Genomic DNA, 107,974 nt, shown 5'->3' with positions numbered 1-107,974 from the left:
CATTGGGCACGCGGTGGGCAGCGGCGGGCGGGGCCTGGGGGGTCCTCGCGCCTGGTTGGGCCAGGCTTGTTGCTGGGTAACGGGGCGGCGAGTTTCCCCTGGCAACGGCGGCGGGTACCGCTCACTGGCTGGCCGGGAAGCAGGGGGGGCGCGGGCGCAGGCAGGCCCCGCAGACCCCAGCAACAGCGCGCGGCCCCCGCCCCGCCAGGGAGCGGTAACCTTCACACGCGCCGGCCGCTCGGACCCCGCGGACACCGGCGCCCCCGCCCAGCCCCCACCAGGCTCCCGTCCAGCCTCCGGGCCTGGGAGGCCGGCTGCACTGAGGGGACCCAGGAGGCCCCCTCCCCACCGCGGAAAGCCAGGACTCAGAGCCTGCAGTGAAAAGTTAAGTCCTTCCCAACTCCCTCTCCCGTGCTGAGAAATCTACTTCCCCGGAACGGCATTCAAGATATTAGGGAAGGTTATGGGTCTGCAGTAAACTAGCTGGGACCTTTATTTTCTTTAAGCGGGACTTCACATGGAGCCAGCTGCTGCCGGGCACTCTTCTACGTGCGTTACAAATAGGAACTCATTTAATCTTCACGTTTCATTTGGGGGTCCTACGGTGATCCCCTTTGTACACGTGTGGAAACTGAGGCTCAGAGAGAGGAAGCTACTTCCTCGCGTTCATCATTTGAACCCAGACAGTCTGGCTCCGAAGTCTGGAAGCTCTGTCTCTTCACTGTGTTGAATGTCCCTTTGAGAGGCATTAATTCAAAATGAGGGGCTTCCCTGGTGGCGCAGTGGTTGAGAGTCCGCCTGCCGATGCAGGGGACGCGGGTTCGTGCCCCGGTCCGGGAAGATCCCACATGCTGCGGAGCGGCTGGGCCCGTGAGCCATGGCCGCTGAGCCAGCGCGTCCGGAGCCTGTGCTCCGCAACGGGAGAGGCCACAGCAGTGAGAGGCCCATGTACAGCAAAAAAAAAAAAAGAAACTGTGCCGGCCCGGAGAAACACCTTAGTGGCTGGCCTGCGGACCCGGTTTGAAACCCCTGCCCCAACCTGAGGGTCTTAGCTTGAAGACCTTGTTTGGATTCTCAGAGAATCAATAGCCCCCCACACTGGTAGTAGTAATGATGGGTAACATGTATTAAGGACCCACGGAGGCCCCAGTGCTTTATTTTTACTGACCTTCTTACTCTGCAAAATCCTATGAGGTAGGGACTCACAGGTGAGGAAATTGAGGCACAGAGACGTGACCACTTGCCCAATGTCACACAGCCAGAAGGTGGCCAAGCTGGGGATTCTAGGTCAGGCCCTGAAGTCCCCAGAGCTCCGGCTCTTGGGTGAGTTTTTGTGTAGGCTTTGTGTGTGGGGGGGGGGTGTTGAGCCACAGTTATGGAGACCCTGACGGATTTCTTTTAGCCAATGGTTCTCAACCTGTGTTGATTTTGCCTTCCCCAGGGCACATCTGGCAGTGTTTGGAGACATTTTGGATTGTCACAGAGGGAGGGGGTGCTACTGGCATCTAGTGGATAGAGGTCAGGGTGTCTGCTGCACATCCTACAAAGCACAAGACGACAAGGAATCATCCGGCCTCAAATGTCAGTAGAGAAGAGATTAAGAAACTGCTCTAGGGACTCCCCTGGCGGTCCAGTGGTTAGAACTTCGTGCTTCCACTGCAGGGGGCCCGGGTTCAATCCCTGGTCAGGGAACTAAGATCCTGCATGCCAGCAGCCCGAAACAACAACAACAAAACAACAACAAAACCAGAAACAACCAAAAAAACAACCTCCACTCTCTGCCAAGCCTGACTGCCAACCTCAGCCAAGCCATCCCTCCATCCCTGACCCCTCTCATTTTCTCTCCATCTGGTCTCTCCCTCTCTCTTTCTGACTCCCTCCACTCCCCTCATCTGACTCCTCCTCTGTCTGTTTGTACCTCTATTCACTTCTGTTTCTAATCCTCTGTCAGAGGTATTGCTGCCCCCTCAGATCTTCAGAGCCTCTCGGCCCCTCTCCAGGGGAGCAGGGACCAGAGGCAGGGTTAGAGGCCCAGAATGCTCCTCCAGGAACTTAGAGGAGGGAGTCCCTTGGTCCCTCAGGAGACCTGCTGGTATAGGGGTGGAGGGGAATTTAGTCTGGAAGACAGAGGCTGGGGCTTCTCCTTCCTTGGGCCCCTAAGGTAGGGGGTCTCAAAAAGGCAGCCCTTCAGCCAGTCACAATATAGTTTTTAATTTTGACTTTGTATGTCTCTAGTAGAAACACACTTCCTCTCCTTAGCCACAGTCCCCACCATGCCCTGTTGTCTTACACTGGACTCACTTCTCTCATTTATTTCATATCGGCTCTTGAGTTTGAGATCCCTGGTCTGGGGGTGAGAGGATGCCAGAATTTGGAACAGGATCTGGACTACATAGTGGGGAGGATCTTGACTGGTGCCAATGCTTATGGCTTGGTAGATTCTTGGCCCTCTCCTCTCCCACTCCTACCCACCAAGCCAGATTCCTTCACACTCATTTTCTTCCCAGAAGAACATTCCAGCACATCTGGCCTCCTGGTGTCCAGTCCTAGGCTAGGCAGCTTTAGGGCACTGATCAGTGAGTAAGGGGAGTAAGGGGTACAGGCTGGTCTGCAAGCCTCTCTCCCAACGTGATCACTGCCAGGCACAGAGCAAACACTGACAATAATTAGTTATACTAGTGATAGTAGCCAACATTTATTAGGCACTTATACATGTAAGACACTGTATTCAGTGACTTCCATGAATGATCTCATTTAATAAATGTCTAAAGCAGCATCCCTCAAGCGCCGTTAACTTCAACCTACAGTCAGCAATACATCCATTTTCTTTGTGGCTTGGTATGTATCCACTACACATAAAATTTTCAGGAAACAATATTTCCTCTGACTTCATAATTTTTAAAAATTATATTCTTTTTTTTTTTTTTTTTAAAGTCTGGTCAAGAGCCGCTAAAGTTGCAGGTAAAAGGGGCTGACTATAAAGAGGCACAAGGGAAGTTTTGGGGGGTGATAGAAATGGTCCAAATCTCAATTGTGGTGGTGTACAGTAGCGTACATTTGTCCCAACTCACCAAACTAGACACCTAAAAAGAGTGAATTTTATGGCATGTAACTATATCTCAATAAACTTCAATAAAGCAGAATAAGATCCACACAAGTGATTTCACAGTCCATGGTTTTCTCGTGTGAGTCATGACCCACAGTTTGAAAAACACCGGACGGGGAATTCCCCAGTGGTCCAGTGGTTAGGGCTCTGCGCTTTCACTGCCGAGGACTCAGGTTCAATCCCTTAGTTAGGGAACTAAGATCCCGCAAGCTGGGCAGCGCAGCCCAAAAAATTAAAATAAATATTTTAAAAGACTAAAAAACAAAAAAACACTGGAGGAAAGGAAGGAAGGGGAAATGAATGAATGAGGGAAGGAAAGGAAGGAGAGAGGGATGCTGAATTAGTCCTCAATATTTAAAGTAGGGAGATTACCCGTGAGATCTGCGTTTTCTGCTCTTGAGAAGTCGAAGGGTCTGGCCCTGGAGGGAACCAAATTTGAGAACCTGGCTACGCCCACCTTTGCTGGGGTCTGGCACCCCTTCTCGGCTAGCCCAGACCTGGGCACTCAGAGACCACTTGCCCTGTGATGACACAGTTTGGTTTGCGGTGTGACATAGAGGAAATGGAAGGTGCAGGGGAGACAGAACCCCAGAGTCTTTAGGGGAGGGCAGGACACCACCTAGTGACCACATCAGAGTGGGGGAAGGAGTGACAATGGGAAACTGAGAAAGGAAAGGGAACTGAAAGGCAGAAAACCCGGGTGAGAGTCACGGCAGGGACTGCCCGGGCATGTCCCGTGCCAGGTGCCCGGGGCTTTCCTATAGCTCTGGTTCCCCCACCAGACTCGTGGCGAGTGTGGTCAGATGTGCACGCTTCTGGAGTGTCCCATCAGTGGGCCAGTTAGCAGGAACCTGTCACAGGTGTGACTTTGTGACTGTCTGTTGATGGGGGGAGTCAGTCTTTTTATGTCTGACTTGATCTGTGTCTGTGAGGGTCAATTTCTGACAATTTTAATGTGTCAGCTGTGAGCTGGGGTGGGTGTGTTTGTGTGTGTCTCTGTAGGAGTTTCATCGAGATCAAGCTGTGTGTCCAGGTGTCCCTGTGACAGGTGTCGTGTGTGTATGTGTGTGTGTTCAGCTGAGCCTATCAGAAAGTTTCTATTTCCTGAGCAGCTCTCAGCCTGTGTCTATGTGGGCCCGCGACTGTGTGTGTGTTGTGGGTACCTGCTCAGTGGGCATGCTTGTGAACCTGATAGGTTTGTGGGTCTAGGTGTGCTCAGCAGTGTGGGTGTTTGTGCAACTGTGTGTGTCCCTGACATTGTAGTATGTGCATCCCAGTGACCCTGTTAGCAAATCAGGCTATGTATTTGTGTCTGGATGTGTGAGTGCTCCGTCAGTGTGTGCGTTTGTGCGTCCACGCCTCTGTCCAGGGTGTGCATTTGTGTGTCTGCAAGTCGGCTTGTCCCCAGGCCCTGTCAGCACGTGACTCTGTGTACCCTGGAGCGCCAGACGGTCAGTCTGCGTACACGTCTCTGGGTGTGTGTGTCTGTGGGTCCCAGTCAGTGTGTCAGTGTGTGTGTCCGGCTGTCCCGCTGTCTGGGCGTCCGATCAGCGCGCCTCCGCGTCCCGGGCCAGGCCCTGCCCCGCCCCCGGCTGCAGGGAAACCCCCCGCGCCGAGGTTGGGGGCGCGGCGCGCGCCAGCAAGTCCCGACTTGTCCGCGGCTGGCGGGCGGGGCAGTGGCGTCACGCGGGGGCGGGGCGTGGGACCGGCCAGGCGGGGGCGGGGCGGGGCGGGGCTGCCGCCGAGCGGGCCCGGGATCTGCCGGGCGGCCTGAGACGCGGCGCGAGCCACATGCGAGCGGGTGTCTGGTGGCGGCGGCGGCAGCAGCGAAACTAGCAGCAGCGGCGGCCAGGACGCGGACGCGCCTGCGGCCCGAGGAGCAGCCGAGGCAGCAACAGCAACGGCAACAGCGGCAGCCACTGCAGTTAGAGCAGCAGCAGCAGCAGCAGCAGCAGCCACAGCAGCAGCCGCAGCGAGCGGCGCTCGGCGGGCGCGCCCTCCTGAAGGAAGCCGCCCGCCCCCCATCACCGTCCCCTCCGGCGTGTTCATGCCCCCGGGGTGAGTGTGCGCGCCCCAAGTCCCAGACAGCGGCGATTGGCCAGGCCGGTGGGCTCCCTGGAGGAGGTGGCGGGAGTGCACTCGGAGAGCAGTGGGGGGGCGCTGAGTCCCTACACCGTGCCTCCCTCTCTCCCTGCCCTCCCCACCCCCCATGAGGCTGGTGTCGCTGGGCGGGAGGCACTGAGGGTCCGAGAGCGCAGGTGCCTCAGCGGTCTGACGGGTTTGTTTACAAACAATGGGGTGCGGGCTCGGCAGCGCCCCCTGGCGGCCAGTGCGACCCCGGGGAAGTGAGTCGACCCCGACTGCCCCGGCCCCTGCAGTCCGGGAGGGGCGGGGGGTGGGGGGGGACGGCGTGGAGGGGCGGCCACACCCCGGGCGCGCGCGCCCGCCGGGGGCGGCGACAGGGGGCGGCTCGCGGGCCGTGAAGTCTGCGGCTCCTGCGGGCGGGGGCTGCGCCCCAGCAACAGCCTGTTATTGGCCCCGCGCTCGCCTGGCGGGCGGGGCGGGCGCACGTGGCGGCGGCGGGGTGGGGGGGGCGCTGTGACAGCGCAGGGGGGCGTCTGGGCCCGCCGTGGGAGCGCGCGTGTGCGGGGTTGTGGATCTGCAGGTGTCTCGCCTGGGTGTGTGCGTGTGTCTGGCTCCGAGTTTGTGCTGGGGTCTGCAGGGAGTGCTTGTGTCAGTCCCGGGGAATGGTGGGGCTGTGGCCCGTCGTGGTGTGCGCGCCGTCCCCATGCGTGTTTGTGTGGGGTTCTGTCTGTGTACGCCGCGCCTGAAGGCGGGTGCTCCGTTTATTTATGTGTGGTGTACCTGTGTTGTGTCCTCTGTGAGAGTTGTCTGTGTGTGCTGTTTGGGAGTGATTCTATGGGTCTGTATTGCCTGCCTGTGTTATAGTGTGTGGTTGTAGTGTGTTGGTGTGTTGCTTGAGTGAGCTGTTTGTTTACATGTGTGTGTCTTGCCCGATGTGCTGTGTTTGTGTGTGCTTGTGTGTCTTGCCTGTGTGTACTGTCTGTGACTCTCTGTGTATATCTCCAGGGCATGTGGCTCAGCTAAGCGTTTGTAATGGTGTGCCTGCCCAGTGCCGATGTCTGTTTTCTCTCCAGGTGTCTGTGTGAGTTCTGCGTGGTGTGTGTGTCTGTGTGTGTGTGTGCTGCGGGTTGTCTGGTCTGTGTTTGCCTTGTGTGACTGGCATCGGCGTCTGGGAATTCAGGAGCTGGGCTCTGTGGGGTCTGAGCAGAGCAGTCAGTGGATGTTGCTGGCAGCCTCTTGTATGAGGCTGTGTCTGAGCCCGTGTGTGTGTGTGTGTGTGTGTGTGTGTGTGTCTGTGTGTGTGTGTGTTGGGTCTGAGGGGCTTGTCTCTGATCGGCTGGCTGGCTCATGTGTGTCATGTGGGCTGCGTGTGTGTAGTGTTTATGTCAGTCACGTGAGACCAGTGTTTTCTGTGGGTGCTTTAGGTGTGCACGCTGCCAGGGCAGTGTAGGATTAGAGTTAGCTGTAGTGTGTGTGTGCGTGCGCACGTGCACGCGTGCATTTGCGCGTGTGTCCGGGGCTGACAGTTGGTGATGGTGTTTGGAGGTTGGGGTAGGAGGGAGAGTTGATGTCTACTGTTCTGCTGTTGCGTCTCTGTGTTGTTGCCGGCATGTGGTGATGCATCTGGGTCTGATGACGTGTCTGTGTGTGCCAGCTTTACATGTGTCCTGGGGTCTGAGAGTTGGTGACAAGTGGGTGTGTTTCGGTTGTGTCGGTCCATGTGTGTGTCCATGGAGGTCTGTTTTGTGTTGATATGTGTGTGAGTCCTGAGGTGTGTGGGTCTTATCTATTGCGTGTGTGTTGTCGGGAGGGGCACATGTGTTTGAGAAGTGTGGCAGTGCCTATTTGGTGTGTGTTTCTGTCTGTGCTTGCTGCATAGTGTGTACATGTGTGTCTATGGGCCTGTTAACAGTGGCTCAGCGGGTGAGATCCTGACAGTTTGTGTGTGTGTGTCTATGGGGTGGAGGGGATGGGTTGTGCCAGCCACTATGCATTGTGTGGATAGTTCTTCCTGTGGTCTGTGTGTATGTGTGTGTCCACGTTTTGGTCAGTGTTTGTATGTGTGTGTCCTGAGACATCTCAGTGTTTCCGTGCAAATGGGAGACGAGGTGGGAGGTCTGGCTGGCCAGTCCTGCGTGAGCCTTTGTGTGTGTGTTGTGTACCCTCCACACACACCCCTTTGGGTCCTGTGTGAGTCCCCGTGTGTGTTGCGAGGCATCACAGTGCCTGGCTGCCCTCCCTGTGTGCCCATCACTGTGTTCCGGAAGTTAATCCCACCAGCCCAGGCCCTGTGTGAGTCCCACGTTGGGTGAGTTTGTGTTGTGGGGCTGTCAGCCCTCATACACACACACACACCTGACAGGCCCACAAGTCTGGGTCCTGCGTGAGCCCTTGTCCTTGCTGTGACAGCCATCCTGTGCCTCTTGTCCCTCATGTGTGCCCATCACCATGTGCACGGGAGGCTATTCCGGCCAGCCCAGGCCTCGGGTCAGCCCCTGCGGAAGGGTGTGTCTTGAGGGGCCATCACACGCACCTACGGTCCCCTCCGTCTGGGCCCTGCGTGTGTTGTGGGCACCAGCCCTGGGCTGCCTGGCCTGCCTTGCGTACAGGAGTGGGGTGCCCTGTGTACCCCGGGTGAGATGGGTGCGTCGTGGGGCCCTGGCGCCCCCTGCACTTCCCGGCTGACCGAACCTCTCTGCCCTGTCCTGCAGGCCCCAGGGAGCGCCATGGCCCGAGCACGCCAGGAGGGCAGCTCCCCCGAGCCCGTAGAGGGCCTGGCCCGCGACGGCCCGCGTCCCTTCCCCCTCAGCCGCCTGGTGCCCTCGGCCGTATCCTGCGGCCTCTGCGAACCCGGCCTGCCTGCCGCCCCCGCCGCCCCCGCCCTGCTGCCCGCCGCCTACCTCTGCGCCCCCACCGCCCCGCCCGCCGTCACCGCCGCCCTGGGGGCCCCCCGCTGGCCTGGGGGTCCTCGCAGCCGGCCCCGAGGCCCGCGCCCCGACGGTGAGTGCCCGCCCCGCACCAGGGATGCTGGGAGCTGGGAAAAAGAGACACGGAGGAACCGGAGAAGTGGGAGCGAGTGGGGGGAGGTGGCGAGCCGGCCGGGCCACGGGGAGGGTGTGGCCAGTGTGGTCTTTGTGTTGCAAGAAGCAGGAAGACTGAGTGGGAGGCAGGGGGTGGGGGGAGGCCGAATGGGAAGTCCCTCCTGGAATCTGACTGCAGTCCCCGAGTTGCAGCCCACGGCCTTTTCCGGGCCTCGGGCAACAGCTGTTTCCAAGCCCCCTTCTCCCGGTCTGGGTCCCCTGAAGCCCCCTGAGGACTGTAGTTGGAGAGAGTGGGCAGAGATGACTGTCACTTGTGGACATTGGGGAGGGGTCGAGGGTGGCCTTTTGCCTTTTATCTGCATCTCTTTGGCCAGGGCCCGCCCTCTCTGCAGTCCGGCCGGAGGAAGGAGAGGGGGAGGGGCAATTGTATGGGGAAAGTGTGGGAGACGGGTCTTGGGGAGGGAAGGGTTAAAGGTCCCCTGCCTGATGGGCTGTTAACTCCGTGGTGCCCGGCTAGCCCCATCCCAGCCGGCACACTCGGTGGCAATGGGAAGATTGTCCCGGTTTCCCTCCCCACCCCGTCCCCGGACCCCAGAGAGATCAGGAGAGAGAAAACTTCCCCGGCTCTGTTCCCTGGCAGCAGAGGCAAGAGGAGACCCGACTTCTAGACCAGAGTCACAGGTGTGGAAACTGAGGCCCTCATTTTAGGTCTCAGGGATCCCTCGTGCCAGGACCTGGCGTGACAGAAGGGAGGAAGAGACGTCGGGGGAGCTCAGAATGTGCGTGTGGGGAGGAGGCAGGAAGGCATCTCCCGCATCCCAGCCCCCAGGCCCCTGCTCAGAGGCAGCCACAGTCTGGCCTTCTGGTTTCCAGGCCTCGGCCACATCCGGGGGTGTGGCTTCACTGTGGTTGGACACTAGAGGGCAGGAGACCTGAGGCTTGTGACTCTGGGTGTAGTCAGTCACCGTAGCCCTGTGTGACCTTGGGCCACTTCTTAGGGTGAGCCTCAGTTTCCCCATCTGCTGAGTGGAGCAGTCAAAATTTGGCACCGTTTTGGAAGGGAAGTGTTTAGGTAGGATAAGAGGAAGCACTTACAGACTAACACGGGTAGTGAGGTGGTAGCTGGCTAGACAGGTGTCCCCAGGAAGGCCTCCCCAGGACTTCTTTTTTGCCTGGGGAGTAGGAGCTGAGAAATCTGGCTCTTAAAGGGGAAAACAGAATCTCTAAAATGAGGCGGGAAGCAGGAAAGAAATCAGGCGGCTGGAAAAGGGAGAAGTAGGCCCTGGATGACTGGTCCCTCCGGGACACCTCAGGGCCTAGAGGGGTGGTGGGTGTGACCACGGCCCCCGGCTTTTCCCAGGTCCTCAGCCCTCACTCTCGCCCGCGGAGCAGCACCTGGAATCGCCAGTGCCCAGCGCCCCGGGGGCCCTGGCGGGCGGCCCCACCCAAGCGGCCCCGGGAGTCCGGGGGGAGGAGGAGCAGTGGGCCCGAGAGATCGGGGCCCAGCTGCGGCGGATGGCGGACGATCTCAACGCGCTGTACGAGCGGCGGGTGAGTGCTGGGGGAGGGGTAGACGGCAGGTGGGACTTCCCGCCGGGTAGGGGGCTGCGGCGGCCCAGCCAGATGTGCGGCAGCTGCCGCCCTGCGCGGCGGGGTCGCGCTGGGGACAGGCAGGTGGGAGGGGCGGCGTGTCCGCGGAGCCGCCGTAGGGCTAAGGCCCGCGCCGCCGCTGTCACGGCCCGGGGGAGGGCCGGGGTATCCGCGAGCCCTGCAGCGCGCCCGGGGTCCGCGGCCGCGGGGACTGAGGGCGGCGCTCAGCTGAGCTGCTCATATATCCCGGTCTATTTATAGCCGGTGAGTCAGCAGCGGCGGCGCGGCCGCGCCCGCCCCTCCCACCCGCCCGCGCGGCTGCGGCGCGCCACCCCGCTTCCCGGGCGGGTCGGGGGCGGGCCCTGGAAGCCCCGCCCCGCTGGAAAGCCCCGCCCCGCTTGAGGCTCCGCCCCCAAGGCCCACAGCCAGACCTCTCATTAAAACAAAATATTTGAAGCCTGCAGCAGTGAACAGAGAATAACAAACACCAGGGCGCCCACTACCCAGATCTGTCCAACCTGAACATTACACCCACACTGCTTGCTTATTCAAAGAAAAAACAAAAACCGGATGTTGTGAAGCTCCTTGTTTCCCTCCCTGACCCTCTTCCCCTTACCCCTTCCAAAGGAAACCTCTCAAACCTCTCAAATTGGCCTGTCCATTCCTCTGCAGGTGTTGATTCTTCTACTACATATTTACCAGGCCACAAACAATGCTTAGGATTGTGGGGCGTTTCAGACTAATATACACGATATAGTATGTGTTCCTCTCCAAACTCCCTGCTTCTCAGTGTTATGCTTGAGATTCATCCATATGGGCAAAGGAGCTTTAATTCATTCATTTTCATGGCCATGTAGCATTTTATTGGATCGACATGTAGTATCCTTGTTCATTTTTTCATTGGTGGGTATTTAGGACTTTCCAGAAATGTCTCAAATTTTTATTTATTTATTTATTTATTTATTTTGGTTGGTTGGTTGGTTTGGGCTTTTTTTTTTTTGGCTCTTCCAAAAAATACACATCTCCAGGTGCACGCATGTGTCTCCAGAGCAGACACCTGGCTGGTCTGCCGGCCCTCAGCCTTAGTAAATAATAGCCTGCACACCAAGGTGACTGTGCCAGGTGGCACTCCACAGCAGTGTAACAGCGGCAGGCTTTTAAATTTCTGCCAATCTGATGTGCCCCCTTGGCCACCTTCTCCTGGCTGCAAAGTTTAGTGGGGAACGATAAGGAGGCAGGCTGGTACCAGGCAGCCCACCCCCAGGCACCCATTAGGATCATTAGGATGGTTTATCTGACCTTCTTGTTCACATCTGTAAAATGGGTTTCTCCTTCCCACCTTGTGGGGATGAGATTAGGTGGGCCCTGCTAATTAGCACCGGATTTAGCCCTGCATTCAGTACGGGGAGTGGAGAGTACTATAGGTATTCATAAGTTTTTTAGTATTGTTAATTTTTATTGGTGGGAAGCCTTTTCTTGTATCTAGCTTCCTTCGTTTCTAACACTGTGGAACTGAGATGGTCCTAGAGGCCGCCCCCAGCCTTCATCCTGCCACTGAGGAAAGGGCAGGGGGTTAGCTTTACCTCGACATACTTCCGTGCAGCTTCAACGCAGATGGTGAACCATTCCCAGTTCTTCCACAGATTGTTCTAGAATTGCTGAGACTATGGGCTCCCTGCTCCCTTCTGTGTGGCTCACTAGCCTTTAATGGGAGGGCAGATGGGCTGCAATCCAGCCCCACCCCTCAGCCTCGTGTGACTTTGGTTGGGTAACTTTCTCATCTGGAGACCAGGGACTAGGAGACCACAGCTAATATGTGCAGGCCCTGTGCTGAGGACATTGTCTGCATCCCTTCCGTCCTAGTCTCATGTTCCAGAGGACCTTGGCCCAAGGTGGGCAGAAAAATGTATCTGGACCTGATGAACAATAATAATAGTACCGACCTCAGAGGGTTGGTCGAGGGCGTAGCTCACTCTTAGAACCGTGCCTCGTTCCTCGCTGCCCTCCGACCCGACCACCTACACGCCCCCATCTCAGGCCTGCTCTAACTTGGTCTTCGCTCTCTTTCCCTAGAGACAAGAGGAGCAGCAGCGACACCGCCCCTCCCCCTGGAGGGTCCTGTACAATCTCATCATGGGACTCCTGCCCTTACCCAGGGGCCGCGGAGCCCCCGAGATGGAGCCCAATTAGGTGCCTGCACCCGCCCGGTGGACGTCGGGGACGTGGGGGGCAGGACCCTCCCACCTCCTGACGCCCTGGCCAGTGCGGGGGACTTTTTCTGCACCATGTAGCATACTGGACTACCAGCCCTGCCTGTCCCAGGGGCGGGCCAGGGCAGCCACTCCGGACCCAGCCCCAGCCTAGCCTGGGGGGCACTGACGGAGATGTGGACTCCTGGGTCCCTGGCCGAAGAGCCAGGGGAGAGAGGGCTGACGGACTCAGCGTCTGAAGGCGGCGGTGACCGAGGCGGTGGGGACTGAGCCGCCCGCCTCTGCCGCCCATCACCATCTCAGGAAAGGCTGCTGGTGCTGGCTGCCCGTTCCAGCTGCAGGGGTGACACTGGTGGGGGGGGTCTCTCTCTCTCTCTCTCCCAGTGCTCCTTCACTTTGGGCCTGGCCTCAGGCCCCTGGTGCTTCCCCCCCTCCTCCCGGGGAGGGGGCCCGTGAAGAGCAAATGAGCCAAACGTGACCACTAGCCTCCTGGAGCCAGAGAGTGGGGTGCGTCCGACGGCCGCCCCAGCCCAGCGCCCAGCCATCTTCCCTGAGCCAGCCGGCGGGTGGTGGGCATGCCTGCCTCACCTTCATCTGGGGGTGGCCAGGAGGGGCCCAGACTGTGAATCCTGTGCTCTGCCCGAGACCACCCCCCCGCCCTCCCATCAATCCCATTGCATAGGTTTAGAAGAGAGCACGTGTGACCACTGGCATTCATTTGGGGGGTGGGATATTTTGGCGGAAACCGCCCCAGCCTTAGTCCCCAGGGCGAAGCGCTGGGGGGAAACGGGGAGTCAGGGAGGGGGGGAATCTCAGAAGAGGGAGGAGTCTGGGAGCGGGGAGGGATGGCCCAGCCTGTAAAATACTGTATATGCGCTGCTGTAGATACCGGAATGAATTTTCTGTACATGTTTGGTTAATTTTTTTTGTACATGATTTTTGTATGTTTCCTTTTCAATAAAATCAGATTGGAACAGTGGATACTCTTCCTGCTCTCCTTCCCTGCAGAGGGGTCTGCGCAGAATCTGTGAGCCCTGTCTCGGAGGAGGTGGGGGGCAGTGCGCACATCACCCTGAGGTGTCTGTCCTTGTGTTTAAAGCACAGCTCTGGGGGACTTCCCTGGTGGCGCAGGGGTTAAGAATCCGCCTGCCAATGCAAGGGATACGGGTTCGAGCCCTGGTCCAGGAAGATCCCACATGCCGCGGAGCTACTAAGCCCGTGCACCACAACTACTGAGCCCGAATGTCACAGTTACTGAAGCCCGCGCGCCTAGAGCCTGTGCTCCGCAACAAGAGAAGCCACCGCAATGAGAAGCCCGTGCACCGCAACAAAGAGAGTAGCCCCCGCTTGCCGCAACTAGAGAAAGCCCACGCGCAGCAACGAAGCCCCAATGCAGCCAAAAATAAATAAATAAAATTAAAAAAAAAAAAAAGGACAGCCCCGGTGCCACTGTGTGCACCCAGCCTTCATGCACCCCTCCTCAGCTCCCACTAAAAGCTAAGCCCCTGAGGACAGGGCCTTTTTGGGTGTTTTCTCCTCACTTTATCCCCACTGGATAAAGTATGTCGGGGGGCTCGATATTTACAGAATAAATGAATGACCTATAACTTACTCAGAAGTCCCACTGGGAGGAGTCCTGGGGAACTGTCAGACCTGGTCCCTGCCCTCAGGGACACAGAGGTGACATCTGGGATCAAGGTGAAACTTCACCCATGTAGCCACCCTAGCATACTCTTTTTTTTTTTTTTTTTTTTTTTGCGGTATGCGGGCCTCTCACTGTTGTAGCCTCTCCCGTTGCGGAGCACAGGCTCCAGACGCGCAGGCTCAGCGGCCATGGCTCACAGGCCCAGCCGCTCCGCGGCATGTGGGATCCTCCCAGACCGGGGCACGAACCCGCGTCCCCTGCATCGGCAGGTGGACTCTCAACCACTGCGCCACCAGGGAAGCCCCCTAGCATACTCTTAACCTTAAGGCCTAGCATTAAAAACCTGTGTTGACTTAATACAAGAAGGGGAGGGAATTCCCTGGTGGTCCAGGGGTTAGGACTTAGTGCTTTCACTGTCAGGGGCCCAGGTTCAATCGCTGGTGGGGGAACTAAAATCCTACAAGCCACGCGGCGTGGCCAAAACATTAAAAAACCGAACAAGAAGGGGAGCTTCTACCATGATCTTCGAGAAAACAGGGCAACCAGCCAAGTGCTTCCCCTGTGTTGTCTTCCACACAGGACCGCCCCAGACACAGGTCCAGACCCAGCTCTGTTCCTTCTCCTGGCTGTCCTCACTGGCAAAGGGGCAGTTCAGAGGCAATGGCCCTCCTAAAAGGCCAGGCCGAGGGAAACGGGAACCATCATTTTGGAGAGGAATTTGGCAAAATCTGAGGATGTACACACCTATGGCAGCAAGTGCCTTCCTGGGCGTCTCCCTTAGAAGTGAACGTGTGCAGGTGTCCAAGAGTTGGCAACGCGCAAAGCCACCACCTAAGTACCAACAGCAGTTGGAAGGGTAAATCAAGTCTGCTGTTGTAAAACAGAATAATAGACAGCAGTGAACTGGAATGAACTAGAACTTTATCCCTATGAATAAACAACAAGTCATAGCGAGCAAGAACAGCAAGTAGGGCTTCCCTGGTGGCGCAGTGGTTGAGAGTCCACCTGCCGATGCAGGGGACACGGGTTCACGCCCCGGTCCAGGAAGATCCCACGTGCCGCTGAGCGGCTGGGCCCGTGAGCCGTGGCCGCTGAGCCTGCGCGTCCAGAGCCTGTGCTCCACAACGGGAGAGGCCACAACAGTGAGAGGCCCGCGTACCGCAAAAAAAAAAAAAAAAAAAGAACAGCAAGTAGCAAAATGATGGTGGGTACTGGGTGTATACCCTGTGATGTTATTCCAGATTTTCGTCATGCTTACATACTTGTGCATGGGGCCCAAGGCCCTGAGGTGAGGAGGTGAGAGATGGTGTGCCCACCCAACCATCTGGCAGGGAAGCTCTACTTGGTCCTCACTGCTCCCCTGGCAAAGAATGGGTCCTCCTCCTGCGACCAGCAGCTTCCCCTGTCCAGAAACAGTTTGCTGAACTATTTTTTTTTTTCTTTTGGCCGTGCCACAGTTTGTGGGATCCTGATTCCCGGACCAGGGATTAAACCCAGGCCCCCTGCAGTGGAAGCCCCAAGTCCTAACTACTGAACCGCCAGGGAATTCCTGTCGCTGAACCATTGATCTGGTTGGATTAGGTCACGATTTTATTGTTTTCTCTTTGTCAGATTTTTGTTTCTGCTTCCTCTCTCCTGCCTTCTCTTGGATTATTTGAATACTTTTTAAGAATTCTTTAAAATGTATCCTTTGGTGTTTCAGCCTGTTTTTAGGACTGCTCTAGGGATTACAAACTCATCCTTAGCCTATCCACTATGTGTCTGTTGTACCACATCACTTACAACACAGAAGCTCTGCCACTGCACGTCCCTGCTGACCCTCTGCTCCTGCATGAAATTATGGATTTCATGCTGTAGTTGTCATGCGGATCACACCTGCACACCTTAACTTCCACAAGACATGTATTAACTTTTGCTTTATTTATTTATGTATTTATTTTTGGCTGCTCTGTGCATGTGGGATCTTCCCGGACCAGGGCTCGAACCCGCGTCCCCTGCATCGGCAGGCGGACTCTCAACCACTGCGCCACCAGGGAAGCCCCAAACCTACCATTTTTAAGGACTGAAAGTGGGGAATGCCACCCTATCATCCAGGTTGGAGGGAAAGCAGCAGAGACCCAGGGATAATCAAGGCCAAATTTTGTTAGCAAAGTCCAAAGCGCTCCCAGAAAAACAAAGGAGGGATCAGTTGTTCAGAGGGAAAGGAAACACCTGAAGTCATGTGTGGCCTTCGCTCTTGGAACCCAGGTGCCAAGTGGTTCGGCAATGTAGCAGTCAAGGCTCAGAGGACCTGGCAATGAAGCCCTCAGCTAGTACACTGCCACCTGCAAACCATGCAGCCTCCAGCAAGGTAATCCCAAACTTGAACTGACAAGGCTTTCAAGACACAGTGAGAAAAAGCAAAATGCAGAAAAATCGTTATTTTGTGAATCTGCGTAATAGCAGCTAACACTGAGCGATTTCTACTCAAAGAATATATTCAGGGCTTCCCTGGTGGCGCAGTGGTTGAGAGTCCGCCTGCCGATGCAGGGGACACGGGTTCGTGCCCCGGTCCGGGAGGATCCTACATGCCGCGGAGCGGCTGGGCCCGTGAGCCATGGCCGCTGAGCCTGCGCGTCCGGAGCCTGCGCTCCGCAACGGGAGAGGCCACAGCAGTGAGAGGCCCGCGTACCGCAAAAAAAAAAAAAAAAGAATATATTCAGTCATTTAATCCCAACATATCAGAGGAATGTTCTACTATTACCATCTTACAGATGGGGTGACTGAGGTACAAAAACGTCACTTGCCCAAGGTCATGTGGCTAGGTGGTAGAGTCCAGGTTTGAACCTGACAGTCTGGAAGGATTCACTCTCAGTGGCCGCCAGGGTGCCCTCTGGGAGGTAAATATGAAAAGGGATACAGCTAGCATCTACAAAAAGCATCTCACATTTCTCTCCAAAATCAAGTTTAGCTGTTAAGTCAGCTGCTCCTGCTATGTGGCCAACACTGAGCTGACAGGCATGGGAAGAGGAATCTTTTGACTCTTAGACTTGTACAAATATTGCTTTAATGTTTATTACTAGAAGCTTAAAAACCAAAGCCACTCCCTTCTGGACTCAGCTGAAGGCTGTGCACCTGGGCCTGACTGATGGTTTTCAGGGGTGACTCCTAGGTCTCAGGACCTTGGGAAGGAAAAGCCAGAGTTTTCTTGTCTTCACCAAGATCACAAGAAGCTGAGCCACTAAATGAATGTTTACTAGGTGTCCTGTACACCTTCCCCATCTGCCCACATTCCACCCCGACTTGTTGGGTGAGGCTCTTTCTTCGCCTGCAATATGGGCACGACAGTATCTACCCTCATGGAGTTTCTGTGAGGATTCAAACCATTTAGCTAAAGTACAAGTATTTTGAAAGGTATCAGGCAAGCAGTGTGATCATGTTAGCTATTATTATTAAACTCTTTTGCTTGCCAAATACAACCTAAACTTCCGTTTCCCCACCTGTAAAGGGGCAAATAGGTGATACCTCAAAAGATATACATTTATACTTACCAAAAAAAAAGCAAGAAACTGACAAAAAGGGTCTGCACTGCAAAGGGAAATCATGGAACGTGGGGCTGCGATGGGACCAAGAGCTTTTTTTTTTTTCGTTTTGAGTAGCACCTGTTCACTAGAACGTTCTGTCTGAAACTTCAACCATTGAGCACCTAACGAAGTTTGGCTACTTACACATACCAGAGATAAGAGAAGTGGGGTACATAGAAGGCTGCCAGCCCCAAAGAGAACCCATTTCCTTTCATTTGCTAACTCAGCACCCCCAAAATATTTGCTACCGTCTCAGCTCAGATCCCCTTTCTCAGGTGGGCTACATTATCTGCTGAGGTGCTAGAAACCACAGGATAATCACTGTGGACTTCCTGGAGACTTAGGGAAATCCATTCTTATGATAACACCAACATGTAATATGGGAAAATATGAAATTTGGAGCAGAGAGAATAAACACATTTCCTGCCCAGGGCTGGCAGCTTCCAGCACCACCCCCCAGATTCCCAAGGGGTCCTTTCGGGATCAATCTCTGCCATTACAGGTACAGGGGTGGAAAAGTTTGAAAAGCTTCAGAGAAGATTCAACAATTTTGTTTTTAACCCATGCAGACCCACCTGCTCCCCCTTGTGACCAAGGCCCCACATTGCAAAGTAAAGGGTGTAATTAGCTCACATTTTCTAAGACCCTGCAAGATTCATGCAAGGATTCCCTGACTCAACACTAATAGGGCCCAGAAAGGGGCAGCTCCAAAAATGCAGCCCTAGCGTCACCGAGGGTGGGAGGAGAGGTGACCAGGAGGGTTGGGGGAATTGAGTTCTTCCTCTCAAGAGGAGATCAGTTTTTTTTTCACTGACTGCAACAGGGCTGAAATAGGAAAGGAGCTGATTTATTCATTCAAACCAGCCAGACGATTTACATCGTGGGAAAGCCAAGTGAGGGTAAGGAGACTTGGAACGTGCTGCTGAGTCAAGACAAACCTGGCGCTCCAACGACTGCTCTGACCCGTCCAGCTGTGGGACTTGGGGCATTTTACTTAAGTGTCACTTAACCGTTATGAGACCATCGCTCACTTTTTTAAAAATTAAATTTATATTATTTATTTTTGGCTGCGTTGGGTCGTCGTTGCTGCGCGCGGGTTTTCTCCGGTCGCAGTGAGCGGGGGCTACTCTTTGCCGCGGTGCGCGAGCTTCTCATTGTGGTGGCTTCTCTTCTTGCAGAGCACGGGCTATAGAGTGCGGGGGCTTCACTAGTTGCAGCACGTGGGCTCAGTAGTTGTGGCACACAGGCTTAGTTGCTCTAAAGCACATGGAATCTTAGCGGACCAGGGCTCGAACCCCCGTCCCCTGCACTGACAGGCAGATTCTTAACTATCACTCACTTTTACTCCTTTTCCACTATTATTACAATTGCTATCCCTGAGAACAGCCACTACTTAACTGAATTATTCAACAGACAATAAGAATCAGAAGCTTCTGCATGCTAGAATATGAGCACCCTAACTCTTGCTGCATTGCCCAGAAAAACGGTGGCAGGAACGGTGACGGAGGGGAGGATCTTTGTGTCATGTTAAAGCATCCAGGGACATTTCTTCAGGTTTAGGCAATTGGTAGGATCGCTCCCTGTCAGAGGAAGAAGTTTCTAATGTGGAAGAAAAACAAACAAGTCCTAAAGCAAATAACTTTATTTCAATCATTCCTTTTTAAAGAACCAAGGAAATATAGAAAATATAAAAAAAAAACATGAACAGCTGCAATTCAGGGGGGTAAATGAAGGGCCGATACAGCCCTTACCACGCGACAGCCTCCAGCGCGAGGGTCGGCACGGCATCGGGGCGGGGCTCCGTGGGAAGGGCGGGCTCCTCTGTCCCAGCTCGCGGCCAAGGAGTCAGAATCCCCAGGGGGTGGGACCAGGGAATCTGCCTTTTTAAAACGAGCTTTCCCGCTAATATTCCATTTGCAAGGTCTCACCCTCATACCCAAGAGGACTTGGTGATATTTCCTCTCATCCAAAATCCAGGCTGGAACTCAACTAATCCTAAACTAAAACTCAAGAATAGCACACCAGATGCCACCTGTTGTTTTTCAGAGTCTCAAACTTTGGAGGAAATACATTCCGCCTGCCATGTTTTTTCCTCTCTAAGGGCACCTGTCTGCATTTGGAACTGTGGTTCCACTAGTGTTTCATCAGTCCTAGGCCTTATTCCCCACCTGAGGTCACGCTCCTCTCTGTGTGACATCAGGCAGAGACTAAGGCCAAGAAGGTGGCAAGAGGCTCCTAAGCAACAAGGCGTGCTGGTTCCTGGCCGGGGGGACTGGTGATGCCGTGACGAGGAGTCAGAGGGGGCTGTCAGGTGCTGGCCGCGCAGGCCTGGGACGGGAACGGCAACAGCCAGGACCTACGCCCCTTGCTTAGCAGCCACTGGTGCTTAGAAGCAGCACATCTGTACGACCTCACTGCTCACAGGAAATGGTTTGTACTGGTTCAATGACTTCACTTTTCCCTCGCCTGGAGAGGGCCTTCACGGGGGAAGGGGACAAGGATGACACGTGGGCATGCCGCGGGGCAGCGTCGCCGGGGCTGCCGAGTCCCGGGTTCACTTGGGGCCAAGGCGCTCCACGACCCCGTTCCCCTTCATGCCATCGAAGAAGAAGAAGTTGTTGTGAGGAGGGTCCCTTTGAGACAGGGCCTGGGGAGCAAAACAAGAAGAGGGTTCAGCTCAAGTGCTTTAAAAGGGATAAAATGGAGAAAAGAGAATAAACCCCCAAACTGAAATCTTCTAAAAGCAACGTGGGCAGTGGTTCGCAAGAGACGTTGATTTTGCTCCCCAGGGGCCATCTGGCTATGTTGGGAAACGTTTCTGATTGTAATTGTCACGTCCCTTTGCTCTGTCCCTTACCAGCTGTGTGTCCTTGAGATCATTTAGCCTCTCTGACCTTTACTTTCCCCATGTAAAATGAAAATAACAAATGTTTTATCCTAGGGATTAATAAAGATGCTGTACCTCAAATATCTAAAACAATGCCTAACATGGAGAAGCACCGCTTGGCTAACGGCAGTGATAATTATTTATGACTATTCAACTGAGAAAGGCACTGATTCATTCCAACACGTCTGAGGCTGCAGCCTCCGTCACCTGGGGGGACACTCACTGATGCAGAAGTGGCGCGTCCAGGAGAAGGCAGTGCTGTCTGCCCTCCACAGGACAGGCCAGGGCTGGGGTCCAGAGGGCCTGGGACATGCCAGTCAGCCATGAAAATGATGATTATCTCGTGGGGTTAACAGAAGTTCACAGCACCGTTAGAGATGGAGTTAAGAGTCCCTGAAATTACGTGCTGAGTCATGTGCTACCTGTGTGTACTGGGGAAAGGTCCACAGGCCACAGTGGACATTTTCAACGCAAGAAGGGTTACTGTTTAAAGAGGAAGACATCACCTACGCAGACTGCTAGGCAGGGTGTCAAGGTTTCCGGGGGCGCCATGCTGTCATCCCTGGGGCAGGATCCCTTTCCAAGGTCGGGAGCGCGCTCTAAACATCCCGAACCTCTCCTCCTCGGACTGAGTGCCAACCCCAATCCACTTTCTCATCTGTAAAGTGGAGACAGTTACACCTATTCCAAGTGGTTATTCCGGAAATAACCATTCTTCTGAGGAAAATGTATTGAGCATCTACTCTGTGTCAGGTATCATGCTAGATATTAAGGATTCTGAAGTCCCTCCCTGCCTGGGGCTTGGATCAGAGGTTTGCTTCTCTGGGCTGGCATATGAAATGGCAAATAAATGGCCCCTGCCTGCCAGGGCCCCTGGTGAGTATGAAATGCGATCAAGCTTGTAACGTGTCGGGCATGTAGTAAATTCTCAATAAATGGGAGCTGCTACGACTAACGGGGGCCAGAGGTCCTTCCCCAGTATCTGAGGCCCCAAGCACTCAGCCAGGTGGAAGGGCCCAAGAGCCCACAGGTGGATCTTAGACCCGAGAACCCAAGTTCCAGGAGATGATACAAGGCGTTTTCACGTGGAGCTTGATAAGGCTGCTGCTGTCACTCTCACCTCTAGTAGTCTAGGTGGGGAGACCGACCGCGGACAGTGGGGAGAGAAAAGAAGGACAATTAAACCCAAGGAAGCGGGACATGACAGAGGACATGGATAGAACACGTGGTGTCTGGAATGAGGCACGGAAGGAGGGAAACAAAGATGATTCCAAGGGAACAGACATACATTTGCCCCCCCATCTTCCGATGTTTACGTGTTATGGGTGGTCAGATGGTCCCACCAGGGAAAAGGGGGAGGTCCACGGCCCTCAGATTGCAGGCCTTTACCGCCAGCTGGCTGAAGCTGAAACGGTGTTAAGTAAGGGGGAGTGGCGGGGACAAGACAGCAGGGCATGGGGTGAACATGGGGCAAAAGGTAAAGTGCTTCCCAAGCAAGAAGGGGGTAGGAGGAGATTCCAAACACGCCCAGCAACCAAGAATGCAGAGTACTCTGGCTATCTGGGATAAACAGAAACAAGATGCTGGGCAACAGCTGTCCCCTGCAGGCAGGAAGGAGGGGGCTGCACTAGAGGTTAGGACTGGGATGCAGAGAAGCCCCTGCACACAATGGGGTCAAGGCCACCTGCCTGACCCACAGTCTCCATCCCACATGAAAAACTCAGGGAGCAGCTTCTCAATGGGAGGTATGGAGGTGAGGCTAAGGGCGCAAGGATGGTGGCCCCGGGTCCACACAGAGCCCCGCCGGACGGGAGGGCCTTTAGGGAGGGCACCTGAGGCCTGATGGCAGAGCACAGGCTCAGAAACCAGATGGCAGGGGCTCGAGTCCTGGCTCCGCCGCTTCTCTGCACCTCAGTGCCTTCTTCATACGGGAGGGATCACCAGCTCCTACTTCTTGGGTTGTTGTAAGGATCAAATGAGTCTATCCACGTAGGGAACACGGTCTCTGTGCGGTAGGTACGTAATGAGCTTTCAATAAATGTTATCTACTATTGTTGTCGTCACTGTAGGCTACAAAAAATATATTATGTTCCCATTCCCCCCCTTATTTTTCCATCACTGTACTCTTTCCTGCCAAGACTCTCTACAGGCAGCCTCAGAATCCTTCTCAACACAGTCCTCTGGGCAGCCAACTTCTCAGACTGGGGACACAGCTGAACTTTTTTTTATCAGTCTGGGTTAAGCAGAAGGCGTGAGCAAGGAAGCAGGCGCAGCAGCCCATGCCTCCCCTCTCCTCCACTGTACCTCCTCAGTGCTCACCCCTACTGCCTATGCCATAGAAAGTCAGGTTAGATTTAGGGAAAGAATTGATCCACAGAGAAGGATCAGGAAAGAAGAGAGAAAAAAAAAGGCCTTGAGAGGACGGTGGGACCATCAAATGGAGTCAAAGGGTGTTTCCAGAGCAGGACAAAGTAGTGAGAGCTGGTCTCCAAATCGTCCTCCTAAGCTCAAGCCTGACACGTAAATGGACGTGGAGAATTATGTGACCAGGCACGACTCTGCTCCGTGAAAGAAAAGGACACCCTGTCACTGCAAGTCCACTGAAGCAGTTAAGAACCTGCAAAAGGCAAATTCAGTATCTTTGGGCAAATATCAAAGTCCCCAAAGAAAGTAAAATACATTTGGGGGTATGCTATGGTTCTGGCAACTCAAACGTTCCACAAGAGACTCAAAAGGCTGTGCTAGTTACTTGGTTACCTCATGACCCTACATGAAATGCTTCCCTTCTGAGAGGGACAACGACACCTGCCTAATGTGGGCACAGGTCACCCTGGATAGAGCCTTGTGGGGCTCCTGGCACAGTGCACGGGCTCCACTGGTACTGATCTCCTCTTGCTCTATACACGCGTATGGTGTGTGCAGTAACAAGAGGGTGCTTTGACGCCATGGCCATGTGTGGAGAGAAACTGTGAAGCAGAGGTGGAGAAGCACGGGTCGTGGAATCCCTTCTCTGGGCCTCGGTGTCCACCCCCTTAAATGGGGGTCAGGACAGTGCCCATGTCATAGAGCTGTAGAGGCAGAATACCTGACAAATATCATAAGCACCAGATAACTGGTTGGTATAGTTAGGGGATGGTGGGCAGCACCTCACGGGCTCTTTGTCCAGCTCTGAGTAGGCAGGCACTCAAAGATCATTTGCTGCAGGCCCACCTGGATGGGCTGGAGAGAAGAGGATGGGGTGGAAAACGGAAGGAAGGAAGGAAGGGAATGGGGAGGGCAGGAGACAGGGTGAGTGGAGTCAGAGAAACCAGGCAGCTAAGACAGTCCTGGGTTCTCTCTGTTGGCACATCCAAGGTCATGGTGCGGAGGGTCAACAATTTTCTAGGCCACAGGGACTTTTTACCTTCACGATTTCCTGGGCCAGGATCCCTCCAACCACTGCACACACTGGGGCCATCTCAGAGAAGCAGTACCTGAAAGAGAAGACAAATGAAACAGGGCACTGAGGAACAGGAAAGCTGGTAAGGACACCTGGAAAAGGTCAGCAGTAGGTTCACCTGAATGAAAACATCTCCTACCAGGATGAGTCCATTCAGACAGCGATGCTAATGCTGGCAGCTAGGCGTGAAAATTAAATCTGATCCAGGTTAGTAGGTGGCTGGGAATGACCTCTGAACCTTGGCAGGCAAGAATTGTTTCACAACTTTTTTTTTTTTTTTTTTTTTTTTAAAGTTAAAGGAAAGGCTATATCTGTGCATCCTAAAAATAAAGTCCTACAGATATCAGATGTTTCAGTGCCCTGGTCACATTCTCACCATTCTCTCCTGGCCCACAACGGGCAGCGGGTTCTATATGCTATTCCCAGACAGATGTCAGGAGCAGGCCTGTGTTAACGTGCAGGAGGCATAGGAGACTCGGGGCCTGAGATTAAAGCATGGGAGCAGAAAAAAGCCTTCACTACCCACGTGGATACCCACCCTTCTGGGCCAGGATGGGCATCCAGAGGACAAACGTTAGCTAATATTGTCACCTGCCCCAATCACCCATCCTGGACAGCCAGACGCTTTCTCCCCCCACCTCCCCAGAGGAACCATGCCTCGCCAGTTCCCATCCCTGAACACAAAGGGGTTTTTTAAATGAGCAAATTGAGGTGCAGGCAAGTTAAAAGTAAAGCTTCCCTACGGAACCCTACCATGAGGAGACCACCTCCCGTCTTCCTGGTTTGGTATACACCCTTCTAGACATTTTTAAAAGGGCGCATATCTGAATATATGTAATTTAAAACCCAAGTCATAGCAGCTATTATTCATTGTGCCCTGTAACCTACTGATGGATATTTAAGCTGTTCAGCATTGTGACCGTACCTCTTGGCAGTGGTGTCCAAACAATTCCTTATGGCAAATTCCCAAATATAGAATTGTTGAGTCCTGATACATTTTGCCAAAATGCTCTCCAGAAAGGCTATACCCATTCAGCTCGCATCAAATGTGCTTGGGGATGCCCATCTCCTCACCCCCTGGCCGGGCCCAGCATTCCCATCTGTCTATCCACAGAGGCAGCTCTTCCTCCCGCGTACCAAGGTCCACTGCAGAACTATAAAGTACACAGAGAACTATGCCAAAGCGAAACTAGTCACCATAATTCTACTACTCAAAGACAGTCAAATGTGGGAATATTTTTCCTTAAAAAAAAAATTCACTGGGCTTCCCTGGTGGCGCAGTGGTTGAGAGTCCGCCTGCCGATGCAGGGGACACGGGTTCGTGCCCCGGTCTGGGAAGATCCCGCATGCTGCGGAGTGTCTGGGCCCGTGAGCCATGGCCGCTGAGGCTGCGCGTCTGGAGCCTGTGCTCCGCAATGGGAGAGGCCACAGCAGTGAGAGGCCCACGTACCGCAAAAAATAAATAAATAAAAATTCACCTACATTCTATGTGATCATACTATACAAATTTAACATTCTGCTTTTTTAAAATCATCTCAACAAACTACTAGCAAACCAAACCAGCAACATATAGACACATGATCACTTCAACAGACACAGAAAAAGCATGAGACAAAATCCAGCACCTCTTCAAGATAAAAACACTCAACAAACTGGGAAGAGAAGAAAATTTCTTTAAACTGATAAAGGCCATCTACGAAAAATCCACAGCTAACATCTTACTTAATGGCAAAAGACTAGAAGATCAGGAACAAAACAAGGATGTCTGCTATCACCACTTCTATTCAACATTGTACTGGAGGTTCTAGCCAGGTCATTTAAGGAAGGAAGGAAAAAGAAATAAGGGGCATCCAGACTGGAAAGAAGAAGTAATATATATATTCATAGATGACATGATCTGGTATATAGAAAATTCTAAGGAAACCACAGAAAAATTATTTGAAATATTAAATTCAGCAAGACTGCAGAAGACAAGATTAACATACAAAAATCAATCTATTTCTATACATGAGCAATGAACATCCTTAAAATGAAATTAAGAATTTGATTTACAATAGCATCCAACAGAATAAAATATTTCAGAAAAAATTTAACAATAAATGTGTAAAACATACTCTGAAGACTATAAAACATTGTTGAAAGAAATAAAAGACTTAAATAAATGGAAAGGTATCCCCAAGTTCATGGATCAGAAGACTTAATATTGTTAAGATGGCAATACTCTCCAAATGTTACTGGGACAACTGGGTCTCTAAAGGCAAAAGAATTAATGTGGACCCCTACTTCACATCATGTACAAAAGTTAATTCAAAAATGGATCACAGACCTAAATGCAAAAGCTAAAACTGTAAAACTCTTCAGACGAGAACATACATGTAAAAACGGGGGAAAAAAACATAAATTATATTTCATGAAAGTTAAACATTTCGGGCTTCCCTGGTGGTGCAGTGGTTGAGAGTCCACCTGTCGATGCAGGGGACATGGGTTCATGCCCCGGTTAGGGAAGATCCCATGTGCCACGGAGCAGCTGGGCCCGTGAGCCGTGGCCGCTGAGCCTGCGCGTCCGGAGCCTGTGCTCCGCAGCGGGAGAGGCCACAACAGTGAGAGGCCCGTGTACAGCAAAAAAATAAAAGAAAAAAGTCAAACATTTCTACTTCAAAGGATACTATCAGGAAAGTGAAAAGACAACCCACAGAATGGGAGAAAATTTTTACAAATCATGTATCTGACAAAAGGACTTGTACCCAGGGACCCCTTACAATTTAACAATAAAAAGATAACCCAATTTAAGAATGGGCAAATGATCTAAATAGACATTTCTCTAAAAACATACACAAATGGCCAGTAGGCACATGAAAAGATGCTCTACATCATTAGTCATTAGGGAAATGCAAATCAAAACCACAGTGAGATGCAACTCATTACCCACTAACACTGAAACAGACAGACAATAACACTTGTCGGCAAGGATGTGGAGAAACTGGAACGTGGATAAAGTGCTGGTGGGATGGTAAAGTGGTGTGCCCACTGTGAAAGAGAGTTCAAATTGTTAAACAGTTACCATATGAGCCACCAATTCCACCCTTGGTATACATATCCAAGAGAAATGAAAACTTATGTTCACACAAAAACACATGAATGTTTAGAGCGGCTTTAGTCATAATTGCCAAAAACTGGGAACAACCCAAATGTCCTTCATCTGGTGCATAAACTGTGGTACATCCATACAGTGGACTACTACTCGCAATAAGAAGAAATGAGCTAACGATTCATACAACATGGATGAATCTCAAAGGTATTAGGCTAAGGGAAAGAAGTCAGACTCGAAAAGACTACACATGCTGTATGATTCCATTTATATTACATTATTGAAAAAGGCAGAACTACAGGGATAGAGAACAGGTCAGTGGTTGCAGGTAGGGAAGGGACTGATTACTCCAAGGCAGCATGAGGGAATCGGCAGGGGGGGGCCGGGGACAAAACTTTTCTGTATCTTGTTTGTGGTGGTAGTTACACAACTGTGTCTTCGTAAAATTTTATGGAACTTTAAAACAAAACACACAAACAACTCACAGAACTGCATAACAAAAAAGAATAAATTTGACTGTATGTAAATTAAAAAAAACAAAAAACACCATGAGGAAACACGGAATTTCACTGTATAAGTCTAAATAATAAAAACTAAACAAGACAAAAACAAGCATCATCTCAAGACATAATCAGACAAGTTCAGAATATGGGATATTCTACAATGTAACTGGCCTGGACTCCTAAAAAAAAAAAAAAAAAAAAAAAAGGTGGTAAACTCTTCTAGATCAGGAGTTGGAAAACTTTCTTTGTAAAGAACCAGACATTAACATTCTGCTTTAAAGCCAAATAATTTTTTGGCTTTATAGGCCATATGGTCTCTGTTTAAACTCTTTGTAAAAACTCTACAGGGACTTCCCTGGTGGTCCAGTGGTAAAGAATCTGCCTTCCAATGAGGGGACACGGGTTCGATCCCTGGTTGGGGAACTAAGATCCCACATGCTGCGGGGCAACTATGCTCGTGTGCTACAACAAAAGAACCCACAACGAAGATCCGGCATGTTGCAACTAAGACCTGACCCAGCGAAAAGTAAATAAATAAGATTAAAAAAAAAAAAACAAACAAAAAAAAAAAAACTCTACAAAAGCTGTCACAAATAATACACAAATGAGTAGGTGTGGAATAAAACTTTATTTACAAAAGCAGGTGGCAAGCCACAGTTTGCCAACTCCCAGATTAAAAGCAGCACAGAACCAAACGCGACAGATGAACTCTGATGCACTCTTAAGCATCATGTCATCATTCTGCCCCCCTCCCCAATAAAAAAGCAAAATATTAACAACTGAATCTAACTGAGTGGTACATGGATGTTTACTACCGTTCACTATTCTTTCCGTTTTTCTGTATGCTTGACATTTTTCATATCATTTTTAATCCGTGTATTTGCATTTGCTCTGTAATATTAACTCTCTGATGCCTTTCCAATTTCTCTTTCTTATAAATATGATAATGAATATCTTCTGTACATAAGTATTTGCTCACATTATTTCTTTCGGGTATATTCTCATTACCAAGGAGCAGAATTACTGGGCTAAAGAGGGAGCACTTAAATGACTCTCGATACTTATTTCCAAACTGCCTCCTTCAAAGATTGTACCTTTTCCCACCACGCTTACTAACAATGAATATGTTAGAATATGAATATTCTCTGATAGAAAATATATAAGAAAATATAATAACATATTCAGTGATTTTCTCTGGTTAATGGAATTATGAGTAATTTTCATTTTCCTCTTTCTAAATTGTTTTTTAAAATTTTAATAAAATTTTTAAAGGTTACTTTCTATTCATTTATTACAAAATATTAGCTACACATGGTGCAGCCAAAAATAAATAAATAAATATTGGCTATATTCCCTGTGTTGTACAATACATCCTTGAGCCTATCTTATACCCAATAGTCTGTGCCTCCACTCCTCCTCATTTTCATCTTTGAATTTATTCCACACTATCTGATTTTTCCATAATATATATATTATCTCTGAAACTTAAAAACCAGTAAGTTCACAAAAGGACAAATATTGTATAATTCCACTTATACAAGATACGTAGAACAATCGAATTCATAGAGACAGAAAGAAGAATAGAGGTTACCAGGGGCTGGGGCAGCACAGTGGGAAGTTAGAGTCTGACAGGGACAGAGTTCCAGTTTGGGATGATGAAAAATACCGGAGATGGTAACAGTGACGGGGCACAACCACGTGAATGTACTTAATGCCACTGACCCGTCCATTTACGAACGGTTAAAACGGCATAATTTATGTTGTGTGTATTTCACCACAATAAAAAATTTTTTTTTAAACAGTAAAAGTTATATTACACATACAAATTATGAATGTTCATCACAAGTGTTTATAATAGTGAAAAACTATAAATAACTCACATACCCACCAATAAGGTAATGGCTAAATAAATAACCATATGGCAGACAATGAAACATTATGCAGCACAAGTGAAGTTATGGATCTGTATTTGTGACACAAACAAGTCCATGATATGCTGGAAAAAGAAGGCTATCACATGAAAAGTACAATCTCATTTTGATATTTAAAAAGAGAAAAAAACCTGAATAAATACACGTACTGATGTCTGTGAGGCTAAACCCCCAAATTAAACCCCAAGTTAGCAGTGGCTACTTCTCACTGGGAGGACTATGGATGATCCTTTTCTTCCCTTTTATATTTCCTGGCAATGGGCATCTGTTACTTTCATAATCAGAAAAGCAATAAAGCTCTCTGAAAAGAGAATAAATAACAGAACATGAAGGGACAGGACAAGCAGATCACAGACAGATGAGGGAAATGGAGACTTGGGCACAGCATTCCCCTACTCAAGTAAGCGCACCCTGCTCGGAGCTGGCAATGGGTAATTTGTGAGGGTAGCTCAGCTGCCAGACGGCGGCTCATTTCCTTGCCGCATCCCTACCCCATCTCCACCAGCCTCATCTCCACCAGCCACAGACGGACTTCGAGAGGCCGTCAACCACCTCTTACTTAAAAGGCAATAGAGAGGGAGCGCCTGAGCACACGAGGCGTAGTCACGGGAAAGTGGTTTCTGCAAGCGGGTAGGGGGGGACACTTTGGAGAGGAAACTAGCCGGCAGCTAGTCCAGCTGTTAGCAGTTAGGCTGTGGCTTTCTCCTTCTGGGAAGCAGGGCCTCTGCCACCGGCTGGCGATGCAGAGGCAGGCCGTTCATCACTCTAAACATCCAAATCAGTCACTCGGCGGCACACTCAGGCCCGGCACGCGGCACTGGGTGTGCTCGGCGGCCCTGCGGCCTGGCTACGTCTACTGAATCTGGAGCCCTGCAGAGCCTGCCCGCCTCCTGCCATGAAGCGCAGAGCAGGCACCACTTGCTCCTCCACCAAGAGAAGTGTGCCCACTGTTAGCCCAAAACAGGGACCCCATCCCAGCCTGCAGTGTCATCAGCCCCGACCTCCCAGTGCTAATTTACAAAAGCACCTGTAGACAGCTGCCTCTTTCTGGCTGAGGGCCCGGCAGGGGATTAAAAGCCCACTGCTGGTCTTAAATCGGCTGAGGTTTGCTAGTGTCTAAGCGGGGCTCCCAGCCACGAGTGAAGAAGGAAAGGACTAGGGAACGAAGGGACTCCGATTCACTTTATTGCTGAAAAGGAACCAAGGTACTGTGCTGTTACCAGCGATTAGCAGTGTGGTGAGATCTTGGTTGGCTACTTACTAAAACCTTGGACAAGTGACTATCTTTCTGAGCCTTAGTTTCTTCATTTAACTCATGGGAAAATAATAATACACACTTTGAGGATTATTGTAACAATTAAACGTGGCTGTGTTGGTAAAGCACAGAAAGTCTTCAATACGTGGTGCTGTTGTTATTAGCTGTATAACCTCATACTAGTCACTGAACTTCTCTGAGCCCTAAATTAACTTTCCCTCTCCTATAAAATGGGCTGTTGTCAAGAGAGAGCATGTACAGAAAGCAACCACCACAATGCCTGGTATTATAACAGCTGCTCAGTAAATTCTAGCCATCAGTATTACTGCTACAAGCTGGAGCACAGCAAAGCAGTTTAGGGAGTCCCCCAAATACACCGAAAGAGAGTGAGAGTAAAGAGATGACCCCAGAACTGCTTGGAAGGGGTTCCTGACCCAGTATCCCTTTGGACCGATCCAACCAAATCCTAAACCTGATTGTGTATAAGAGCAAAAGACTGGTCGCCTAAGGTGAAAGCATCCCAGCACCTAAGGGCGAGGATGCTGGGAACAGGGATGCCTTTGCTGCTGAGGGAATAAACTGATAGGTCATCAATGGAGGGCAACGGGGCAATATCTACCAAATGATAAACCCATTCTTCTGACCCTGCCACTCCATTTATCGTGCAGTTATACCTGCACACGTACAAGGTCACCTCGATTTTTCATATGCTGCTGTTATACCAACAGAAGGACAGAGGGCCACAGGAGGTGGCAGAATGTGGCAAAGAAGGCTCTCCTCAGGGCTTTCGGTCTTAATAAAGCATCTCCCCAAATTAAGGCAAATACTGAAAACAGACATTTATCAATCCAGGCTAAACTGTGATAAGTGCTGAGACCAACCTGACAAAGTCTTCGGGAAGCAGGTCAGGATTAACACCCAGGGAGTCAAGCACATCGTTTCGAATCTGGAGCAACAACTCAGAATCTTCCCCAAAGGTATCAGAACTAGGATCTCTTCCTTTATCTGTGCGGAACTTCAGGAGCACTGGGAAAGGAAGAAGACAGGTTAAAAAGCAAGTCTTTTCACAACCTACAGACTGGGAGAAAATATTTGCAAATAATGTGACCAAAAATGGCTTAATTTCTAAAATATACAAACAGCTCATACAACTCAACAACGAAAAAACAAACCACCCAATCGAAAAATGAGCCAAAGACCTAAACAGACATTTCTCCAGAGAAGACATACAGATGGCCAACAGGCTCATGAACATCGCTAATTATTAGAGAAGTGCAAATCAAAACTACAATAAGGTACCACCTCACACGGGTCAGAATGGCCATCATAAAAAAAAAATCTACAAATAACAAATGCTGAAGAGGGTGTGGAGAAAAGGGAATCCTCCTATACTGTTGGTGGGAATGTAAACTGGTGCAGCCATTATGGAGAACAGTGTGAAGGTTCCTCAAAAAACTAAAAACAGAGTTGCCATATGATCCAGCAATCCCACTCCTAGGCATATATCCAGACAAAACTATAATTCAAAAAGACACATGCGGGCTTCCCTGGTGGCGCAGTGGTTGAGAGTCCGCCTGCCGATGCAGGGGACACGGGTTCGTGCCCCGGTCTGGGAGGATCCTGCATGCCGCGGAGCGGCTGGGCCCGTGAGCCATGGCCACTGAGCCTGTGCTCCGGAGCCTGTGCTCCACAAGGGGAGAGGCCACAACAGTGAGAGGCCCGCCTACCGCAAAAAAAAAATAAATAAATAAAAATAAAAAGACACATGCATCCCTATGTTCACAGCAGCACTATTCACAATAGCCAAGACATGGGAACAACCTAAAGGTCCATCGACAGATGAATGGATAAAAAAGAGGTGGTATATATATATATACAATGGAATACTACTCAGCCATAAAAAGAATGAAATAGGTGGTGCAGTGGTTAAGAATCCGCCTGCTGATGTGGGGGACACAGGTTCGAGCCCTGGTCCAGGAAGATCCCACATGCTGCGGAGCAACTAAACCTGTGCGCCACAACTACTGAGCCCACGCGCCACAACTACAGAAGCCCACGCACCTAGAGCCCGTGCTCCACAACAAGAGAAGCCACCACAATGAGAAGCCCGCGTACTGCAACCAAGAGTAGCCCCCGCTCACCGCAACTAGAGAAAGCCTGCGCACAGTAACGAAGACCCAACGCAGCCATAAATAAATAAATAAGTAAATAAATAAATTTATTTATTAAAAAAATGAAATAAAGCCATTTGCAGCAACATGGATGGACGCAGAGATTATCATACTGAGTGAAGTCAGAAAGAGAAAGACAAATACCATATGATATCACTTATATGTGGAATCTAAAATATGACACAAATGAACTTATCTATGAAATAGAAACAGACTCACAGACATAGAGAACAGACTTGTGGTTGCCAAGGTGTTTGGGGGAGGGAAGGATTCGGAGTTTGGGATTAATAGATGCCAACTATTATATATAGGATGGATAAACAACAAGGTCCTACTGTAGAGCACAGGGAACTATATTCAATACCCTGTGATAAACCATATGGAAAAGAATATGAAAAAGAACGTCTATATATGTATAACTGAATCACTTTGCTGTACAGCAGAAATTAAGACTATTTTTTTTTGCATCACATCTCTCTTTATTGGTGAATTCTCTTTTAAAGACTAGAACCATCTGCAAACACAATATCAAGACAGCAACTAAACACAGACTAGTGGAAAGTATTAGAATTGAGGCTGACATAAATTAGCAATGATTATGGTACTATCATTTTATTTATTTATTAAAGAAAATTTTTAGCATCTTTATTGGAGTATAATTGCTTTACATTGTTGTGTTAGTTTCTGCTGTGTAACAAAGTGAATCAGCTATATGTATACATGTATCCCCATATCCCCTCCCTCTCACCCTCCCTATCCCACCCCTCTAGGTGGTCACAGAGCACCGAGCTGATCTCCCTGTGGGATGCAGCCGCTTCCCACTAGCTATCTATTTTACATTTGGTAGTGTATGTATGTCCATGCCACTCTCTCTCTTCGTCCCAGCTTAGCCTTCCCCCTTCCCGTGTCCTCCAGTCCATTCTCTACGTCTGTGTCTTTATTCCTGCCCTGCTCCTAGGTTCATCAGAACCATTTCTGTTTTTTTTTAGTTTCCATATATATGTAACACAACATTTTAAATCAACTATACTTCATTCAATAAAATAAATTTTTTAAAAAGCAAGCCTTTTCATAATAAATAATAAATAAAAATAATAAATAATAATAAATAATTAAAATATTTCATAATAAATAAAAATAATAAATAAATAAATCCTTATAGATGTTGATAATTAAACACATTTTTTTCATTCTACAGGAAGTAGTACATTAATTAAAATGTGGGGGCTTCCCTGGTGGCTCAGTGGTTAAGAATCCGCCTGCCAACACTGGGGACACGGGTTCGAGCCCTGGTCCGGGAAGATCCCACGTCGTGGAGCAACTAAGCCCATGCGCCACAACTACTGAGCCTGCGCTCTAGAGCCTGCGAGACACAACTACTGAGCCCATGTGACACAACTACTGAAGGCCGCGTGCCTAGAGCCCGTGCTCCTCAACAAGAGAAGCCACTGCAATGAGGAGCCCGCACACCACAACGAAGAGTAGCCCCCACATGCCGCAACTAGAGAAAGCCCACATGCAACAACAAAGACACGATGCAGCCAAAAATAAATAAATAAATAAATAAATATATAAAAATTAAAATGTGGGCCAAGTGAAAGGTAATACTTTTCATTTATTCAACAAATATAGTCAGAAAGGTAATCAAATATTGCAAAAATGACTAAAATTACTGTGATGAGTGCCATGACAGTACAACAGAGGATGTGACATCCTCTATAGGGTGCCGTCAAGTAAAGGTTCCCTGAGGAAGCAACATGAGGGAAGCATGTGTGGGCCTGGGAAGAAGGGTACGGGCAACTTCCAGCAGAGGGAAAAGGCCCTATTATGACCCAGAAGAGAGGTCAGGTGGAGGAGGCATGCATTCTAGGCATCAGTTCAAAGGATGAACTGCTTCAGCCAGAAAGGCCAGCCAAGTGCTCAGACTCATCAGACAGGCAGATCATTACAAACAAAACCTCCCTTACTTAGTACAACCATTATGTCAACCTCCAGAAATGGACGTTTTGTTCTGGATGTGAACCAGAGGAAAGGTTCAGATGATGGCAGCAAATGAGCAGTACTGTATAACAAGACCCTAACAAGGCTTGAAATTGTAGCGCAAACGAAAACACACAGGCAGGAGCAGAAGACCGATCAAAATACAAGCACCTTCTACTGCCACAGCACCTTGTCTGGATGTCCACTGCAGGCTGGCTGGGTGGCATTCTTGTTCCCCACATGCTCCCCAAGGCAGGCGGACAGTCAGCCGGGAGCCTCGTCTCTAGGGCAGTCCTCCTCCCACACCACACAGGCTGTTTCGGAGCAGAGGTAGAGATGGGTAGATCCCCGGGTGCCCTGGGATAGCCCCTCACACTCACAGTTCACAAACTGCTTCCCTTTAAGTTTCATCAGCATTTGCTGACTGAAAAAGTGAACTTACCCAGCAAGTTACACTCTCTCTCAGTACAAGGGGCTCTTCCCTAAAAGATAAGGTGGACTGAAAACTCAGGCAATTGTTGTGAGGCTCTTTAAAAACGCAAGTATTTGGAACTAGCCCCAGACTAAGGAATCACTGTCCTTCTCTTTGTTTTCTTAAGACTCACAAACAGTTTTGGTGACGAGCAGTGCGGTGAGAACCGCCCTCCAAGAAGCAGTAGGAATTCATTCCTTCACCAGCACGAGAGAGCATTCAGTGTGCGCAGCTGACCTACGTGCCAAAGGTCTGATGGTGAGCAAGGGAGTCTGGGTCTCCGCAGTCTGAAAGCGATGGCAGGGGAGGATGGGGAATTTAGGGGTCAAGACAGATGGCTCCACTGAAGCCTGAGAGAAGTTCATAAATGGGCTACACAGTGTTCTGAGAAGATCCCAAAACGTGGAGGCCCAGGTAAAAGAAGACGCAACCTGCTTCTGGGCTATGCTTTTCTCAGTGCCGGTGTCCGAGGAAGATCGCCTGTCATGTGCCCAGCATAGGGCTCTGCACATCAGAGGTTTTCTATTCTTTATCTTAAAAAGGTTCCAGAACACCTCTTCTGAATACTGTTTGCTGTCTGGGAATGTTACTCCCCTCTCATTTTCAAGAACACAGCTTCTACAACCCTCAATTCTACCTGACCACTTGGCAGACAACTCAAAAGTCGATGACAATTTGGATGCTGGCTAACACAGACCTGCCATCACCTAAGCTCAACTTCTAACTTTGCAGATGTGTCACTGGGATTCCAATTTGGAGTAAACAAATGCAATCAAGCAAGCATTTGGGGACAGGGTAGAGAAAAGACTGCAGAAGTGGCAGGTCATCACTGTTTACACCAAGCCTCTTTTCCAACAATGTCCTGTGAAGACAAAGGAACGTGGAAATCTGCTAGTCCAGTCAAAAGGATACTCCGAGCGGACTGTTTCAAATGTCAGCTCTAATTCTGTCAATCACTCTTGAGAAGATGGACCCAGAATGTGCACCAGTGTTGCCTGAGCAGATGACGGAGGCAGTGCCAAGGGCAGGCCGCTTGTAATGCACAGTCCGAGGCCCAGTGGCAAGCACGTGGGAACGGAACAAGGTTGCCGGACAGCAGCAGGAGTCCCGCCCTAGCTGCCTCCCATGCAGTCCTCTTATTTCTGTGTCACTGGGACAGAAGCACCAACTGTCACAAGGGACAGAGGAGAGAGGATCATTTTTTCAGCCCTCACCACAAAACTGTTCATCTTTTGGTTATGAAGCACGGCTCTTGAAGCATACTCAAACAATTATAACAACTGCAAAACAAACCGTGCCTACTCTATGCCAGGCACCATTCTAAACCTTTTACATCCACAATAACCCAGGGAGGTAGGTAGGTCCGAATGCTCTTCCTACTTTACAGGTGAAGAAACTGAAGTTCAGAGTTTGAGCGGCTTGTTCAATGGGACCGCCAATGAGTAGTGGCGTAGAAATGGCAATGCTGGCATTTGGAATCTGTGCTTCTTGATCCAGGAGAAAGCCAGGACCATCAGGAATGCAGCCCAAGGATTCCAAGTGGTCTGGCTCTTTGCCCCCCACCTCAGGAAGACTCCTGTTTGACAACATTTCTGTGAGATGCATTTTCCTGACAGGGCCCTGCCCTCTCTCAACCGGTCCTTTATTAATTAATTAATTAATTTATTTATTTATTTATTTATTTATTGCTGAGTTGGGTCCTTGTTGCTGCGCACAGGCTTTCTCTAGTTGTGGCGAGCAGGCTTCTCATTGCTGTGGCTTCTCTTGTTGCGGAGCACGGTCTCTAAGCACGTGGGCTCAGTAGTTGTGGCTCACGGGCTCTAGAGCGCAGGCTCAGTAGTTGTGGCACACAGACTTCAGTAGCTGTGGCTTGCAGGCTCTAGAGCGCAGGCTCAGTAGTTGTGGCGCACGGGCTTAGTTGCTCCGTGGCATGTGGGATCTTCACGGACCAGGGCTCGAACCTGTGTCCCCTGCATTGGCAGGCAGATTCTTAACCACTGAACCAGCAGGGAAGTCCCTGGTCCATTAATTTTAAGTTACTAGTTCAGTGGGTGAGAAGTGGACGTGGAAGCCATACGAAACCTTGCCCATCAATCTTCAGAGGGTAAGACCAGTTTCAACTCAGAAAGAAATAAGATGGCGCTCAGAGGAGGAGCAGAGGCAGCCAGCAGCTGGCCCCGCTGTTTCTCTGGGCCCCTTGCCTGTTCCTGGTGCAGGCCGCCTGGACGTGGGCCGGCAGCCTGGCACCGTCCAGATACCTTGCTGACCACATCTGAAGTCCGCTCAGGGCCTCTGGGAAGGGGGCCAGTCAGTCCAGCCACTTATTTGCAGCAAAGCAAACAGAGGCTGTATTTTGCACTCTTTTTCTAATGTCAGCACTCCAGTTAGCAGGGGTGGAGGGGGTGTGGGAAGAAGCCCAGTGTTCTAGACGGGCAGCAGCCTCAGAACTGACCCTAGCCCCGGACGACTTCTCACTTATTAAATTCTCCTCTTTGTTCTTGCTGTCCGCCCTCCCAAATAGCCAGACACACACATAGCACTGTTGACTCTGCATTTCTGAAGAGCACCTCCCCACCAGTTTCCAGATTATGAAACTATTCCATGAAGATCAAATACGGTCAGGGATGCCAAAAGATGACTCAATGAAACATATTAAAACACTGCACAAAATAAGAGTTCCAAACTTGATTAACTTCATCTGCACCTTTTAATTAACTCAGGTTGCAGAAGTCCGGGGGGGATGACATTCACCGTTACAGAGGATAGGCTGGGGTCTCTGCTATAGTTCAGGACTTGCCCATGTAACAGAGAAGACAAACTTTGAAAAGGGGAAACCAAGCACCTTTTCATGGATTAGAAGAAAAACTGCGTACGTGTGAATAAACTACTACTTTTGCAAAAAGAAATTAACTCAAATTCAAATTTAATCTGAATCAGAATACCAGATTAGTGTTATATTTGGGAATTTGGGAAGCAACGTTATTAATCACTCTATTTCTTTCTAAACATTTCTTATTGCATTTAAATGGCATGATTATATTTAGCATAATCACTAAGGCCATCCAAAGACTCCAGTATTTTTATAGGAAAAAAATGAAATCAATGTTGCAAACTAGCTCCAACCCAACTGCTGTTTCCCAAAACAGTTCAACTGAGACAAAGTCAAATCTATATAAAATTGCCTGGCTGACGCCTAAAGCTGCTCTGTGCCAGACACCATCCCCATCTCTCTGGTGCTCCCCACCCATTCTCCCCAAAGTGGCTCACTTAATGGCGACTCATTATCTCTGGGAATGGCCTGGAAATCAGATCCACTCCTGGGTGACATAAACTTCCAAGAAAATGAAAAATAGAGTTATCCTCTTAGCCGGTAGCTTATGTGCTCAGGCAAGACGCTAGGTCTCACACTGAATACGTAGCGAGCACCGACTCTGTGCCGGGCCCTGAGCTGGGCAGGGGAGAGCAAATTGCACGGTCTGCCTCTCAGAGCATTTCGTGAGGGTGACAAACAAAAACTACATATGAAATAACAAAAGGTGGGAACTAGAAAAGGCGCGCTGAGGGAGCGTGATCGGGCAGAAGGCAGTGGTTCCGCCAAGCAGCCCGCCAAGCCCCCTCCCCAGTGGGCGGAACCACCTCACCTTCACAGGTCCCCCGGCCCCAGATGCTGAGCCTCCCCACCTCTCACCCTCAGCCTGCTCACACGCTGCTTGTCAGCTTGCCTGCTTGCCTGCTGCGCCTTCTCTCCGCAAAGCCCTTCCTAGGCCTGGGGAGCCTGGGAATCCACAGGCAGCAGCGTGCAGCAGCGAGGAGCACAGCTCTGGACCCCCTCTTCTGCTTACTGTGACCCTGGACAAGTGACAACGACCCTGAGCCTCCTCTGTGAAATGGGAATCGTAAGAGCACTGACCTTATTAAGGGGCTTAAGGATTAAGGGAACTGATAGACGTAAAGCACCTCGGACGGTGCCAGGTAAGCATCAGGTAAATGGCGCTACTCCAGAACTGCCACTGCTTGTCCACATCTCCATAAATCCAGCTTGCACGGATGGCCCTTAGAGGAGCTGACACACTTGTTCATGCTGTGATTCCTCGTGTGACCACCACTGACTCAGCAGTGAGCTCCGGGGACTACAGCGCCTCGGCTCTGAACTATACTCTTTATTCCCCGCACCCTGTTCTTTCCCTCAGGGTCTTAATCTCAATTTGTGATTTTACAGTCATCTGTGTAAATTCACTTGTACAAGGACGGACTTGTCTCCTCCACCAGATTTTGGTGCTCTGTGGGGCAGAGACCGTATCTGTTTTGTTCACTATTATCTACTTAATGCCTAGCACAGGGCTTGCCCCATAGTAGGCACTGAGAAAGTATCTGTTCCACGGGAAGCTTCAATGTTTGGAGAAGGAAGGAAAATCATCACACGGGTGGGGAGAAGGCTCACAACAAAGCGACACAAGGCCCTCGCAGAGCCTAACCAGGCCTGCTCTATTACTCATCAAATTGAATGGAGTCCTCAAGATACCGAGGATGGATCTGTTTTTCTTATCAACTATTTACAAACATGCTTAACATGGAATGTCCAGCAAGAAACAAAAAAAAGATAGACAGTGTACCACATCTGCCTTCAAGAGGGAAACAAGATAGAAGCCTGGCTTTCAAAGCTGTATCTGAGGGCTAAAGGTACAGAACTGCCAGCCCACGGGGGTGAACCTCAGAGGAGGGACACAGCTGGACTGAGGAAGGCGGGGCATTTCCAGGAAGCCACCAGGAGTTCTGCTGGCTCTCAGCCTCTCACCTCTTGCGGCGTCTGGCCATCTGCTCAGCTCAGCTCCACACCACTCCCCCCTTCATCTACTTCACTCTTAGTTTTTCCCTGTAACCCAGAAGCTTAAAATTATGCATGTGCATATACTCATTCATTCACTTTTTCATCCACAAACATTTCTGAGCACCTGCACTCCACCCCCACCGCCTGTGCTGAGCTGTGCTGGGGACCCAGAAGGCAGAGCTCACAATCCACGGAGGGCACTCGCATAAGCCCCCATCTGTCACCACGGCCACACAATCCTTTGACCTCTTTCTCCAGAGAACTTCACCTCCAGACTGGCCTCCCCTGAAGACTTTTTCTGAAACACCCCTTCTAAGCACCAAGTCCTGGCCACACTTTGACCTCTCCTATGAAGGCCAGTCTCTGATCTCGTCACACATCAGCTCAAAACAGAGAAAGAAAGTTGCCTCCTGTTATTTACAGCTCACTCTCTTCTGAAAAGAACCTCGGGCAGCTGGGTGAAAGTTGTTGATGGGAGAAAGGAAAGTCCTACTTCTCAGAAATGAGCTGCCAGTTTTTGCCTACCAAATGAAAGACCACGATTACTCAACCTGAGCGAGACGCAGAGGGACTGGCTCTGTCACCCAGAGCTGGCGGCAGTGAGGATGCTCACAAACCATGTGAAGATGTGGTATCGAGGATCTTTACAAAAGGTCATGCTCCTCGGCCAGTGATTTAATTATGTGTAAGCGGTCGCTGCCATGTTATTTATGCATATTTCAAAAAATCTGGAAATAATTTCATATCCAATAACACGATGATTACATGAAACATGATAAACTGACAGAATGGAATATTATTCAGCTATTAAAATTATGTTTAAGCAGTTTTTAGTCACATTGAAAAATTTTAATAGCACTTAGGTTTAAAAAAAGCGGGGGCATAAATAGCCTATATTCAGAATGAGCTCTCCTATGTAAAATAAAATAGAATGAATTAGGGCTTCCCTGATGGCACAGTGGTTAAGAATCCGCCTGCCAATGCAGGGGACACGGGTTCGAGCCCTGGTCTGGGAAGATCCCACACGCCGCGGAGCAACTAAGCCCGCGCACAACTACTGAGCCTGCGCTCTAGAGCCCACGAGCCACAACTACTGAAGCGCACACACCTAGAGCCCGTGCTCCGCAGCAAGAGAAGCCACAGCAGTGAGAAGCCCGCGCACCGCAACGAAGAGTAGCCCCCGCTCACCGCAACTAGAGGAAGCCCGCCCACAGCAACACAGACCCAATGCAGCCAAAAATCAATTAAAAAAAAAAAAAAAAAACGAAGTAGGTACAATTGTTACCATCCTCATTTTAGAGGTGGGAAACTGAGGCTCAGGATCACGATGGACTCCAAAGTCAGCACACTTCTAACCTCTATGCTGTACTGCCTCCCTGGAAGCAGAGAGAAGATAGAAGACAGGCTAGTTTAAAAAAAGAAAAGAAAAAAGAAAATCACTTTAAGTGACCTTAGTTTCCCACCTCAGAGTCCACCAGTTTGGAATAATGCAAACCACGCATTCAGACTCTAGTCTGACCAAATATTCTAGTTCTCCTCTTAAAAAAAAAAAAAAAAAAAAGTCTAATGATTCCCAAGCTTGACTCTCACCTTTAAAGTGGAACATTCCAGACTTCCCTGGCAAAGCAGTGGTTAAGAATTCGCCTGCCAATGCAGGGGACACAGTTCTATCCCTGGTCCAGGAAGATCCCACATGCCACAAAGCATCTAAGCCCGCATGCCACAACTACTGAGCCCACGCGTCTAGAGCCCGTGCTCCACAACAAGAGAAGCCACGGCAATGAGAAGCACCGGCACGTCAACAAAGTGTAGCCCCCGCTCGCCGCAACTAGAGAAAAGCCCACGCGCAGCAACGAAGACCCAATGCAGCCAAAAATAAATAAATAAATGTATTTGTTTATTTAAATAAGGTGGAACATTCTGAAAAGTCTGCAATTTACAAAGAGAACGGGACAAAAACATTCTAAAATGCAGAGGCAGATGATGTAGAGGCCAAGTATGGAGATCGCTGGTCCCCTACTGCAAGGGCCCCTATCTACTAGCTTTGCCAGCCGCACCCTCCGCTTACAGAGCTATTCTGACAAAGCCCTTTCCATTCACACTCACCCTGCCTGGTCACAAGCAGCAGAGAGACAGGGTCTTTTCTCCAGGCCAGCACTTGAGTGGCACATGACCTTGACTCTGGGCATCTGCTGCTCTCTGCCAACCGCTCTTACCCAGGGAAGATGGCACAGGACATTCCCGTGACTGTTGTCTGACAGTCAGAGAAAAGATGTGAGGCTTTAAACAAGAATTGCAGCTGGGCTTGGGGCCCGAGAACAGCTCAAACATAGGCTACTGTGGGGGTGGGGGAGATGTGGGCCTGCAAAGAAGAAAACAAGGCAGGTTGCTGACAGTGTTGCCCATTATTACAATCTGGTCTCGGTGGGTCTCAGTTTCCCATCTGCAAAAGTGGAATAAGAAAATGTCACAGGGCTCTTGTGAGGTTCAGACTTTAACAATGGACATAATGCTATTAGTATTAGTAAGGCTAATAATTAAAGTCTGACTGAGCGCTTTGAGAGACGGGGTATTGGGCAATGCTTAAACACTTACTAGGTTTGGTGACAAATGACTTAGCTTCTCCAAGACTCAATTTCCTCCTGTGAAAATGACGTGATCATAGTAGGTCTGCTCTCACGAGGGTGCTGTGAAGATGTAATGTGATCACGATGGATACAAAGCACTTAATCAACAATTACTAATGCACAAGATGTGCCTGGCCATCATTTAATCCCTGTGACCCTATGTGGCGGACTTGGGGTTATGCCTCTTTTTTAGGTTGAGGAGTGGAGCGTGAGCCTCAACACAGCTGGTTCTCTGACCAGACTCTACACCTGCTGACGGCGGAAAAGCCCAGAACTGCACTTATGGGTCACTTCTGCCCTTTCCCTCACCTCTCTTCTCTGCACGGCAGTGCCTTCTTCCTTTCTGAATGACTGTGGTCTGCGTTTTGTACCTCTGATAAGGCAGTGGCACCAGAAAAAAAACAAACAAAAAAAGAAACACAACAAAACCCACTGCTTTTTTCTTCCTCCCGCCCCACAAATTATTTTTAAACATTTGTGGTTATGACAGTAGCAAATCAACAAGCACTCAGCTGCTGCCCCATTATCGGAACCCATTTCCCTGTGGCTGTCTCTTCCTCAGCAGTTCTTGTCATTGCTGGACACCAAAACACCCGCTGGGGAACGCCAGGCCCAAGTGGCAATGGCTGGTTTGCAAAGGTTACAAGTTCTAAAATAAGAAGTTCCTTCTGAAGAGAACTGATCACCCAATCAAGCTGAGGTCTAGAGAGAAAGTCAATTAAAAAATCATAAAATTTCCCTGCAGTGAGGGCAGGGAAAATTGAGGAAGGAGGAATCAAACTAAGTTTTCTAACAGTAAAAAAGTTATAAAGTGTCCAAATCTTGAGAGAGAATCCTTTTAGTGATGAGGAAGAATGAGGTACAAAATACTAGAAAGTTCTGGAAGAATACACAAGAAATGGCAGTTTCCTCTGAGGTATCTGAATATTTTACTAAGAAGACATCTTACTTTTACAATAAAAAGAAGGAGAAAATAGGGCCATTTCTAAGGCTCTCCTATACATGATCATTGGGAGGAGATTATCAACATCTCCCTCATTTCTATAAAAGAAAACAAGGCCACAAGGCAAAGAGGCTTGCTCAAGGCCTGGCAGTATATGATAGAGTGGGACCGAAATGCCTTTCTTTCAAATCCAAAGCTGGAGACATCAAGGTTCTAGTGGCAGGAGAAAGTAGACATGAACTCCAAACTTGTTTGGCTAGATTTATGAACCAAGAACAATCAGCCATCTTAGAAAAGATTCGAATTCCTCCCTTGGAGGGCCCTAGGTCTGACTTTGCCAGCGCCTAGGAGAGATAGGAGCTCCCAGTCATAAACAAGCCCTTGTTCCCCGCACATGGGGAGTTAAAGGAAAGTGGAAGGGCTCCCCCGATCCTTTGGATTTAGGCACAGTCCTACAGCCAGGTCTGGGGCTTTGAGGTACTGTGTGTCTTGTGGCACAGTCAGGAAAAGGCCAAAGGGCAACTATGCAAATTAGCACCACCTAGATGGCTTTACAGGGGCCTAAAATAAATGAATGAAGCCACAGGTTAAGAAAGGGCAAGATTCTCCAAGCTTGGGACAGGTGGCCGCAGCAATCAATCAATCCACATTTAGAAAGGCCCTGCTCTGCGTCAGGCCCAGTCAAGAGATGGTGAGCTGTGGTCCCTGCCCTCAAGTGACTCTGTTGTCCAGGGGATGCTATGGGATCACAGGGGAAGGAAACCCAACTCACATCAGGGGAGCTACATTCCTGGAGGTCACATCAGAGTGACCAGTGAGGATAAGTGGGAAGGGACGAAGCAGGATATTCCAAGCAGAAGGAATAAAAACATGTGTAGAAACGAGGGACTGACAGATGTCTGGGGACAGCAATGTCCCCAGCATAGGCTTCATGGAGGGCAGAAGGGAGTGGAAAGGAGAAAAGGAGGTCAGTGGGCCCCAGGTCTGGGATGCCAATCCAGGAGGTCTAAATGGTATCCTGAAGGCAAAAGAGAATCATGGAAGGGTTTTAGTTTTTAGACAGATCGGACTGGTGACTGAAAATGGATTAGAAGGAAGAGATCTGGGGACCTCCCTAGTGGCGCAGTGGTTAAGACTCTACGCTCCCAACGCAGGGGGCCCGGGTTCGATTCCCAATCAGAGAACTAAATCCCACATGCATGCCACAACTAAGGAGCGGGCGAGTCTCAACTAAGGAGCCCACCTGCCACAACTAAGACCTGGTGCAACCAAATAAATAAATATTAAAAAAAAAAAAAAGAAGGAAGAGATCTGAAGGAGGAGGCTGGTAAAGAGCTAAGCCACCAATGAAGGCTGAGGGTGAGAGGCAGCCCCACAGGAGGACTCATGGTCATGTCCAGGCTGAATTCCAGTCCCACCGAGCCCCATACAGAGTGCTTTCTGGATGAAAGGAGAGGCCAGTCAAGTTCTTGATGAACGCTGTGCAGAAGAGAAAATGGCAAATGCGTTAGAAGAGCTCCACTGGTTTCCAACACAGGCAGTATATTAAGAGCTCTGACAGCTCCTCTTTAATCCGCCCAACAACCAACCATGAGGCTCAGCACCCCTTCACCCTCTGTACCCCTAGTACCCGCCTCCAAGCCACCATTTGTATTTGTTCCTAGTAAGGTCCTGCTTGGCTCTACATGAAAGCTGAAGACGGGTTAAGTGTTTCTATGCAAATACACCCCCTACAGTCTGCCCAACACTACTGCCTGGAAGAAGAAATTCCTTTTGCAGAGCAAGGGCCCTAAGTGGAGACCACCCCAGGCTGGCTCAGCAGTGAGGTGCTATTTACTATACTATCTCCTACCTGAAGCATGAAGGCTTTCTGTTCTCAGTCACAGAGGTGTGCTGTTTCTCCCACAGCAGAGGTCTCTAGGCCCCCTTGAAAATCTGGGGGAACTCTATGGCTCCTTTCCAGAGGAACTGTACATGTGAAGAGATGATGAGGATGTGCTGTTATATGTGCCCTTCCTATGGACCCAGCACTGATAGAGCCCTTTGCAGGTACTACTCATCAGCCGCCAATATCGGGATTTTTCCAGGTGCTGAGAACAGGGGTTTTTGGAGGTTGTTTTTGTTTTTCGTTATTTTAATTTTTATTGTGAAATAATTTTAGATTTAACAGAAAACCTGTACACAGAATTCCTGCATAATTTTACCTAGTTCCCCAAATGCTAACATTCTACCACATTTGTCATTATTTCTTCATATCTATAAATACACATTTTAAAAAATGATTTGAAATTTGCCCCTGAATACTTCACTATGTATTTCCCCCAAACAAGAATATTCTCACAGGGGCTTCCCTGGTAGCACAGTGGTTAAGAATCCGCCTGCCAATGCGGGGGACACGGGTTCGAGCCTTGGTCCAGGAAGATCCCACATGCCGTGGAGCAACTAAGCCTGTGCACCACAACTACTGAGCCTGTGCTCTAGAGCCCACGTGCCACAACTACTGAGCCTGAGCGCCTAGAGCCCATGCTCCGCAACAAGAGGAGCCACGACAATGAGAAGCCCCCGCTCTCTGCAATTAGAGAAAAGCCCGTGCGTAGCAATGAAGACCCAACGCAGCCAAAAATAAATAAATAAATTTATTAAAAAAAAAATTCTCACAGAACCACAAAACAACGATCAAAACTGTGAAATTAACATTGATGGAGTATTACCATCTAATCTACAGACCTTTTTCAAATTTTACCAACTGTCCCACTGATGTCTTTGAGAGCAAAAGAAAAAAAAAATCTCCTGCTCGCAGATCCAGTCTGGGAGGTCTATGTTCCATTGAGCTATCATGTCTCTTCATTCTCCTTTAATCTGAAATGGAGTTCCTGGGTCCTTTACGACACTTTTGAGAAGTACAGGCCATCTATTTTCTAGAGTCTTATTCAATCCAAGCATGTCTGATGTTTCCTCACAATTAGGCTGAGATTACCCACTTTGGGCACGGAACCAGAACGGTGGCGTGTCTTGCTCAGTGCATCCTATCAGGATGCATTGAGACCTACTGTCCTATTCTTGGAATGTTAACTGTGATCTCTTGGTTGAGGAACAATCTGCCAGGGTTCTCTAGTCTTTCTCTGCAATTAATTAAAACATATCTTGAGAAGCCATCTACCCTGCTTCACAGAGAACTTTCCCATTAGTTTTAGCATCCATCAATAATTCTTAAAACAATTTTTACTACTATGATGATGGCCAAATACAGATTTTTAAAAATCTTCATCATTCCTGCTTTATTTATTGTTATTCTTCTGTAAAAAAAAAAAAAAAGAAGAACTTTGCTTTTTCCCCTCATTTACTTATTCAATTATCAGTATAGACTCATGGGTTCTTGTTTTAGTCTATGGGTTACAATCTATTGCTATCATTTATCTGATCCTCAAACTGTCCCAGATTTGACCAATAGGAGCCCTTTCAAGTTGACTCCTGTGACCTTCTGACATGACCCATCATTCTTTGAGCACTTCCTTACTTTCAGGCACAGCAGGATGTTCCAAGCTCACCTGTAAATTTCCTACCCCAGCCCCAGAATCAGCCATGTCTCCAAGGACTCCTGGATCCTTGGATATTAGCCATCAAGATCTGGGCATGAAATCTGTTCATTGCTACTGGAGAGCTTTTGCTCCTCAGCCCTCTCAACAGCCAGAGCTAGGAAATACGTACGTATGAATGTAAATACACAGACATACACACATCTATTTCTGTACCTACATATAAAAAACCATGAGTTCATCCAGATGACTGCAATACCAATCCAACCCCACAGGGCTCCTTCTAGCCTTTCCCACCTTCCGTATTTACAGAAACTAACTCCCTTTTCTGGCAATAAAAAAGTCCAAGTCTCATCATCCACAATATATTTGCCTATTTGCTCAATCCTAGAATAAATAGTAAATAGTTTCAGACTTGCTAACCCATACCACTGTAAAAAACAAACCAACTTACTAGGCTTCATATTTGTTTACGGTTCTTTTTTTTTTTTTTTTTTTTGCGGTACACGGGCCTCTCACTGTTGTGGCCGCTCCCGTTGCGGAGCACAGGCTCCAGACACACAGGCTCAGCGGCCATGGCTCATGGGCCCAGCTGCTCTGTGGCATGTGGGATCTTCCCGGACTGGGGCACGAACCCGTGTCCCCTGCATTGGCAGGCGGGCTCCCAACCACTGCGCCGCCAGGGAAGCCGCAACGGTTCTTTTTTTAAACTGAGGTATACAGTCAAAATTCTGTATTCAAGAGCTACATGGGGACTTCCCTGGTGGCGCAGTGGTTAAGAATCTGCCTGCCAGTGCAGGGGACATGAGTTTGAGCCCTGGTCAAGGAAAATCACACATGCCACAGAGCAACTAAGCCCTTGTGCCAACTACTGAGCCTACGCTCTAGAGCCCGCGAGCCACAACTACTGAGCCCTCATGCCACAACTACTGAAGCCTGCGCGCCTAGAGCCTGTGCTCAGCAACAAGAGAAGCCACCACAATGAGAAGCACGCCCACCGCAACAAAGAGTAGCCTCCGCTCGCCGCAACTAGAGAAAGCCCGCATACAGCAATGAAGACCCAACACAGCCAAAAATAAATTTATTAATTTAAAAAAACATTCAGTATTTTTTTTAAAAAAGAGCTACATGGGTTATCTCCTTCTTACCCCTGCTTCAGTCATGCCCTCATCTGAAATACAGTACTTAACACACTTTTTAAAAACCCACACATGAGTAAATCAGGGCTTTGACACAGGACATGGGTTCCTTTTCTCCTTATGGCAGTGGTTTCCCTCTAATTGGCTGATCCTTCAGAAACCTGGAAGGTTTACAAAAATGCATATTCCAGCCACTCCTAATTATTGTGATTCAGTAAATCTGAGTTAGAACCAGGGAATCTGTATTTTTCAAATGTTCCACGAGTGAGGCTGATATCCTCTTAGTTGGGAAACCACTGGCTGTAAGAATAAAAACCTAAAAAAAGCAAGGCCCTGATCTCATCTCTGATCGGCACCCACCAAGCTCCAGCCTCGCTGTGCCATGGTCTCTGCACCGCTGGCCGCCTGCAAGCACTGCTTCTCTGCCGGCAACACTCTCACCTCCCTTTACCACCTGGCCAATACCTATTCTTTAAAATCCAGCTCAGATGTCTCCTCCTCTCTGAAGACTTCCCAACTCCCCAAAGAGAGCCAGACCCTCAGTTCCCTGAGCTCCCATAACAGTTTGCTTTTGATGGTAAAATAATTCACACATATTGAAAAACAGACCAGCACAACACGACAGCTTTGTCAATAGCTCTCTGTTACAGCTCTCTTCACAAGGAGTAGAATTATTTGTGATTGAGTTTTGCATTGGCAAGATGACTTCTTCCCGTGATGATTCCCAGGCATGGGATCTGACACATATCAGGTGCTCCAAAAATGGTCTAAGATTATTTTCAGCTTTAATTCTGTGGCTCAAAAACGGCCTAAGTACTTTTCCACGACTCGTCAGAACAGACTGAGAAAGTTAAGATTGCCAAGGATTCTCTGCTAAGTAGTTCACATCTTGAGATGAAGCCCATTGCTTCCTTGCTCTGGACTAAACCTGTGTGTTATTATTCATGCTGGTAAGTGAATGCTGTTTCCATACTAGACCCGATATTTTTAGCACTCCTGTTATGATAAACTCACAGTAACCTCAAAAAGAACAAATCAAAGTCAACTTTTTGCCACAGGAAACCAGCTCACACTTCATGTTTTGCAACATGCCATGGGAGAATAATAAAAAGATGAGACCTTTGGCTCACAGATGGTGAGGCCGACTCTCAAGATGGTGGAAAAATGCAGCAGGAAGCGTTCAGTCTGGCCACCATCTTATTAAATAAACTGGAAAAACACTCAACACCCAAACAAGGCAAACACATGCACATGGACGACACACACACATGGACGGCAGGGCAGCTGCTTCACAATTCAGTTGAATGGGGCAGAAAGAGCCACCTATGTGTGAGGGGCAGGCCAGGACCAGGGTGCCACTGGGATCAAAAGCCTGACAAGTGCTCAGGGAAGCAGGCAGGAAAGAGAAGCCTGCAGGGACACCAGTGGGCAAGCTGCTCTCTCTCTAGGGTGAAGAAATGACCAGACAAGCAAACCAGTCACTCATGCAAAAGCTATTTATTGAGCACCCATTTATTTATCGAGCACCTACTAAGTGTTCCATTAGGCAATGGTGAAACAAAGGTATTCTCGTGTGTATCAGAGCCAAGCACCCTGACGTCATGAGGAATTCCTAAGGCGTCATCAGGTGTATCAGTCACATTCCCAGAAAGGCTTTTGGGAACAAATTCCAAGGACTGAGAAAAACTGAAAACAACCTACATTTGATGAGGCTGGTCACAAATGATAGTACACTCAAAGAAATACATTCTGCAGCCAACAAGACAAATGAGGTCACTCTACATATCCAAGATCTTTTCCGAAGCAACCATGAAAACTAGAGTACTGCCTAAAAAAGTTGATCATTCAAGTTGGATATTCCCCAAGGCCATCCCACAGCCCGAAGTTATTGGGTTGGCCAAAAGGTTCGTTCGGTTTTTTTCTGTAAGATGGCTCTAGTAGCACTTAGTCGTCTTTAACTTCATTAGAAACAATTTTGTTAGATTGTATGTGACAGCTGTCATATCAGCGTGCATTTTAAAAAGGACTTATCAAAATTGGTGAATTTTTGTGTAGCCATTTTAATACTGAAGATGGAAGAAAAAAGCAACATTTTTGGCATATTATGCATTATTATTTCAAGAAAGGTAAAAACGGAACTGAAATGCAAAAAAAGATTTGTGCAGTGTATGAAGAAGGTGCTGTGGCTGATAGAACATGTCAAAAGTGTTTTGCGAAGTTCTGTGCTAGAGATTTTCTCACTGGACGCTGCTCCAGAGTCAGGTAGACTAGGTGAAGTGGAGAGAGATCAAATTGAGACATTAATTGAGAACAATCAATGTTGTACCACACAGGAGACAGCTAACATACTCAAAATATCCAAATCAAGCGTTGAAAATCATTTGTACCAGCTTAGTTATGTTAATCGCTTTTATGTTTGAGTTTCACATTAAGTTAAGCGAAAATAACCTTCTTGACCGTATTTCCGCACGCGATTCTCTACTTAAATGTAATGAAAATGTTCCGTTTTTATAACAAATTGTGATGGGTGATAAAAAGTGGGTACTCTACGGGCTTCCCTGGAGGCACAGTGGTTAAGAATCTGCCTGCCAATTCAGGGGACACAGGTTCGAGCCCTGGTCCGGGAAGACCCCACATGCCTCGGAGCAGCTAAGTAAGCTCTTGCGCCACAACTACTGAGCCTGCGCTCTAGAGTCCGTTAGCCACAGCTGCTGAGCCTGTGTGCCACAACTACTGAAGCCCACATGCCTAGAGCCCACGCTCTGAAACAGCAGAAGCCACTGCAATGAGAAGCACGTGCACTGCAACGAAGAGTAGCCCCTGCTTGCTACAACTGGAGAAAGCCCGCACGCAGCAATGAGGACCCAAAGCAGCCAAAAATAAATAAAATAAAATAAACTAATTAATTAATTTTTAAAAAGTGGATACTGTACAATAATGTGGAATGGAAGAGATCGTGGGCCAGGCGAAATGAACCACCACCAACCACACCAAAGGTCTTCATCCAAAGAAGGTGATGTTGTGTATACGGTGGGATCGGAAGGGAGTCCTCTATTATGAGCTCCTTCCGGAAAACCAAACGATTAATTCCAACAAGTACTGCTTCCATTGCTAGAGAAATGCAAATCAAAACTACAATGAGGGCTTCCCTGGTGGCGCAGTGGCTGAGAGTCCGCCTGCCGATGCAGGGGACGCGGGTTCGTGCTCCATTCCGGGAAGATCCCACATGCCGCGGAGCGGCTAGGCCTGTGAGCCATGGCTGCTGAGCCTGCACGTCTGGAGCCTGTGCTCTGCAACGGGAGAGGCCACAACAGTGAGAGGCCCGTGTACCGCAAAAAAAAAACAAACAATGAGGTATCGCCTCACACCAGTTAGAATGGGCATTATCAGAAAATCTACAAACAACAAATGCTGGAGAGGGTGTGGAGAAAAGGGAACCCTTTTGCACTGTTGGTGGGAATGTAAATTGATACTGTCACTATGGAGAACAGTATGGAGGTTCCTTAAAAAACAAAAAATAGAATTACCATATGATCCAGCAATCCCACCACTGGGCATATACCCAGAGAAAACCATAATTCAAAAAGACACATGCACCCCAATGTTCATCGCAACACTATTTACAATAGCCAGGTCATGGAAGGAACCTAAATGTCCATCGACAGACGAATGGATAAAGAAGATGTGGTACATGTATACAATGGACTATTACTCAGCCATAAAAAGGAATGAAACTGGGTCATTTGTTGAGACGTGGATGGATCTAGAGACTGTCATACAGAGTGAAGTAAGTCAGAAAGAGAAAAACAAATATCGTATATAAACACATGTATGTGGAACCTAGAAAAATGGTACAGATGAACCGGTTTGCAGGGCAGAAGTTGAGACGCAGAGGTAGAGAACAAACGTATGGACACCAAGGAGGGAAAGCCGTGGGGGGGGGGATGGTGGTGTGATGAATTGGGCGATTGGGGTTGACATGTATACACTGATGTGTATAAAATTAAGGACTAATAAGAACCTGCTGTATAAAAAAATAAACTAAATTAAAATTAAAAATTAAAAAAAAAAAAGAATAAGGTGATATACTCAGAAAGTCAGCTTAATACTTACAAGCTGGATTCTGGCAGAAGTCTAAGCTGCCGGCAGGACCCAGGGAAAGAGATCACGAGAGCCATTTCCCTCTACTTCCAGAAGCTTAGTCCAGTCCCTAGCCAAAGCAGTTAATCAAATATACACCAAGAGCAAAACTCCCAGACAGCAAAGCAGGCCCTCATGCTCGTTGCATCTGGAACACTCCTTATACTTCCAGTTGCAGCACCTCTGGAAAGACACACAGAGCTCAGAACGACCCAAGAGGGCAAAAAAAATATCATCAGGAATATGCATATGACGCCACGCAAGCAAAGTTAGGACATGTCATCTGCTACAAAGAGAAAAGCCCAGGAAAGGCTATGTTGGATATCCAAAAAACTCAGGAAGAACACTGGGGATGGTGTAAAAAGAACTAGATCCTGGAAGAATCAGGAGACTTGGGTTTTAGACCTAGGCCATGGGGAGTCACTTCCCTTCTAGGTCTCATTCTTATAAGGAGAGAGTTAGCTTTATTTGTATTTGTATGCCAAATCAGAGAGGGAACTGCAGGCAGTGCTGTTTAAAGAATCCCAAGGCTATAAGAAAAGTGGCCGGCCAATGATAAGGCCTTATTAGCCACATCTGCCACAGGTGAGGGATGGAGGGGAGAGTGGGAAGCGCACAGCTGCCAGCCTTGGTCTAGACAGTATGATATGTGGGGCTGCCTCCTTTTAAACTTCTCTATTACAGGGACATTTCCCTGGTGGTGCAGTGGTTAAGAATTCACCTGTCGGGCTTCCCTGGTGGCTCAATGGTTGAGAGTCCGCCTGCCGATGCAGGGGACACGGGTTCGTGCCCCGGTCTGGGAAGATCCCACATGCCGCAGAGCGGCTAGGCCCGTGAGCCATGGCCTCTGAGCCTGCACGTCCAGAGCCTATGCTCTGCAACAGGTGAGGCCACAACAGTGAGAGGCCTGCGTACCGCAAAAAAAAAAAAAAAAAAAGAAAAAAGAAAGAATTCACCTGTCAACGCAAGGGACACGGGTTCGATCCCTGGTCTGGGAAGATCCCACATGCCGCAGAGCAACTAAGCCCGTGCGCCACAACTACTGAACCTGCGCACCTAGAGCCTGTGCTCTGCAACAAGAGAAGCCACCGCAATAAGAAGCCCGCACACCACAACCAAGAGTAGCCCCCACTCGCCACAACTAGAGGAAGCCTGCGCATAGCAATGAAGACCCAACGCAGCCAAAAATAAATAAAATAAATTAATTAATTAATATATATTTTAAAAGTCTGCAAAAAAATAAAAATAAAATAAAATTCTCTATTACAAAACTATACACATAAAAATGGTTAAGATGGTAAACTTTATGGTATGTGGTTTTTACCATAATAAAGAAATAGTCATAACTAATATGAGTATTAATTATGAACACAGTTTTTTTAAATTAATTTTTACTGGAGTATAGTTGCTTTATGAACATAGTTTCAATCACCAAATCCGAAGCCCTGGAACTTGAAACTAAAAAGGTAATTAGTACCATTTAGAAAGAGAAGTAAACCATTGTAAAGCAATTATATGCCAATAAAAACGTTAAAAAAAACCTAAAAAATTAAAAATAAAAAAATTTAAAAAAAAGAAAAAAGAAAAGAGAAGTAAACATATGGAGTATATTATCCAACAAAGTGTCACAGGCAAAAACCTAAAATCCAATAGGATTGCCGCTATGATAATACTTACTCAAGTATGGAATTAAGGGTAAATTGAGGGGCTTACCTGGTGGCGCAGTGGTTAGGAATCCGCCTGCCAATGCAGGGAACACGGGTTTAAGCCCTCCTCTGAGAAGATCCCACATTCCGCGGAGCAACCAAGCCCACGCGCCACAACTACCGAGCCTGAGCTCTAGAACCCGCGAGCCACAACTACTGAGCCCGCGTGCCACATCTACTGAAGCCCGCGTGCCTAGAGCCCATGCTCCGCAACAAGAGAAGCCACTGCAATGAGAAGCCCGCGCACTGTAATGAAGAGCAGCCCCCGTTCACCGCAACTAGAGAAAGCCCGCGTGCAGCAATGAAGACCCAACGCAGCCAAAAAAAATTTTTTTAATAAATAAATTTTTTTAGAAAAGGGTAAATTGAGTCAGTCCTAAAATTCTACTGCACAGTTGCGAAGTACCTCCCACCTCCAAGCACATAACTAGGTTAGGTCTCTAGACTTGCTTATGTGCTAAGCCCCTTGCGTGGTGTCATGCAAGCCTCACAAAAGCCCTCTGAGGCAAGCGCTATTAACACCCCCATGGTCAGAGGGGAATCTGAGGGAGCCTCAGGGAATTTAAGTCTGTGGCTCAACATCACTCACCTAAGAAAATGACAGCGCCAGGACTGAAAGGCAGGTCTGTTTTGATTCCAGAGCACTAGTTCTGAACTGTGTACCACTGCCTGCCATCTGGGTCACAATATTAAAGCTCCTGCTTCTGCCTCACGACCTGTCTGCTCCCCAGCCCCTTGTAACTTCTGATAGTGATGGTCAGCGGAATCTATCTGGATTCAATAAACATTATCCCCCACACTGTCTCCAGGCCATTAGTTTTGCCTCCCCATCTCAATGATGGGCTCCTGAGGGCAGGGGTGACCACATGCCTGTGTCTTCATCAATTTGTACCTTTTAAAACGCCTATAAGTGGGGGTACAGCAGCTGCTTCATGTGAATGTGGTGAGGATCCAACGAGCTAATACCCACAGAGCACTGAGAATGGAGCCCGGATGCTTTCATTACCTGGTACCTCTCACAGTATTTAATTAATTAGACTTCAAAGACCTGGGCTGCTCTTTTGCCATCTGCATTCTGTGTCCTCAGGCAAAACATGAGCCTCTCTGGGACTCTGTCTCTTCATCCCAAGAAACCAAACTGCAGATAATTCCCACCTTGTCCACCTCATAAGGGAGCTGTGATGATGAGATGGACAAGAAAATACTCTGGAAACTGAAAAGGGTTAGATCAGGGTTTCTCAACGTCAGCACTATCGACACTGGCAGCCAGATATCTCTTTGTCATGGGGGGGCTGTCTTGTGCCATGTGTCATAAGATATTAAACAACATCCCTGCCCTCTCCCCATCCCACCCCCAGTCATAACAACCAAAATGTCTCCAGACACTGCCAGTGTTCCCTGGAGGACAAGACTGCCCCTGGCTGAGAGAATCCCCAAGTTATGGTAAACTCAAATACTGGTTGACTCCTTTTATAAGCAGCAGTTAGAAACGCTCAGGCTATACCCCAAACCTTTCCAAATTAATAGCTGTTTACTGAGGGCTTCCTATGTGCCAACATGGGCGGGGGAAGCTGGGAAGCACATCCCCAAAAGTACAAAAATGTCGAGGTGACTTTTTTTGCTTTTTTTCTGGTATTTTCTATAACAAATATGGATTATTTTTACACTAATTAACAAACCGATGTTATTTATACACTTACTTGGCTTACTGTGAGAACATGAGTAACCTTAATCTCTCTGTGCCTCAGTTTCCTTGTCTGTGAAGTAGGGATAGTAATAGTATCAACTCCCAATGGCTCTTGCTAGTAAGCACTCAATGTTTATGATTATTATTATAAAAATAATATTAAAAAATAAAAGTGCCAGGCACAAGAACACTGAGACGCCAACCAATACCTAGCTAATGCTCCCTGACACCAGCAATGATGGTGAGAGTAGGGGAAAAGACTTCAGGAGAGGAAGACTGGTTTTAAGGCCCAGGAAGAACTCTGAAGAGGGAAAGCAGTGATGAAAAGAGCTGGATTTATGGCACTGTTATCTCAGGCTCAACTTTAGAGGGCAGTTCACTTCAACAAATAATAAAAAAAGCAAAAATCGTTAAGAAACCAGAGCTCAGTGATAGGCCTCCTCTCCATTCACTCTGTTGTTCTAAGTGGCCACTGAGACCCAGCTAAGGGGGAACTCCACTCACGGCAAACCTCAAGAAACCTTCTGGCTTCTGCACCCACATTTGCAGAAATCAAAGCACAAATCGCTCGCTGGGAAGCCCTGCTTCCAGTCCTCACCTTGAAGGAGAAAGTAATCTGGAGTTGTGCGCTTGAGAGCTGCCTTTGCTTTATCACCGCTCCAGTCCACTTCCAGTGCTTCTTTGATGGAGCAGAAGACCACCTTCTGTTGAAAAAAAGACGAAACTGCTTAGGGATAAAACATGTTGGCTTTGTATCACAAGGCAGTAACTCTTCACCAGTTCTAGGAGAAATGTCATTCTGTAAGGTTTACTGTTCATTAAAAGAAGCTGAGGCCCATTCAAATCCAGTAAATGTTTATTGAGCACTTACTGTGTGTTCCTCTGGGCACTGGGGACACAGAAATCAATGATATGTGCTCCCTGCACTGAAGAAAGACAGAGCAAAGCTAAAGACCTAGTTCCATTCTGGCTCTTTCTTGAACTCTGGTGGTATTTACGCCACGGAAATACCTTCATAAGTGACCAAGAATGTGTGTCTAAAGACATTCAATAAATTTTCTTTGTATTGGTAAACAGAAACAAACAACAATATCCATAAATAACAAAGAAGAAAAACAAGCAAAGGGGATGGAATGAAACCTCCAGGCTGTGGAAATGGAAATGGCATTTGCAAAAGCTCTGTGGTAGGAGGAAATATGGTTGAAACCTATTAAGCTAAATCAAATTTTCTCAAAAAAATGCCATGAGACAGTTATATTTTTAAATATAAACAACTAAATATGAATGAGAAAATGGTTTTCCTTTCCCTTTCCTAAACAATTAAGTCCAAAAGCCATTTGCTGAGACTGAGGAAGGGCAGGGAAACGGTGTGTGTGGAGGGGCTGGGTGGCCTGGCTGGAGGGGATAGAGCAGGGCAGGGTAAGAAGGGCATCCCCAAAGGGCAGCAACAGGAGACTGATTACATCCAAGGACTTGATGCAACAAGAAATTACACTGGGCATCTGGGGAGCCAGGTTTCTCACTGTCAGAGAAGAAGAGAACTAGACATATGGAAAAGGAGAAAAGTAGAATGAAGCCTGTGGTGAGAGTTATTGGCATGAACTCGTTTTCTATATATACAGGCAGATAAAGAAATAAATGTAGATGCAAGTGTGTGTATGTGTACACATACAAATATTTAGCTGCTGTGTCCACTGAGAAGGTCTAAAAGCAATGATACTCTGATAGCAATGAGCACATCTAACACCCAGATTTTGGTTTCTAATCACCACTAAGAGAAACATTTCTCCTTGGAGATATGACTGATTTCAAAACTGGGGCAGCAGGAACACAAGAAGAGCCTGAAACAAGGAAAGTCCTCAAAGAATGATGGGCCATGTCAAGAGGTAATAGGAGCCAGCTTAAAGAAGCTTCCACTGGTCAAATGTGAGGATAAATATACTAAAACAATTTGAGGATAAAAATAGATTATAACACTTTAAGTAAACTATAATCCAGTAGTCCACAGACCTAAAATTAACTAACTAATAAAGTTTGATAGGAATGGGGTATTTACATATTTTCAAAATACCCCTCTACAGAATACCTATTAGTCACACAGGGAAAAAAACTGTTTTCAAAGGAGCAGTCTGGCAAACAATCTTACTCAAATGATCAAAGTTAACATTACCAGTAAAGGGGCATGTGATAACCATGCACCAGACCACAGGATGCAATGAGAAGCATCCATGTGGTGATATTTTTGCCAAAGATGTGTAGCTACAGTCTAATCACGAGGGAACATCAGATGAACCTAAACTACGGGACATTTTACAAAATAACTGGCTTGCAGCCTTCAGGTGTCATGAAAATCTAGATGCACACATGACTCTAAACTGGATCCTTTTGCTGTTAAGGACATGATTGGAACAACTAGTAAAGCTTGAATGGGGTCTGAGGATTAGATGGCAGCGACGTACCCATGTGTATTTCCTGATTTTGATCGTTCGTTTCTGATTAAGGAGAATGCCTTGTTTGAGAAAATACAGACTGAAATATTTGGGAGTAAGGTGGTAGCTAGCACCTTACTCTCAAATTTTTGTCAGTGCTAGCTACTTTTACCAAGTTTTAGATGGTATATGTGTGTAAGTGTATGAATAATTTCAAACTTACAGAGCTGTGTGTCTTTCTTCCTGTCTTCTCTACACACACACACACACACACACACACACATCAGATATTTTAAAAATAAAAGAGAAAAAAGACAACAAAGGTACAATTTAGCAGGCTAAATGAACCAAGATCTATCAGCTACCAGGCAGCTTGCTGAAGACCGTAACGGATTTGAAAGATGAAAGTTCAAATTGCTGGTGAAGATAAAACAGTCGTGGTTTTCAAGGTGCCTTGAAAACGTGGTTTTCAAGGAGGCTTTCTGCCTCCCCATAATCACTCCTTTGGGGGCTGGGTCCATTGTAAAAGCTAGCATACAAGATGTCTGTACTGCCCTCAAACCTTTTGGTCAATGGGTCTGTTTGACCTTAACAGATAAGTCACGTAGTTAGCGGAGTGACATTTAGTGCCTGATACAGACTTGCCAGACCCTTCTTAACAAGTCTTACAATGCAGATCAAGCCATCAGCAGTATGGTCTGGAAATGCCATCACAATAAGAAAAGTCTTAACCAGGTTTCAGAAACTACCAAGACCTTAATTCAGAATTTTTGTAGTTTGTCTGGCAAAGACCAATGCTAAGAATCCTCTGATTTGTTAGGCCATTATATGACAAATGAAGGGAAAAAAGTTGTTTTTACAGTCTTAGTCCCAGGCAGGCCCACCTCTAACACTTTCAGGGCCTGAGGGTAAGAGTACAAATGAAAACCCATGTCTACGTATTTAGTTATAAATCACACTAATAAGTTATTAAGTATATTATATTCTCCTGCGCTAACAAATAAACCTTCTTCATAACCACCTGGAAGACCAGGTTCAAATTTGGAATTCTCACACTCCTTGGGAGTACTGTGCCAGAACGAGATACCCTGGGAAGGCCGTACCTGCACCCTTTCCCTGCTCTGGCTCTGACCCAAAATTCAAGGGGCTTTGCACTTAACTTTGCAAAAGGTTTTGCCCATCCTTCCCCACCAAAACATCCACCCCTCAGGCCTAGGCATGCAGACACTGTGGGAAGGTCTGTACTCCAGAGGCAGATCAGGTAAGAAGCCCACAAAAGCCCGGGAAGTAGCCTGGGGTTATCTGGGCAGGAGATTCCAGGGGTCCAGGTATCCAGAATGTGGTCTAGAACTGGAGGAAGGCTACAAGATCCAGGCAGATGCATCTCCTGCATCCCATGGGATCCTTACCCTGTGAGGGGAATGGCTGGAGGAAGGCCAAGTGGGACCTTCTATAGCACCAGGGCCAAGGATAGAGGCCCTTTTCCCTCCTCAACTCTAAGGGCGGAATTAGACTCAGTTCTGCCACTAACTTGTGACCTTAGGCAAATGAATTAACCTCTCTTGGGCCTGTCTGTGGCTGTCAACTTTTAGAGAAGTTTCCTGGTATCTGAGGAGGAGACCCCCTGTGGCCTAGTCTTTAATGTGTACCAGCCCTCCAGCCACAGGTGACAAAGCCAGGGGTGGACACATGACCCAGCCAGACCCATCAGATTGTTTCTCCTGGGAATCCAGAGTATGAAAGTTGGAAATGGAGACACATTAATGTCAGAGCTCTAAAGAGAAAGGCCAAATTCCTGCTGCCTCCGAGGCTCCCCAGTTGCCCTGGTCTTTCCCCTTCTCAGATCACAGGAGCTACTCCATGCTTCTTGTGCTACTCCAGCCTGCCTTCAATTAACACCCCCTTTTCTGGTTCAAGGTACCCAAAGTCTACTATCATGGCTCATAACTATTAAAAATAAAACAAAACTTAACCAAGCTGCCTAATCTGTAGTAGCACAGATGCAAAAGGTGGTGCTTGCCTTACCGACCTCATTGGCATTGAGTTTATAAAGAGAAAAAGCCCGTTCGACGGTGCTTTCAAGGAATGAAGAGCCTTTCAGATGAAGCAGCCGGCAGTGCCTGCCAGGTAGTAGCATCCACCCCCCCACCCCGAATGAAGGTAACTTTCACAGCTCACTCGTCCCTCCCACTCCTCCATGCCCTTGGCTATGGATCCCTCTGCCTCGAATGCCTAACCCACTGCCCTCCACTGTCCATTTTCTCCCCTGACGATTCTGGGCCTTGATGATTTCAATCTGAGAGTCTAGTGAAGACTAATAATAAGCCCTCTCACACCGTTAACGGATCCCCTCTCCTCAGATGGGTAGCAGCTTCCTGAGGCAGGGACCACAGTGACAGGCACAGCATTGAATGGACTGGATTTTCAATAAATACCCCTGAAGTGATAGGACCTAACTGCTTTTCATTTGCCAAAAAGCCCAACAATAAATATAAAGATGAATTCTCCACACAGTCTATCAGCTATCAAATTAAGGGGTTGTGCTGGGCCATTTAGAATAGTGGGAGACTGCAATAACCTCTATGCAATAGGAAACTGGCTCAACAGATCATGGCAAGGCAAAAAGGGGAAGACCGGCACATACAGCCATTTAAAATCATGTTCTCCAATTGTACGCCAACTATATGTCAATAAAGAAATAAACAGAATAGAATAGAATCATGCTCTCCAAAGTAGACATAAAGATTTGAGGAGTGCTTATGAAAATATATGGAGTGAAAAAAGGAAAAGTCAATACATATGTATGTCATATATTACATTAGATCATTATACATGTCTTGCATGTACTAATATATATTAATTAGTGCTCTAATTTATTATGTACATGCATAAAAAGAATACTGACATCACTGGGTAACAGGGTTCACATTTTCTCAACTTGTTCTGTATTTTCCACATTTGGGACTTGTGAACCTACTTTACTTTTTAGATCAGGCTGAACATCTGTAACAAGTGATACAGATCTGGATGTAAAGCTGAATGTAAATCAGAATTGAAACAACTTTCAAACTACAGATTTCTAGGTCTAATTTCCACACCTACTCATGGGAGACTACAGTTTTCAAAAGCATTTTAACAACTGACAACCACAACCCGAGACAGTTTTCACACTCTGCAGAGTGGCAAAAGAGCCTGAAGTTACCAAATGTTACTGTTACATGCTGCTGGGTTTGGAATGTAAATTGAGGAAACGACTTGAGAGTTATTTTTTGGGGTCTGGTAAAGTTGGAAGATGTGCACATCCTAAATCTCCTATATCCTAGAGAAATCACACACTTACCCAAGGAGATTATCTACCCACACACACACACAAACACATACACACACACACACACACAAAATGACTGCAGCACAATTTCTAAGAGCAAAACCTTATATACCTAAATGCCCATTAATAGGAGAATAAATAAATAGTAATGTTTTCCCACAACAAATACTCTATGGTCAAAACAAAAACAAAACAAAAAAAACGGCAGTGTTTGCTGTCCAAGAGAACTTGCAATGACGACAAGAACATTCTGCACGTTGGTGCTTTGCGATATGGATGCCACCAGCCGCTTGTGCTTACTAAGCATGTGAAATGTGGCTGGTGAGACTGAAGAACTGAATTTTTAATTTAATTTAAATTTCATTAATTTTAATTTAAATAGCCACATGTGGCCGGTGGCTACCATAATGGACAGCGAAGCCCCAGAACCACACACAAACACAGATGGCCTCACAAATATAAAGCTGCTCTTAAAAAGCACATGGCAGCATACATAAAATGCAAAACCAATTTTTAAGAAGTTAAAAAGCATACCAAACAATTCTATGTTACTTGGAAAAACAAACACGTGCAGTAAGAAGAAATGCCCAGAATAAGAACCACAACTGAGGACAGTAGTTACTCATGCTGGCGAGCGATAACCAGGGGGCCTCGATCACATCAGTCAGGTTTTATGCTTTAAACTGGGTGGCGGGTACATGGTGGTTAGCTCTATCGCTCTCAATTTCATTTTTAATTTATACCTACAACACCACCTAATAAGCTTTATTCCATTGTTTAGATTTACAAACACATGACAAAACACCATGCCAAGCAGGGCTATATCCACCCCTTCTGGATACCTTATTAAATCCACACAAATGTACCAGCAGCCCTGAGAAGACAGAGAAAGAACACCCAGATTGGTACAACAGTACTGGGAACGTTTTGGTTTTTAAGTTGGATAGTATTTGTTTTACCATTATGTTCCATGACTTGCATTGATGTCGTGTGATTTCTGTATATTGAATATCTCTCTCTCACTCTCACACACACACATACACACAAGACCAGACTGTGCTGTGATGATGGGAGGGACTCCTCTTCCTCATCCGTAGAGCCCAAGAAACTTCTCTCAGGTGAGACAAGGCACTACCAGCACCCACCCCACACTCCACAACTGTCCTACCTGCAAAACCTACTATCAGCAGTCCCCCAAATTCTCTGCGATTTGCACCCTGCACCTCCCTGCCTGCTCCCCTCCCCCGAACCAAGTGACTCTCTGACGATTTGGTTTTGAACCTCTCTGGGCTGCAGGTTCTGGTCTAGGCAACCCAGTGACTTACTTCTACATATTCCCAGCCAAGAACCTTCTCTTCTTTAAAAGTCTGTTCTCTCAGCTCAGCTCAAATAACCTAAACTATGAGAACTGATGTTCTACAACATTAATCCATTTATTTGATCACAAAGAAAGTGAACTGAATAAATCCTTTTTACAATGACAATAATTTCCTCCAGAGCTGGGTCACATTATGATGCTGGAACAGCCACAACTACACTGAACAAACATTTCCTGGGGACTTCCCTGGTGGCGCAGTGGTTGAGAGTCCGCCTGCCGATGCAGGGGATACGGGTTCGTGCCCCGGTCCGGGAAGATCCCATGTGCCGCAGAGCAGCTGGGCCCATGAGCCATGGCCGCTGAGCCTGCGCATCCGGAGCCTGTGCTCCGCAACGGGAGAGGCCACAACAGTGAGAGGCCCGCGTACCGCAAAAAAAAAAAAAAAGAGTAGCCCCCGCTCGCTGCAACAAGAGGAAACCCATGTGCAGCAACGAAGACCCAAGGCAGCCAAAAATAAATAGATAAATTTATTTAAAAGAAAATCTCCTGAACACAAGTGTGCGGGGCACCGCACTAGGAACAGAGCAGCGAACAGAACTGCCCAGCCCGTATGGAGCTTCAACTCTAACAAGGGAGACCCTGACAAGTAATCTGAGGTGTAACCAGCGTTTCAAATCAACGTGCCACAGAAAAGAGGGGGAACTATACTAGTCAGTCATCAGGAATGCTGCTTTAAGGATGGGGGTGAGAGGAGGATGAGAGAGTTGTCAACAAATTGCTCAGAAAGGGGGAAATCAAAATAATGAATCACTCCTCAACTGTGGAATTTCACAACTAATTCATGAAAAAAGGATTACAGTGCCCAAATTAGTCACCCACTACATCAGAAGCAGTGGTAAAATTAAATCTGTAGTTTCTTAGCATATCAGAAGCAAATCCTACTTTATGTTTAATCTTTAAAGAGCTATTATGGAGAGCACCCACCACCAGGCATCTATCTACTCCTATCTGGCAGGCCCCTAACAATAAAGAAATATGAACAGCAGCACGGGAGCACATTGGTGGCTTTTTAAAGTTTTCTGGAGTGATCCCAGTTTTCATATATTTCATCCCACCATCCTCACAAAACTTCAAGTTATCCTAGAAACTCCAAGGGGATTCACCTTGTGGGCGGTAAGGTGCGCCTGTGCCCTTCGCCACTGCCTATGCTCTCTCCCCACCTATTCCTTCCTTCTTACACTGCTGTGTGATCTTGGGCGGGGTTCCTTAACTTCTCTTGGCTTTAGTGTCAGCTGTAAACAGAGACAAGAGGGTTAATTTGCTTCCCTGCACCCAATACAGTGCATTGTCCACAGCAGGCATTTTGCAGATACAGAAAGGGCTCGCTGCTTGGAGTGAGGGAAGCCAGAGTCACTCTGTCTTGACAGCTGTGCTTTTTCTTGACCCTATTTCCTGTGACTGGATGCCGGTCCTGGCTTTGGTGCTTGGCAGACTGTCCTTCACATGCCAACTCTAACAATTCTTCCTCTGGGAAGCCCTTCCGGTCACTTCCTCATCACAAAACCACTGCAATCTCCTTTATCTACTGCATACTAGAGCCCACATCTGGTCTATGCCCAACACCTGTTTCTGACGAAATCTGTCTCATCACTTCTCCTGGGCACCAAAGGAAGCTAACAATCTACTACTGCATGTCTATCTCTGGGCTGGGCATTTTCCCACTGCCGTATTTATCATGATGGCACAGGTGCTAGAAAGGCCCAGCCAGTGTCTTCCTAGACGGTGTGAAAACCACAAGCTCTGTTTTTCCTCTTTGTTTTTTAACGTTTCTAATTTAGGAGCACAATGTGTACCTTGAAGCAAAAGTGGCTTTACAACACTGGGTTGAACCTAAGGAAAAGGGGGAGGGGAAGGGAACCCTAACCAGAAGCCTTTCACAGGAAACGGGAAGTGGTTGCTTCCCCACCCCCATCCTGCATGCTGAGCATAACCCAACTAGTTGAAAGGGCAGAATCTAAATCAAGGGATTTTTGAATTGGAGGAAAACTTCGAAATCGTGGAGTAGTCACTGCCAAAATGGAGTCGGCGTGTTACTGCAAGGTGGCAAAGCCAAGGCCCAGACCCTGCTCAGCCCGGTCCTTCCACAGCGCTCGCGGTGAGGCCGCACAAAGACAAGGTTTGGAATCCCAGGGATTGTCATCAGGAATGCACTGAATGCCTTGGAACCTTAAGGGCTCAGGGTTGGAATCCAAGCCTGAATTGTCCCAGTGCAACAGCTGACTAACAATGTCAGCTGGGGAATATTTTGATACCTTCAAATTGGGCCCCATGTAGGAAGAGGCCGCACAAAGAGCTGTGTGACTGAAGAGCCCTAGGAATGGTACGCGAAGGCCGCCGAGTGCCTGCCAGGGCTGCCCACATTCTCCTCATAGCTAGCTAAAGTGGCTCCCAAAAGAGGTTTCCAGATCTGCCCCAGTGGGCACCATCAGAATTGACTCCCAGGAAACTTCCAGCTGTGAAGGGCAAACAAAGCTAGGGCTCTCTCCATTTGAATGTGAAAGACCTGCCTCAATCAGAGAAGGCCCTTAAGCCATAAAACCCTTCACACCAAGGCCAAGTGTCACACTTGTAAGAGGGTGTGATTTATAAATTGACAGCACCCACAAAGCTGCTTTTGTACTCCTCCCTTAGTTAACAATTTATCTCCCCCCACCAAACGCACGGAGCTATTCAGATAAAGCTTGACTGGGCCTCAAAAAGAAAGAAAGGAAGAAAGAAAAAGACCCAAGTTTTGGCCAAAACACCGATGTTCACTCTGGATAATTATGGTCCTGTGAATAGACACTAAAATTAGGGCTTAATAATTCCTCTGTATTACACTCACAGCATCAAACTATTCCAATACAAACATAAAGAGCAAGAAAAAGAAAATCTCCAACGCAGCCTTGCTGGAAACTCAAAAGAGTTCCACTTTTGTGGTTTTCTGCAGTCTCTTTTGTGGTTTCTGCACTCTTAGAATCCCCCCTTTAGAGCAGTTTTAACTCGACGCCCTGACCAGCTGTTTTTCTTTCTCAACATTTAGATCTACAAAGCAAAGAGTAAATAAGGGCTTGGCCATGTCTTTCCTCTCGGTTCAACAAAACCAATTCTGGCCACTTCATCTTGTTTTTTTCCCCATCGCATGAATTCCCTTCTCAAATTCCAACACTAGCTACAAAACCATCATCTGTTTACTGATTCCCTTCCCACTCCTCTTTCTAGAACATGAATTACAGCACCAATCCTAGTAGAGACTAAGCCCCTAATGTAAACTACATTAAAAAAAAAAAAATATATATATATATATATATATACATCTGATAACACTTGTCAACATTGAGACCTTTCTTCTTAAAAGGTTATTTGGTGGGAAAAAACCAAAAACTTTATTTTAAAAAAGCAAAAAAGCAATTAAGCAATTCAAATTTAAACTGTCTCCCTGCCCACTTAGGACCTTACTAAATTGTCTATCAATCTGAAAAAAAAACAAAAAATTTGTATAAGAGTGGGGGCTTCCCTGGCGGTCCAGGGGTTAAGAATCCGCCTTCCAATGCAGGGGACGCGGTTCCATCCCTGGTGGGGAAAATAAGATCCCACATGCCGCGAGGCAACTAAGCCCGTGCGCCTCAACTACTGAGCCTGAGCTCTAGAGCACACGTGCCGCAACTAGAGAGAAGTCCGTGTGCCACAACAAAAGATCCCGCATGCCACAACTAAGACCTGACTCAGCCAAATAAATAAATTAATAATTTAAAAAATAGATGTAGCAATAATAAAAGTGACCTAAGTTTAAAAAAAATAATAATAAGAGTAAGGGCCTGTGCTCAGAAACAGTCTTTCTGATGCTGCTCCATACACCAGAGGTGCAAATCTGGGGCCCACAGAGCAGGTAAGTCTTGCAGGCATGTTCTCTTTAGTCTCTACAGGGTGGATGGAAACAGCATGCAAAAAGGTTGCCGGTATTAAAAAGTCTGGGACAGATCATATTGAAAAAAATCTTTCTTTCTCATTCTCTTGAAAAATCACATCTGACATCACTAGGTCCACATTCCCTCACAGCAACAGCCGGCTGGCACCAAGCACAGCTGCCCCTTTAAATGGGACAAGCGCGGGCCTAGTCTGTCCAGACTCCCCCCTTCAGGACTACATGCTTGCTTCCCTTGCTGGCAATGGTTATGGCCCGTAGCCTCCAAGGCCCCAGGGCTTCTGACCCTTGACACCACCCCTCTCCTCCACATCCTCCACATACCTTTTTGACCATGGTTGTCTCAGATGAATCAAGTTTGGCTCTCTTGGTATCAGGTCCATCTTCTACTCCTTGACTAACTTTGGCAACTTTGGTTTTCTCCCTAGAGGGTGACAAGGGGAGGGAATCGAGTTCTACCCTATGAATCATGCCATGAGAACAAAAAGAGCATCAGTGGCTCACTGAATGGGATGGTGGTTAAGAGCAAAAGCTCATACAGATCTGGCTCAAATCCCAGCCCGGCCACTGATTACCTGATGCCTCACTTACCTGCTATGTGGGAATAATAATCTCTGAAGAATTATTAGAAGAGAAATAACAAATTGCTTAGCACACTGCCTAGCACATAGTATACTCTCAATAAACTTTGTAAATGTTCCACCTGAATCATGAAATAAAGAGCTGAACTCAGTTCCTCCTCTCTGCCATGGCGAGCTCACATTAAAATAATCTGGCCTTCTTTTCTCTACTGTGACTTCTTTATCCATTTATAAGGTGCCCAAAGAACTAGATTTTCTTAAAGCCATAAAACGTAAGAGATACAAGAGATTTTGAACATGTTTGTCCTTCCCCCATCTCGACTTTACAGGCAAGAAACTTGCAGACTGGACAAAGTCCAGTGACTTGCCTAAGAAGCTGAACAAAAGAAAGCAGTTCTTGACTCTTGATAGGAGGCTTCACCTACCACACAGGGTCTCTCTTTACGTCTCATCGGCAAGGGTGGTGGTCAAAAGTTACAGCCCCAAAACCAACTCTTGTAGTTTTACAGTACTGGTATCATCTGCCATCTTTCATCTAGAAGCTACAAGTTCAAAATACTACAGGTTTCATTATGTGGGAATCACCATGGTCTGTAACCTCAATGTTCAAAATGAGAGGCAGTCTGTTTGTTCCACCAGAGCAGTCTCTAGACCTTGGAGCTTTTCCAAGGTAGACTCCGGCTGAGTGTGCCCACAGAGTTGCCCATCTAACTAGTCCTCATTTTACCATCTCTCAACCTGAATACACGCAAGCCCCAGCTGGGGAACAAATGTTTACAATCCAAGCGGGTTCTTCCTGAATAGAAAGTGTGGCTTCACCACCTGAAGTCCAAACTGATCAGATACCCACATGGTGTTTCCATCGCCTTAGAACTGCTTTCCTCATGCTCTAGAGGAGACCATCAATTTGGAAGGCAGGGGCCACATCTCCTATAATTCTGAGCACAGAATCTATATATTCAGTAAGCTGTTAATGAATTGGTTTCCCAAAGTTCTAAGTATTATAGTTAAATACTTTCCTTAAATGGTTCATTTCCTACCAGTAAATAGAACTACATTTTGAAAAGGTTTTATGTTCTCTCCTCCTCTCCCCAGACTTACTCTACAAATTCATGCTCTCCGAGATTGGCAAACGTGTATCCGTGGTAGCCAAAAACATCTCCCGTAAAGAACTTGATGCTATTTTTGTGACAGATCTGGTCAACTTTAACTATGATATCCCTGGAGCAGCAAGTCAGACATACCTGCAGAAAGAATGAAAGTGGTTGGGTGTGAGTTGTGCAGACTGTGAATCACCGCCCTGATGTCTAAATACACCTTAATGAACAGTCTCTCTGGGCATGGCTAAAGCCAGTTTCAAACTGGTACAACAGGTTCTTTGGATGCTATGGTTAGAAGACAAAAGAAAAGTTGCAGGTTTCAGTGTGTAGAAAATGTAAATCATGAGACGGTCACTTCACCTTCTGCAACCAAAATGAAACGTGTTTAGCTATTAAGTAAAAGGCACTCGATGAATTTATTTCCCCTAAACCATGAACATATATAAACCACATTTCACAGTTTTCAGGAAAAGGAAAAGACAGTAATATAACTTAGAGGAAGTTATTTCTAAATCATTAAACCTATTAGTATCTGAATAAGCTACAGCAAGAAACAAAACCAGTTTTTTAAATTTACCCAAAGGTCATGTTTAAATACAAGGGCATTTTTCCCCCTTCTTTTGACTGATATGTTAAGATAAAGAAAATAAACAAGTCCTGTTGAGATTATTTTTCCACAGTTTTCGATGTGAAACTTTATCTGAATTTAAGGACAAAAGAAAAGGTTACAGCCCAAGTGACCTCCAATTCAGACTTAGACAATGAGACCGGTGATTCACTCAGTGGAATTATCAATGTTGCTCTGAGGCCTCTAAGTTGTGTTCCAGTAAGTTGAGGTATTAGAAATGGCTAAGTTTTACTGCACAGAACACGACCTTTCGGGAGAAGCTTTGTGATCAGGGCCAAGAAGACAACTTCTAAATTGCACATGTTTTCTTCTGAACATAGAAAGTTGGAGAAGAAATTACAAAAGGATTTTCGTTTGATAAACCTCTTGCTGTTGTCTGGCAGCCTGAATTTTGAAATAACGCTCACAGAGCAACGTGTGTCTCTGCTGCCGTTCAAAGGATGCAGTCACCCGAGGAAAAGTCAAATCTAAAAGATAAGACAGGTGCAGCTGAACATGCAATCAACTAACCGAATGGAGCCCTGCAGTCAAAACTGAGTGTGAAAACCTATGAAGACCAGTCAAACGTGGCTCAAATATGAGGAAGTCACGCCTGCCCTGTGCACATGCGTTATACAAGCAACAGCCCCATGCTTCAGTTCTAACAAAGCTTCTAGTTGCTAGAAGTTCAAAGGACACCTAGAGTAAACCAAATGTGGTTACTACGGATAAAGAAATGAAGAGATGACTTATGTCCAAATGGAAAATGTTCCAATACCTAGACTTACAAAATAGAATAAAAAAAAATTTTTAAGGGACAAAATGCACAGATGATCCATCATTCCAAGCCCACATTTGAACAGATGCACATATGAAATACAACAGTGTGAAAAACAAAACTACCAAACCCAAATTCTAACCTCTCACATAATGGGCCCTTCATTTAAAAAACAAGTAGATCATCTGTGATTATTGCACGGTTATCCAACATTTGTTAAGCTTTTCCAGGGTACCGGGAGCCATGTCTGAAAGGTCACAGACACTGAAACAGAATTTAACTTATCCTTTCACCTCTGCAAAGATTTGGCAGTGAAATCAAATGAGGCTGGATATGCCTCGTTTGGCTTAAGACTACAGTGATTTTGTCTAGTTATCCATGGCAACATGGTCAAAGTGGCTGTGTGCGAGAAAGAGACAGAGACAGACCAAGATCAGGTGTGCTCTTTTTAAAGACAAAACGCAAGCTGTAGTTTGGTATTTCTAACAACAAAAGAAAGACTCTGCTACAGAAATTCACCAACTTGTTAAGTTTTCAGAAGAAAACATTTGCAATAAAATGTATAGAAGCTATGTGCAAAAATTCTGGAAGGAAGACAAAACACCAATGATAAAACCTGGTCTTAAAAAAAACAAAAAACAAAAACCTGGTCTTGGGAAAAATATGCCCAAAGAAGAAACCAAAAGGCAGCATCTCACAAGCAGCTAGAGCAGATTCAACAGGCTGGATCTGCCTACCAACACACTCAGCATACTAAGGCAATACACTAATAAGTCATATACACTAAGGCAATATAAGACTTCAATCTACTAGGGCAATATATTAAAACTAAAGAATGGAACAGCTTAAAAACTTACTTGGGAAAAAGCTCAGATTTGAGATTCTAATGCTCCAGTGTACCTAGTATACATACAACTAGTGTTTTAATTTGCTGAATTCCTGAAGCAGCTTTTACATTCTCTATGAAACTTACAGCATCAAATTGGGTGAAAAACGACTCAGGTTTCTTTTCTATATTCTCAATGTCCACTTTCACATCCACCATGGGGTTGAGATTCTGTGCGCGCTCCAAAGAGGCTTCGGCCCTGTTTCGGCCAACAGACCCAGTTCGGATCAGGAACTGGGCTCCGGGGTCTTCTGGAGATACCTAGGAATAATTTTTTTTTTAAATACTTGAATTTGGGAGGAAAAACAAATGAACTTTTCCATTTTAAAGAATAACTAAAATATCTACCATCTAATTGTAGTACTACTGCTCCTATAGGAATCTGCCCAATGCAGACTCCCTCTATTCTTTCCTTCTGAGGCTTTAAAATAGACATTGAACTTTGTTTTTTTTTTAAACTGGGCACTGATGGTTAAAGAGCACCCCCTTGTGTTTATAATGAAAATTCACTCTAAACAAAAGAAGTCCATGCTTTCTTAAGTAAATTTTTAACTAACAAAATGACATAATCATCAGTGCTAAGAGTTGACCAAATCCCTACCATGTGCCCAATTCTAAGGAATCAGAGAGAGACATAAGTAATTTAAAGGATGTAGTCCCTGCCTACAGGTGGTTTAAAATCAGACCAACACAAGGAGGGATAATTTCACTCATAAGGCTGGACGTCAGCAGAAGAGAGCCTCAAAGACAGATAACATAGTCACCTGACAGCCACCAGTAGGATTACAGATTCCACTGTTCAAAATGCATTTCTTCACACATCAAACATCTAATCTAATCATGAATCTCCGTGTATGACCCCGCCACATTCACCAAGACTGGGTTCAACAGAAGTAATCCTCCTCTCCTGCCAACTACCCACAGTATACACTCTCCCTTACTATCTTCCCTCCAAGCAAATGAGCTGGTCCTCCTCCCGTTCAAGGCCAGCCCTCTAACAGTATGCTTGACCCATCCCATCCCATCCCAGGGATCTCACCACACACAGAGAGATCGTACATCATAGCGGCTAAAAGTCATGCTCTGGGATAATTCAGGTTGGATTCACAGTTGTGATTTGAATCCTGGCTCAACCACCTAAATGTGTGACCTTGAGTATGAGGGAATCACATGTAAAATGAGGATGGTACTAAAAGTGATGCACTACTAATCACTCCACCAGGGGAGTCAGTACTACCTGTGCCCCACTCCTTGGCCTCACAGCTCCTGGCTCTCCTCCCCCGCTGGACATTCCAGTTTCTATATGGGCCCTCTTAGGTGCAGCTATTCTCGGGATTCCACCTCGGAATCATTCATCTTTTCACTCTATATAGCTCCATAAACCAACTCCATGCCTTACAGTTTCTACCAAAATCTGCTGTTATTTCTCAAATTGCTCTTACTGGTACAGATTGCTTCCTGATCCATCTGAGTCTTACACTAAACTGCCCACCAGAAAGTTCCTCCTGGAGATCCCATGGGCCAATCATAATCCAATTCCTATGTTTGCTGTCTCTGTTAACAAACAGAGACATCTCTGACGCATCCAGTCACCAGAGTCAGAAACCTGGTCTGCCTATCCTCTACATTTCCTTGAGAGCAGGCACCAGGTGATGTGGCTAAGTGCATGGCCTCTGCCAGGAGTCGGACTGCCTGGGTCCTGGTGGTACCACTAACTGCTGTGACCTTGGGTGGGCCAATACTTCACTTCCTTTCCCTCCGTTTTCTTATGTGTAAAGCAGGAATGATAATCCCTACATGTCAAGAGTTGTTTTGAGGCCTAAATGAGATACTACAACTACAGCTCCTAGAACAGCGTCCAGCACTTACAGTAAGTGTCAGCTGTTGTACTTCCTCCTTGCTTTCCCATATAGAATCCTACTGACTACACCACTGAAGCATCTCTCACCTCTCGGTGCTTCTCGCCATCTCTATCCCCACTGTCATTCCACAGACCCTTTTCATCTCTCACTTAAACTATTAAAGCAGCCTTCTAAGTAGTCTTCTGCCCCATATCTTGTGCCAACCACAGTCTACACAGTATTAGTGATCTACAGAAAGCCCAAAGCTGAAGTCAACCCTCACCCATCTGAAACTCTTCAATGACTCCTTACCACCTAGAGAATTAAGTAAGTTTACAGCAGAGCTTACCAGCTGGCCCTTCGTGACTTGGACCTCACCTGCAATCTGCAACCCCCCCAGCACTGTGGGCTTCACACTCTAAAAACACCAAACTGTTATATTTGAGTTCTACCATGCTGTCTTGTGCTAATGTCCCCTGCCTAAAACACAGCTCCTCAAACCCTGAAAAACCTCTGCTTGTTTTTTAAGACTCAGCTCAGCACTCCTGGAAGTCTCTCTCATGTCTGCATGCCACAACCTGAGTCAGGTAGCGTGCTCTGGTTTCTGGAAAAAAATTGAGGATGGGAAGCAAATCTTGTGCATTTTTCTATCGCCAGTAACTAGACTACTTCAGGGTAGGCAGCAGGTGCTCTTGGATGCTTGCTGACATAAACGAAATGAAAAACTCTAAGGGGCAGGAATTAACATCTTCAATTTATAGATGAACAAGCTAAGTCTCTGTGAGGTTAATTCCCTTTCCCAGCTTCAGAAGGTGTGATTTGAGCCCAAGCCTTCATGATTCCAAAGCTTCTGCAAAATGCAGCACCATCTTCCTGGGACGTTCCTAGTCAGGGACAAAAGCACAAGCAAACTACAAAAGGCAGAACCACCAGAGAGGGTGTTCACGAACTGTGAAATCTATGAGATGGGAGTCAGGCTGGGTAAGTTGACTGGGACCAGGTTATATGAAGCCAGCGGTTCTCAACCCTCCCTGCCTTTTAGACTCACCTGGAGAACTTTTACTTTTAAATAACTCCCCAAATATTCTAAAGCACAGATGGGATTGAGAACCACTGTATCAGGCTTTGAAAACCAGTCAGAGGAGTCAGGCCTTACAGCGGAAGGCAAGTAGAAGGCACTATCAGTCTTTAAACTGAAGAGGCAACGGCTGACTCCAACTCTGGGTGGCATTCGTGCCAGTGCTGAGGCAGTTGAGAGAACCACATCACACGGCCTCGGTGTTCTCTCGTCCCCATTCTCAGACTTCCCAACCAAATGAGGAAACTACCATCCCATGTGATTTCGTTTCTCCACGCCAACGGCCTCCAGGTTTTGGAACCTTGGAACCTTTGGAACCTCCTTGGGTCTCCACTCTTACCCTCTCTACACAGGCAAACAAGTTCTTCCCCTGGATGGGGTGTTCCTGCCACTAGGGGGCACTGTGGCTGGTGGACAGGGGGATGTCAAAGCTGGGAGGGTTAGTTAATTATCTGGCAGCTTGCTTGCAGGCATTTTCTTTCCTTACAAAGTTTTGAATTCAAGTCAAAAATCAATTTGTGACTGTGATATTAAGTGAGCCAACCTATCTGTCTCTTCGTATTGCAGGAGAATTAAAACAACAAAAATTCTAGATATTATTTTCTCCTGAAACTCCAAATAAGGTGAGCTTTTAAAAATTTCATTAACATTTACTTTTGTCTACAGAGCCTATACCTCACACTGTGTGTGCTAGTTACTTAGCATGAGACAGGACCCCTGTTCATTGCCTAAAAGGAAAAAAAGACACAAATAATATCATGTGACAACACAATTTTTGAAATATTTTAACTGAAAAAATACATGATTTCTGGAATTTGCTTTAAAAAACTGTCCCAAAAACTACAGGGGAAAAGATAAATAAAAAGATCAACAAAACACTGGTATCTGTAGAAGCCAAGTCGGTGAGGTGTCAAATATTATTCTACTTCTGTATATATTTGAAATTTTCTATAAAAGAAAACCAAAATGTCATTGAGGCATGAGAATGTAGACAAAGCAGCAGTTATTTTCACTTTGGAGAAAAGATAGGTCAGAGAAAGCTACATAGGGGCTGGGCACTATGGTTCTATTATCAATTAAATAACATTTTATCATATAATTAACTATTGGATGCTTATTACATGCAGGCACTACATTAAGTGGTCCATACACATTCTCTCTGATCCAGCATTTCCCAAGGTAATGCCTGTGAAGCATCTCCATCAAGATCTCCTGAGATACGTCTGTTTTCTTCTGAGACACCTTTTAAATGTATATACTCCTGAGCCTTATCTCAGACTTTGTAAAGTAGACTCATTAGGGGTGAAAGCTACACCAAAACAAAGCCCCAGGGCAATTCTGCATTTTAAATGAGTGACTCGGGCGATTTAAAGGTACAAATTGGAAGAGCACTCCTCCACTCCTCACAATCACCCTCCAAGGGAGATGCTAACTCCACTTTACAGACGGGCAAGGTCCTCGAGGAGACGAGAGCCTCCACTGGTTGACCACGTAGGATATGGTGGAGCTGAGTTCAAACCTGGTGCTGGCGCTGTCAGTCTCCAAGGGCTATAGTGCCACTGACGCCAGCCCTCCTCTTTCACAGCCCAGAAAGGGCAAGTAGGAAGGCACGAAATCTCCACGTGTTTATACCAAAGAGGGGAGATGGCGAAGGAGAGTGATAAGGCAGCGGAACATCTCACCTGCTCGTGATCCAGCATGGTCAGTCCTTTCACTCCAGCCAGGATGAGATTCTTGGCAATTTCAGCCCCGAGTCCCTTCATGCCAACAAGAAGCACCCGGGAGGCCCGCAGCCTACAAGGCAGATATTGTCAACGGGATGAAAGAGGACAGTGGAAGCTCCCCGAATCATTGAAGAACAAAACAAGACAAAAACAGGGAAATGATCTTGGATTTCATTAACTGCACTGAAGCATCCAGGCCTCAAATCTTGAAAAAGAGACAGGCTCCAATCTATCCTGCTGAGAACCATTCATTCAACACATATTTATTGAGCACCTATTATGCCAGGCCCCCCTCCAAGGTGTGGAAATACAGCAGTGAATAAACAGACACAATTCCTGCCCTCAGAGCTTGTATTTTGTAGAGACAGACAAACAAATAGAGATATATAATATCTCAAAAAGTGAAGAAAATCAAGCATGGCATGGATCAGGAATGATGGAGGACGTGACTTTAGTCAGACTGATTGTGAAGGCCTTTCCACCGAGGTGCTGAGCAAAAATCAAAATGAAATGAAGGACATATGTACAGATACTTGGGAGAACAGTCCAGGTAGAGAAAAAAGCAAGTGCAAAAGCCCTGAAGCAGAGGAGTGCTTGGCATATTCCAGGAGCAGGAAGGCAGACAGAGCAGCTGAAGAGCAGTGAGCAAAGGGAAGAATGGGGAACTTCCCTGGTGTTCCAGTGGTTAAGACTTCACCTTCCAATGCAGGGGGTGCGGGGTTTGATCCCTGGTCAGGGAACTAAGATCCCACATGCCTCCCCGCCAAAACACCAAAACATAAAACAGAAGGAATAATGTAACAAATTCAATAAAGACTTTTAAAATGGTCCACATCAAAAAAATCTTAAAAAGGGGGAAGAATGGTAGATGAGGCTGTAGACAGAGTCAGGGGCCACATCATGAAGGCTCTTACAGTCGGGATTCTGGATTTTATTCTAAACATGATGGAAAGCCATGGGGTGGGGGCGGGGTTGTGGTTGGAAGGGGAAGAGTGTCACAGTTAAGGTGAGAGAGGATGATGGCTTGGACTAGTGTGACAGCAGAAGGGAAGGGGAGAAGGGGTACTATTTAAGCTATAACACACAAGGTGGCACGGAAGAGGGCGCATCTGGGAAGTGTTTAGCTCATTCTGAGCCTGCAGAGCGACAGAAGATGGGGCTTAAAAAAAAAATGGTAGGGCTACCCTGGTGGCGCAGTGGTTGGGAATCCGCCTGCCAATGCAGCGGACACGGGTTCAAGCCCTGGTCCGAGAAGATCCCACATGCCGCGGAGCAACTAAGCCCATGCACCACAACTACTGAGCCTGCGCTATAGAGCCCACGTGCCACAACTACTGAATCCCGCGCACCTAGTGCCCATGCTCCGCAACAAGAGAAGCCACCGCAATGAAAAGCCTGTACACCGCAACGAAGAGCAGCCCATGCACAGCAACTAGAGAAAGCCCACACACAGCAAGGAAGACCCAATGCAGCCAAAAATAAATTAATTAAATAAATAAATTTAAAAAAAAAAAGGTAGTCAGAGAAGTCTGGACTTAACTCTGAGGTCAGCAGAAGGCAGTATAGGCCCACAATACCTTATTCGAAATCCCTTGAACCAGAAGTGTTTCAGAATCAGAATTTTTCATATGTGAAAAAGGAAATAAAGGGAATTCCCTTGGGGTCCAGTGGTTAGGACTCCGTGCTTTCACTGCTGAGGGCCTGGATTCAATCCCTGGTTGGGGAACTAAGATCCCACAAGCCATGCAGTAGGCCAAAAAAAGAAAAAAAAAAAAAAAAAAAAAAGAAATAAAGAATTTGCATCATATATCATGAAAAACCCCATCAGGATCTTAGGCAGCACCCTGTAATCAAACTCATTAATATTTTTGCAGCAAATGTATGATTATTCACACTGAAAAGCATTAGTAAGAACTAAGAACAGTCTCACCTAAATTCAAGTTCTGCTGACCAATGAGTTTGCTCCTAATTTATGAAATGAGTCCATTCTCCTCAAGTACCACTACTAAGGAAAACATGCAGAAACTCTTTTCCAAAAATGGTTCTAATAATTATGGACACTTGCATGTCATTAGGCTAGAAGTCTTTAATGGGAATGATGGCTGATAAAATCGAGTCCTGCACTGATTCTTTTTTTTTTTTTTTTTTTTAATTTTTGGCTGTGTTGGGTCTTCGTTGTTGCACGCGGGCTTTCTCTAGTTGCGGTGAGCGGGGGCTACTCTTTGTTGCGGTACACGGGCTTCTCATTGTGGTGGCTTCTCTTGTTCCTGCACTAATTCTCGATGCTAGCAGATTTGGGATTTCCTTCAGTGATATGACCAAAGGGTAAAATGGCGGGGCGTGGTGGGGAGGGAGAGAACATTGACACAGGAATATGTCTGGGGCTCAGCTTCTCCATTATTGCTTTTTTCTACACGGCCCTTCCACTGCCAACCATAGCCTAGCTGACAGGAGCCTTTCAAGTGACAATTCCATTAAAATATGACCATTTTACCCTTTGGTCATATCACTGAAGGAAATCCCAAATCTGCTAGCATCAAGATCAGTGCAGGAACAAGAGAAGCTATTCATTCATTCATTCATTTTTAGCTGCGTTGGGTCTTCGCTGCTGTGCACAGGCTTTCTCTAGTTGCAGCGAGCGGGGGCTACTCTTCATTGCAGTGCGCAGGCTTCTCATTGTGGTGGCTTCTGTTGTTGCGGAGCACAGGCTCTAGGCTTCAGTAGTTGTGGCATGCAGGCTCAGTAGTTGTGGTGCACGGGCTCAGTAGTTGTGGCCTGTGGGCTCTAGAGCGCAGGCTCAGTAGTTGTGGCACACGGGCTTAGTTGCTCTGTGGCACATGGGATCTTCCTGGACCTGGGCTCGTACCCATGTCCCCTGCATTGGCAGGCAGATTCTTAACCCCTACACCACCAGGGAAGTCCCCTACCTGCAGACTTTAAATCACAACATTCCACACACCTGAAACGCACCCTGTCTTCCTCTCTCTGCCTAGTCAAGCCTTTCCTCCAGACTTCAAACCCCAACTCAAATGCCATTTCCTCAAAAAGTCCTTATCACAGCAGACTCAGGCGAGTACCCTCTAAACTCTTCAAGCAACTGCTCCACATAAATGCCTCTGACATAAATCACATGCAGCCCGTGGCCTCTCTAGGATCCCTCCATCCTAGAGAGCTCCATAGGCTCTGACTGCTCGGGAGGGTTTTGGGGTTCTGTTTGTTTGTTTTGTTTTGTTTTTGTGGCCATGCCTCATAGCATGCGAGATATTAGTTCCCTGACCAGGTATCGAACCCATGCCCCCTGCAGTGGAAGCTTGGAGGCTTAACCACTGGACCGCCAGGGAAGTCCCTTGGGAGGTTTTTTAATTCAACTGCCAACAACACTGAATATCATGTTTATGTTTTTAATCCTTAACCATTCTAGGGGCCCTGAGATTACTGCTTATTTATGGCTCAATTACATGAAAAGCACTTAAAATAGTACCTGGCACATAGTCAGCATTGAATGAATGCTGGCTATCATTACTCAGACTCTAATGCAGCAATTCCCTTCTTGGAATCAATCCTGCAGAAATACTCACGTGGGCACAAAAATCATGTACAATGCTATTCACAGCAGCATCGTCCACCACTTCCCTCCATTTTCACAGCCACACAGCCCTACTCTGAGTCACCATTTCTCACCTATAAAACCACAAGAGTGGGCTTCCCTGGTGGCGCAGTGGTTGAGAATCTGCCTGCCAATGCAGGGGGCACGGGTTCGAGCCCTGGTCTGGGAAGATCCCACATGCTGCAGAGCAATTAGGCCCGTGAGCCACAACTACTGAGCCTGCGCATCTGGAGCCTGTGCTCTGCAACAAGAGAGGCCGCGATAGTGAGAGGCCCACGCACCGCGATGAAGAGTGGCCCCCGCTTGCCACAACTAGAGAAAGCCCTCGCACAGAAACCAAGACCCAACACAGCCAAAAAAATAAATAAATAGCGTTCCCTTTAAAAAAAAAACAAAACAAAACACAAGAGCCTGACACCTGGCCTCCCTGCTTCCATTCCTGTCCCCAACAATCCACTGTCCCCATCTCAGGTAGAGAGCTTCTAAACCTGACCACGCCACTCTCCTGCTCAGACCTTTCAGTGGCCCCCATGCAAGCTCCTTACCAACAGCCCTGCAACCACTCCTGCCTGTCTCACCCTACTCTGTCCCCTGGTAACTTGCCTACAGCCAGGCTGGCCTTCCTTGATCCCAGAAAATGCCACATTTGCTCCCACCGCAGGACTCTAGCATTAGCTGTTCTCTCTGCTTCTTCCCCTAACTCTTCACATGACCCATTCTTTAGGTCTCAGCTCAACTGCCCCTCCGTAAAAAAGTCCACACTGGCCACCTAGTCCAAAATAGGTCTACATCTTTTCTATCTGGAATTTTGCTACTTGTTTATGTGTTCATTCCTCGTTCCTCCATTACAATGTAAGTAAGCTCCAGAAACCATGGTATCTCTAGCATCTATGACTGTGCTTGGGACTTACCACACTGTTACTCCAATTGCTATTGAATTAATAGATACACCAGGACTTCCCTGGTGGTGCAGTGGTTAAGAATCCGCCTGCCAACACAGGGGACACGGGTTTGAGACCTGGTCTGGGAAGATCCAACGTGCCGCGAAGCCACTAAGCCCGGGGGCCACAACTACTGAGCCTGCGCTCTAGAGCCTGCGAGCCACAACTACTGAGCCTGCACACCTAGAGCCTGTGCTCTGCAACAAGAGAAGCCACTGCGATGAGCAGCCTGGGCTGCAACGAACAGTAGCCCCCGCTCGCTGCAACTAGAGAAAGCCCACACACAGCAATGAAGACCCAATGCAGCCAAAGATAAATAAATAAATAAATAAAATTTATTAAAAAAAAAAAATACACCAAAAGAAACCCAAATGTCCATCGGCAGAATTACATAAACCTGGTACCTAATAAAACAACAGCTAGTGCTCTCTTCGGCAGCACATATACTAAAATTGGAATGATACAGAGAAGATTACCATGGCCCCTGCACATGGATGACACGCAAATTCGTGAAGTGTTCCATATTTTTTGTAAAGCAATTATACTCCAATAAAGATGTTAAAAAAAAAAAAGAGGGCTTCCCTGGTGGCGCAGTGGTTGAGAGTCCGCCTGCCGATGCAGGGGACGCGGGTTCGTGCCCCGGTCTGGGAAGATCCCACATGCCGCGGAGCGGCTGGGCCCGTGAGCCATGGCCGCTGGGTCTGTGCGTCCGGAGCCTGTGCTCCGCAACGGGAGAGGCCACAACAGTGGGAGGCCCACATACCGCAAAAAAAAAAAAAAAAAAAGATGATCAAAACAACAGCTAACGGGACTTCCCTGGTGGCGCAGTGGTTAAGAATCCGCCTGCCAATGCAGGGGACACGGGTTCAATCCCTGGTACAGGAAGATCCCACATGCCATGGAGCACCTAAGCCTGTGTGCCACAACTACTGAGCCCGTGTGCTGCTGAAGCCTGCACGCCGAGAGCCTGTGCTCCGCACCAAGAGAAGCCACTGCAATGAGAAGCCTGCGCACCACACCAAGAGAGCCACCGCAATGAGAAGCTCGCGCACCACAACGAAGAGTAGCCCCCGCTCCCCGCAACTAGAGAAAGTCTGCGTGCAGCGATGAAGACCCAACGCAGCCAAAAATAAAATAAATTAAAAAAAAAAAAAAACAGTGACAGTAATTACCAACCACAGAGGGCTCACTAAGTTCTAGGCACTGAGCTAGATACAATATATACAGTGCCTCACTGAAACCTTGATTATGGTTCTTCACTGTTTTTCTCTCAGAAAAAAAGCACACATCCTAAATGTTGCATACAATTTCTCTCCCTAAAAGGCCAAGTGGCTCCACAGGCCCCCAAGTAGGCCATCACGTTTCCACAGGAAAGGATCCATGTCTGCCTTGAGAAAGGAAAAAACTGAGGTTCAGAAAAGGTGTCCAAGCTCTCACAGCTAACGGGTGTCCAGAGCTGGGATCCCAAATTCAATTCTAACCAGGACCTATGATTTTTTTTTTTTCCCTCTCTCAATGTCTCCCCCATGCTGCCTTGCATGCAGTAGGTTCTAAATAAATACTTGCTGATTTACTCTCCTCTCTACTTCTGCTGCCATGGGAATACCTTTTCAATTTCTGGGAAGGAAGGAACCAGTCTTTACACCACAATCTGAATTCACAATACATACTGCAAGGTAAGTCAAGCCAATGAATTCCACTCATGATTAAAAATTCTGAAGACGACCAAATTCATATTCAAACCACATTTATTGACAGTCTAATGCGTGAGAGTGAGTCATGCAAAAATCGTGTATAAGATGATTTCGAGTAGGGCAAGCACAACGTCCCCAAGGCCAGAGAGAGCTTTAGCATATTTGAGGAACATAAAGATACAAGCAGCTTGAATGGAGTGAGCCAGGGAGATGCAGGCAAGGTCGGACAAGGCAGGGCAGGAAAGGCAACAGATTTTTAAAGATCTGAGTATACAGGAAATCACTGGAAGGCTTTAAGCAGGACTGCTGTGATCTGTTTTTTAAATTTAAATCAGTTTGGCTGCTGTGTGGAGGATGGATTATAAAGAGTCACACGTGGAACAGGGGAGACCAGGGAGGAACTGTTCAGGTGATCTGAGATGATGCGTGTAGCTTGGACTAAGAAGGGAGGATGAGACAGAACTTGAAGCAGGGCCTAGAGGAACTTCCAATAGACTGGATGTGGACAGAAAGGACAGAGGCTCCTAGGTTTCTAGTCACTGTGACCAGAAAAATGATGGGGCTACTTGGAAGATCTGACCATTTTCTCCTTCTAAAAATACTCTCCACTTAACTAACAGTACAGTCCTTTTCACTTAAATCTACAATCCTGCTCCATCCAACTGCCCATTCATTATACTTACTTAAATGTCCTGTCAGAATCCAAGACAGAACTTAAGACTGTTCCTCACCTTGATCTGCTTGGGCAAATCTGCTCCTCCTACAGTCTTCCTTGTCCTTTTGGAGTTTCCACTCATCCCACTGACACCTGCTTTATCTCATTTATCTCAACCTATTTCCTATTTATTTTCCCTTATTTTGTGGCTGGTGATTTATACTTGTCAAATAATGGTAGCTATAACTTACTGAATGCTTTCTGTGCGTAGACTCTATTCATGCATAATCTCATTTTTTTCTCAATAATCTTATGACATAGATTCTGTTATTCCCACTTGATAAGTGAGAAAACTGAAGCACAGAGAAGTTAAGAAATGTATCCAAGGTTAGATAACTATGAAGTTCTAGAGCTGAGATTCAAACTCAACTATTAACCACTAAAAAATTGATCCTTACATGAAACAACCAGGATTGGCCTCCAGTACACGCTCAGTCACTTTCATGGCAAGTAGGTGCCTATGGAACCAACTGAAGCGCTGTCTGAACAGCGGCAATGTAGGGTAATGAGTGCTTGAAAAGAGGGAAGTTTTTGGAGCCCCTTTCCTGTAAAGTCAAAACTTCAGTTGAGGGGTTCCCTGGTGGCGCAGTGGTTGAGAATTTGCCTGCTAATGCAGAGGACACGGGTTTGAGCCCTGGTCTGGGAGGATCCCACATGCCGTGGAGCAACTAGGCCCGTGAGCCACAACTACTGAGCCTGCGCATCTGGAACCTGTGCTCCGCAACAAGAGAGGCCCGCGCACCGCGATGAAGAGTGGTCCCCACTCGCCGCAACTAGAGAAAGCCCTCGCACAGAAACGAAGACCCGACACAGCAAAAATAAATAAATAAATTACTAAACTCCTACCCCCAACATCTTAAAAAAAAAACAAAAACACTTCAGTTGAGTCCTTAAAGATTTAGTCACACTCACCCCTCCTTTTTTGCAGATGTGGAACCTAAGGCCAAGAAACTGTTGTGACTCACCCAGGGTCAAAGAGCTAGTTAGCAGAGCTGGGAATTGAACCCAGGTTTCTGGACTTCCTAGGTCTTTGCAGTGTACAATCACTTCATCCACTCAACAAATATCTGAATGTCTACATACTTGCAGGCACTGGGAATTTACTAGAGACCAGTCAAAACCCACATCTTAATTACTGGACATTTACAAAGTGCTTTGCCCTCATGGAGCTCATCCTCTACTTCTCTCTTCTCAGTCACCCTCCTTCCTCACTCTTAGATAGGGGATAAATGACCGCTGAGTGGAAGGAGGAAAATTAGACATGCCTTTGTTGTGAAAGTCGGTGCAAAAACTGCTGAAGCACACAGTCTGAGAACACACAGGGCTGCCAGCTTCAACACTCTCCTTTAGGTTCATCTGATTGAAAGAATGAGCCTCCCACTGTGGCAAATGAGCTACTGTGGAAAGAGCAGTGAACCTGAAGTTAGTGGCTTAGATTCAAGTCCTCCTTCTTCTATGTACTTGGTGTGTGACCTTGGGAGAGGTGGCTCCCTTCCCTGAACCTCATCCACAAAATGGGCTCGGCGCCACAGCAAGAGATGCGCTTACAGGGGCCAGGCAATTCTATCAATGAGTGAAGCAGAGCTGCTGGAGACGACGGCCAAGCAGAGAGCCCAGGCTCTGTGTAAAAGAGCCTCGGGACTTCCCCGGCGGGCAAGTGGTTAAGACTCTGCGCTTCCAATGCAGGTGACGCGGGTTCGATCCCTGGTTGGGGAACTAAGATCCCACATCCTCACGGTGTGGCCAAATAAAAGAGGCGGCCTCTACTTAGCTCCAACCAATGTGGAGATGTCTGACCTTACTATTTTTCAAAAGACAGAAACTGTGAAATCTACATATGTGGGGAGGGTGGGGTTGGTTGGGAGGGAGACAGACACATCTTCCCAACTTCTCATTATAAAAAATTTCAAACGTACAGAAAAATAGAAAGAATAGTTAACACTTTGCCCTACTGGCTTTACCCATATGCCGACATCACAGCACTTCACACCTTTAGCGTGCAACTCCAAAAATATGACATTCTCCTTCATAACCACACCATTATCACATGTAGAAAATAATTCCAAATATCATCTAACAGGACTGAATACTCAAATTTCCCCTATTGCCTAAAAGATGTTTTTTAGGGAAGTTTTCTTTTTAAACCAGGATCCAGTCAGGGTTACACCTTGCATTTGGCTCCACCCTTTACTCTCTTAATCTAGAACAGTCCCTTCGCTTGTTTTTTCCATGACATTGACTTCTGGAAGAGAACCAGGGCAGTCGTCTTGTAAAACGTCCCACATTCTGGACATCTCATCATTACCTCGATGGTGTCCTTTAATTTGTGAAAACATGATATCTGGCAGGAAAACATCAAAGACGATGCCCTGAGGTTCTTATTTCACTACATCAGAAGACACATTATTAAATATTTCTAAGTGAAGTCGATTTTATTCCTTCTGATGCTCAAACTGTCCCAAATTTGGCCAATTCTCTAGATTTTTAAATGCTGGCAACTAATTTCAAAAAAATTAAAACATTGTATGAGAGATACACACCAGTTTTTAACCTCTAGACTGTATGAGTTCCCTTGAAGATCCTTTTTATTATTATTTGTCTCCCTTCCAATTCTCTGACAACCTTGGTCCAACATTATAGAGTCAGAGGCAAAACTGTAGCCAGAATGCAGTCTGTCGATTCCCAGGCTGCTTTCTATTTCACAAGGAATCCCAGTCCCCACAGTTCCCCTATCCCACCTGGAGTTCCCTTAGAGACAAGTCAATTTGCTTTGTGGAGCCTCCTTGCTTTCTGTACAGAGGAGGAAATCACTGCCTTTCCTTCTCCAAAGAGCTGCTATGAGACTCAGCTGAAAAAGGGACAAGAGAGCACTTTAATCAACTCTGTAAGACTGTATACAAATCTATCGATTCCAAATTATAGGTAACCCCTTGCTACCCTCCCAGGACCCTCAGCCAATCCTTTTCAGGTTCTCGCTGAGTTCTAGACATCTTCACTTCCTCAGAGTAACTCCCATCTCCCAAGAATTCCATACCCCGACTTTGACTTGCCCCTTAGGTCACCTCTCCCTCAGGAGCCCTCCATCCATTCTTTAATGCTCCTCAGGTAAATCATTCATTCCTACCCCTCCGACAGATCCCTCACTAATTCCAGTTTAATCCTCACCAACTTTACCCCACCTCAAACAAAACCACCTGCTGCCCCCAACGCCTGGGATCAACCCTTCTAGTACACTTACGATCCCCTTCTCAACCCTTCAGGAACCCCTAACACTCCTTCAAACGGCAGTTCCTAAACTCATTCGACACTATGTCTTCAGGCCCATTCTCATCATTTAATCCCCAATCTTCTATCTCAGGTGCCTTCAACCCTCAGACCAGTGCTTGCTAATGCCTCGTAATGCGCCCTCCTCCCCAGTCACAGAAGGCTCCACACACCTGAAATGAGCCTGAAGTAACCCCCATCTCACCCCACCCACCACACACGCTCTCTCACCAAAAAGTTCTAGAAGCTCCCGCCCCTCAAACCTCTTGAACTGCCTGCCTCCCCAACCCTTCGATCAATTAATTCTGCCCTCTGTACTCACGCACATCACATTACCACCCCCCATCACTCAGACCTCATCACTGAACTCAACCACTCACATATTTCTACTTAGATGTACAGTAAACAGCTAAAACGTTAAGTCCAAAAGAGAACTGCTGATTCTTCCCCCACCTCAGTCAGTGAAGGCACTTCCGTCTTTCCAACTGCTTCGGCCAAAAACCTTGGAGGCAACCTTGAGTTCTGCCTCTCCCACTCCACACATTTAATCCTTCAGCAAAGCCTGTCCCCTCTACCTTCAAATTATATCCAGAATCTACATCTGACCCCTTCCCTAGAGTTCCAAGCCACCATTACTTGCATCTCAAGGGGATTACCGCAGCAGCCTCCTAGGCGGAATCGTTATTTCCACTTCTGCCCGCTTCCACCTGTTCTCCACGCAGCACGAGCGATCCTTTTCAAACACAACTCAGATCGTGTTACTCCTCGGCTCAAAACTCTCCAACAGGTTTCCCAGCACACTTAGAATTCAAAAGCTACCTCCTGGGACTTCCCTGGTGGCGCAGTGGTTAAGAATCCACCTGCCAATGCAGGAGACACGGGTTTAAGCCCTGGTCCGGGAAGATCCCACATGCCGTGGAGCAACTAAGTCCGTGCGCCACAACTACTGAGCCTGCGCTCTAGAGCCCACGAGACACAACTACTGAGCCCACGTGCCACAACTACTGAAGCCTACGCGCCTAGAGCCTGTGCTCCACAACAAGAGAAGCCACCGCAATAAGAATCCCGCTCACCACAATGAACAGTAGCCCCCGCTCGCCGCAACTAGAGAAAAGCCCGCGCGCAGCAACGAAGACCCAACGCAGCCCAAAATCAATCAATTAATTAATTTTAAAAAGAAAAAAAAAAAGCTACCCCTCATTTGATTCCAGCCACCCTGTTGCTCTCATTTGCCAAGCATGCTCTGGCCTCTAGGATTTTACACTTGTCCCCTGTGCTAGGAAGATCCTCCCAGATGGCCAGACGGCTCTTTCCTTTCATACAGGTCCGAGGCTCGATGTTACCTCTTCAGAGGCCTCCCCTGGCCACCCTATCAAAATAGCTCTCCCACCCCACCATCCTTTATCGATCCTCTTTCCCTGCTTTATTTTTTCTCCCTAGCACTTGCATTGCCTAATATTTTATTATTTTTTTATGTGTATTGCCTCCCCCACCGGAACGTAAGCTCCACGTGGGCAAGGAGTCTGCCTAGTTCATTAATACCCGCTCAGCGCCGGTGGCAGGTGCTCAAACAATATCTGATCATATCGACCACCTCTTTCAAAGACCTCATCCCCTCCGATAGTTACTCCCCCATGCCCAAGGTATCCCCAATCCTGTCCTCTCGGGACACACCCCCAGATCTAGACACAAGCAATCTCTTCGGGTACCTCCAGCCCCCCCCCAACTCTCCGAGCCTCTCAGGAACCTCACTTGAAATTACTTGCTCCAAAACTCCTCGGAAAAAACCCTCAGTCTTTCAGACTGGCCCACCCCTCAGAGGCCACAAAAATGAATGTAAGCTCTCATCTGTTGGGCTCGCCAGTCTCCCCAGCATCCAGCAGAAAACAGGTTTCCGCTACCTATGAATGAATGAACTATGCCCCCCCATTTTCATCGTTTCCATGCACTCCTGGCCCCCCCTATTCCCTAAGTCCCCAACCCCGATCCAAACGCCACCATCGCTCCCTTCGGGCGTCGAGTTCCTGAGTCTGCATCCTCCGGATCGCTCAGAACTCCCCCAGCTCCCCTTCTAGAGGTCGCCAATTCCTCGGAACGGCCCTCCCACCACCTAGGACGTCCCCGCTTCCCATACCTTCCGAGGAAACATCCCAAATCAACCCCTCCAGTCCTCTCAGGAAGGCGACCACGGCCGGGTACACGATTCCCGCCTCCTCTCTTCAAATTAAACCCTCCGGCTCCCCAACGCCTCAGGCCAGACCACCCTCCAAACCCTCAGTCCCACAAGCCGCACCGGCCCTGACCGTTTCTGGGCCTCCAATCCCCAGAGACGGATCTGCCGGTCATACTGAGCCGCCTCCTCCTCGCTGATACCGCCGCCCGCCTCCTCCTTCTCCACCATGGCGCCAGCTCTCCGCGCCGGAGCCCTGGTCCTGCTCACGGCAACCGCCCGCCGGCCCCACAAGCAGCCAACCGCCACGGGCCTGAGCCCAGGCCGCATCTGCGCCTGCGCCAGGGATCGCGCCTGCGCACTACCTTCTCCAAGCCCCGCCGGACCCTGGACCCTGGAATCACGTGGACCTCCTTAGCCTCCGAGGTGGGCGGGCATCAGCCAGTCACGTGATGGAGTCTCCCGCCAATCCTGGCCAAAAATCCGCGCGGCTTCTGGCCCCACAAGGATACCCAAGTGGTTGTTTATGAGGCCTTCAATTCAGCAAGTAAAACGGAGCGTCTGCCGAAATCCCGGTAACGGGGATGTTGTGAAATAGGGTGGCGAGTAAAATAGATAAAATCCTGCCCTCATGGAACTTACGTTCCCTTGAGGAGGGCCCAAAGGAAAAAATACATAAATCAGGCCCTCAATAAATGTTTTGGAGAAAATTAAAACAGGATATGGGACTACAGGGTGACAGATGATCGTTGAGCAGAGATCTGAAGGAACCGTAGAAACAAGCTGGGTAGATGACTGGGAAATGTAGCATTCCTGGACGGAACAGCATCTGCAAAGGCCCTGAGGCTGGCACATGCTAACGTAATTGAGGAGCTGTGGAGAGGGCAGGGTGGCTGGAGCAGAGTGAGAGGGTGGTAAGAGATTAAATCATAATATGAAGCAGGTGGGGAATCTTGTAGGTTAGTAATAGCTAATAATAGCTAATATGTATTTTCCCTAGGCAAAATACCTTTTTATTATTCATTCAACAAATACTTATTAGGAACTTTTTTGGGAATTCCCTGGTGGTCCAGGGTTAGGACTCTGCACTCTCACTACCGAGGGCCCTGGTTCAATCCCTGGTCAGGGAACTAAGATCCCACAAGCCTCTTGGCACACGCCTCTCCCCCCGAAAAAAAAAAAAAAAAAGAACGTGCTTGTCAACCATCAGTCTCTGTGCTAGGGATAGAGCAGTAAAAAAAATTTTTTTTTAATTTTTAAATAAGAATTAAAAATAGCTGCCCTCGGGCTTCCCTGGTGGCGCAGTGGTTCAGAGTCCGCCTGCCGATGCAGGGGACACGAGTTCGTGCCCCGGTCCGGGAAGATCCCACATGCTGCGGAGCAACTAGGCCCGTGAGCCACAACGACTGAGCCTGTGCGTCTGGAGCCTGTGCTCCACAACAAGAGAGACCATGACAGTGAGAGGCCCGCGCACCACGATGAAGAGTGGCCCCCGCTTGCCACAACTAGAGAAAGCCCTCGCACGGAAACGAAGACCCAACACAGCCATAAATAAATAAATAAATAAATAAATAAATAATCACGTTACAGAAGAGTATTTAAAAAAAAAAAAATAGCTGCCCTCTCATGGAGTTTAAATGGGTTTTACATGGATTATTTCTCTAACCCTTGCAAGAGTAGATAAATTCTTTAATATTCCCATTTCACAGCTAAAGAGTCTGAGGTCCAGCAAAGTTAAGTATCGATATTAGTGGCCTGAACAAAGTCTTATATCTTAGAAGTAGTGAAGCTAGGATTCAAATCCAGGCCCACGTGCTTCCTCAGGAGGTTATACTGCTGGTGGTACATTAAGCTCCTACTATGTGCTCTGACCTTGTCCAGTGAGGTACATACCCTATGAACCTCAGAGATAAATATTTCCTCCCCTTTTACAATATGACTCTGAGACTCAGAAAAGGGTAGCAATTCATCAGAGGTCAAAATATCATTCAAGGAACTTCCCTGGTGGTCCAGTGGTTAAGATGCCATACTCCCAATGCAGGGGGCCTGGGTTCGATCCCTGGTCAGGGAACTAGATCCTACATGCTGCAACTAAGACATCACATGCCACACGTAAATATCCCTCATGCCGCAACTAAAACCCGGCACAGCCAAATAAATAAATAAATATTTTTTTAAAAATATATCATTCAAAAAATATGGAGGGACTTCCCTGGTGGCACAGTAGTTAAGAATCTGCCTGCCTATGCAGGGGACACGGGCTCAAGCCCTGGTCCAGGAAGATCCCACATGCTGTGGAGCAACTAAGCCCGTGCACCACAACTACTGAGGCTGCGCTCTAGAGCCCATGAGCCACAACTACTGAGCCCGCATGCCACAACTACTGAAGCCCATGCGCCTAGAGCCTGTGCTCTGTGACAAGAGAAGCCACCACAATGAGAAGCTGGCACCACAATGAAGAGTATCCCCTGCTCACCACAACTAGAGAAAGCCCGCGCGCAGCAACAAGGACCCAACGTAGCCAAAAATAAATAAATAAATAAATTTATTTTTTTAAAAATAGAATATGATAGAAGTGAATGCTGGGCCAATTTCTGAGTCCAGCCCTTAAGAAATGGGCAGCCTCCCCTCAAAATGCTAAACATCGAATTATCATAGGACCCAGCAATTCCACTCTTAGGCATATACCCAAAGAATTGAAAGCAGAGACTCAAACAGATATTTGTATGCCAATCATCATGGCAACATTATTCACAATAGCCAAACGTGAAACAACCAAATCCATCCATCAGGTGATGAATGGATAAATAAAATGTGGGAAATCAATACAATGGAATAATATTCACCCATAAAAATGGATGAAGCACTGATACATGCCACAATTTGGATGAACCTTGAAAACATTATGCTAAGTGAAAGAACCCAGATACAAAAGGTGATGAAAAAAGAAGTAGGTAGTGGTGATGGTTGCATGACACTGTGAATGTACTTAATGCCACTGAATTGTTCACTTAAAACTGGTTAAAATGGTGGATTGTATGTTATAAATTTTTACCACAATTTTAAAAAAATTAATAATGTAATATACCCGAAATGACCGAATTGTACACTTTAAATGAGTGAATTGCATGGTCTGCGAATATCTCAGTGAAGCTGTTTTTAAAAAAAGGAAGTGGTCAGCTTCCACTTTCTGTTTCTTGGGACACTTGTTCTTAACCCCAGCCTCCATACTAGCACAAGACAAAGCATCTTACAGAGACATCCACATGGAGAGGAACCAAAGCTTCTGACCCTCAGCCCGGCCAACAGCCCCAGCCAACAGCCAGCACCATCTTGCTGGCCACGTGAGTGAGCCGTCTTGGAAGGAGATCCTCTGGCAGACAGTCAAGTCACCCCAGAGGGAGGAGAGAGAAGCCATTCTTGCCAAGCCGTGCCCAAAGTGCTGATCTGTAAGAAAAATAATTGTTTGCTGCGAATTCCCTGGTGGTCCAGTGGTTAGGACTTGGCCGCTCTCACTGCTGGGGCCCCAGTTCTCCTGGTTGGGGAACTAAGAACCAGCAAGCCCTGCGGCGCAAGTTTGCTGATCACTTGCTACAGAGCATTAGATAACCCGAACATTCTCCCCACCCAATTCTCTCTTCTATTCGCTCCGTTTTTGCCCAACCCCAATTCTCTTTCTCTCCCTGACTTTAGTTCCTTTCTCTGCTGAAAGTGGTAGAAAAATAAACAGAAACTTTGAGAAGTGCTGTCAAGGAAAAGAAGGAGCTATGACAGTGTCTGGCTTAGTGTAGGAGTCAGGAAATAATATTCTGAGAATGTGAACTCACTCTCCATTTTTCTGAATTTAGTCTCTCTGATAGGTTCATTCATTTACATTTCCCTGAGGACGACCTCAATGCCCAGCCCTGTGCTAGGCAATGTATAACCTCTAGGGGGAGTATTTTGTACTGTGGTTTCAGGGAACATCTCTCAGAGGAAGTAATGACCAGACTCTGGAGGAATGAAAAGAAGTAAGGTGACTGTGCCATGGTGACCCCGGGGGACAAAGGGATCATTGAGAAACCAGATCATGAATTTTTTAAAAACTGAGATATAATTGACATATAACATTGTATTAGTTTTGTGTATGGTGTTTTTATTTTATTTTTTCATAAATTTATTTATGTATTTATTTATTTTTGGCTGTGTTAGGTCTTGCTGCACACGGGCTTTCTCTAGTTGCAGCGAGCAGGGGCTACTCTTCGTTGAGGTGTGCAGGCTTCTCACTGTGGTGGCTTCTCTTGTTGCGGAGCACAGGCTCTAGGCACATGGGCTTCAGTAGTTGTGGCACAGGGGCTCAGTAGTTGTGGCTCACGGGCTCTAGAGCGCAGGCTCAGTAGTTGTGGCGCACGGGCTTAGTTGCTCCGCGGCATGTGGGATCTTCCCGGACCAGGTCTCGAACTCGTGTCCCCTGCATTGGCAGGTGGATTCTTTTTTTTTTTTTTTTTTGCGGTACGCGGCCCTCTCACTGTTGTGGCCTCTCCCGTTGCAGAGCACAGGCTCCGGACGCGCAGGCTCAGCGACCATGGCTCACAGGCCCAGCCGCTCTGCGGCATGTGGGATCCTCCTGGACCGGGGCACGAACCCGTGTCCCCTGCACTGGCAGGCGGATTCTTAACCACTGCACCACTAGAGAAGTCCCTTTATTTTTTTTTAAGCCTGGAAATCTATTTGATAATTGCAATATGTGATCATTGTACTTTGAGGCAAATAGAGAATGTAAAAAATTCAGGATCCTAGGGAATTCCCTGGTGGTCCAGTGGTTAGGACTCTGTGCTTTCACTGCAGAGGGCCCAGGTTCAATCCCTGGTCGGGGAACTAAGATCCTGCAAGCCACTGGCTCAGCAAAAAAAAAAAAAAAAAAAAAAAAAAAATCAGGATCCTGAGCACTAAATATGCAAGTCAACTCTTCCAGAATGAGCACTGCTTTGCTTAGAATAATTTGAGGCTGTCTTTGAAATGAGCAAGTTTGGGAAGCACATGCCTCTTCAGATTTGTCATGTTTCTTCCAAATATTGCTGAGCCCCCTAGGAAAGGCCCTTTCCTAACTGCTTTCCTGACCCCCAATTCAGCCTCTAATCATGACCTTACACCTTATCTTACTCTAGAGGATGAGAGGCAGGTGCAGATGGTTTGAGGTTCGGGACAGAATGAGAAGAGTCATTTGATAATTTTAATTTTATTTTATTCTGTCAAAAATTTTTATATTTGGGACTTTTAATAGGCCCTTTTTGGTCCTATGAGTTATAGTATACTGTATCTTCATAATTAGTTAAGTTATGGTTTATGATATTGATTTATATAACTGATATGTTTGTATCATTATAGTTAATTTTTCATTCTAACGAAGGGAAAAAGTGACACCAATAAATCAATGATGAAGTTAACCAATTAAAAAAACTTGGATCTTCAAGCTTAAAAAAAAAAAAAAAAGATCTTCAAGCTTACAGAAAGTAGTCCAGGGCTTCCCTGGTGGCACAGTGGTTAAGAGTCCACCTGCCAACTCAGGGGACACGGGTTTGAGCCCTGGTCCGGGAAGATCCCACATGCCGTGGAGCACCTAAGCCCGTGCGCCATAACTACTGAGCCTATGCTCTAGAGCCTGTGAGCCACAACTACTGAAGCCCACATGCCTAGAGCCCATGCTCCGCAACAAGAGAAGCCACCGCAATGAGAAGCCCACACACTGCAATGAAGAGGACCCCCCGCTCGCCGCAACTAGAGAAAGCCCATGCGCAGCAACGAAGACCCAATGCAGCCAAAAACAAATAAAAATAAAATAAATTTATAAAAAAAAGAAATAGTCCAATGAATATTTACATAACTTCATCTAGATTCACTAATTTTAAGTTTTGACACATTTATTCTCTCTTTCTCTCACACGCACACACATATTATATATATATTTATATATATATAATTTTTATTTTGCTAAACCATTTTAGAGTTAGTCATCCCAGGTCTTTAAATAAATGCAGGGAAAAGTTTTGAGAATTTTTTTTTGAGAACTACAGATCTCACCAGGAAACTCTGGAAGGCCAGATTCTCTTAAACATTTCTGGTACATAAAAAGCCAAATATGCACAAATTCCTTAAACCAAAAGATCCATTCCTGGGACTACCCTGGTGGCGCAGTGGTTAAGAATCCGTCTACCAAGGCAGGGGACACAGGTTTGAGCCCTGGTCCGGGAAGATCCCACGTGCCACGGAGCAGCTAAGCCCATGTGCCACAACTACTGAGCCTGTGCTCTAGAGCCCACGAGCCACAACTACTGAGCCTGCATGCTGCAACTACTGAGCCCGCATGCCTTGAGCCCATGCTCCGCAAAAAGAGAAGCCACCACAATGAGAAGCCGGAGTACTGCAACAAAGAGTAGCCCCCGCTCAGCCACAACTAGAGAAAGCCCGTGCACAAACGAAGACCCAATGCAACCAAAAATAAATTAATTAATTAATTTAAAAAAATTCATTCCTGAGGTCTGGGTCACTTGAACATTTCTATATTTAACTCCAAATATTCCCCAGGGTTAAATGATGTCAACTAGGGAAAAAATTATGGCGACAGGGGATTCACTAAGTTCTCTCTTTTTAAAATCAATATTTATATATTTATTATTTTTGGCTGTGTCCGGTCTTAGTTGCAGCATGCAGGCTTCTGTCTAGTTGTGGCACACAGGCTCCAGAGTACATGGGCTCTGTGGTTGAGGCACACCGGCTCTCTAGTTGTGGCACGCGGGCTCAGTAGTTGCAGTGCACGGGCTTAGCTGCTCCGTGGCATGTGAGATCTTAATTTCCCAAGCAGGGATGGAACCCGCATCCCCTAGATTACCAGGGAAGTCCCTCACTAAGTTGTCTTGATCATCACTGTGGCTGATGGCATTTTGCAAAGACGGGTACAATAATATCTCTCGTCCTACATACTCTTCTCGCAAGTTCCCTTTGACACTACTTCCATTGAAGGGGTGGGAGGTCTACGTTTCCTTCCTTGAAACTGGACTGGATTTGGCGACTGTTTGACCAATAGAATGTGGCAAAAGGGACGCTGCTTAACTTCCGAGCTAAGTCAGGAAAGAGCAGGCCACTTCCACCCTGTTCATGGGAACACTTGAGTCTGAGCCCTGAACTGCCAGATAAGCAGTCCTACTGTGCTGAGGCCACCATGTTGAGAGGAAGCCCAACCAGCCCATGAGGAGACACCATGCAGAGAAGCCCTGAAACTACACAAAGATGGAGAGGTCCCTGCCCAGCCCCTAGCTCTCCATTCATCCACTGTTCCAGTTCTAATCATATGATCTGCAGTCATGTGAGAAGTCCCAGGCCAGAATCAGCCATCCTGAATTCCTGACTCACAGGTACTGTAACAGATAATAAAATGAAATTGGTGCAGCCACTATGGAAAACATCATGGAGGTTCCTTAAAAAACTAAAAATAGAGTTACCATACGATCCAGCAATCCCACTCCTGGGCATATATGTGGAAAAGATGAAAACTCTAAGTCGAAAAGATACATGCACCCCAATGTTCATAGCAGCACTATTTACAATAGCCAAGACATAGATGCAACCTAAATGTTCATGGACAGAGGAACGGGTAAAGAAGATGTGGTACAAATATACAATGGAATATTACTCAGCCATAAAAGAAGAATGATACAATGCCATTTGCAGCAACATGAATGGACTTAGAGATTATCATACTAAGTGAAGTAAGTCAGACAGAGAAAGACAAATATCATATGATATCACTTATATGTGGAATCTAAAAAAAGATATAAATGAACTTATTTGCAAAACAGAAATAGACTCACAGACATAGAAAACAAACTTACGGTTACCAAAGGAAGAAGGGGGGAAGGGATAAATTAGGAGTATGGGATTAAAATATACACACTACTATATATAAAATAAACAAGATCCTACTGTGTAGCACAGGGAACTATATTCAATATTTTGTAGTAACCTATAATGGAAAAGAATCTGAGAAAGAATATATACGTATAACTGAATCACTTTGCTGTACAAGTAAAACTAATACCTCATTGTAAATCGACTATACTTCAATAAAAATTGTTTGTCTTGAAAAAAAGAATAAATGTCAGCCACCTTAAAAAAAAAAGATAATCAAATGATTGTTGCTGCTTCAAGCCACTAAACTTCAGGGAAGTTTTGCACATCACATAAAATGTACTAGCTCACCCATTTGGTATTGTTCAGTACATTTACATCATCGTGCTACCAATCTCCAGAAATTTTTCATCTTGCAAAACTGGAACTCTCTACCCATTAAACAATTCTCGATTTTCCCCTCTACCCAGCCCCTGGCAACCACCATTCTACTTTTAGTTTCTATGAGTTTGACTACTCTAGATACCTCATATAAGTGAAATCATACAGTATTTATCGTTTTGTGACTGACATTTCATTTAGCATAGGGTCCACGAGGTTCATCCATGTGTAGCATGTGTCAGAATTTCCTTCCTTTTTAAGGCTGAATATATTGCACGGTAAGTACATACCACATTTTGTTTATCCATTCATCCATCAATAGACATTTGGGTTGTTTCTACCTTTTCCACTAGGATGAATAGTGCTGCTGTGAACAAGGGTGTACAAATATCTCTTTGAGACAGTTTTCACTTCTCTTGGATATATACCCATGGGCAGTTTGGTTTTTAGCAACAGCTAATCAGAACAGCTGCCCAAACTGAGACTGTGTAACTTAAAAGGGTTGGAGACCAGTTATTCAGTAGATCAGGCTCCTGGGTTTAAGGATTACATAATTACTTCCACCCAGATGACTGCTTACCGTTAACCAAGGCAGCGGTTCTCGCCCACCTGCACATTAGCATTATCTGGAGAGCTTTTTAGCAAAGGCAGTGCCCAGGCCCCACCTTCAGAGACTGCTTAATTGGTCCAGGGTGCAGCTGAGACATTGGGAGTTTTACAAAATGCTCTCCAGATGATTCAAAATTGCAGTCACTGTGGAGAACAGTGGAAGAAAGATCTGAGTCCTGCTTCATTCTAGTCTGAATTCTTTTCCTGTTCTTCCTGTTAGAACCATGTAACTCTATTTAAAAGACACTGGGGGGGGGACTTCCCCGGTGGTGCAGTGGTTAGGAATCCGCCTGCCAGTGCATGGGGCACAGGTTGGAGCCCTGGTCCAGGAAGATCCCACATGCCGCAGAGCAACTAAGCCTGTGAGCCACAACTACCGAGCCTGCGCTCTAGAGCCTGCATGCCACAACTACCGAAGCCCGCATGCCTAGAGCCTGTGCTTTGCATCAAGAGAAGCCACTGCAATGAGAAGCCCACACACTGCAAGGAAGAGTAGTCCCCCCTCGCCACAACTAGAGAAAGCCCGCGAGCAGCAATGAAGACCCAATATAGCCAAAAATAAAAAAATAAGTAAATAAATTTATATAAATAAATAAATAAAAGACACTGGGGGGAAGTCCCTGGCGGTCCAGTAATTAGAACTCAGCACTTTCACTGCCGTGGGCCCAGGTTCAATCCCTGGTCAGGGAACTAAGATCCTGCAAGCCGCGTGGCAAGGCCATAAAAAAGAAAAATTAATTAAACAAACAAAAAAAGACATTGGATTGGGCGCATAAATTAGGAGTTTGGGATTAACATATACACACTACTAAATAAAAACTAGATAACCAACAAGGACCTACTGTATAGCACAGGGAACTATACTCAATATCTTGTAATAATCTATAAGAGAAAACGTTCTCCAAAAAAATGTAGAACTGAATCACTTTCCTGTGCACCTGAAACTAATACAACATTGTAAACCAACTATACTTCAATTAAAAAAAAAAAGACATTGGATTAAGCTCTGGGTATCTCTCAAGGGTCTGCTTTTTTTTTAAATTTATATTTATTTTGATTCTACCAGGTGTTAGTTGCAGCACATGAGACCTTTTAGTTGCGGCATGCATGTGGGATCTAGTTCCCGGATCAGGGATCAAACCTGGGCCCCCTGCATTGGGAGTGCAGCATCTTATCCACTGAACCACCAGGAAAGTACAGGTCAATACACTTTCTAAGCCATTCTGTACACACTCTCTGCTATGAGAGTCAAATAATACATGGAGATTTAAAAACTAATTTTTTAAAATAAATTTATTTTTTTTTCAGCTGCGTTGGGTCTTCGTTGCTGCACGTGGACTTTCTCTAGTTGCAGAGAGCGGGGTCCACTCTTCATTGGGGTGCACGGGCTTCTCATTGCGGTGGCTTTTCTTGTTGCAGAGCAGGGCTCTGCGCATGCTGTCTTCAGTAGCTGTGGCAGGCAGACTCACTAGTTGTGGCACGCGGGCTCTAGAGCGCAGGCTCAGTAATTGTGGCGCAGGGGCTTAGTTGCTCTGTGGCATGTGGGATCTTCTCAGACCAGGGCTCAAACCCATGCCCCCCCCCCAACTGGCAGGCGGACTCCCAACCACTGCACCACCAGGGAAGTCCCAAAAAATAATGTTTTAATAAAAGTATAATATGATAAAGTACATACATTTCATTATACAGATTGATGAATTCACATCTGTATGAAGTGTTATGGGTCAAACTGTGTCCCCTAAGAAGATATGTTCAAGTCTCAATCCCTGCTTCGTATGAATGTGACCTTACTTGGAAATAGGGTCTTTGCAGATGTAATCAAATTAATATGAAATCATTAGGGTGGGCCCTAATCCAATATGACTGGTGTCTTTCTTCCTTCCTTTCTTTCTTCCTTCCTTCCTTCCTTTCTTTCTTAATTGAAATACAGTTGATTTACAATGTTGTGTTAGTTTCTGGTGTACAGCAAAGTGATTCAGAATATATATATATATTCTCTTTCAGATTCTTTTCCATTACAGTTTTCTATGTCTGTGAGTCTCTGTTTTGTAAATAAGTTCATTTGTATCATTTTTTTACGTACATATATATCTATTTTTTTCAGATTCTTTTCCCTTATAAGTTATTACAAAATATTGAGTATAGTTCCTGTGCTATACAGTAGGTCCTTGTTGGTTATCTGGCTATGAGTTTATAATTGTTGAAGTTGGATGATGGGTACATGAGGGTTCACTTTACTCTTCCCTTTATTTTTGTGTATCTTTGAATTTTTCCATCATAAAAAGGTTTGTTTTTTTTTAACTTTTTAAAAAAATTCTGAATCTAAAGCTATCGAACTATGCCATGCTACTATTTCCAATCACAGGATCAAATGATCCAATGACAAGATCAATTAATCTCTGTGCAGGAAAGACTTTTAGAAGTCATGGAATGACTGGGCAGCAGAGGGCTATATCAAGTATCTTTTGGATAAGCCTTTGGAAATAAACACTTTTGCTGAGTTGCCTTATATTATTAAAGAGAAATGTAAATGGATCATAGAAAGGAAAATAAAGGAGTCAATCTCTTTTGAAGAGCGAAAACAGATCCTTAGCGTTGAATGATTTATTTGTTAATATGTTGACCTTGAAATTGACCTTAAAGATCCATGGCGTGTACTCATTTGCATTTGGTTAGGGAGTGATCTGAGCCTTTACCTGTGAGTATTTAGTAACTCTTGTCAAATGATCACTTTATTAAAAAGAGCCCTGAGGGCTTCCCTGGTGGCGCAGTGGTTGAGAGTCCGCCTGCCAATGCAGGGGACACGGGTTCGTGCCCTGGTCCGGGAAGATCCCACGTGCCGCAGAGAGGCTGGGCCTGTGAGCCATGGCCGCTGAGTCTGCGTGTCCGGAGCCTGTGCTCCGCAACGGGAGAGGCCACAGCAGTGAGAGGCCTGCGTACAGAAAAAAAAAAAAAAAAAAAAAAGAGCCCTGAAAAGTAAAGCTAACTGCTCTATAAATTATTTTCTCTGAACTTCTAGACTCATTCAACATCTAAAAATGTCCTCTTTCCCTCTTTCCCCTTATACTTTTTTAAAGCTTATAGAGAAATTTCAATGTAATGATATATTCTCAAATTTATATATTTTTAAACATGTTTTTACAGAAGTGAAATTCACACAACATAAAATTAGCCATTTTATTTTATTTTTTGGCTGCGTCACATCATGCAGGATCTTATTTTCCTAACCAAGGATCGAACCCGTGCCCCTTGCAGTGGAAGCCCAGAGTCTTAACCACTGGACTGTGAGGGAAGTCCCTAAAATTAACCATTTTAAAGTGACCAGTTCAGTGGCATTTAGTACAGCCACCATTGGCAACCACCATCTCTATCAAGTTCCAAAACATTTTTATTACCCCAAACATAGTGGTATACATTTTTTAAATTTCCAGGAGTCTACCATGACTTTGCTATGCACACAATTCCAAAAGAACTGGAAACGTTCAGCATGACAGCTTAATATACCTTAGCGTTCTTTCCATTATTGATGAACTATCGTTAACTGCGTTCATTAGGTAATCATTCATTACCAATGTAATGTCGCAGGACATCCTATCATCCCCACCCCCTATCCTCTAGTGCCGGTAGGTAACAACCTCCTCAGTATTGTGATGTCCCAAAAGTTCACACAAATTTCCAAAACACCCCCAAGGGAGCAATACTGTCCCCTTGAGAATCAGTTGACACCAAAAATAATTTCCCTCCATATTTTTCAAAATGTCCTCTAGGGGGCGACATCATCACCTTAAGAACTAGGTAGACCAAGGATCATCTCCTAAACTGGACTTCTTTACCTCCGACCTCCCCAATAAATCCAAGGTTGGATTAGCAAGAAAGAAGGTGGAAATAGCTATTGGGTTGGCAATCAGTAGGATCCAACACACCGTAATGTCTTTCTTTGGCCAATGGTCTCCTTTTTTCCCCAGGGTTTCCAGAGGTTGGAGCCAGCTTCTGGTGCTGCTTCTACACCGTGTGATGTGTCTTCTTTCTAAAGGGCTGCTCATCCGTGGCGCAAAGAATCCATCCTAGAGCCACCCCAGGAACTAGAAAAAACAAATCTTTTGCCAGAAGTATGATGTTCCAAGAGTACAATGAAATATGTGCCATGGAGGCATTGGTTAGACTTATGGGCATTACAGAAGGTTCTGTCTCAGAAAAATACAGGAACCTGCCTGCTCAAAGATGTTTTGGAGATCCAAAAGAAGAGGTATGTTGGAATGCAATTTTTTTTTCCAAAACAAAAGGGGAGTTGCTGAAACTTGTGTCTCCCCCGCCCACGCACTACAAAAAAGCCAAAATGTTTGGAGGCCCTCTTGGAGTTTTGGAGGCAATTTGCATCATGGTTGGGAGACTTGCTCTCACTCATCAGCAAAGAAAACTCTAAAGCTTCTGAGCCCCATGCAAGAGGAGGTCCTCTAGCTGGTCCAAGATATAGTGTATCGGAGAGGGGAAATTTCCCTCTTCACCCCTCTTGAGTTCTTGTGGCTGGATTAGTAATAAAACTGACACAAGACAGATTAACAGGAGAAAAAGAGACACATTTTAATCCTTGCCCATGGAGGTCTCATAGAACTGGAACCTAAGAAGTGGCCAAAACAGGCAACTTCTAGACAAAAATTGTTTCTTTTAGACAAATAAACAATAAATTGGAGAGTAATTGACAAAACAAAGAAACTTAGGTTTGGGTGTTTCATTACTAAGGAATTTAAGCAAAGTTTGGGCTTGGGTAGTAAATTAGTAAAGAAGTAACTGTTTATATTGTTTATATAGCCTTCTAGCCCTGAATTCCCTGTCTCTGGTGATAAGGGAGTCTTTCTACCTCTCAGGACAGGGAAGACACATTTCACATGGGAGATATATTTCCTGTTTTCAGGGAGACAGAGAGGAAGGTCAAAGTGTCCCTCTTGTATCAGTCATTTTTTCAGTAACTTTCATTCGAAATAATCAATATGCCGTTGAGGTATATTTTGGGATGGCCTGCCCTAGGTCCCTACAAGTGCAAAGGACTCTGCCATTTGGGTCTTATAATGCAGTGATCCAGGGGCTCTCAAAAATGGTGACTACACTACAGTTTGTCTGGTTTACTATTGATGTGCATTTAGGAAGTTTCCAGCTAGGGGTTCTTTCGAATAGTGCTGCTGTGAGCATTCTTGTTTGTACCTTTAAAAAAAATTTTTTTTAATTGAAGTATAGTTGATTTACAATGTTGTGTTAATTTCTGCTGTACAGCAAAGTGACTGTTTTATATATATGTTCTTTTTTAAATTTTTTATTTATTTATTTTAGTTTTGGCTGCGTTGGGTCTTTGCTGCACACGGGCTTTCTTTAATTCCCGCGAACGGGGGCTACTCTTCGTTGCAGTGCGTGGGCCTCTCGTTGCGGTGGCTTCTCTTATTGCGGAGCACCGGCTCTAGGCGCAAGGGCTTTAGTAGTTGTGGCACGCGGGCTCAGTAGCTGTGGTGCACGGGCTTAGTTGCTCTGCGGCATGTGGGATCTTCCCAGACCAGGCCTCGAACCCATGTGCCCTGCCTTGGCAAGCGGACTCTTAACCACTGTGCCACCAGGGAAGCCCTATATATTCTTTTTATATTCTCAGTTTTACATGTTTTTCATTATGGTTTATCGCACTGAATATAGTTCCCTGTGCTATACCGTAGGACCTTACTGTCCATCCATTCTATAAGTAATAGTTTGCATCTACTAACCCTAATCTTGTTTGTGCCTTTTGTATGCACTTGTTGGATATATACTTTGTGGTTTGTCAACGAAAAAAATTAATCAGCTGATCTAGGAAAGAAATGGAAAATTTTATTTGAGCCAAATGGAAGATTATAACCTGGGAACAGCCTCTCAGAAAGCTCTGAGAACTGTTCCATCCATTACAGGTCAAAGCACAGTTATATAGGTTTTTGAGACAGAAGACTGTACATTAAATGACATAGATAGTTTGCACAATCCAGATCTGTGAGTACAAAGTGGTGGGTCATGTGGCCCCTTACAAGATCCAGAAGGAATGTTATCTTTTAAGGAGTTGTCTTGTTGATGCCTGGAGAATGTTTCTCTTTATGGTAGAGCAGGTATTTCTGCCAATGGGGGAGGTTTGGTCGATGCCTAATGCAGATACGCAGTGCGCTGCAGAGGGGAGAGAGGAGGCCAAAGGGCAGAGAAAAAAAATTTTTATGTTTAAATTTTTCTTATCTTGCCATAAAACATGAATTTTATTTCACAGGTTGGAATTGCTCTATCTTGGTGTAGGTGTATGTTCAGCCGTAGTTGATAACTGCCAGGCTATTTTTCAAAGTGGCTCTAAAGGAACTCCTGTGTTTCTCCACTACTAGAATACTTCTGTATTTTGGTCACCAAATGCGTGGAGGTTTTCCCACACCAAGCAATTCTCCACCTGGCATGGGGTCCTACACTTCAATTCAGTTCTGACACTAGCTGGAGTTAGCATGAGATCCTGCAAGTTAAGGGCTCGTTGCAGGAAGGGGGACCCCTTCCAGGGCCCGAGAGAGGGCTCTTGCTTAACACTTGGAAATGGATTGTCCGAGGAGACACATGTGCTGACAAAAGCAAAAGACTTTATTGGGAAGGGGTGCCTGGGCGGAGAGCGGCAGGGTAAGGGAACCCAGGAGAACGGCTCTGCCACGTGGCTCGCAGTCTCAAGTTTTACAGTGATGGGGTTAGTTTCCGGTTGTCTCTGGCCAATTATTCTGGCTCAGGGTCCTTCCTGGAGGCGCATGCATCTCTCAGCCAAGATGCATTCCAGCGTGAGGCTTTCTGGGAGGTTGGCAGGACATATCATCTCCTCCCTCTTCCTCTTGGCCCCTCCTGAATTCTTCTGGGTTAGTTTTACAAGACATTCTATGGGCTGGCGTGTCCTCCCTCCTTTGGGCCCCTCCTGCATTCTCCCAGTTAGCTTTCGGTGGCAACACCCTGATCCTTATTGAGACCTCTTGCTGCAAAACAACTCATGCAAGTGGTTAGCATCATGTCTAGCCAAGGCGGGCGGTTTCGGTCAACGATTCCCTAACAGGCTCAGTTCCAGGAGATGGCCCACCTGCAACTTCAAGTGAAGTTGGCAGGTACCTACAGATGGGAGGTTCACACAATCCCTTCTTCCAGTTCAATTAATTTGCTAGAGTGGCTCACAGAACTCAGGAAAACAGTTTACTTGGAAGATTACCAGTTTATTACAAAGGATAAGAAAAAATGCTAACAGAACAGGTAGATGAAGGGATGCATAGGGCAAGGTCCAGGACGATCCAGAGCACAGAACACAGAAGCTTCGGGAATTCCCTGGTGGTCCAGTGGTTAGGACTCCGCGCTTTCACTGCCCAGGGTGCGGGTTCAATCTTTAATCCCTGTTTGGGGAACTAAGATCCCTCAAGCCATGCGGAGAGGCCAATAAACAAACAAAAAACCCCACAACACAGAAGCTTCCTTCCCTTTGGAGTTTGGAGTGTACCACCTTCTTGGAACATGGATGTTTTCTTATTCACCAACCCAGAAGTTCTCCATACCCCATAGCTCAGGGATTTTTAGGGAGGTGTCACTATATAGGCACGATTGATTAGATTAGATCATTGGGCACTGGTGATTAAGCTAATCTCCAGCCCTTCTCCTTTCTCCTAGGGGTTGGAGAGTAGGACTAAAAGTTGCAAACCTCTAATCTCCTGATTGGTTCCCCTGGCAACCAGCTTTGTGGCTTTCCAAAAGTCACCTCATTAACATAAACTCAGCTGTGGTTGAAAGGGGCTTGTATGAATAAGGAAAGCACCTTTATCTATAGCTCTTATCACTTAGGAAAGTCCTAGGGCTTTAGGAGCTCAGTGCAAGGTACAGGGACAAAGACCAAATATGTATTTCTTAATATAAGTCACAATACACATGGTTAGACCAATTTATAGTCCTATCAGCAGTGTAGGAGAGTTCTAGTTGCTCCACATTAGCACCAATACCTGGTTTAATCACACTGTGCAATACTACACAGAAATGAGAATGAATGAACTTCAACTAAATGTCTCAAATCGAATGTTGAGTGAAGGAAGCCAGATACTAAAGAGTATAGGTTAGAAGTCAGAAGGGTTATTACCCTGGGAAGAGGTAGTGACTAGATGGGGACAGGAGGAGACTCCGGATTGGCTTATCATTTCCGTTTTCTTTTTTTGTTTGTTTGTTTTCTCCACCCTACCCCCTTAAAAAAAATAATTTTCCGTTTGATTTAGGTGCTGATTACATGGCATATTCACTTCATGTAAACCTATCAAGCTGTATAATGCTGAACTAAAACCAATAAAACACCGGGTTATTTTATCACCAAAATGGGTTTATCCAGGAACAGAAGAATTGCAATTCAGGGCTCATAATCTATGAGGAACTACAGGCAAGTCCAGAGAGCAAAGGAAGGGAGTCTGCTTTTATAAGGAAAAAGGGGGAGTTGGGCGGGGCTGTTCTACATAAAAATTCGTTGGAGGAAAGTAGGAGTTCAGGGGTGGCAATGACTTCTCTCTGGCGGGGCCGTAACATTTCTCATTGGCTGGGCTGTTGCTAAGCGAGGAGAAATTCTTCCTTCGGTATAGTAAAGCCGTTGCCCCTCCTGTTTGGGAGTGCAAGGTAGTTTCTTTCCGTGGAGTACTCAGTTGGCATCAAGGAGCAGGGCATGAGAGCTCCCCCTTCTGGCCTCTTGACTCCATCTTTTCTTTTTTTTATAAATTTATTTCTTTTTGGCTGCGTTGGGTCTTCGTTGCTGCCCTGGGCTTTCTCTAGTTGTGGTGAGCGGGGGGGCTGCTGTTCGTTGCGGTGCGCGGATTTCTCATTGCGGCGACGTCTCTTGTTGCAGAGCACGGGCTCTAGGCACGTGGGCTTCCGGAGTTGTGATACGCGGGCTCAGTAGTTGTGGTGCATGGGCTTAGTTGCTCCATGACACGTGGGATCTTCCCGGACCAGGGCTCGAACCCATGTCCCCTGCATTGCAGGCGGATTCTTTTTTTTTGCGGTACGCGGGCCTCTCACTGTTGTGGCCTCTCCCGTTGCGGAGCACAGGCTCCAGACGCGCAGGCTCAGCGGCCATGGCTCACGGGCCCAGCCCCTCCACGGCATGTGGGATCTTCCCGGACCGGGGCACGAACCCGTGTCCCCTGCATCGGCAGGCGGACTCTCAACCACTGCGTGCAGGTGGATTCTTAACCACTGCGCCACCAGGGAAGTCCCTGACTCCATCTTAAATGAGGTTTCTGTTGATTAATTTTCACAATACTCGTGATTATATTTTTTCTGTATGTATGCTAGTCTTCAATAAAGTAATAAAAATAAATAAAAATAAGGGTAGTCTGTGGACCTCTGGTAAGCCTCAAGGAGAAATAAACCTTGGGGTTTTATAAAAAGCCATGATCTGTCTGGTGATTGATTCTTCTAGTACTAATAATCAGCTCTTGGCATATTCATGGGTTCTGTGAAGACCACTGACTGGCCACAGAATCCCAGATGATGGTGCATTATCTGAGGCACCAAGAGATGAAGTGGGTAGGCCCAGCATCTAGTGGAAGTGTTATATTGGGGACTGAACCCAAGATGGTCCTCAAGGCACAAGTAGTTCTGTGAAAAGTTCTCACACTTACCAGCCACTGGTGGAAGGTTGTTTACCTTGGATCCTTTCCAATTGGAAGGGTCATCAATTCCCCTTCATTGGAATAATGATTGTCATCACTGTTGGGAACTTTTTTTTTTTTTTTTTTTGCCTCAGCCCTATTTCTGCCATCATCACCATCCCTGAACTTTACTGTTTTCACAGTATAAATTTTTAAAAGTTAAAAACATCACCCTCACACAAAACCATGGTGAGCACGTATCAAAGATGTTACTTAACTCATCAATGGGGGAACTAGCAGAAAAATAAAGCTGGTTCAAAGGAGGACATGAGATATGAATATGTACAGACAGTGGGGAAAAAAATGCCGGAATTAAGTTGGAAAGTTTGATACAAAACTGGTTAATGTCTTTCAGGGTTGTCTTTTCTGGCAGAAAAAAGTCACTTTGAAACATGGGAATCTTCCATAACTTTACTGAGTCTGGACCCTAATCAACAATTAAATATTAAGTCCAAGTGTCATCTAGAAGGTCAGAAGCTCTTGGTGGACAACGTTGTAGTATGACACTGAAAAAGCACTGGAGAAATCTTGCTTCCTGGGATTCGCTGATACTTTCATTTTCCTCATTACCTAAAAGCAGATGGCTGTCTAGAATTGTGGCTTATTGAAGCTTCAGAAATGGTGCCAACTGGAGACCACATCTTGAAAGGACAGGGTACCATCTTCCTAGACGTGGTCTGTGGTCTCACCTAGTATTGTTTTGTCTATAACTAGAATACACGGGGTTCAGAAATCAAGGCATAGAGGGGGAATGGCACCTTTCACAATTACACATAATGACCAACTTCTGTGCTTTTCCTTTCCATTCTCACAATCCTGCTCTACTAGCTCTCCGTGTGTTAAAAAAAAAAACACCTTTTTTGGACAATTTAGTTATGAGCATGTGCCAATGTTTTATTACAATCATGCATGCAAGGAAAAAAGGTCTCTTGTAGGCCGACTGAAACATTTTCTCTTGATAAGGTCATTTTATAGAAGAGAATTGTTAAATAACCCTATTAGACTACAGATTAGATCCAGGAAGAAAAGATGATCCAGTTAAAGATGGCAGATTCTTGGCTGGCAGTCAGCTGACTGTTAACTGGGTGGGCCACTGATTTCCCAGAACTTTCATTCCATCAAAATTCAATAGAAAATGGCTTAATCGTTTCACTTTATCAGGAATGCCAATTTCTTCCCTAAAGGAGGTTGTAAATTACCCACACAAAGAGCTTGTGTCCCAGACCAGGTTTGGGACATTTAAAATTTTATAGTAATATTAATATAGCGGGTGATCTGGCGCCTCTGTCTCCAGGGTTTTCTCTGTTCCTGGAAACTAAGTGGTCCTTGCCTTGTTTCAGGGCCTGAAATAAGCTATTTCTTCTGCCTGGAATTATCTCTTCTTCATGTCTCAGCTTAAACAACCCTGTCCCCCAGTATAATAGGAGCCCCCGCTCACTCTTCAATTTAGAGTTTCTCTCCCCTGGGGCATTATCAGTTTTTAAGCTCCAAAAAGAAACATGTTCCATTCACCCATTACAGGACTTGGCACTGTACAAGGAGCTCACAAAAGCATCGAATGAAGATCCTCTCTTGTAAACAGGACTGAACAGAATTTTTGCAGGGGGCAATGGAATGCTAGCTCTGATTAAAAATCTTGTTATGCTCCTTAAGGCTAATCCTATGACCTTGAGCCAATTATCTAGACACCGCGAGGTTCAGTCTGCACCCATTAAACGGGCAGCTTGGACTTCCCTGGTGGCACAGTGGTTAAGAATCTGCCTGCCGATGCAGGGGACACGGGTTCGAACTCTGGTCCGGGAAGATCTCACACG

The 107,974-nt window shown here is 46.7% G+C and overlaps 2 protein-coding genes across 2 annotated transcripts; one reads left to right on the top strand and one right to left on the bottom strand.

The window, feature by feature from the left end:
• Nucleotides 1–3,909: 3,909 nt before the first annotated feature.
• Nucleotides 3,910–12,012, top strand: BBC3 (BCL2 binding component 3; the record flags this gene model as incomplete). Its single annotated transcript, XM_079723211.1, has 4 exons — nucleotides 3,910–3,966; nucleotides 7,903–8,191; nucleotides 9,593–9,783; nucleotides 11,896–12,012. 4 exons carry the CDS (start codon nucleotides 3,910–3,912, stop codon nucleotides 12,010–12,012), a joined length of 654 nt encoding a protein of 217 aa, XP_079579337.1.
• Nucleotides 12,013–18,864: 6,852 nt separating this feature from the next.
• On the bottom strand, nucleotides 18,865–87,828 carry SAE1 (SUMO1 activating enzyme subunit 1; the record flags this gene model as incomplete). Its single annotated transcript, XM_079724441.1, has 9 exons — nucleotides 18,865–19,887; nucleotides 23,531–23,600; nucleotides 31,225–31,369; nucleotides 56,171–56,276; nucleotides 66,936–67,035; nucleotides 68,294–68,436; nucleotides 70,651–70,824; nucleotides 75,165–75,276; nucleotides 87,731–87,828. The coding sequence occupies 9 exons, from the start codon at nucleotides 87,826–87,828 to the stop codon at nucleotides 19,795–19,797; spliced, it is 1,041 nt and encodes a 346-aa protein (XP_079580567.1). The 3' UTR covers nucleotides 18,865–19,794.
• Nucleotides 87,829–107,974: the final 20,146 nt, after the last annotated feature.

The sequence above is a fragment of the Hyperoodon ampullatus genome, assembly GCF_949752795.1.
Source record: "Hyperoodon ampullatus genome assembly, chromosome: 18".
Lineage (NCBI taxonomy): Eukaryota > Metazoa > Chordata > Mammalia > Artiodactyla > Ziphiidae > Hyperoodon > Hyperoodon ampullatus.
Note: the sequence above shows the minus strand (reverse complement) of the source record. Positions and strands in the feature narration are given on the sequence as shown.